At 40.6% G+C, this 144179-nt stretch overlaps 1 protein-coding gene across 2 annotated transcripts; it reads left to right on the top strand.

Annotated features, from left to right (window-relative positions):
- The first annotated feature begins 23590 nt into the window (after window positions 1–23590).
- On the top strand, window positions 23591–140745 carry LOC133513719 (leucine-rich repeat and fibronectin type-III domain-containing protein 2). Of its 2 annotated transcripts, XM_061844748.1 has the most exons (5): window positions 23591–23725; window positions 43801–43888; window positions 79828–79942; window positions 129526–130922; window positions 137863–140745. In XM_061844748.1, the coding sequence occupies exons 4-5, from the start codon at window positions 129547–129549 to the stop codon at window positions 138845–138847; spliced, it is 2361 nt and encodes a 786-aa protein (XP_061700732.1). In that variant the 5' UTR covers window positions 23591–23725; window positions 43801–43888; window positions 79828–79942; window positions 129526–129546; the 3' UTR covers window positions 138848–140745. The 2 variants fall into 2 exon arrangements, with proteins under 2 accessions (XP_061700732.1, XP_061700733.1); XM_061844749.1 differs by lacking the exons at window positions 23591–23725; window positions 43801–43888 and adding an exon at window positions 78601–79728.
- Window positions 140746–144179: the final 3434 nt, after the last annotated feature.

Below are 144179 nucleotides of genomic sequence, written 5' to 3'. Positions count from 1 at the left end.
CTTACAAAGCTGTTTTCCATATTTACATTGAGAAGGTGAGTAATACAATCAGAGCAATCCTTATTTAGATGTAACATAGAAACAAGAAATCTATCCAGCTCCTCCGCTAGGCTAAAAAGACCAATTAGAATAGCTTGAAAAAGGACATTCTAGCCATTTTCAACTCAAGTTAGCCTGCAAACCTGATAAAGGAAATCAAGGATTATCCATCCACTCATCCATTTTCTGAGCCACTTGTCCTCACGAGGGTCACGGAAGTGCTGGAGCCTATCCCAACTGTCATCGGGGAGGAGGCAGGGTACACCCTGAACTGGTTGCCTGCTAATTGCAGGGAACATGGAGACAGACAACAGTCGGACTCACAATCACACGTAGTGGCAAACCAATCAATGCATGTCTTTGGGATGTGGGAGGAAACCGGAGTGCCCGGAGAAAACCCACACAGGCACGGGAAGAACATGCAAACTCCACATAGACAGGGCCAGGATTTGAAACCCGGTCCTCTTAACTGTGAGGCCAATGTCATGACATACAAAACATACTAATCAACAACACCTGCTAATAAGTAAGGCATCATCTGTCAACCAGTCTAGACAAATGCTATAATTTAAATGTAGGCAGGGAAACAGAAAACGCAAGCTTGAAGAATGATTCACTGAAGTCTAAGTGGGCATTGATCTGACTATACAAATGCTAAGTTAGGATGATGAAATAAAGGTCACAATGCAAATGGGGAGTCCAGGAGTCACATGGATGATAGTTGTAATATGTCCACTCTGTCTCCGTGGATGTTTTTTCACTATTTCAGTAAATATAGCAAATGTTCTCTCGCAGGTCAGTGTTTCAGAATGCTCGACCCTTTTAGCCTGTGTACAATAAATATGACCAAGACATTTCTTGTGGTTAAATGAATGTGTTTTTTAGAGGCTGCAGCAAACCCAGACATCATGGATGACAACGGGTTGCAATATTGGTCACACCAAGCTGTTGATGTCCTTTAATGGCTGTCCTTGTGACATCTGACAGAAGTTCTTGCAACAACCCCATCTTTCTGTGAAGGCTTACAGTGAAGAAAAAAAGTATTTGAACACCCTGCTTTATTGCAGGTTCTCCTACTTAGAAATCATAGAGGGGTCTGAAATTTTCATCGTAGGTGCATGTCCACTGTGAGGGAGATAATCCAAAAAGAAAAATCCATAAATCACAATGTATGATTTTTTTAACGATTTATTTGTGTGATACAACAGCAAATGAGTATTTGAACACCTGAGAAAACCAATGTTAATATTTGGTACAGTAGCCTTTATTTGCAATTACAGAGGTCAAAATCAGTCCTGTAGTTGTTCATCGGGTTGGCACACACTGTGGGAGGGATTTCGGCCCACTCCTACACACAGATTATCTCTAGATCAGACAGACTTCTGGGCTGTTGCTGAGAAACACTGAGTTTCAGCTCCCTCCAAAGATTTTCTATTGGGTTTAGGTCTGGAGACTGGGTAAGCCACAACCCATTTTCATTGCTCTGAGTGAGGGAAAGAGGTTGTTCCCTTTGGGATGGAACTCATCATTTGTCTTCCTCCAAACATGGTTTGAGGAATTATGACCAAAATGTTCCATTTTGGTCTCATCTGACCACAAAACCTTCTCCCATGACTCCTTTGTTTGATACAAATGGTCATTGGCAAATTTAAGATGGGCCTTGACATGTGTTGGTTTAAGCAGAGGAACCTTCCATGCCATGCATGATTTCAAACCGGTGGTCCCGGCTCATTTCAGGTCATTGAGCAAGTCCTGTCTTGTAGTTCTGGGCTGATTCCTTTCCTTTCTAAGGATCATTGAGACCCCACGAGGTCATATCTTGCATGGGGCTCCACTCCGATTGAGATTGACCGTCATGTTTAGCTTCTTCCATTGTCTAATGATTGTTCCAACAGTGGACCTTTTTTCACCAAGGTGCTTGGCAAATTCTCCATAGCCCTTTCCAGTCACGTAGAGTATGATTTTGTCTCTGGTGTTTTTGGACAGCTCTTTGGTCTTGGCCATGTTTCTTATTGATTGTATGGGGTGGACAGGTGCCTTTATGCAACTAACAACCTCACAGAGGTGCATCTGATTCAGGATAATGCATGGAGTGGAGGTGGACTTTTAAAGGTGGACTAACAGGTCTTTGAGGGTGAGAATTCTAGCTGATAGACAGGTGCTCAAATACTTATTTGCAGCTGTATCACACAAATAAACCGTTAAAAATTCATATATTGTGATTTCTGGATTTTTCTTTTGAGATTATTTCTGTCACAGTGGACTTGCACCTACGATGAAAATTTCAGACCCCTAGATGATTTGTAGGTGGGAGAACTTGCAATATAGCAGTGTGTTTTTTTTCTTAAATCTATATTGATCCATTCATTTTCTACCGCTTTTCCAGGTCAGATTGTGGGGGCAGAATCTTTATCAGGGACACCCAGACTTCCCTTTCCCCAGCACTTAATGCAGTTCTTCTGGAGGGATACTGGGGTGTTCCTAGGGCAGCCGAGGCATAGTCTCTGCCGTGTGTCCGAGGTCGTCCCTGTGGTCTCTTTTCGGTGGGATGTGTCTCGCAAAACCTCACCAGGGAGGCATCAGGGAGGCATCTGGATCAGATGCCTCAGCTACCTCATCTGGCTTCTCTCAACGCGGGGGAGCAGCGGCTCGACACTGAGCCCAACCCGGATGACCGAGCTTCTCACCCTATCACTAAGGGAGAGCCCGGATACTGTGCTTAGGAAACTCATTTTGGCTGCTTGTATCGGGGATCTTGTTCTTTTGGTCAGAACCCACAGCTCGTGACCATAGGTGAGGGAAGTAATGTCAATCGAAGGGTAAATTGAGAGCTTCACCTTTGAACTTAGTTCCCCCTTTACCACAACAGACCGACACAAAGTCCACATCACTCCAGACACTGCACTGATCCATTCTTCCCCCACTCGTGAACAAGACCCCAAGACCCTCCACTTGGGGCAGGATCTCTTCCCTGACTTGGAGAAGGCACGCCACCCTTTTCTGACTGAGGACCATTGTCTTAGATTTGGAGGTGCCGATTCTCATCCTGGCCGCTTAACACTCGGCTGTGACCCACTCCAGTGAGCATTGGAGATCACGGCTTGATGAAGCAAACAGAACCAAATCATCTGCAAAGAGCTGAAATCCAACTTTTATCAATATTGCTGCTTTCAGACAATCATACATACACGGACGCCACACTGCCTTTTTGACAGCATTTGCCTATTTGGAACATTCGTCAATGGTGACTATATGACGTTTGCCGTTTGGTTAGCTCGAGTTACACGCTACGAAACTGTCTTTGTACTTCTATTTTGTTATTGTTTTGTGTTGTATTGTATTGTGTGTGATTAAATTGTCTTTAATGCAATACAAGTGCTTTGTTATCTTGTGCTGGTTTGACCAAGGGGATTTATTCTAAATTCGTAACATATGCTATAAACTGAGACAAATTATTCCCCCCCACCTATGATTTTTTTTTAATAGCGCTTTACACACCTAACTGTCATTTGGAGCCCACAAAGCTATTGTTCTTTGCACCTGTGCAATCCGTTTTTCACGATGAATCGGGTCTTTTGGAAACGTGTGAAGAATGAATCCATCCTCCCCAAGTGTTCGAGCAAAATCCAGCAACACAAAGAGCCACCATTTTGGCTAACACCCAGAAAAAACGGGTAATTTCTTGCCGGTACAAGAGGTAAAGACACTAGGTGTCAGTGGCTTTTTTCTTCCAATCAAACACCCCCGAGTGTGTAGCTCTGATGCCTTTCAACACAAATGTGTTGTAATTTATTTTTTATTCATTTTTATTCAGGCTTGCTTTGAAAGTAATATGATTTCAGTCATCAAAAATTGTCCACCACCCCACATGAGCTTGGATTTTTTTCAGTCATAAAGTTTATGAGTAACACTCTTTAAAATATGTTGTAAAAGCTCTCGAAGGAGCATGATGCACATTGTATTCCTTTATGAGGATATAAATACAAGGGCTCAATCTGAGAGACAGTTTATTGTGAAGTAAAACAAATAAGATTGGGAGAGAAGTGCGTATTATATATTTTATACATTTATTGTGTATATATTTTATATGCGGCAGCAGAGGGTTGGCCTCACAGTCCCGTGGAACGAGGTTCAAATCCCTGCCTCCCCCTGTGCGGAATTTGCATGTTCTCCCCGTGGTTGCGTGGGTTTTCTCCGGGCACTCCGGTTTCCTCCCACATCCCAAAAACATAATTGCATGGGTAAAACTCCTTGAGGGTGTACATTACAAGTTCCAATTGGGTCATCAACTGTCGACCACTTCAAGGGTGTCAATTGCCTTTCACCCGAAGTTAGCTGGGATAGGCTCCAGCACTCCCTCGAACCTTGTAAGGATAAGTGGCTTGGAAAATGGATCAATGGGCATTCCCGCATTTCCCAATGCACAATGAGATATAAACAATGAGATCCATCCATCCATTTTCTTCACCACTTATCCTCACGAGGGTTGCAGGGAGTGGTGGAGCCTATCCAAGCTGTCAACAGCCACGAAGCGGGATACACCCTGAACTGGTTGCCAGCCAATCGCAGGGCACATAGAGACAAACAGCTGCACTCACAATCATACCTAGGGGCAATTTAGAGTGTCCAATTAATGTTGCATGTTTTTGGAATTAGGGAGTGCCCGGAGGAAACCCACACAGGCAGAGGAAGAACATGCAAACTCCACAAAGGTGGGTCTGGGATTGAACTCGGGACCTCAAACTGTGAGGCCAACGCTTTACAATCTGATACACCGTGATCCACAATGAGATATTGTTATTAATTTTGCAGTACAATCTTTGATGTGAGGTTTGAAAGATTTGTCACGCCAAGTGGTGAAAGTGCGGCGATCTTGTAATTGCCAGTTGGCTGGTTACCATGTGTCAAAAGATGAATATGCTTGAAACTATCTGGTGTGTTCTCCTCTTCAAAAAAATAATAAATAAATAAATAAAAAATAAAATAAGAAACAACATGTTGGACCTAAAAATCCTTTTCAACACTATTTGGACAAAACAAAATCCTAAATTTACAGTCATTATTCCAGCCAACAAGAGTTTACAAGACAACACTAAAGATACCCATCCATCCATCCATTCATCCATTCTCAACATCACTTATCTTGTTTAGTGTCAGAGGGTGCTGGAGCCTATCCTAGGTTGTCAGGCACATATAGACATAGACACACTTTCACATTCACGTTCACATCATCACTGAGTGGGAACTGAACCTATGCTGTCCATGCAAAAGTCAGGCGAGTGTATCACTTCAGCATCAGTGCTGAAGATGTCAGAAGGCCAAAATGTTACTGACAGATCATTTGAGGCAACTTAGCTGGTGAGAGTGCTGCTTTTTACTGTGCATGTGATGCCTGATAATAAGGAAAATGCCACATGGACACTTGATTTTAATGAGCAGGTTCCATCGATGTCTACCCCTGCAGGACTACTTCTGTATCCCCTTTTGAGAATCTGTCTGTTCTCTCACCTTTCCACTCCACATGAAGATGTTACGAATTCAATGCTAGTTAGTCAAAATATTTTTAAAGTACAATGTAAGAAAGAGAGAAAATGATAACTATACGGAACTAATCCCTGCAATGCGGTAGTAGTTATATAAACATAAACTCATGCATTGAGAACCATCACAACTACAATTAATTAATTGTGTCATCATTGGTTACTGGTAAGAGCTTCAGCCTTCCAGTTCTGAGGACTGGTGTTCAACTCCCAGCCCCGCCAGTATGGCATTTGCATGTCTCCCCGCGCCTGTGTGAGTTTTCTCCTGGCACTCGAGTTTCCTCTCACATCCCCTAAAACAAGCACTAATTGGAGACTCTAAATTGCCCCAAGGCGTGATAGTGATTGTGAATGGTTGTTTGTCTCCATGTGCCCTGCGATTGGCTGGCAACCACTTCTGGACATACCCGGCCTCCAACACAAAGATAGCTGGGATAGGCATTCCCCTACCTTTGTGAGGATAAGAGGCTCAAATAATGTTTCGATAGATACTTACACTGAAGAAAATCATAGAGCTGGTGTTCACAGGTTGTGGTAATTGTTTTTTTTTTTTTTTTTTTGTCCTTGAATCCCATCAGCATTCTGATTATGGATTCAGGTCAACATGATTGAAGAGGACGTCTTCTGGAAAATTGACTTTAATTGTTTGTATACAAATAGTTATATTTTGGGAGTGTCTGGCCTCCCATCAAGTGAAAGTTAAACAACTAAGTAAATTCAATTTTTAGCTGATTGGTTCTGAAAATGTGTAAATAATGCAAAATTTACAACTGTATTTTGTGGCTTGATGATGTAGTGCTGCCACTATGAGAAAAATAATATAGATGTATATACTATAACTTTAATGTCCCTCATGTTATGCAGCATTTACCAACAGGAAGTAAACATTTTAAGTGTTGTCAAAACCTAGATTTGCCAGATTTTTAGTTTAGTATGGATTTAAAAGGAGCAGCACAGTGGTGCAGCTGGAAAGCATTGGCCTCACAGTTCTGAGGTCCCAGGTTCGATCTTGGCCCTCCCTGTGTGGAGTTTGCATGTTCTCCCCATGCCTGCGTGGGTTTTCTCCGGGCACTCCTGTTTCCTCCCACATCCCAAAAACATGCAACATTAATTGGACAGTCTAAATTGCCCCTAGGTGTGATTGTGAATGTGTCTGTTTGTGTCTATGTGCCCTGCAATTGGGGGGAAACCAATTCAGGGTGTACCTTGCCTCCTGCCCGTTGAAAGCTAGGATAGGCTCCAGCACTCCCGCGACCCTCGTGAGGTTAAGCAGCTAAGACGATGGATGGATGGATTTAAAAGTTTTAGTCAAGTCAAATGTGATGTCTTTTAATGAAAATCTACTTGTAGTTAGTGCAAAAACATTCAATCTTTTCTAAGATTGGAGGACACAGAAAAAGTTTGGAATTGTCTATTTTGATGGAATTGGGTGAAAATAGTGGGAAAAACAAAAGGGCAAGAATGATAGCTGCCGTATTATAAACACATGCTCTAATGTGAGGATGCACAGCAATCTGTGTATTGCAGCATAGATACAGTAAATGAAACAATATTGGTATGTTCCAATGTACGTTGATGCAGTTTGGTGATGAAATGATGAAAGCTATTCTGGGACAAAGGCGCATCTGTTTGATGTTGTGCTTTGGTTTTCACTGTTTATTTTGCATACGCTTGACATGCATTGTGTTGTGTTTCTCACTTTCAAAAAGCTTGGCATGCAGCAGAACTATGGATATTAGATTCATGCAAAAGCATTTATTTTGATCACGATGCAGTACAATGTGGGATCAAGGTTGCCCATGTTATAGAAAATACAACACAAGCTGTGTGATTCCAATTTTGTAGTTTTTGATTATTTTAAATGTGGCCTCCCTCACATAAACATGCAGAATTGCACATATGCCCTTCATAAAGAAACACATTTTCCAGGTCACAGGTTGCTCATGGGAATATGTGCTTCCTTTGAGTCAAGATGGTTCCTTCATTTTCATCACAAAGCTGCACAGATGCCTTCCATATTTGCCAACATTTAGACTGTTCCTTGTAGCATTGCGCTCTGTTGGGGGTCCACTTAACCTTTGAGTATATTGGGGGCACCTGGAATGAACGGCCCATGTGGATCAACATCATGACAGACTCCAAAGTGGAGTAGGATTGTTATAAATGTGTCATTAAACAATGCGGCTAATCCATGGTCCTCACCACCAAATTCTCCAAGAATCTTCATCATAACCAAAAGTTAAAATGATCATCAAAAATGAAAGAGAGGTTTTATTTCTAGATAGTCCATCCATTTTCTTAGGCGCTTATCCTCACAAGGGTCATGGGCAGTGCTGGAGCCTATCCCAGCTGTCAACAGGCATGAGGCAGCGTACACCCCGAACTGGTTTCCAGCCAACCGGAGGGCACAGAGACAAACAGTCGCACTGACAATCACACTTTGGGGCAATTTAGAGTCTCCAATAAATGTTGCATGTTTTTGGGATGTAGGAGTAAACTGGAGTGCCTGGAGAAAACCCACGCAGGCACAGGGATAACATGCAAACTCCACACAGGGTGGGCTGGGATTGAACCCGGGTCCTTAGAACTGTGAAGCCAACACTTTCCAGCTCCACACCTTGCTGCCTATATCACAATATTTCAAGGAAATTTGCAAAGACCAATACATTGAAGATTTTTGCTTGAGATTGTGGCTACGGATAGCTACCCTGAGCGCCCCCCCACCCCCACACCCACCCCACACACACATACACAAAGGACATTTATGAATGGGGGGCGGGGTGATAAGCTGTAGGGTGAGGTAGAGCTGTTCCCCTTTTCTCTGTGGCCAGACCCGGAGGATACTAGTCTCTTACATCATACATATTATTACTTACACTGTACATATTTCGCACATTGGGCATATTAACATCTCATTCAGGGTCCCCTGACGGACTGGAATGAGGCATGATGAGGCCCACGGCGGGCCAGGTACTGGGACATCTGTCCTAGTCTCGGCAATCCTTCTCTACCCTGCTAATCCTCCAGTTTTATTGCATCATACATCCATCAGTGGAAGGAGGGCAGTGTCCAGCTGGGGTGGAAACTTGGCCAAGTGTTCCGGCACTCTGGCCTGCCATGCCTTCCCCACGTGATTACAATACAAGGATTATGGTTGATCTGGTAATCACAGTAATAGGCCAGGGTATCCTCATTTCTCCCTTTTTGACTCCTGTAGCCTGCGTCTCTCCCTTCGGTTGTCAGGCCACAGAGAGAAGGGGGTCTGCCCACCTACCTCCCCTCTTGGGTCCCTGCCTTCCGTTCCCTTCTCCTTGCCCCCTCGCCCTCGCCCATCATTGCTTGTGATGGGAGCTTAACATCGACTCCCTTGGTGAGTTTTGACCATATTCAGGTGGCAGCTGGCTCCTCCGTTGGGCTCTGTTGTTGCTCTAGCTCACCGGGGGTGGTGGAGACGGTAGTGATATGCTCCGCTGGGTAAGTGTGGTTGGGGGATTGTGTAAGTGTGTTTGTGTGTGTCTGTGTGCGTGAGTGCACGTGTTTGTGTGTCTGTGTGGGTGTTTCTAGGAAGGGGGTAGTCCGGTACCCGTGCCCTTCCCTCTGGGACTGGTCAGGGGGCTTCGGTTGGGCTAGGAGATAGCCCTGGGTCTTGGGGAGTGGGTGGCATCCTCCTGGCTGGGGCCCCAGTGGGATGCTGTCACCGACTTGGCCAACCTGGGTGCCGGGACGAAGACGCACCTTTCCTCAATGTAGTTGCTCAAGAACCCCATACACCAGTTGAGTAACATTCATGTTCGTTCATGTTAGTAAAAACATTCTAGGCATTTATTATTAGTGCTGGCCCCACTAATAATAACAGAGGTTATAATAAGAGATCAACTTATCAGTTTTTATTGGTGTTTAGACAATAAAAAACATTGGACTGCATAAGTAGCACTGCCTTGGTCATTTGCAGATCCTGTTCTGTCCTGCCCTTTTTGGTACTCCCTCATCTTGTTCTATTTGTCGCTTGCCCCCCAACAAAAATAAGATTGACTTATGATTGACGATTTGATTGTTGTAAAGTTACTGATTTCGAATATCCAGACTAACTACTGTTCTGCTGTTGTTTGCTCCCCTATTCCCCTTGTCCACTCTGTCCATCTCAAAGTCCCACAAAACACTTTTCTGCATTTTCAATAAACATCATAATGATAATAAAAATAAAAAAAGAAGGAAAAATAACCACGGTGAGTGGTATAAAATCCCCTGTTGCAAAGCAAATCTATTCCATCCCAAAAGGCAGATCCACCATTATGCATGGCCTTGCATCTGAATGGTACAGGTTAAAGAAAATATATAAATAAATAAAAAACCCATAAATAACTAGTACTAGTAAATGTATTACAAATGCACAGTGGAACCTCGGGATACAAACTTAATTTGTTCTGTGGTCTGAAATGTAATGTTTCCCACTGAAATGAATTGAATGCAATATATTCCTTCATTGCCAAAAGTTGTAATTTCTTTTTTTTTTATCTTTGTGTGCCTACAAAATGATATACTGTGATGTAAAAATAACTGAAACCACACTATTATAAAGAAAGAAACACTAATTAAACGTGATTAAAATTTATTACTCATTAACTTTAAGAGGCGAAAGGGGAGTAGGACTACAGATGCTCGTTGAAAAAGAGCTATCTTCCATGATAACAAGGGAAAATGGTCATTCAGGTGTTTTATGTTTTGTCTGTTTCTTTTCTAATTCAATGAGCTTTTGGCTTAAGAAACCAATCCAGAGAATCTTCTTTCTTTCTGTTCAGAAAAAAACAAAAAGAAAACCTGAAAGTGGGATGTCACATTGTCTTTTTTAAAATGAATTTTCTATTGGCCAATCTGGTGCACGTTTTTTAGTCATTTTCAAAATGTTTTTATTGATAGCATACTCTTTGGCATTGACGAAACGGTTACCCTTGTGAAAATTGCTTCATAAATGACCAAGTTACGACCTAATTTCATTTTCCAGCCTTTGCCTTCTATGGGATTGATACTGCTGCCATTTTGGCTGCCATGTAAGCACGTCAGTTATTTGCACGGCTACACCATGCTGGCAAATTTTGTATTCATATCTATGTGGACAGCTGTTTTCACCTGATTACGCCAACATTTACAATATTAATTAATTAAATAGATGTCAGAATTGACTAAATAATGTCAATACAGTAAATAGTATTTCTTGATGAACATAAAATGGTTTCACTTGTTTCTTTTATTATGACATGATTGGATGACGAAGGATGTGGAGGTGAAACCTGAGTATAGAACATTTTTTCTCCTCATAGTGGCAACCAATTCAGGGCATAGTCCGCCTATCACCTGACGTTAGCTGGGATAGGCTTTAGCACTCCTGTGACCCATGTGAGGATAAGCGCAATGTAATGGAACTGTGGAGCAGACAACTGGTTTTTAGTTTTTGCGTTCACGCAGTGGTTGTAGAAGCATAACATAGAGCCTTCCATTCAGCCAAACAAAGATCGTTTGCAATCTGAAAATAATACATAACTAGAGGTCATTTTTCCCCCCAAAAAATATATATAATAAAAATATATATATTATAACATAATGTCAATTATTCATAAACCGGTTCATCTGTAACCTGAGGTTCGACTAAATCCTTTACGGTATGGAGATGATGTTCAAAACATGGCAGTGCGGTCCATTTATTGAGGGAGATGGCTTGAACAAGATTGGCCCCACCGTCCTTTTCCACAGTCTGAAATGGCATCATATCTTTGTCCAAACAATACACATCAGTAATATCTTGCCACTGTATGCTACGTAGGTAGTGCAGCTCGTGAGTGTTCCACCAATGCTTGGTTCAAAATTCACTTTTAAGGTTCACATATAGTCTTAACAATAGAAGTTGTTTTCAGGTCTTCTTCACGTGTCTTCATTGCTATTGTTTATATGTGTCTTTTAGCTTTAGATGATGAAACTCATGTGTTTGTACCTATAGCGGAAACAGTTTTGTCTGTGCGCACCCCTCGTTACCTCTTAGCCTGCTTACTGTACAACTTGTGTCATGTACCACACTTTCAGAATCACTGCTCTAAAAAAAATTACCCGCAAACGGGAAAAAATTGCCAATGATGGCAAATTTCTGGCACTCTGGGACACATGCACATATTAAACCATGCTTTTGCTTGCCAGTCATCATCAGACTGAACTTGAACAAAAACTTTGTGAATCCAAGAGAAGAAAATGCTGCAAGGTGACTTGTCAAAAAGTTGCTGCGGCTCCTTTAATTTTCTGCTGAATGCAATGATGTTAGCAAAATACGCAATCCCAGCCTCTTGTTAGAAGGGGCACTTGTCAGGTGCTATTATGAGCAGCAGTTATCGGGTCAAACACAAAGCCTGCTGCGGGCTAAATCAGTGTGCATGCTGGGAGGATCGGCACACACCTCTCATGGTGAATGTTTTTTTTCCATTTTTTTGGTCTCTTTTGTCATGCAACAATTGAGAGCAGACAGGCGCACATACTGCTCATCATCAAGTTCTGGCAACCTTTTGCAGAACTGCAGCATAAAAAGTAGTCTTTGAAGAAGTCTCCCTCTGCACTTTCATTGAGGATAAATTTGTCACGGTGGGACACGAGCATGGGGATGGGAAAAGACAGGATGAGATTTTGGATGAAACTTTTCCCATGGGGGAAAATATTCATGTAGTAACTCTACAGTAAGTGCAATGATGACTAATTTATGATCTAATGGACTCATGACCAGGACCTCTCATGCCTTATTGCCCATGATTTAGTCCAGAAAGAATTATATTTTCTCATGTTTGTTTTTTTTTCTATAAAATTATTGAGCTCCAAATGATGACACTAGCCTAAAATCCAATATATCATTATAATAATGTGCATCTAAAATTGAATAATATAGTTAATTTCTTCATTAGACAGGAATGTAAAAACATGATACTGAAAAATGTATTTAAAATCTTCTAATTATTTATTCCCACTTGGAATAATTAAAACCAAATTAACATATTTCAGGATTTTTTTTCGCGGGGTAAAACTTTCTCCATGCTAAACATTTATTTACTGTTCAGGTAATATTAGTCCTTATACTGTTTGTAATGTTAGTACTACTACTACAAAGCATAGTTAATTATCATATGGAGGCCAGTGTTCCCCAGTTATTCAGAGGGTTACATATCTTACCCCCACACGCAGAACAAAAATCTGCAAATAATGGATGCAGTATTAATACACCCTGGCTACTCTGTCAGCTTGCTTTGCGGCACTCAGGATCTCCATAGCACCGCAAAGCATGTTGGGAGCATGTAAATAGTGCTTAAAGTGGATTTTTTTGTGAGATGCTAAAAAGTAACTAAACACCATACTACAAAAAAATATTGGCTTTAATATTCACTGAGTTTTTTTTATGACAAATTTCATTTTTTCTCCAAAATGAGACATATCCAAACATTCTATTCTTGGCAAAGTGAGACATATCCAAATTTCGACTTAATCCTTCAGGAGCAGCTGTATTTTTTTTTAAAAAAATCAGTTGCTTTTGATAGGCAATCATGAAAACTATTTGCCTTTCAACATTTCAAGCATTTTAAAATAATATTTAAGACCATGACCACCACATTTAGAGAGTTAGGTATCAGAAATAAGGGTCAGTCACCAGTCACAATTTTCACAATTAGCTCACTAATGTCAGATGTTGAAAAAGGAGATGAAAAAATGGGAATTTCTTTTAAAAAGGTGTTTTTCAGTTATTTAGAAACTGTTTGTTCAGTATGACGTCTTGGAAAGGCTGAGTTTACATCATTGTAATTTTGTGTATCTGTATGCGATTCTGCAATCCGACATCTGCAGGCATTGTGTCACTCAGTTGATTAATTTTGTTTATAAGTTGATGTGAGATCATTAAGAAAGTAAACATTCAAACCAGTCTACCAAGTTTAATATGGGTTGCGAGGGATACCAGCAGAAAAAAAATAGGTAGTCGATCTCATACACACATCTCCAAAATGAAATCAGTTTCAAACTCACAAATTCACTGTTTGAAATCTGACTCATTGTGTCTGCTTTCTTTTGATTTTATTTATAGCTTTAAAATCAAACTCGGCATTAGCATCTCTCTCAAACGTGGGCGCAGCCATTTTGGATGATGATGTGGAAGATACCGGAACTTCCCTCTAGACGAATTCTGATTGGATGCTGCTTGCTTCAGCAGCACACACTGATTGAACGAAATTATGTCGCATTTTGCTCTAAATAAGATCTCGATATGTCACATTTTGAAATAAAACGCAATCTTCCTTGGCTGATATAGAACGATATGTCGCACTTTTAACAAAAATCAGAGTATCCCGATAACTACCATTCGGAGCTGGATAATTTTGGTGCGAGTTTCGTAAATCTGAAAAAAATGCCTATGTCGCGTTTTGAAAACAAACTCTTCATTTCATTAAACACCACCGTAAATATGCCAGTTTAAGAGCATCTCCCATCACAGCAATTACTTTAACTGGATTTTTGATGGCTTATTGCCGGACAAAGTATAGACTTTTCTGTTAGTGCTGCTCAATAAATGGCAAAAGTAGACGGGAGGCACAAAGGTTCAGATTGCATTCCATGAAATAAAATGCTGCTGGAAAAAAACTTTTATTGTCTTTATATATTACAAAAATAGTCTGAATGAAGTGATAACTCTACAGACTTTGTAGAGTTGTAGTCAAATGAAACAGAAAATTCATACAGTCTTAGTTTGAACATGGATGATGAATGTTTGTAGAGGAAGGCACAGAAGTGAGAACCCATTGCGAGCTCATGGATGCAAAGATACATGTAATGCTTACTTAACAGCGCTATTTCTATGCAGGAGACACTCATTGGTACACAATACTAATTACTTTGGTTACAAATTCAAATGTACTTCTATGTTTTTCTTACGTCATAACTAGTTTGCAGAAATGAGGATCCAAACTTGCATCCAAAGTATTGGAACAATGAGGACAATTTCTGTTGTTGTTGGACATAAAAAGAAGAGGGAACAAAGAACAATTTTTATACCAAGTCCTTTTTTATTTCCATTGTGAATATCATCTCAAAGGCATCTTTTGATATGAGACAGTAATGCTTACACCAAAAATTAATATCTTTGGCGGGCCATTCATATAAAGGTTTCAAATGGAGAGTAGAAAGCTAAGAAATTTATTGCACCTATAAAAGTAGGGAATCCAGCAACTCTTAAAAGCCATGTTGTTGTTTTTTTTTTTTTTTTAATATATATATTAATCTCAACCTGTGTGCCCATCCGAGGTAACACAGTGTTTAAAAGTTGGGACAACATATGAGAAAAAAAACTGGTAAAGGACAGAACTCCAACTCTTTTCACAACGAGCTAATCCAGATGCGAGGACATGCAGAGTTTTGTCAGAGGCTTTATGGCTTGAGTGGCTGGCTCCGTGTCAGTACTTAGATCATTCGGAAGCTCCTAAAATTCACTGCTGAGTAGGCAATACTTTTCAATACCTTTTGGTTCGACCCTTCTAAAATTCTTTACAAAGGTGGAAAAGATCAGCTCTCCCATCTTCATAGTTACACACAACACTACTGTCAGCACTGGCGTTTCAGACATGCTAATTAATGAAACAAAGTCATAACGATTGATGGGTATCCACATTTATGACAAATTCTTGTGATCCATTCATCTATCTCTTTTCTCCACTGCTTGTTTTTTTCAGGGTTGTGGTGCTTGCCATTGAGTCGCAGGGTGCATATAGAGAAAACCATTCCCCCCCACGGTGTCACCATCACTGAGTGGCCTGTATTGATGTCAAACCAATGTACTAGTAGAGTCTACTAGTGGTGGTCAACCAGTGAGCGATCAGGAGCCACATTTTTTACTATGTGATGGCAAAGAGTCACCTCATACATATGAACATAATACCCTCTTCACACCTTAAATTTGCTCAGTCAGATTTATTGTAAATTTTACACACCAACATCATGACAAGAAAAATAGACTCCCACAGAGTACCAAGACAACAGGCCAGTAATTTTTAAACGTTAAAATTGTGTGCTCTTTCTCACACAGACTATCAACCAGTTCAACTAAGCCTTGCATGTCACAATTCGCATGTAATGCAACACTGAAATGCTCACATGATTGGATGTCTGAGTGCAACTGTGAATCAGTAGCCATGCTAATGTACGATATTCTCTCTTCAGTGTGGCGGGACAGTTGAAGGTCTGACACCTTTGTTTAAGATTTTTGTTTTTAGGACACAAGATTTCCGCGCCACCACCAATAGATAAATTCCCTGTCACGACCCATCGATACGGAGGTAGGACCCAAATGCAGGAGTCGGGAGACGCAGAGGTAATTCGGGAAAAACGTTTATTGGTTCGAGGTCAGGGAATGGTCTGGTGCAGCAGAGAGCAGGTCCACGGACAGCCAGGAGTCGGTACACGGGAGATCTATCAAAGCAGGCAGGAGTATCAAAGGAGTCAGGCTTACGGGGTTGGTCAGAGAACAGGCGGAGGTCGCTACACACGGGAATATGATCAGAAATACTGGAGTGCTGGAACGGGGCATGAACCGCAACATTCTGGCCCGGGCCAGTCGCCCCCATGGTCCTATATACACCATAGGGAACCTGCACAGCCAGGGCTGGACTGGCAGGACCATGACATTTCCTTTCATTGTTTGGCTTGTTGGTGCCTGCAATGTTCCAAGCCAGTTGACACGATGCAAGCAAGCGTTCGTCTCCAGATGCTCCATTATTAAAAAAAAAAAAAAAACTGCACCTGCTTTACTGTCTTATTTTTCAAAGTAACTAACTTGTGACTGCCAAGTCCAGTCTATTTTGGAAATTCCAGGTCAATGTTAGCGTGGAGTGAGCTGAAGTGAAGATTTGCGCTGTGAAATGCGATAGATATCTGACACAAAAGGCAGAGATTTTGGCCGTTGCACTCAACCCCCCAAAAAAGAGCTCTCCCGCTTTGGTAAAAACATCCTCTTCATCCACATATTTTTATTTTAACTGTATTTTTTTCTAACATTTTGAGAGCAAAATTGACAAATTGTTTTCTCCAAAAATCATGATCTGAATGGGAAACTTCAAGTTATTTACAGTCAATGCATATGCCAGTTAGGCTTTCCTGCTATGGTCCCATGACCATGTTTGGCAGACACAGGGGAAACATCTTCTGCAGGGTCGAAGGTTGTTCTCCTTGGGGTTAACTCGCTTCTCTCATTGCACAGCTGAACTGGATGGCGGGAACAATAAAGTTACTTTTCCCTGGTTACCGCCATTTTTTCCTTCTCACCCGCGTGCTGCACACGCCTTTGCAGTCCTGCCATACTCACTCATCCATGCACGTGGCCACACACACTGAGCTTGTTGTCACAATACCCATAACAACCGTAATAAACTTACCAAAGCCCACATACAATACTGTAATAAACACAAGCAGAGCATGCTCACAACTACCACAATGAACTCAAGCAAAGTGCGCGAGCATAAAAAAAATAAGATCTTTGATCTGCTTTCGTGCCGACACAAGAGCCACAACAAAAGAAGGCAAAGAGTCGCAGGTTGGTCACCCCTGTACTAGATCATCATCATTCAGCTTGTCCCATTAAGGGTCGCCACTGTGTGACATCTCAGATGAATGCTCATATTTGTTTGGCGCAGTTTTACATCGGATGCCCTTCCTGAAGCAACCCCTCTTAGGGAGTGGAGCCCCCAGTGGGAGACGAACAACCCCTGGTTTACCAAACCAATGCTCTAACCACTGAGCTATGGGACCTCCTAGATCGCCATTGATAGTTCTAATTGTTGATATTATACATCAATATATTTCAGTGACAAATCAAATCTGTTAATAGATTTAATTTTTTTTACCCTAGTGGGAAAAAAATAAAGCAGTGTAATAGACCGGCGTGGGCAGCTTGTCACGTCCCATCGGAATGAGAGTAAAACCCAAATGCAGGACTCGGACGATGCCAGGTAGTTCAAGGAGAAACATTTATTATATGCCAAGGTCGGGGATCGAGCAGGCAGTCCGGTGCAGCAGCGGTAGTTGGGACGTCGGGCGAAGAGAGCAGGTGAGCGGGCAGGCAGGAGTCGGTACACAGGTGAACAATCAAAGCAGGCAGAAGTATCAAAGGAGTCAGGCTTACAAGGGTAGTCGGAGAACGGGCGAAGGTCGGTACACACAGGTTCGATCAGGGATACCAGAGCACACGAACGGGGCATGAAGATCAACGAAGTGGCACCGGCCAGTTGTCATCGGGGTCATATAAATCCACAGCATAATCAGGCTGCATGAGGCGCGGGTGTGCACCTCCCAATCAGCGCACCTGCGCGGGCACCCACGCGGGCACCCGCACAGCTCGTGCTGGAGCGGCAGGATCATGACACAGCTCGGTTTAGAGGATCAGTGTACTGCAATCGTTGTGTCCCCGAGCAAGACACTTAACACACGCTGCGTGTGAATGAATGTGTTTGAATGTTTAGTACTTGTCTGAGGGGCCGGAGGCAAAGACTAAGTTTCTGTCAGACTATCCCAGGGGAGCAATGGCTACAGAAGTACTGTAGCTTACCACCACTATCATGTGACTGCGAAATGAATGAATAATGTTTGCAATATTAAAGTATACTTGAGTGTCTTGAAAAGCGATATATAAGTTTGATGCATGATTATTATTATTAGAGTTATTATTAGGACATCTTCCTCATTATCCAGATGTCCTGAGTTTGAATTGTGGCTCACGTCCTCCTGGAAAAATGTTCTTGTTCTTCCCATTCTTGTGTTCTTTTTTGTCAGGTACTCTGGCTTCCTCCCATGTTCCAAAACACCCATGAAAGGCTACTCAATACTAATTTCCCTGGATATGTGAATGTGAGTGTGAGTGATTGATTGATGCTGACGACAAGTCTCGTGTTGAGCCCACTTTTATTCGACAATCACCAAGAATAGCCTTGCCTCTAACAAAGAACAACAATTGAAAATGAATAAATGGGTTGAAAAAAAAATTCTTCGCTCTTTGTCTCTTTCCCTGATCTATACTGACATCAGTTCAATTTGTCATGTTGGTTTTACACATTCCAGTTTTAGAAGTCCACTGTACTCTGTAAAATAATGCAGCCCTATGGGGCACAAGCCAATGCAATTTCTAGGCCGGTCCCAAGGTCGAATAAATGCAGAAAGTTGCTTCAGGAAGGTCATCTGGCGTAACTGTGCCAAAAAATATGAGTGTTCCTCAAAAGAATCCCGAACCGGATTAGTCGTTGCCCGGGTTAACAACCCCCGCCCCCGGCACCGCTAACCTGCAGGGCATCGGTGGAAATTCAACTTGTGTGGGTCGATGACAAAGAAGCGGAGGCAACTTAATTCGTCGACAGAAGAAGAAGAGGAATGCACAGAGCCTTCAAATCAGTGTAGGGGCTATGAATGTTGGGACTATGACAGGTAAAGCTCAGGAGTTGGTTGATGGGTAATGATGAGGACAAAAGTTGATCTATTGTGCATCCAGGAGAGAAGGTTGAAAGGCTCTAAACATAGAAGTTTAGAGGCAGGGTTTGAATAATTTTATCATGGTGTAAATGGAAAGAGAAAAAGAGTAGGGGTTAATTTAAAGGAAGTTTTAGCTAAGAATGTCTTGGAGGTGAAAAGCGTATCATATCGAATGATGAGGCTCAAACTTAGAATTGTGGGTGTTATGTATAATGTGATTAGCGCCTGTACCCCACAGGTATGATGTGACCTAGAGAAATTCTGGAAAGAACCAGACAAAGTACTCTTGAGCATCCCAGAGAGAGAGAGAGAGAGAGAGAGAGAGAGAGAGAGAGAGAGAGAGAGAGAAAGAGAGGGTTGCGATTGGTGCAGATTTCAATGGACATATTGGCGAAGGAAACAGGGGCAATGAAGAAGTGATGGGTAAGGGAAAGGAACTTTGAAGGACAGATGGTGGTGGACTTTGCAAAAAAGATGTAAATGGCTGTAGGGAACACTTTTTTCAGAAGAGGCAGGAACATAGCGTGACCTATAAGAGCGGAAATAAAAGCACAGGGGTGGATTATATTTTGTGCAGACGATGAAAGATGAAGGAGGTAACTGACTGTATAGTAGTAGTAGGGGAGAGTGTAGCTCGACAGCATAGGATGGTGGTGTGTAGGATGACTCTTGTGGTGGGTAGGAAGTTTCAGAAGACAAAGGTACAGCAGAGAACCATGTGGTGGAAACTGAGAAAGGAAGAATGTTGAGTGGCCTTTTGGAAAGAGGTGAGACAGGCTCTCTATGGGCAGGAGGACCTCCAGAAAGACAGGACAACTACAGCCAAGGTGATCAGAGAGACAGGCAGGAGAATACTTGGTGTGCGTTCTGGTAGGAAAGGGGAAAAGGAGACCTGGTGGTGGAACCCCAAAATACAGGAAATCATACAAGGAAAGAGATTAGCAAAGAAGTGGGACAGTGAGAGGACTTAGGAGAGGCAAAAGAAATACAGATGATGCGACATAGGACAAAGGAAGAGGTGGCGAAGGCTAAACAAGAGGCATATGACATGTACACCAGGTTGGACATGAAAGAAGGAGAAAAGGATCTCTACAAGTTGGCCAGACAGAGGGATAGAGATAGGAAGGATGTGCAGCAATTAAAGCTAGAGGCGGAAATGTGTTGACTGGTGCGAGTAGTGTGCTAAATGGGTGGAAAGAATACTTTGAAAAGTTGAATGAAGAAATGAGACAGAAGGAAGAGTAGTAGAGGCAAGTGTGAAGGACCAGGATGTGGCAATGATTAGTAAGGGGGAAGTTAGAAAGGCACTACAAAGGATGAAAAATGGAAAAACATTTGGTCCTAAACGACATACCTGTGGAGGTATGGAAGCAATTTGGAGGGGTGGCTGTGGAGTTTTTGACCAACTTATTCAACAGAATAGTAGCGGGCGAGAAGATGTCTGAAGAAAGGAGCAAAAGTGTGGTAGTTCCCAAAGGCGATGTTCAGAGCTGTGGGAACGATAGAGGAATAAAGTTAATGTGTCAGACAATGAAGTTATGGGAAAAAGTAGTTGACGCTAGACTCAGGACAGGAGTAACTATGTGCAAGCAACATCATGGTTTCATGCCTAGAAAGAGTATCACAGAGGCATTATTTGCCTTGAGGATGCTAGTCGAAAAGTACAGAGAAGGTCAGAAGGAGCTACAGTATATTGTGTCTTTGTGGATCGAGATAAAGCTTATGACAGAGTGCCAAGAGAGTAACTGTGGCAGTGCATGCACAAATTTGGTGTGGTGGGGAAATATGTTGGAATTGTACAGGACATGTATGATGGCTGCAGAAAAATGGTGAGGTGTGGTGTAGGTGTGACGGAAGAAGTAAAGGTGGAGCTGGGACTGCATCATGGATCAGCTCTGAGCCCTTTCCTTATTGCTGTGGTAATGGATAGGCTGACATTGAGGTTAGACTGCAATCCCCTTGGACCATGATGTTCATAGATGCTATTGTGATATGCAGTGAAAGCAGGGAGCAGAGGTAGGAACAATTAAAAAAATGGAGGTACGCAATGGAAAGGAGAGGAACGAAGATTCACCGAAGTAAAACACAACATATGTGCGTGAATGAGAGGCGTGGAGGAGCAAGACTGAAGCTCGAGGGAGAAGAGATAGCGAAGGCGAACGACTTCAAATACTTGGGGTTAACAATACAGAGCAATGGTGAGTGTAGTAAGAAAGTGAAGAAACGGGTCCAAGCAGGTTGGAACAGCTGGCGGAAGGTGTCTGGTGTGTTATGTGAGAGAAGAGTGTCTCTTGGGGTGAAAAGCAAAGTTTATAAAACAGTGGTGAGGCCAGCCATGGTGTATGGATTAGAGACAGTGGCACTGAAGAGACAACAGGAAGCAGAACTGGATGTGGCAGAAATGAAGATGTGGATGTTCTCTCTAGGAGTGAGCAGGATAGATAGGATAAGAAATGAGCTGATTAGAGAGACAGCCAAAGTTGGATGTTTTGGAGACAAGGTTCAAGAAAGCAGACTTCGATGGTTTGGACATGTTCAGAGGTGAGAGAGTGAGTATATTGGTAGAAGGGTATTGCGGATGGAGCTGCCAGGCAAAAGAGCGAGAGGAAGGTCAAAGAGAAGATTGATGGATGTTGTGAGGGAAGACATGAGGGCAGTTGGGGTTAGAGAGGAACATGCAGGAGATAGGCAAGGATGGAACAATATGACACGCAGTGGCGACCCCTAATGGGACAAGCCGAAAGGAAAAGAGGAAGAATAAAAGACTGTACCCGGTAAAATGTATGCTGTGACAAAATTGGTCACGGTAACATGTCTGCCACATCTGATGAAGATTGCATTTGTGATTATAACATGGAAGATATCATTTCTTCATGAGCTTGAATCTTCTTCATCACTAAACCTATTTAGGGTTGTGGGGCACTGGAGTCACTTCCAGCTTACTTTGAGCAAATGGCAGACTACACATTGAACTGTTTGCCAGTCAGCCATAGGGGACATAAAAAGACCGACAACGATTCATTCAACTGATTCATTCTCACAGTCAGACTGAACCCATGCTGCCTGCACCAAACTTAGGTGACTGTACCACTACAGACTCCTGAGCTAATATTGCAGTGAAATCTGACGTTGTTCTTTGGTGTGTTTCCAGTACATCCAGGACTGTGATGAACATACATCCACTTTTAGCTATTAAGGTGCTCGATCTCAGACATCTACTTATTGATTTTGCAGGTGCCATAAGTCTCTGCGCTTCCAGAAGTCTGCGTTCTACAAGTGCACTTGTTTCCTATTGAATTTCTATGCGCTTTCATTTGTCAAGTTTTCAGACCTCTCCTTGAAATGCATAAATGTCGGCACACACATTGGCCCACTGCAGTATAGTTGTTTTGGTTTAATTAGTCTGCTAGTGTACAAACCACATTTTCCGCAAAACCTTCCAAAAGTTCAAACCAGAAATTCAAACTTGGAAATTACCCACAGTAAACCTTCAATGAAGTTCTCCTGGATGCACTCGTTTGCTTAAATTCAGGTTGTCTCTATTTACAAATGCACAATACTGTATTAGCAGTGCTTGAGGTGTCTACATTTGGTATAATAAGTTGCATTGTACTGATATCTATGCTATAAAAATGTTATTCAACTTCTCCTTCTGCTTCTCAGCATTGTATATGGCATGAATAAAACCCCACCTCCTTCCTCAATAACCCACACATCACCACCTCTCACTTGACAACTGTCATCTGTCCGCTTTCCTGGCAAGCCCAGACCTGAAATATGCCATCAGTTCTTGGAATTTGGACACAAGCCCTCATAAATAATTAAAGTACCAAAAACAATGGAGAAGCAATGCTAATTTGACTACTGTATATATAAAATTAGCATCATATCATTACTCATTAATAAAAGCATTGGTTCATAACCTGCTCTCATTATTTGAAAGCTATTTTAGTTTTTCACGAGTATTGGCTCAAGTTTTGACACTGTTAACGACATTTTCCTGAAGCTTTGAATTGACTGGAAGCTTTTCATTGTCAAGTGATTGAAAGCACAGTAAAATGATTAGTTGCCAGAGTATTGAACTCGTATAGCTCAAGCTTGTTTGAAAGTAAAGTTTGCCATCTATGTCAATCAGAAGTCGGTATTTAAATTGGATACAGATTTTCCTGCTGGAAAGAAAAAAAAAAAACAGAGCTGATTCGACACTTCAAAATTTTACATGACAGCTAATATTTCACAAGAACTCAGGAAATAGCTGACTGCCTTAGCTTAACATTTCAGTCTTAAAAGCTCATCAAAGAACCTTTACTGTGGTTGCAACTTAACTGGAAGGATAAAAGCTTCCTTTACGACAGAGGGTTTTCCTGTATTTACAAGCTGTACCTGAGTGTGTGTGTGTGTGTGTGTGTGTGTGTGTGTGTGTGTGTGTGTGTGTGTGTATATATATATATATATATATATATATATACATATATATGTGTATATATAGTCATCCCTCCATTTTCTTAGCCGCAAGTTGTCTCATCCCATTTTCTTTTTATCCTTTGATGGACATTACCTGGGATTTTTGGAAGTAATTATTATTATAATGAATACAACCACAACTGAAATTTCTAAAATTTAAGGTAATATTGTGTAATGGATGATACTATTTTTCCTGTAATCTTTTCATGTAAATTGTGATCAGAATTATCTATACTTGAATTAATAGCATGTACTGGATGTAATTGTTGCTCGCTTGTTTTATTGACCAATTATTGCTTTTTCATCAACTATTTTGTGCTTGGGACTATAATTCTGACATCCGCATTGGGCGCTGTTTTCTCCAATCCAATTTAAACTAGTTAATTTAAATTGTTACGTTGAAAGTGCAATTCACCAATCAAAGGTGTGAATGTGAGTGTGAGTGGTTGTTTGTTTATATGTACCCTGCGATTGACTGGCAACCAGATCAGCGGTACCGGAAATGAGTGAAGGAATTGAATGTTCACAAACAGAGGTTTTGATTTAGTTTGTGAGCCAAAGTTTTAAATAATCAAATCAGATAATCAGTTCATTTCTGAATTTCATATGTTTTTATTATATACACCATGTACAAAATAATAAAGGGCATCCGAAGATTATAACATTTTAAGGACTAAATTTTAGTGCTGCTAAAGGGGAGTAGAGAGAACATATAGACACATCGGAGGGTTAAGGGAAGCAACCCCATTTCCTATTCATATATTAGTGAGTAGCAAATCCCAGGAGAAAAAACACTGTGTGATTTTTACTCTGGCTATAGTAGACAGCCACCTTTATGGCCACTATTTTACCATCAGCAGATGTCAGTATCAAGTTAAAAGAATTATGGCTCAAAAAAAAAAAAAAGAAAAAACTGAGCCTTCAGGGAAATACACATCGCTGGCCAGGGATTTGCACTGATCTAATTTGCTTGTTGTATCCGAGTGAAAAGAAAAATACAGTACTTGCTTTTGGTTTACACCGAGGTCAAGTCAAGGATTCTTAGTCCCGCACTGGGTGATACAGGATTATAGAAATGTTTGCTTGTGCAACAATGGGATGAGCTTGTAAGCTAACAGTGTCACTTGGTGATTGTGTAACATGTGAGTCAGAACTGCTAACAAATTAAATGTACTTTGTGTGCTGCTTACTGCTTGCATTCAGTATTTCTCTGAAAGATGTCTTTATCCTGTGAGCATAATGTCAAGCTTGTTTAAACTCAGAAGATATTTGCAAAGGTGTGTTTTTTTTTTTTTTTTTTTTTTTGGATGTCATCAGCTCAAACCAACCAAACAGCATCTTCTTCAAAAAGTTCTACTTTTGGCTGTGTAGTTTATATAGTGGCTGAAATATCGTAATTTTCCTCAGGTTGCTTTAAGGTAGTTCTGTATTTTAAAGTCTCTTACGTATTATTTCTTCATTAAAAGTGGATTACTCGATAAGAGAAAATACCTCACACCAATCCTGTAAATTTGATCGCTGTTTTCTTATACGAAACGGAACCAGCCTGTGTGGAGTTTGCATGTTCTCACCGAGCCTGTGTGGGTTTTCTCTCCATGCTCTGGTTTCTCCCAACATCCTCAAAACATGCGTAGCATGTTGATTGAAGGCTCAAAATTGCCCCTCGGTGTGAATTTGAGTATGAATGGTTGTTTGTATGTGCTCTGCAATCAGCTGGTGGCCATTTCAGGGTGGACCCTGCGTCTTACACAAAGCTTGCTGGGATAGGCTGCAGCACACCTCGTGAGGACAGAAAACGGATGAATAGTGGCCCACTGGCAGCACTGGCCAACATGGTTGTACAACTCATGTGATGATCTACAGTGTAAAATGAATGATGCATTTCCCAAACCCAGCAATTTCTTGTAGATGAACATTTTGTTGTACATTTTACCTACGTATGGCTGTCCTGACATAGTTCTCAAGCAGACTTGTGAATTGATCTGGTCTTTTCTACTTGGAGCATTTGCTTCCTTCCAGATTGAGTGGGGCACGAATACTGCTGGTCATTTTCAAAGTTGAAAATTTTTATCAATTGATTGATTGATTTTTTTTATAGTTAACTTCAAATTACACAGGGATAGAGATGGGACTTTAAATGTTATCACTGTGTTGTTTACCACAAGAAAACAATTTGTCTACTTTTGTTGAGGAATACGGTAGGTAAATCAGAAAGTACAAATATTTGAGATGCTATAGTAAGCGGAATTGGACTACTACTATGGAAAGGGACAGTTGGAAAAAAAAGACTTCTGAAGAATTTCTCTTCCTTTTGAAATGACAGCTATGTCCCGGAACGCTTATACTTTAGTCTGTCTTTTGCACCCATGCACCTAAGTGCTCGTGCATGAGCAAGAACAGCTATCACATGTCCAAGCCCTGCAGCTGTGTTGGCCCAGGGAAAAGGAACAGGCACATTGTCAAACAATCTAGAAACTTGAATGTTGATATGCCACTGTATGTTTTATAAAAAGAAAACATATCTTGGTGGGAGAATGTCCTTTCTTTTTGTACATACATTTTGGGACTAAAGATCGGTAACCCAAATAGGGACGTGGAGACATTCATGAGGTGTTTTACATTGACCACATTAGTGATCATATATGCTATTTGCTATGGCTAACTCTTCTCAACTATTTCTATTAGTTTTCAGAGCGAGCTGAATTCTTTATAGATGCAAGAGCCAAGTTTTTGGTTGAATCTGTCCGACTGTTGTTGGCTGGGTCATTTGTTCCAGGCAGTCAGCTTTGGTCAGTGTGTGGAATTCTCAAGAGGCAGTCTTTTCTATTTTCTTGTTTAGCTCTCATTTCTTCTTCTTCCCTGATCTACCTGTATGTCATCCTCTTAGCAAATTTCCCTCGTGTTTGACACAACAGTCGTGGGAAGCAAACGCGTTTGAGAAAACAAGCCGAACAACTTGTGCTCCAAAAATGTAACCTATGAAACTCGTCTTCTGAGAAATATACTGGAAAATTCAAGGCCCGCTTTAATGTTTGTTGAATCACATTCATTGTAGATCTTTGCACTTTATTCCTTTACTTGGGAACTATTGTACCAGATATTTTGCAAAAGATTTGACTACTGGACATTCATGTGTTAATTTATTTAATTTAACCTTATATTCATTATATTGAGTTTTTTTAAATAATATGTGTTTTCCAAATTAATGGAAAAGGGTTAGATTTTTTTTTCATTTCATGTAATTTTAACAAAAAATACTATATTGAGATTTACTGTTCATTATCAAGATATAATACTTTGCCAATATTGCACAGCACTATCTTCTCAGGCAATTTGCTCGCAGAACATTATGCAGGCTGGATTTTATGAAAACAGCTTCCCAGCATGCTTTCCGGTTGTTTAGCTGTAATTGTGTTGAATGTGTTCTTCCATCCATCCATTTTCTGTACCACTTATCCTCATTAGGGTCACGGGCGAGCTGGAACCTATTTCAGATGACTTTGAACGAGACTGGTCACCAGCCACTAGTTTATATAAATTGTCTTCTTTTGTGTCCATCGAGAGTGGCAATCAGTAATGTTTTAGCTCATTATTGGTAGTTTTGTTATAGCGGGTGGTGTGCAATGCGTGACAGTGTTGCTGAAGTTAATGACCCACAGGTCTTCCTGTGTCTGTGTACGGTATTAACCCAAGCTGTATCTGAGCAAACCAAAGTCCAAATCCTTTTTCATGAGTGCCTTTGCTCCTTATTGGCCTCCCCAACTCAAGCTTGCCATGGTGCCTCTAGTGCTACTCAATACGCATAGTGAGACTGACTTGAAAAATATGACCCAAGGTGTATTTTGAAATGATAAATGATTAAATATGTTGAAAATGTCATTTTAGTTATTTTTTCATATTTCCATTTAGTTTACGACTAAAATAGATTCACAATAAACCCTTGTTATTTGTGGTTAAGGCGGAACTCTGGCTCAGCTGGAAAGCATTGGCCTCACAGTTCTGAGGTCCCGAGTTCAATCCTGGACCCGCCTGTGTGGAGTTTGGTTGTTCTCCCCATGAATACGTGGGTTTTTTCTGGGCACTCTGGTTTCCTCCTACATCCCAAAAACATGCAACATTAAGTGGACACACTAAATTGCCCCTATGTGTGATTGTGACTGCGGCTGTTTGTCTAGATGTGCCCTACGATTGGCTGGCAACCAGTTCAGGGTCCCGTTGACAGCTGGGATAGGCTCCAGCACTCCTCACAACCCGTGTGAGGATGCAGCTAAGAAAATGGATGGAGGGATGAATATTTGTGGTTAAGGACCAAGACTCAATCCACTCAGCAAAAAAAGTATGAATCGTAGATGGTTCACCACATCCCATCATTAATTTACTCTTTATTTGACTATATCCAGGCAGTTTACTTTCCCCATAAACTTCTTCTGGAACTTCGGCTGGTTGCCATAGAGGTCTTAGAGAGAGCAAGGTATATGAGTGGCATCTTAGGGCATCACAGAATCAACACAAATCTATGTATGGCTATGTGGGAATATATGTGTTTTTTGAGCAAATAGTTCGTTATATTCTCAAGAAAAACTTGCAAATCAATGAGAATTACCTTTATATAGCATACGCCATATAATGAAGAGATCTATTTTGAAACGAAGGACTATTGTACACACCTTGGAAAAAACTAAACCAAAAACAACAACAACAAAGAAAACAACAATTTATGGTTCAGATTATTGAAAACAGAGACCAAACCAGCAGAACTCTCATACACAAATATAACATTGTAATAGTTGGTGTCATGATCCTGCCGCTTCAGCATGAGCTGTGCAGGTGCCCGCGCGGCTGCGCTGATTGGGAGGCGCACACCTGTTCCTCATGCAGGCTGATCATCCCCCGTGTATATATAGGACCCGGTGACGACTGGTCCTCCGCCAGTTCGTTGACCTTTATGTCCCGTTCCAGCACTCTCGTACTCCTGATTGATCCTGTGTGTACCGACCTTCGTCCGTTCTCCGACCAACCTTGCAAGCCTGACTCTTTGATCCTTTTGCCTGCGTTGATTGTTTCCCCGTGTACCGACTCCTGCCTGTCCGCTCATCTGTTGTCTTCGTCCGACGTCACAACTACCGGACTGCCTGCTCGATCCCCGACCTCGGCATACAATAAACGTGTCTCTTCTTGAACTACCTTGCGTCTTCCGAGTTCCTGCATTTGGGTCCTACCTCTCGTTCAGATGGGATGTGACAGTTGGTGCTAAGCAAATGTACAATGTATTTTCAAGCTATGCTATATTGTAGAGCATGTTTATTTTTGCCCTTCACAAATGTAACGATCAGCTCATTTGTGAGGAGCCTGTGGAGGTGATTAATGGAGTTCATGATCCAGTTCAGAGATCCTGCTAAGATTTAGAGTGAAACGGCCACATATTTCTGGGGCTGTTTGTCAAGGTACATGATACAATTATACAATATTCATAGTTCTAGAATGTCTGCAAAGCTAAACATTCTGGTTACAGGGAAATGTAGACAAGGATGTTTATTTAACATTCACACAAAAATGCAATTTAGAGTCTTCAGTCTCATCAATTTGAAAACAAGGTGGCAGCCTGATGGGGGCTCAAGTTTCCGCTGGTTGCTGAGACGTTTCCATGATGTCTCCCGGAGTCTCTTGGAGACAAGTCGCGTGCCCAAAGGAGTCATCATAAAATAAAACATGTTCGATATCATTTGAAAGCTATTTGTGACTCCAATCTATGCTCACTTTAGAGAGAAAAAAACTATGACGCGTCGTAACCAAAACGTACTGTACTTGGATGCTGCCAAAACTTTGTGGCACCAGCATTTGAGAGTTCAGCAGAAGAAGAGTATTTTACTTAAGTCATTAATGTATTATTAGTGACGTAAGCATTCTTTTATTTTGCTATCAAACTCTCAAAAGGGTGAAGGGCGGGACCTGAAGCTGCAACAACACACAACAAAAGACCTAAATATGTTTTTATAATTGTGAAAAACCAAAATTGGAAGGGAACAAAATAAAGTTGCACCAATTGTCCAAACCATACTTTTCAAGTTTAAATGGTTTTGTCTGAATTGCAAGGTGTTATAAAGGCTTTGTGTCTGCATTGATAAATCACTGGAAACCTGTGTCTTGCTCTCTGTAGGTGATCAATGAATATTACTTTCCATCTCCATATTTTATAGATTCATGCACACGCACGCACAGACACACACACACACACACACACACACACACACTTACACAAGCACAAGCAAGTTTATTTATTTATCTAAAGAAGCTACTTTTGGGGAAATTGGTTGTCAAGATGTCTGGAGACATCTACCAGACATCTTCCTCTTGAGAGCGCAAGAAACATGTTGCCCCCCTGTGTCCTGGAGTTGCTACAACTGATCAGTCTCGGCTGTCTCGTCAATTTCTCCGTCATTGAAATAGGCACTGTATCCTTTCCATGTGCAATCACATGTCGTCAATGTGTCCCTTTGAAAGACACTTAACACACGATGCCTATGAATGAACGTTTGGATGAATGGTGGTGGTCAGAGGGGGAGCAGAATGGCAGCCCTGTTTCCATGAGCCTGCCCCAGTACAGTTGTCATGGCACAAATAGCTTTCCACCACTGCAATATGACTGTGGAGTTGAACGTGTGCAGTTGTAAAGAATCTTTGAGTGCCTTGGAAATCATTTCATTATATAAATGATATGCTTTATTGTTGGCCATGATGTACGGATTAGAGACGGTGGCACTGAAGGAACAACAGGAAGCTGAACTGGAGGTGGCAGAAATGAAGATGCTGAGGTTCTCGCTCGGAGTGACCAGGTTGGATAGGATTAGAAATGAGCTCATTCGAGGGACAGCCAAAGTTGGATGTTTTGGAGACAAGATTCGAGAGAGCAGACTTCGATGGTTTGGACATGTTCAGAGGCGAGAGAGTGAGTATATTGGTAGAAGGATGCTGAGGATGGAGCTGCCAGGCAAAAGAGCGAGAGGAAGACCAAAGAGAAGGTTTATGGATGTGGTGAGGGAAGACATGAAGGCAGTTGGGGTTAGAGAGGAAGATGCAGGAGATAGGCTAAGATGGCAAGAGATGACACGCTGTGGCAACCCCTAACGGGACAAGCCGAAAGGAAAAGAAGAAGAAGATGCTTTATTGTTATCATTGTTATTTTTTCAAGTGTTACTATATCTCACAAATCTCAATGATTTTTATGGGGAAATTTGGTGTAATTTATTGTTATAAAGTGTAACTCTTGTTGCTTTAAATTGATTTCGAGGAGGTTTGGTCTTTTTTTCTAAACTACCTACTGTCATGCCCCTGGCATCCTCCCCAGGCTGGGCGTAGCCAGCCAATTAGTCGGCACACACCTGCACCCCTTTTCGGCTGATTACACCCGGTACTTATAGGACACGGGGGACAACTAGTCCTCTGCCAGATCGTTGATTCTCATGCCTCATTCCCGGACTCCCGTATACCTGACCTACCGTGTACCGACCCTCGCCTGTTCCCTGACCATCCTAGTAAGCCTGCTTCTTCTGATACTGGTGTTTTTCCTGACTGACTCGCTGGTCATTGACCACGGACCGAATAAAGGCTTTCTGTACACTACCTGCTTACCTCTGGAGTCGTGCATTTGGGTCCGCCCTCGAGCCTCGTTCGTGACACATACATTGTAGAAATAGTGCAGTTACTTCTAAAGTGTAATCAGCTTGATTTAGATTCATAGGACCTCAGCCAATTCATCATCCAAATTTAAAAAAATATTTTGTTGTAATAATGAGACAGTTTCACTTTTTATTAAATTTTTCTTGGTTTCAAGAAGTGTAAAACTGCTTGCTTTTATCTGTTTTTCTGCTTTAAATAGAACAAAACTATTACTACATTGATAAATACATGTTTCTGTGACAGTGTCAAGCAAAGCCAAATATCATCAGAATCAGAATCAGCTTTTTGATCGAATATATAAACAACACACAAGGAATTTGTCTCCGGTAGTTGGAGTTGTGTCACGAACCTCCGGTACGGGGGCGGACACAGTTGCAGGACTTAGAGGCAGAGACAAAATGTTCAATGTAATTTATTCCGGAAACTGGGTCATGCACGGTATAGCACTCCGACAAGGCATAGGTACAGAAATGCTAGGCTAGGCGGGATCCAAAAGGCATGCACCAAGGTCCGATGACTCTGGGGCAAACCAACAAACTCAAGAAGACAGGATCAAACTAAAGGGCACAGAATCGCTCTGACTAGGGTTACTCTAACTTGCGTGTTGAAGTGGAGAGTCCTACAGGCAGTGAATGCAACTCACTAACCCAAGGCAATGAACTGGCAAATGCCCATGACAAAAACTCCAACTTAAATGCCAGTCTAATTACAGTCCCAATGTGAAACAGCTGTGAACGCTGACAGGTGTCACCACCCAGAGCAGTGGCGTGACCACGCCCCTCTTGGCAGTGGCCAAGTCTTGGTCATGACAAGTTGCCCAAATGCGACATACTTGTTGAATACGACAGCATAAACCCACTTTGGGATGTTAATTTCTTTAGTCAGCTAGTTTCTAGACTGGTTGTATAGGTCTCTATCCCCCACTACGATATGCACCCTCTTTAGCCGGGAGAAGCTGCCAAAGTTTGGAGTGAACCCCAGCTTGTTGTTATTGAATCTGGACATTTTTGTTGGGAACCATTTGCTCCCATAAACTGATTTACGCTGTCACAGCATCTCTACATTTGTCTTGGCTGATTACTGAATTTTTAGACACTCCCTTCTGTGGAGTCGAAACAGCTTTAAAGTTTTAACTTTGCCTCGTTTATCCACTTTTTCACTGATTTTACCAAAGGCTTCTCATACTTAAGTTCTTGCCTGTATGTAGGTATTAAGTAGATTACATAGTGATCAGAAGAGCAGCAGAGGGATTGGCACGATGTTATTTACTGTGGTATAGCAGTAAACTAAAGTATTGTTTTCCCTGGTCGAACAGTCTATGTGCTCCCTGTATTTAGGAAGTGCGTGGTTGAGTTTAACTTTGTCAAACCTTAATATAATGGAGGCTGAGTTTAGCGGGGTTTTTTTTCCTCAATTTTGTTTACTTGTTCATTAGCAGTGCCGCATGCATGCTAGCTTGGGGCAGAATGTTGACACCAACAAGGATGAAAGAGGTGAACGTGACGATTAAAATGGCTTACAGTTCAAGAACAGCGATTCTATAGCGTCTGTTGAGTTGTGTGATGTCCGTGCACCATTTTTCATTGACGTAGAAGCATATCCCACTTCCTTTTGATTTCCCCACCAGCTCTGCGATACAATCCACTCGGTGCATATGGAAGCCGGGTAGACTTATAGCTCTATCAGTAATATGTTCACAAACCCAGGTCTCAGCACAGGGTGGTGGAACGTCTGAAGTCTTTGCAGGTCCTTATCAGGAGCTGAAGCTCATTTATTTTGTTGGGAAGGCAGTGTATATTCACAAGGTGAATTGACGGGAGCGCCAATCTGTGTCCTGTCCTGCAAAGTCTGATTTGGATCTTAGCTCGCATCGCCGCCTCCACGTTCTGCAGACCACAGACACTGTTGCAGTCGCTGTTCCGGTGAGCAATTCAGGTAGAAAAAAAACTTTATGAATTTGTTGAAAAAGAGGCTGGGGAAGACTCTCTGAGTGTTACCAAGTCATCTCTTGTGTACTTGAATCTGTCAGTACCAAATTAGTTGATTCCTAACTTCCCTTGTAGCTATTCAAAAACACATTTGCAAGCTCTCAGGTTGTGAAATTTAAACATCAGTTGCTTTAGTATTCTGAATGTCTGAAAATAATGAACACTGCTTAATCCTTTTGAGCGGCATGGTGGTGCTACCTGTTACGGCCTCACAGTTCTGAGGACCGAGGTTTAAACCCTGGCCCCAACTATGTGGACTTTGCTTGTTCTCCCCGGCCCTGTGTGGGGTTTTTTCTCAGAAAATGGATGGAAATCCTTTTGAAGCAATTCAACCAATTTAACATCACATACTGTATAATTTTTAAATCTCTTTATGATAAAATGACAAGATCACTGGGGTGTACTGAACAAAACAGGGAGAATCTAAAAAACTAAACACTTGAAATGAAGATAAAGATAACTCCATCTGTAAAACCTGATGGACCACACACTTTTTATTTGTCCCTTTTGCAAATTCACCATCACCTCAAGCAGGAACCAAGTGCTCATCTGTGTCGATTTTGGTTGTCGAAACGAGGCCACTATTGTTGGAAACAGGACACCACTCTCTAGCTTCTTAATATAAATGGGCTAGGATGGCAGTGAAACCGTTGAGCAGCTTGGGATGTATGGACAAAGCTCCCTGCTTGCTATTTGGGTATAGACATGCATGCATGTACTGGATACAGGAGAAGACGAAGTTTGTAAACTGCAACCCGTGCCCCCCAAACACATTTTGTTACAAACAAGGTTTTATTACTAGCTACCAGTATTATATATATATATATTTTTTTTTATTTTTTATTTTTATTTATTTTGTGTGCGTGTGTGTGTGTGTAGGTGTGTGTGTGTGTGTAGGTGTGTTTGTGCACCCTGAAGCCTAATGGTACCGTTTTCTGGCCTTCAAAAGGAAAGTAGAGTATAATATCAGCAGCCTGAGGACACACTGCTGTTATACTAAGAATGGCAGATTTACAGTCTTTGCAAAGCACATAAAAAAATGTGTGGTTTGGGTTACTTCTCAAGATAAACATTCAACTGTAGATTTATGAACATTTTTCAGAACAGAGCAGTTGTGATAAGAAGCTTGGTTGACTTCAGAGATCTATGTATCTATGTATTGTATTGAGCCTTCTATTTATCGACATACCTTCCTCCCTATATAAGTTACAGTATACCTGTGATGTGAGGGCTGAGGGAACCCTTTGTAAGGCATCAGAAAAAAGATTCACCTGTCTACCATGTAGTGCTCTTAAGATTTGGATTTCCAGCCTGTCACTCAGTAAAGCCTTGAATTAGCTTAATACGGAGCGCTAGACACGTGACTTAAACCTCACGTGGAGAGTGACAATAAGCCAACATGGTGATGCTAAGCTGTGCACTTTTCGTATGACTGGAATCTGGTCTGTTAACTTGCCAGAAAAGATGGCATGGTTTTTAAATCCATTTGTGGAAGAGCCAATAGAAACAGTTCTCGAAGGAAAAGTTTTTAATCTAGTTTTTGCTCTTTTTATGATGACGCATTGTAGTTGTGATTTAAATTGAGTTGGACTACATAAGCATCCTCTTCTTGGACAGGTCACTTTGCCATGATGAAGGGATTTATGTATCCCCATGAAGTTATCAGGACTTTTTGGCTCTGTTTGGGTCACCCAAGGAAATCAGGTTCGAGGTGAGAGACCAGACAAACAAAAACACGGACAGCTTTTCATCCATCCATCCATCCATCCATCCATCCACCCATCCATTTTCTACCGCTTTTCCGAATCACAGCCTTCCAGGTCTTATTGTCATTGCCCACGTGGGCATTGAAGTCCCCCAGTAGAATGACAGAGTCCCCAGAGGGGGCACCCTCCTGTGCTCCCTCTAAGGACTCCAAAAAGGGTGGGTACTCTGAACTGCTGTTTGGTGCATAAGCACAAACAACAGTCAGGACCCATCACCCTACCTGCAGGCAGAGGGAGGCTACCCTCTCATTCACAGGGGTAATCCCCAACGTACAGGCCCTGAGCCGGGGGGCAATAAGTATACCCACACCTGTTCGGGGTCTCTCCCCGTGTGCAAATCCAGAATGGAACATAGTCCAATCCCTCCCAAGAGGAGTGGTGCAAGGGCCCAAGCATTGTGCAGAGGCAAGTCCAACTATATCTAGTCGGAACTTCTTGACCTCACACACCAACTTGGCCTCGTTTCCTGCCGAAAAGGTGACATTCCTTGTCCCGAGACCTAGTTTTTGTAGCCGGGGATCGGATCGCCAATTAGCATTATCAAACTAGAAATTACCATTTTAGGTAAAAAAAACGCTAATGACTATTCAGCTCACTCGGAAATCATGTTATAAGTAAATTACACATATAACGGTAACAATCACTTGTTTCAATTTTGGTTGTCCAAGTTATTTTGGTTGTTCAAGTTAATTCAAACCGGTCAGCTTCTGACACCAATAAAGAGTTAAGACTCATTGGTGCTGTGTTAAAAAGGAACCACAACAGTTTTCTGAAAGCAGTCTGGGACCTCTTCAACAATGTGTCTCAACTGCTATTTTTTGGTCAGCAGAGGAATTTGATCAGTCAGACCTCTGATCCCAATGGCCAGTCAGTAAAACTGAACTATTGCCACAGGGTCATTCGTATGCTATTTTTTAACAGAAACATCATCTACCTTAATGGATAATTAAGTCATGGGCAAATTTGATCTAATGTAATTCTGCTCCTGAGATTCCCCTGGGTCTCATATAAAACATTAAGAAGGAGTGTTAAATTACATCATGAATGGCTCAATGCTTTGCATCATTGACGTGACCTTTCTGCTTAGGCTTGTGGAAGAACCATGCATTAAACCATTAGCACGTTTGCACCCATTGGAGCTATCTGTACACTTAAACACACCCCAGTTCTGTAGTATGTATGATCCTTATAGCGGCATTTCTTTTTTGGAAGCTAAGGCTGGCAAGAAGAAAATGGGAATCACATTAAGCATGCCATACATCTTTATCAAACTGCATTTTGTGCAGACTTGGTGGAGTGTATTAAAATCTGTCTCTGCGTCAATGTGGAGAATAGGGAGAAGGATTCAAATGCAAAAATTGTCCCACAAAAAGGACTTCACCTAACCCTTAATGATTTTGAATGTCTACGTGTTAAACATGCAGATGCTGTCCATTTTGCAAGGAACTACAGTAATGACAAAATACAAAGACCATTGTTGGTAAAGTCTTTGCTGACAAAGTGTCTTTGGCACATTCTAGGGTGTAACATTTGGTCATCTGAAACAGCACTTTTATTTTTTGTCAAACTAAGAGAGAACGGTGTGTGCCAAAAATCACTGGTGTATAGAACTATGGTGAAATGCAGGTGACGTTGTGATAAAAATGAAAATCTATACAAATGTTAACTCATTGTTGATGTTGTAAAGCTGCAGTAGAACGATTCAGAGGCAAATGGGAATGGAAGTGTAAAAATAGACCTGGCTTTCTTTCCTTGTGCTCAGCACCAACTTCCATCATGTTGCTTGTGTTGTTTTGAATGCATGCTGTGACTTTTTCATTTAGCTGTTAATACCAGCAGTGGTTTAAAGCCCATTTCAACTCAACATAGTGATATAGTGGTATAGTGATCCGCATATATTGATGATCTAAATCTTAGATATGGGGCACAATGTTTGTGTTTAAGTGGCTCAGCTGTATGTAATTATTGTATATATGTATGTGTGTGCGTGAATGTATATATTTGTTTTGACTTTTACACATTCATCACATTTTTTGACAGGTATTTGCTTTTTTTGCATTACATGTCCTTCAATGTAGAGTACCATAAAAAAAGTGTTGGGCGGCTTTTCAAATTCTCATAATTTCCCCACTTTATTGTTTAAGATCATCAAGCTAATATAATTATCAGACAAATATAACTCAGGTGAATTTAAAATTCAGTTTTTAAATTACGATTTCATTTATTAAAGAAAACATATATATATATATATATATATATATATATATATATTCAAAGTTATATAAGAACATATTAATATATATATATATATATATATATATTCAAAGTTCCCAGGCTATGTGTGAAAAAAATAACCTGAACTGATCACACCTGAGCCCAACTACGTCCATAACTGATAAATCAATAAATCACTTAAAAAGACGCTGTCCTGACTAAACCAAGTCAGATAAAAAAGCTAAAAAAAACTGCAACAAAATGACACAATCTAGAACAGTCAAGAAATAAAGTGATTGACATCTCACGGTCTGGAAAGGGTTCTAAAAACCCATTTCTATAGCTTTTGGATTCCAGAAAATCGCAGGGAGAGCCATAATCCTTCCATAAAGGATAGGGAATCGTGGTGAACATTCCTAAGAATGGCTGGCCTACAAATATTACTCTGAAAAAATGAATGAATCATCCAGGAGGCAACTTCTAAATAAGTGCTGTCCTCCCTTGCGTCATGTAAAGTCAGTATTTATGACACAACAATAACATACATGGCAAGGCCAAGGTGAATCAAAAATAACATTAAGGCTCATAGTATTTTTGCAAGAAAACACAAACAAACATCTGATTGATTCCCAATACTTTTGGGAGCATATTATATGGACTGACAAAATGGAAGTTGACCTTTTTGGATGTTGTCTCATTACATCTGGCATAAATGTAGCACAGCATTTCAAAAGAAGGATGTCATACAAACAGTTAAATATGGTTGTGGTAGTGTGATAGTTTTGGGTTGTTTTTCTCCTTCAGGATCTGGATAACTTGCTGTGATTAATAGGACCATGAATTCTGCTCTTTGAAAGAATTCTCTGAAGGTCAATGGGAAGCCATCAAGTTTCTGACCTCAAACTGAAGAACCCTTGGGTTCTGCAGCAGAATAATGATCCAGAAAATGCCAGAAAGTCAATTTCTTAAAAAAACAAATTGAAAGTTTTGGGGTGAGCTGGTCAAAGTCCAGACTTTAATCTGTTTAAAATGTGCGAACAAGGGATTCAAACAATTCAAATTCGATTTAGACAATTATGCAAAATATCTCTACATGCATTTGAGGCATTGCCAGTTGTAGAAAATGTTTGATTTCAGTTGTCGCTGCTAAAGTTGGCCTAACAAATTAGTTGGTATAGAGACCATTACAGTTTTACACCTTTGGAAACTGACTAGTTATTTTTTCCCATTAATAAATAAAATCACCATTTAAAGCATTTTAAGTCCACTTTTGTTATATTTGTCTTATATTTACATTTGTTTTATGATCTTAAATATTAAAGTGAGGAAACTACTGTATGCCAAAATATAATGTCGTACCAGGGCAGCACTGAATACCGGAGAAAAATTCCTTGTGTTTTTACACACTTGGCCAATAAAGCTGATTCTGAATCTGATAAGATTTTCAGGAGAAATCAATACTTTTTCATGGCACTGTACATAATATAGACAATACATACTCTGACAGAGCATTAGTAGTCAGTAATCTGTCACAACAATCACACTGAACAACCAGATATGGAATCTTATGGTAAGAGTTTGTACACATTTTTGGCGGGTATTTCCGGGATTGTTTGACCAGGATCCTGTTGCTTAAAATAGTAAGTACTCCTGACCAATCAAAGGGGTTATTGCTAATTGCTATTTCTCAAAGCCCTCAATTTCTCATGCAGAACTGGGAATGGTTTTAGATACTGAAGTGATCACTCGTGTAATAATGGAAACAAGACAAGAGATAAGCACGGTTTTGTGATGCCAAGGTGCTGTCCGACATCAAAACACACAGTAGGATATCAAGGTGTAAAAGCAGTTCTACTCAGCCAACAAGGATTTTAGGGATGGATACACATGATTTGCTGCATTGCTGTGTCCAGCAAATATGACCCCCTCAGGTGGTGCAACACTGATAGCAAATTGGTGAAAAATGATTATTTTGTGATCAAATTGCAGGTACTTGGCAGAAATTGCGGTCAGCTGTGTTTACTTTACTCTTGCATGAAAATAATTTCTACCAAAACAAGCCGCGACCATCACAGCGCATTCTATCCTGTTTGGGGTTACAGGAAATTCAAACCTATCCCAGCTGACTCAGACAATTAAATATTTAATTTGTCGTTGACCAAGGTGTCAAAATAAGCAGTTTTCTTAGGCTCGCAATATCATCTGGGGGGAAAAAAAAACGGTTAAAACGTTTATGATGGTAATGTCACTTTGTACCGAAACGAATAAACATATACAGCGGGTACGGAAAGTATAGTAAAGTTCAGAAAGTACAGACCCCTTAAAAGTTTCACTCTTTGCTATATTGGACCCATTTGGCAAAATCATTTAAGGTCACTGTTTTTCCTCATTAATATGCACACAGCGCCCCATGAAGACAAAAAAATTGAATTGTTGAATTTTGGGCAGGTTTATAAAAAAAAAAAAAAAAAACTGAAATATCAGACAACCATAACCATTGACACCCTTTGCTCAATGTTAGTAGAAGCATCCTTTTGAGTTAATAATGCCATGAGTCTTTTTGGGAATGATGCAACGTTTTTCACACCTGGATTTGGGGATCCTCAGCCATTCCTCCTTGCACATTCTCTGCAGTTCAGTCAGGTCGGATCGTGAACTTTGGTTCACAGCCATTCTCAGGTCACTCCAGAGCTGCTCAATTAGGTTTAACTCTGGGCTCTGGCTAGGCCTTTCAAGAACAGTCAGAGAGTTGTTCTGAAGCCACTCCATTATTTGAGCTTTGTGCCTCAGGTCATTGTCTTGTTGGAAGGGGAACCTTTGGCCCAGTCTGAGGTACTGAGCACTCTAGAGAAGGTTTTTATCCAGGATATCCCTGTACTTGGTCGCATTCATTTACATTACAGTTGAATAGCAATTCTCCTTGTCAAATGCAATTAATGATAATTATATTTATTATTAGGTTCAGTGGGCCGCATGGTGGAACAACTGGTTGCAGTGTTGGCCTCAAAGTTCTGAGGATCCAGGATTCAAATCCTTTGTGGAGTTTATATGTTCTCCTGTGCCTGTTTTATCCGTGCACTAAGGTTCCTCCCACATCCCAAAAACATCCATCTATTTTCTTAGCCGCTTATCCTCACAAGGGTCGCAGGAGTGCTGGAGCCTATCCCAGCTGTCAACAAGCAGGAGGCAGGGTACACCCTCAACTGGTTGCCAGCCAATCACAGGGCACAGAGACAAACAGCCACACACCTAGGGGCAATTTAGAGTGTCCAATTAATGTTGCATGTTTTTGGGATGTGGGAGGAAACCAGAATGCCCGGAGAAAACCCACGCAGGCACGGAGATAACACACAAATTCTGCACAGGGAGGGCCGGGATTGAACCGGGGTCCTCAGAACTGTGAAGCCAACATTTTCCAGCTTTTCCAGGGTGCCGCCATGCATCAATTGGACATTCTAAATTGCCCTGATGTGGGATAGTGATTATTGTTGTTTGTCTCTATCTGCCCTGCGATTGGCTGGCAACCACTTCAGGGTACACCTCACCTCCTGCCTGTTGATAGTTGGGATAAGTTCCAGCACTCCCACAACACGTTAAACAGTTAAACGGTTTTGAAAATGGATGGACAAATTAGGTTCAGTGGTGGAAGGGTGGACGACTAGTAAGCACATCTGTCTCCCAGTTCTAAAAACTGGGATTCAAATCTTGGCCCTGCTTGTGTGGCATTTGCCTGTTCTCTCCGCGCCTGCTTGGGTTTTCTCCGGGCATTTTCACATCTCAAAAACGTGCAGGCTAGGTTAAATTGCCCCTCTAAATTGCCTGTAGGTGTGAATGTGAGTGCAAATTTTGGTTTCTCTGTGCCATGCGAGTGGCTGGCGATCAGTTCAGGATGTACCCCGGCTCTTCCCGGAAAATAGAAGGGAGAGGCTCCAGGACACCTGTGACCCTGTTGAGGATAAGTAGAACAAAAGATGATTTGGTTCAGTTTTTTGGTGTCTGAAAATAACCACAAAATATCTGAGGAAGGTGATAATATTTGTTCTAGACAGTAAACTTGATAAAACAGGAAAATGTGTTGAATTGGTTATTGCAGGAAAATCAAGCTGATAGAAATAAGATGGTTAAAGAAATAATATGCAGTATAGTATAAACATCCGTTTTATCAACTGCTGGTCTTCATGATTGAGCCACGCAGCAACAATCTCTTGGAGACAGTAAACAGTGGAAAGATAAGGGTTTGTTGCTGTACCAATAACTATATGTGCAATCATCAGAAAATGAGTCTTAAACTGTAATGAACAATTTAATAGGTCAGTTGCAATTAATGTTTGATAAACATGGTCTCAGTTTAAAAAAATAACTTAGCACTTCTTTTCATTCCAAATCATCCTGTTAGGGGTCCCCACAGCATGTCATCCTTTTCCATGTAAGCCTCCCCTCCTGCATTCTCCTCTCTAACAGCAACTGTTCTCATGTCTTTCCTCACTATAGCCATCATCAACCCTCTCTTAGGTCTTCCTTTAGCTCTCTTGCCTGGCAGCTCCATCCTCCTCAGCTTTCTAGTAATATACTCATTATCTCTCCTGTCTTCATACATGTCCTGTATTTTTCTAACATCTATGCCACTCCAGAATTCCACATGCAATAATATCAAATTTCCTTTTGGCTAGTGTGTCATACACTTTCTATAGATCTCCAAAGACACAATGTAACTGCTTCTGACCTTTCTGTACTTTTCTCTCAACATCCTCAAGCACATTGTTTATTTGGCAGTTTTCTGTCGAAGCCTCACAGTTGCAACGTGAAAAGATAACTGGTGATGTCCCAACTCAGCAATTGTCAGCTCATGCAGTTTGATGCATTAATGCAACTGCAGAAGAGCACTTGAAGAAAGTGGGCTTCAAAGAAACCACTGAGATTGCAGCTGCCGATTCAGATTTCTTTTGAGTAGGATAATAGCATTCAGGTCCCTAGAGGCAAAAACAAGGATGTGTCATAAATTATGAATATCCAGGAGAACAGCAATGGATGGTGGTGTCATGCAATAATTGCTACAGCTTTACAAGTGAAGCTCAGCAGTGACTATGGGGTGCACACTGCAGGCACCTGTCTAAAAAAACATGTAACTAAAATTGTTGCCCTCATTTATTATATTGAGCTTTATGCTTCCAAATTGGCTTGAAGAGAGTTGTTGACTTTCTCACAGAGTGAGATTATTTTCTTTTGCTGTATATATCGTTACAGGCCTGCCGTGTAAATAGGCTCGTGTTCTACTGTGTATGTTCTGTGTATATTTGGTGTATGAAGTCTAATTTCAGTAATCCTAATTTTCCTTATTACTGTGATTTTCAAAAATTATATTGTAGCGACAAAATAATGCTAATGTCATCAGGATAGAACCTTGGCTTGGATCTGAAGTAGTGCAACTCAATTTTAAGGTAGGGATGACTTGTTAAGATGCTCAAGTTAATACTCTAAAAAAATTGCTAAACTTATTACACTCACAGTATTTGACACAATATAATGAGATAAAATGCATGGGTGGGATCAAAACGCGTGCCAAAACAAGTGTGCCTAAAGAGGAAATTTAATTAGTGGATTCGGTATGTACACAGGCACAGCAGGAGGAATGTAAATGGCCTCCATCAGTCGATGGTTGCGTGCCTTGCTCAAGGTTATTCTATTCATTAGTCAGACGCATACTGGCATCACTCCAACAACCATGCCCAATTTCCATAATTGGGTCATAAATGGTCTGCTTTTTTTTTTGGTTCTCTGCCTGTTTTCTCTGCAACAGGTTTCTAATCTCTCTCTCTCTATATATATATATATATGTTTGTGTATACATGTGTGTGTGTATAGATATTTCCATCCATTTTCTTAGAGGCTTATCCTCACAAGGGTTGCATGGAGTGCTGGAGCCTATCCAAGCTGGATACCAGGGGAGGCGGGCAGGAGGTGGGTGTACACCCTGAACTGGTTCCCCACCTGTGTGGAGTTTGTATGTTCTCCCACTTTCTCTGGGCACTCCAGTTTCCTCCCACATCCCAAAAACATGCAACATTAATTGGACACTCAAAATTGTCCCTACGTGTGATTGTGAGTGCGAGTGTTTGTCTCGATGTGCCCTGTGTTTGGCTGGCAACCAATTCAGGGTCTACCCCGCCTCCTATCTGTTGAGAGCTGGGATAGGCTCCAGCACTCCCTTTGACCCTTGTGAAAAACCCAATATATTTATTTATTTATTTATTTAAATATATGTGTATGTGTGTATGTGTGTGTGTGTGTGTGTGTGTGTGTGTGTGTGTGTGTGTGTGTGTGTGTGCGTTGCTGTGTGTGTGCACCCTGATTTTATTGGTCCTTCAAAATTTCATTGCTTGTAGACATACTACAAATACTGACTTTATCCACATGAACAAGCCCATCTCTTTCAACATAATGCTACCTGAGAGAAGGAGATCTAACTGCAGTCTTCAGCCATGGGTCGAACATCCATACCCTGCATTCTCTCCAAAATGAAGAGGATTAGATGTGACACTCTGACCATTTCTCACTCTCTCCTGTTCTCCTCTCTTCGATGTGTTCTTGCAGGTTAGCGTGTGAACTGATGAGGTGGTTGACTTCTTCCTAAGTGCACAGAGAGGAGAGACTTGTTTTCTGTCCACAGTGGGAATTCAAGGTCAGTGTGCGCACACATACAAAAATACAGTAAAAGAGAGAGAGAGAGAGAGAAAGAGAGAGGGAGAGAGAGAGTACTGTTTATGGGGATTAAATAAAAATGTAATTAATTTAGAAAAAGATATGGACAGTATACGCTGACATTCGTTTCCAGGTTAGTCTAATTCACATGTGAAAATCAAACCAATTTGTCTCATAAAGGGGTACCAGGTCACTATTTAGAAGTATAAAACTTCAAGACAAAGTGAGGAGACACCTTTAATCATCAGTCATGAATTTGTAGGTTGCTATGTGACTTACAAAAGAGTTCTAGATAACCAGAGATCTTTTGTCAAACATACACAAATGACACAGCTATCTTTTTTTTTTTTTTTTTTACACAATTTAATGAGCTCTAACATTGCAATCTACGGGGAATCAATGCAGGGCAAAAAAAAAAGAAAAAAAAAACGAAAGGCACATGAACATTGGCAAAGGACACTTACTTGTGATTTGAGATTGGAAAGAGCATGGGATGACAAGTCATATAGCTGAGGGTTCCTGTTCTCATTTGTCCAAACCCAAATATGCACTAATCTGTACTTTTAGTATTAGTAAAAAGTAGATTTACGTTCCATGAAGCAGAACTTAGACAGGCTGGTCGATCTCCGGATTGTTTGGCTGGTTTGGTCCAAAAGGGGAACAGGGAGATTAGGAGGAAAAAGAGCAAGAAGAAAAAAAGAAGAGAAGGGAGAAAGGAAAAGGTCCCAGGCAGTACGGCCTGAGCTTAATTTTGTTGCATTTTATGCGTTGACTGTATTTGCTTCCTTTGAGTTGCAATTTTTTTTTATTGGACTTTGTAATAGCATATTTATTCAGTTGGCCCTTGGTAAAGTAAAAAAAAAAAAGGCTTACATTTATTTTTTTTTATTATTATTATCCAACATTTATTCTTGTTTGAAGAATCATTTTACACTGAAATCTGCTAAATATTGTGTGTTGGATAGCAGTTCAATCAAAAATAGATATTTCCCTCACATGAAGAATAATTATGACTAATTACAGTTTTTATAATATTGATCAAAATTATCACAATTATTATTTTGCCCATAATCATGAAGTCCTATATACTGTATACTCTTTTGATGTGTGTAGTAGACACAAAAATGATCAGAGATGTAAAAAGAGTCTTCATCCATGATGCAAAACATTGCTAACATACGTATGCGTACATTGGCTGAATCAATTTTGCATTGCATTTTGGGGTCAAAATGAAGATCATAAAACACATTCAAAAGCAAAATTACAAATCAGCTTTGCCACAGAGATGGTTGCGAAGATGGAAGCATGTAGTGGCGTATGTGACACAACGCGCTTATGTTGCCAATGTGTAGATGTGGAATTAAAGTGGTTGATTGAGGAGATGGAAGAAAGCAGTTCTAAAATGTGACTTGAGATGACCGTGGAAAAAAAAGAAATGGCAAAAGTGCGGTACCACTTCTTGTGCAATGTAAGGCCAGTACCCGTTTGTTCTCTTCGATCTTTATCACCACCAAGTATGATGTCACGTCGTGGAACTTGAGAGGCAGAGGTGAATTTAACAGTGCAACTCAGGGCCCTTACGTTAGACTATACTAACACAATGATAGCGCTGCAAGCAGTGGACTATCTCTTTTAATTGTGATTACAGTAGAACGTATGGCTTGTTTTATTTTTATTTTTTTTAGCCGTGAGAAGGACAGTAACCACAGTAACGCAACCATGATGATACATGCAGTACAGGGTGCTTTTTGCTCTTTGTAGTGTCATATGTAGTGTCAGTGTGACACATGGGCAATCGGTTCATCTGTAAGGGGCAAAACTGTGAAAAAAAATGAAAAATGTGGCAAATTTGGCCAGAAAGTAATAAGTAAAATGGATCATCACGCATCCAAACAGGGAATGGTGTTGGTGAAGAAAGAGGAAGGAAATAGATTTTTCTCTTGAGATTTGTTCATTTTAGGTTGAACAAATTGAATATTTACAAAACTTGTCATCATGCACTGAATATTTGTCTTATTCCTAGTAAGCTGGTATGAACTCGTAAATGCACAGCCATTAATATTGTGTCAAAATGCTAGATGTTTAAGTGAAAATGCACAAAATAATGCCTTATGTTATCAGAATAATGTGAACTCAAGAAATCATAACTGAGGTTCATATCAAAATCAGAATGAGCTTTATTGGCCAAGTGTGTAAAAATACACAAGAAACACAGTTGGTATGGCATTCAGAACAAAGAACCAGGAACATAGCAACAAGAATAAAGAATGAGACATTTTGTCGATAGGAACTATTCCTTGTAAGACGTGTAAGATGGAAAATCTTCATTTAGAAAGTAAGTGCGTAAAGTGGCATCAAAACAGCAATTATACTACGGTTTATTTTGAAAGTTTTGTGGAAAATATATTGTTCTTAAAAAATTGCTAATATGGCAAGCCCAAACACATTACATATTGAGAGTGTGCAAGAGCAATGGACAACACAAAAATATTGGTCAAACAGTTGAAAAGATTAAAGAGTAACAATTCTATAAATATCTGCAGTATAGCGGAACCGTGAAGCAAGAACTGTGATGTAGTGGAGGATGACTGGATCTGCATGCTGTGATGATAAGGTAGAGGTATTCAATGTTTCAGGACTGTGACTCATTGTTACCATGACATTTGGATCGTTGAGGTGCTACATTAATGGCACCCATAATTAAATCTCCCCAAGTCCTTTACATTTATTGTAGTATTAAATACCTTGTTGATAAACACATAGTGAAATGGTAAATAACACAACTTCTGAAGAAACATTTGACAGATCACTCTGCTCACTTTTGTGCGTTTTCCATGTCATCTTCTCATGTACATTTTTTTTTACCACCACTTGTTTTTTGTTTTGTTTTTTCATTTTGGTGGATGCAGAGAAAGTATCAGAAAACTGCCCATTTTTTTTAAACTCCTGTGAACGCTCTACAGTGGGAGGAGCACATATTTTAATTGCGTCCCCACAGATTGCATTTTAGCAAAGAAACTGGGTTAATTGCAAAAGAAGTGCAAGCCGATTGTGACCTTCACAGAATACTGGCAATTATGCTCACTGCACCATGAAGCCCAGCATGGAAAAATAGAAATAGCCGACTGGCAATAGAAATTATATAATTGTGTAATGTTAGGGTTATGAAGCAAAATGCCATTATTAAAATGGTGTCCTGATGCAACTATTTACAGGGAAGCGCTGCAGTTGGCATATTTAATTATAAGGACATTAGCTACATAGATGATGAATGTGTTATGATTTCTTTGCTTGGGTTTGTGTGCGCCATGGCATATCAGTGATATGTGGAATCAAATGAGAATCATTGCAAGTAACACAGTACAGGGAAGTTGTGATGAGATGGTCATGTGAAACAGACATGACTTGAGAAAACTGGGGTCATATTTTGACAGCTTTACTTTTACACTATGATAATCACAGAGTAATTGGCTAATAAGAAATTTCAAAACTGTTAATTGGTCTGACGGGAATGTGCTATCACACTGGTCATGTGTTGTCCGTGCTGGAGCAAGTCTTGCAGCTTTAACCACATTTGTAATGAATCGTTGGTATCCCAACTGTGTTATGCATTTGTTGTCTGTTTATCTTGACATTTTTTATTATGGTTGGTAACCAAAGCTCTTGCCCCCAAAAGCAGAGTAAGACAGAAGTTGAGGCTGAGAGTCGGCCAGTGTACCATGGAGGTGTGGGAATACTCGGGCAATGGACTACTGGGATGGCCAGGCTTAACTCAAAACTGTGATAAATGCTAATAGAAACAATATGTGCAAGTGAGGAGGTTATCAGTGATAAAGAGGGAGGGAAAGAGGAACAAAGCACCGCCCATTCTCTGCAGAGGAAGCTCAAAGTGTTGATCATCACAGTAACCACCTTCAACGGACTCCCGCTGGCGTAATGACCAAGTCATCCAGAGTGATTACTCGAAATCCATGAACGTTCCTCCGGCCCGAACCTTTGCAGTTCATGTAGAACTGAAAACCCTGTCCCTGGGGCCATACATCCAGGATGCATGATACTGAGAAGGCAGGATGATCGTCGACGTGTCGGGGGACTGAGAACGCTGGTGTCTTGAGCAAATACACATGAAATGTGGGATGGATCTTGAGAGACTGGGATAAGTTTAACTGTACGGATGTGGGTTTGTTGATCTTGGTGATGGGAAAAGACCCTATAAAGTGTTGTGTGGATTTACGATGCCGATCAGCAAACTGCTTGTTCTTTTTGGCTGAATGAAAGAGCTCCCCCAATTCTCCTACATATTGCCAGATGGATCAAAGGTGCTCCCTCACCAAAGGAGTCACCACAGGATCAGTGCCATTGAGAGAGTTATGGGCTTATTCGAACCATGGGAGCTTCAGGAGGCTAGATTGGGTGCAGTAACACAGCGAAATGCAGACTCCGGATTTTGATATGCCCACTCCATCTGACCATTGCAGCAGCAGATGGAAGGAGATAGGCCAATATATATATTATTATGTTATAATATATTTATCAACCAAAATTGGTCAGATGGAATGGGCAAAAGTGGGCTGTAGATGGTACCCTGAGGAAAAGCTGGCTTCTGAACCCACCTACTTACAAAAACTCCTTCCACATGCGGAAACTGGGAAGGATCGGTCAGAGACAATGTCCATGGGTATTCCTTGGAGCACAAGGTCTCGAGAGAAGAAGGTAACTTGGGAAGGTGCAGATAGTGAACACACTTCTGTAATGGTGAGAAATCCAGGGCAATGTGAGACCTGGGGTGACTCGAGATGTATAAGGGGCGCACCAGACCTCAGGCACAGACAGAGAAGGTGAGGACAAACTCCACGTGACTTTACCCAGGATGGCCCACCAAAGTGTTTTTTCAGGAACTCTAGGGTTCTTCTGATTTTGGGATAGCAGGTGAGTTTAGAGCTGTTTAGAGCCTCACTGAAGCACCGGAGAGCAGGCAGAATTCAATCAATCAATCAATAAAAAACATTTACTGTCATTATATGCTGTGCATACAATGAAATGACGAGTGCTTCTCCATAAGGTGCAATAAAATATAATAAAAATCGAAGAACATCTCAGGTAAAAAAAACAATAGATAAAACATCAAGGCCCAGTCATTGCTAGACTAAATAAATAAATAAATGCACAAAAGTGCGGTTGAAAAATATTACATTACATTGCTGTTAAGAAGTTGATGGCTCTGGAGAAAAAGCTGTCCTTGAATCTGGTTGTCCATGTTTTGTGGGACCTATACCGCCTGCCAGAGGGCAACAGGTTATACAGGTTATGACGAGGATGTGAAGAGTTCTTTACAATATTAGTTGCTCTGCAGTGATAGCGGGAGTTGGCAATGTCCTCTAGGGAGGGCAGACAGCAGGCAGTGATCTTCTGGGCGCTGGTAACCACTCTTTGCAGATCTTTCCTGTCCGCTGCTGTGCATCCATCTTACCACACTGTGATGCAGTAAGTGAGGATGCTCTCCACAGTGGTTCTGTAGAAGGCCTGCAGCAGCTTAGCTTCCAATTTGTTCTTCTTGAGCACTCTCAGGAACTGCTGGGCCTTTTTCAACACTGCAGTGGTATTTACAGTCGAGGTGAGTTTGTCCGTGATGTAGACTCCCAGAAATTTTAAGGAGTGGACCCTCTCCACACACTCCCCATTGATGAACAGTGGGACCAGGTCGACGCCGCACTTCCGGAAGTCCAGGATGATTTCCTTCGTCTTTGTGGTGTAAGGTTGTTTGCAGAACACCACTTTGACAATTTACCGATCTCGTCTCTGTAGGCAGACTCATCTCCTTCTGAGATGAGCCCGATCACGGTGGTGTCATCAGCAAACTTGATAATGAGGTTGCTAGGACGGGCTGGTATGCAGTCATATTTGTACAGAGAGTATAGCAGAGGGCTCAGTACACACAGCCTTGGGGGGACCTGGTACTGAGGGTGATTGAGGAAGAGATGTGTGGGCCAAGTCTGACAAACTGTGGACGGTTTGTGAGGAAGTCTTTAATCCAGCAGCAGATGGAAGGAGATAGGCCAAGGAGGACGCGTTTGGAATGGTTGATTGTTGCAGGGATCTGTTGAAGATTTTGGTGAAAACACCCGTCAGCTGATCAGCCTAGGCTTTCAGTACCTTTCCCGGCACGCCGTCTGGGCCAGCAGCCTTCCTGGTATTTACAGTCCTGAGCACACCTCTCACTTCATGCTCTTGAAGCGTCAGTGTGCTGCTTGTGGCAGGTGGTTGTGATGAGCCTGGGTTTGAGCTGTCCATCTCAAAACGGGCAAAGAAATGGTTTAGTTTCTCTGCCAGTGAGGCGTCTGTGTGTCCGGCATACATCTTGTTCTTACTGTTATAGTTTGTGATCTGTTGTAATCCCTCCCGCATTTTTTTGGAGTTGTTTTCTGTGAAGGACTCCTCGATATTTCTTTTGTAGGCCCCCTTGGCCACTCTGATTCCCCTCTTTAAGTCGGCTCTAGCGGCACTCGACTGTGGCTTGTCCCCTGACTTGAAGGCGGCGTTTCGATGTCTCAGGAGTGATTTAGTCTCTTGTGTCATCCAGGGTTTCTGATTGGGGAAAACCTGGATCCATCCATTTACAATCACAGTGTCTATACAGTTTTTGATGAGGGATTGGACACAAAGAGACTTGATGTCCAATCTTGTGGTCTGGATGGCTCTTCTGAAGTTTCTTAACAAGCCGTTCACTCTCCCAAGTGACAGCTCCAACAAAGCGGGAGGGGAAGGATGGGATCAGGTTCCAAAAAGCTTGAGCGAGGTGAATGGAGGTGAGAGAGGGCATCCGGCTTGTTGTTAAGAGACACGTGGTGAAAGGAGAAGGTGAATTTGAGTTGGCGAGGAACAACAAACTTGACGGGAGTTCAGACACTTAGCAGAGCGGAGGTAGGCCAGATTCCTGCGGTCCATGCAGATGATGAAGGGAGTCCAGGATCTCTCCAACCAGTCCCTCCACAAGTTGGAATTTGCATAATATTAACATTGAAGTGCTCAAATTGTTGTAACATCCTATTTCATTAATTTATAACGCTTTCCATCCAAACCAGTTTCATGTGAGATTTATAAATGTGGTACTTTGTACAGTGCTTACGACTTTCCTAGGCACGTATAAAACGTATGGAAAAGTCTGTTTTTATTGAATACATTTCAAAATCTGGAAAAACATGAAAACTGTTGACTATTTATGGAAAAAATATTGTAAATATTATATAATATATAATATAAAAACAATTTTAAATAATCTATGCATCTTTTTTAAGAGTTGCTTGAAAGTGCATCTACAATGGTTGTTTGAGAGCAAACAGTATTTTACCATGGTCTTGGGAAATAGATATAATGAGATGATAATAATGAAGTTTTGATTGGCTCAGAAAATTCCCTCAATGTACATTATCAGGTGATAATGCACAGCAGTTGTCCCTGCAGTTACAATGTTCCAAATTAATGCTCAGCACTCTGAGCTGTTACATTACATGAGCAAACATGACTTTTGATTTTTTGATAATTCAACTTGAAGTAATTTGAAGACAGAAAATAGTGAACTCAAATTAATTTAATAATTTACTTTATATGGTGATTAGGAAACCTTTGATGGCTGGGATGGTGTTGAGGAATTGAGGTAAAAAATGAAGCGATAGAATTGGCAAAAAGATAACTCCTTAAGATTTGCTTAAGATTTTATTTTTACCACAGTGACAAGAAGATTGAACTCAATGTGAAGAAAACAACAAAAATTGGCAATTAAACCGCTGAGTCACTTCCTGGCACAAAAAATAATCCATGATTGACTTTAATGGATGACTTGGACGTGTGAACTGACCTGACACTTGTATTATCATTGATGTAACTTCATAATGGATAGATATACTGTAAGTTCTCTGATGACAAGCCCATAAATTCCTTATACAAAGAGGTTCCAAAATGAATAACAATAATAACAAAAAAAATGCACACTTTGTGCAAAATTGCTTGACATCCCCAGTGTGGAAGAGGCGAAAATTGTCAGTCATATGCAGGTGCAGAACCATTGGCATCATCTTGTCATCTGGGTTCTGTCTGTATTTGCATAGGGTACATTATTCATCCATCCATCCATTTTTGTCCCTGCTTATCCTCAGAAGGGTTGCGGGAGTGCTGGAGCCAACCCCAGCTGTCAATGGGCAGGAGGCAGGGTACAACCTGAACTGCCATTTCGAGGGCACGTGGAGACAAACAACAGTTGCTCTCACAATCACACTTAGGGGCAATTTAGAGTCTCCAATTAATGCATGTGTTGGGGATGTTAGAGGAAACTGGAGTGCCCGGAGAAAACCCATGCAGGCACGCGGAGAACATGCAAACTCCGCACAGGTGGGGATTTGATCCTCGGTCCTCGGAACTGTGAGGCCAACACTCTACAGCTGTATACCATATACTGTATATACAAGAAAATAGGTCTTTGGAGACCAGGTCACTAGAAGTGTGTGTGGGTGCTGTATTTAGCTGACATTTTTTATTACCCCTTTTGTTTGCAGTCAGTCTTGCATGAAAGGGAGGAAACATTAACTTATTTGATATGCTAATCTCTTGGAATAACTATTGCTGGACATGACATGTTTCAACATGCTGGCACGGTCTCTGTAAAATACAAAACTTTGGTTGTATTGTTGAGTGCCAAATATAACTTTAATTCCAAGAGAGAAACAACCTACAATCTGCAGCCGGAGAAAATAAGCACGAGACTCACTGTTGTGAAAATAGATATGCCACCAGTTTCTCTGAGCAAAGTAGGGATATTTTATTTGTTCTGGAGACAGAGAGGGCTTTCGAAGATGTGATCTGTTGAAAATGTGGAAAACATAAAAATGATTAGCCAATCACATCAACCCAGTCAAATTTAACCAAAGGAGGCAGCCACAAAAAATCCATAATATACAAACATTTTGCATAATATACGAAAAGTGTCTGATATGACTGGGAATATTATGTGCTGCCTTTTTGTGCCTCGTTTAACTGAGCTTTTATCAGAAAATATCTGGATGCTAAAATCCATGACTCCGTACTGCAATCTCCTTTCATGAACACGTCCCAAAACTGTCATCACGACAGATGGAAAATTCCTGGGCATGAAAGTTCAGATCCAGTTAAATTTCAATCCCCGAGTCATCAAGAATGTTTTGCAGGTCCATGTGGTGTGTTGAGAAATGTGCGCACCACCAGTGAGCTTTTTCAATTTGTCCTGCTTATTTCCTGCTTCACGTGACACTGAATGTCAGCACTTTAATCAAAGGTGTTATTTCTCCTTTTTGTGTTGGCCCTGTTGTGCTTCTCATGTGATAGCCAGAACTATTTTTGTCCCAGGTTACAAATGTAGTGGCATATGTATTAATATTTTTTCGTCTGATAAGTAATGAGTGACGCACAAGATTTGTTGAACAGTATATTCAATGTTGCTTTTGAGTGCGTATTCATCGCTGAACAAACATTTTCAGATTGAATCAACCATTAATCCATAATAATTATGTAAATTTGGTCCTTCTCTAACTGATCTACTCAGGCAATCATAAGAATTTTTGCTAAATGAGTTAAAATTAATACACCAAAGTTTTCATTCATTTTGTTCCATCACCCTAACCCTAACCACGATAATCAGATTTGATATTGCTACCACAACCATTTTTTTTAGTCATAACTAATGACATTCGCTGTTGAGTTAGTGTTCTTGTATATACAATAATGTACAGATGCTGTGTGCAATTTATTTTTTAGTAAATATAATGAAGCATTTACCCTCACTCATCAGACAAACACAAATAGAGACAATTGTAAAATGTAATACAGTACAAGAGAAGCAGTAAAACATGCTTTTTCTGGGCATCAACCTTATTTTGACGTGAAAATATTGTTTAAACAAAGTAGTGTTTTTTGCCTTTCTGTTGCATAAAAAGGACATACCGCATAAATGTTTTTTCTCTCACTTAATTTTAGAGATACCTTAATACCCCCAAAATGGGCTCGACCCGCTTGCGCGAGAGCTCTATTTAAATTTTTCTACAAATAGAATCTTCAGTTTTTAATTCTAACATGTCTGGGCATTGGAAGTTTTAGGTTGCCATTTGAGTACGACATGAAAAAAAATGAAAAAAAATCCTGAAAATATCGTTGTTGATGAGGTGGTAGTAAATGACCAAGGCACCTAATCTCCCTAACCTCCTTTTAGGGTGCAGTCTCTGTTTGCACTGTGACTCGTAGCAATTGTCAAGTGGTTCCTGTTTCAAGCACATGAGGAGAAAAAAAATGCAATAAAATCAGCAATAGTAACAAACCAATCAGAAGAATTACAGAGAAATAATTACAAATATGAGAAAGAATTATGGCCCAACACTAATTTCTGTCAACTAATTAGTCGAAGAGGAAAATTGGATGCAAAAATTTGTCAGTGTTCATGCATGTCAAGTTCACTGAAACTTAAATTTTCCTTTGGTTTAAATGTGAGTGTGAATTGTGCTTTTTCTACAGTACACCCACAACCGTAGTGAGGGGAAGCGGTGGAGAAGATTAATGGGTGGATGGCTAAAATATTTAACTTGTGGAATCCATGGAAGATACATTTTCAAAGTTTAGGCAAAGTTAGCTAACTGCAAGGAGTAGTGGTAGATATTTTATAGTGGGGGGGGGGGTGTTGGACTTCATACTTTTCTTTCTGGTAACAGCACACCTTTCATTGCACAGCGAGCCAATGGTGGAATGGCTTTGCTCCGTAGATGCACACACTTGGGACACCAAGGAATGTTGACTTTATTAAGTTCGATAGCCTGTGAGCTAACTAGCTAGTGAGCTAAGAGGTAAAATATGTCTTTTTTTGTTTGTTTGTTTGTTTGATTATAAAACAACTATACAGTACTATAATTCAACGTGAAAGTTTTGGGGAAAGTAAAAAGTTTCTCCTGGCAGGCCTAAACACAACATATTGAAAGGAAGAAGGACTGATGAATCACCAAATATTAACGAACAGTATATAGAAGACAAAGTACCAACTGTAATAAAAATCTATAATATGGCAAGACCCATGATGTGGTAGAGGATTACTGTATCTGTATTCTTTGATGATAAATTATAGGCCTTGACATAGCTTTTCCTTGGTAATTGCCTTCACATAACGTTGTAAATGACATGCCTGATTTCACTAATTTATATAAATAGGAAGTGATGGCAGTACAAATATTACTGACACTGAAATCAGAGTACAAAAGGCATTACTCTTTTCAAGTCAAGTGGATGCTTGATTATGCTTCAGTCAGTTTGTAACAATGTCATGTGGTCCATTATTAATTAACGCCCCTCTGGCCTTGAGATGGTGGAGTACTTCCACTTTATTTTTTTTTTCTTTATCACCTTGTCAGGGCAAAGGATTATTGTGATGCAGAATTCTCCTTGCCAGTTGACTTAGAATGCCAGAAGCATTTACTGCCACTGCTCTGCTTGCTCAGAGGATTCAGTAATTGAATATCCTTTGATGACGGCCCACTTAGCAGTGAGGAAATGGCTTCAGGAGGTCAGAACAGAGAGGGAGGGCATGCATCATCCCTCAAAACAAATTAGAGTTCCTGTGGCTGAGCCTTTGCAAAAGAAACAATGTTGAAGAGACCTCTGAGAAACTTCTAAATAAAAATATGTATTATGATTATTATTATGTTTTGTGCGGCACGGTGGATCAGCTGGTAAAGCGTTGGCCTCACGGTTCTGAGGTCCTGGGTTCGATCCCGGCCCTGCCTGTGTGGACTTTCCATGTTTTCCCTGTGCGGGTTTTCTTCGGGCACTCCGGTTTCCTCCCACATCCCAAAAACATGCAACATTAATTGGATACTCTAAATTGCCCCTAGGTGTAATTGTGAGTGCGTCTGTTTGTCTCTATGTGCCCTGCAATTGGCTGGCAACCAGTTCAGGGTGTATCCCCCCTCCTGCCCATTGACAGCTGGGACAGGCTTCAGAACTCCCCGTGACCCTCATGAGGATAAGCGGCAAAGAAAACGGCTGGATGGGTTATTATGTTTATACGAAGGTGGGATGGTCGACGACTGGTTAAAGCATCTGCCTCACAGTTCTCAGAACTGGGTTTGAAATCCTGTCCCTGCCTTTGTGGCGCTTTCATGTTTCCCCAATGCCTGTGTAGGGTTTCCCGAAGGTGGCATGGTCGACGACTGCTTAAGGCATCTGCCTCGCAGAGTTTGCTTGTTCTCCCCATGCCTGAGTGGGTTTTTTCTGGGCACTCTTGATTTCCTCCCACATCACAAAAAAATGGAACATTAATTGGACAATCTAAATTGCCCCTAGGTGTGATTGTGAGTTTGACTGTTGTCTGACTTCATGTGCCCTGTGATTGGCTTGCAACCAGTTCAGAGTGTACCCTGCCTCCTGCCCGTTGCCAGCTGGGATAGGCTCAAGCACTCCCTGTGACCCTTCTGAGGATAAGCTGATCAGAAAATAGATTGATGGAAAAAACAAAAACGGGACAGATGACAACACGTAAGCTATTCTGTAAAAGTTAAAAAGCTGAGCGCCACTGATTTTGCAAGCCTCAGCTGTTTTGGCAGGTTGTTCCAAAGTCAAGGTGCTCTGATGGAACACTCTTAATCACCTTTAGTTTTGAGCCTTGAAATATGACCTGGCAAACATTTTTGCATCTGAGATCCTGCCCTACCCATCCACACTGTCAACATGAATAATCATTTAACCAACTGCAATCGTCATCTGGGCTTGGAAGTGGTTTTTTTTGAGGTGTAGTCTGTAGTCATACTGCAAAAAAAGATACTTTAATAAATTAGGATGACAGAAAAGTGTTTACACTGTACAGATGTATTCTTTTTCCACCTTTATTTAACCAGATAAAACCCACTGACATCAGGAATGGGATCTCTTTCACAAGGGTGACCTGGCCAGGAGGTCAGCAGTCTTGTGTCTTGTGAACAGTTAAAGGAAAGGAAAATTTCAAACGAGACAATGCTGGCGCAACGGTATTTTTCAACAAATATTTAATATATAATACTTATATTTTAAAACACACTGTATATCGTGTAAATTGAATTTAAAAAAATGAACCGGTGTCCTGCTGACAGTCTGCCCCACATCCCACCCCTCAAACAAACAAACAAACAAAAAATAATGTTTCAAGATAATATTGTACACAACTTTGGAGTAAAGAAGAATTGCAATACTCAAGCCTGTGTTCAAGCATATCTCTGTCAGGGTTCTGGTGCAGATAGCGGTTACTTATAATCATTGATTGTAGGCTCTCCAATCATGTATACGAAACTGAGAGAGATCTTTTTTTTACCCCTGGGGAATAATAAGGTGCATGATGGAGAGTGAATCTATGAATTAGAAATGAACAACATATTTCTTATTTGAAACTAGGCAATGCTCCTCAAAAATTCACGTGACAAATCTTTCCTCTTTTTTCAGCATTTGGTCTTTGCATTATTGATTCTGTTTAACATGGGGGTTTGGTTCACAGCTGACAAAAAAACTACACATGCTGGAGGTTTAGGACAGTGTCAAGCAAAGCGATTCAGCTTGTTATTTTTATTTATTTCTTAAATTTGTTCATAAAATTATTCTTTTTATGAAACCTCAGCATCCAATACGTGTATATTGCTATCCATTACTGATTAGCAATGCAATAAGAACTGCGCTGGTAAAAGCACAAAATGCAGCTAAGGTATTTCTGACATACTGGATATGCCTCACTCTATAAAATACAAACATTGTGAAAGACATTAAATACATTATAATTGTTTTATGTTGTCGAAAAGGTGACTTGGCACATCTGTGATCGTTAGAACTATGAGGCCATCGCTATACAGCTGCACCACCGTGTCACTCATTCTGAACTTTTAAACTATAAATATTGGTCATTTGTCAGCTTAATAAATAATTTTTTTCTAAAGACATGATTTTAAACATGTTTCTTGAGTGCCAAATTTGGACCAATGTTGCTTTTATTTTAGCTTATCAAACAGGATGTGCCAGGCAAAAGAGCGAGAGCAAGACCTATGAAAAGGTTGATGGATGTTGTGAGGGAGGACATGAGGACAGTGGGTGTTGGAGAGGAGGATGCACAAGATTGGCTTAAAGGGAAAAAGATGACTCGCTGTGGCGACTCTTATCGGGACAAGCCAAAAGAAAAAGAAGAAGAAGAAACAGGATGAAAGGCAGATAACATTAGCATTTACTTTTCCTTTTTCTTTACTTACACCGCACTCACAAAATGACCCATCTGTGGATGATTTTGGGTCAAGTTTTCAAAGGAAAAAAATCCAGAGGCTTACTCGCATACTGTAACTAGGGTGTAAGATCTTCAGACTAATTTGTTTGGTTTCACGCTGTTGGCTGGTTAGGTTTTTAGGCATAAAACACACACGGGTCTTTCCTCATTTCAGGATAACCCCAAGGGCTATGGAGGGCTTCATCATATTTCCTGTAGCTATTTCATAATGTATCAGCCTGTCAACAACTGTCAACTTCTTCTAGCTCCATTTTCCTTTTCTGTGTCAGAAACTGCTCCATCTCCCTTCATCTGACAGCATTGTACATCGGAGTACCTTTGTTCTTCTTCTACTGGGTTGAACAGGCAGCCTTTTGATTAGTTTGAGCACTACTGCCACCCACTGACTGGAGACTTGTTGCTCGTTTAAGCATGAATAAAGACAATGTTGACCCCACTGCCTCCATACCTCCACTCACATCCGTGTGGGGTTCCCCCCACTATTTGAGAAGTATTGGCTTAAATAAAATTGGTTTTCCTATTTCTAGACTCACAGAAAAGTCTCAGCCTTTTGCCAAAATGTGACTGCACACTAAACGTGATGTTTTATAGATCAAAGAAGCATTGATAAATTGATGGTGTTTTTTTTCTTCCTGCACCTAATTAAATAATGACACACTTCATTGTCACAGTACCAAACATCATCTCATGCAAATGTGAAAGTGCTTTTCATTGGCCTCATCAATGCAACCCACTGTGAGCTGATGCTAAAAATATAGTTGGCCCTGTTTCCTCATTCCCCTCCTCTGGGAGGTTTTGGGAATATAACAGACAGAATCCAGAGTGTATAGAATACATACAGACATCTCCATCAGTAATTGTTTCTCTATTTTATATCTTTTCACTAAAATAGTTGGTTATTAAGCAGTATTTTTTTGACAATTGCTAAAGTCCCTACTTAGTCTCTCACCAATTACATATTTGTTGCCTGCAGCCTAATGATGCTGAGGTCTGCCAATAAAAGTAGAGGTCCAACACAACTGATGTTAAGGAATAACCAAAGAAGAAGGTGATTGTATTCATCTACATGTTCTGAAATGGTGGCCTCACGATATTATTCAGCCATCTGGTCCCAGCTCTCACATTGACAGACAGAAAGCACGAGCTAATCTGCTCAGGTTGACCCATAAAAATAGAAGCATATCAACCACCTGAGCTAACTAGGAAACCCAGCTTCACTGCATGAACAGCAAGTCCTTCTGCTAATTATTATCCATCCATCCATTTTCTGTGCTGCTCATCCTCACTAGGGTCGTGGGTGTGCTGGTCCCTATCTCAGCTAGGGCAAGAGGCGGGGCACATCCTGAACTGGTCATAATTCTTGTTCTTCATTTATTTATTTTTTACATACAGATCATATCTAGCAGCCACTTAAATTAACAGTACCAATAATATGAGTTTTTCAGTCATTTTGATATCATCACTGATGACATTGAGCAGGCTGTTTCTGTAGCCCTGGCATCATCTCCAACTACACTCTACATATACAGTAATCAGAGCAGGTAGATCTGGACAAATAAATATCATCTCTCTGTTGTGATATATGTGATAATTTGCTTTTCCAAACATATTGCTTGATTTTAATGGGCATGGATTAAATATGGGGTGTGGTGACCCACAAGAGGGAAACATTGACCAGGGGCATGTCTCTTCAAGGAAGGGGCAGGAGATGAAAAAAGTCAAATGGAATTGTTGGCTTCATAGGGAGTGGTTGGCTGTTTTATGTTAAAACAGAGTTTGTATTTGGAGAGTAAAGTGATATGATCTTGCTACGTACCACATCTTCACATGTGTACATTCACATGTTTTGTAGTTTGAATGAATGAATCTCAATGTATTTTTTTTTTTAAATTACAAGCAACTCAAAATTTTTGGTTAAAGTAATAAATATTAAATTAATGTATCGCTTATATTTTTTATTATACATTTCTTGTATTAGATATGATTTAATTGTACAGTTGTACCCACTATGGTGGTTCACTATATTTTGACCAGCACTTGAGGAGGAATGCCTCAGGGAAGCTGTAAATTGTAAATAGCTTTTTCTTTTACACCATCATAACAGGACAAGGGTTTCCAGGAATTGTTTCAATAAGCCTTTGTTCATTTTAGAATCCGAATATGTTCTTTGTGAAATAGAATAATACAGTGTGTCATCAACAATCCACGATGGCAGGCATAAAGGGGTGATGCATGGTATTTGTTTACAAAAGAAAAACAAATCTTGTGCCACATCCAGAGACAGCATAATTACCAAGCACTGTAATTAGAGGCACAATCATTATGACTGCTGGGCTGAAACCTTGAACTGTTTCTCCTCAAACGTGTCCCAAGGGTATTATCTGCTGCTTTAAGTTTCACTGTGAGGAGAAAATTTCACAAAGGCGTTCCACAATGTCCTTATATTTTCCGTTTTACACATTTCCTGCAATACTTGGAATTCCCAGTATCACAATTATTGAGGAATATTGCAAGACAGTCATTAATTGTGTGTGTGTGCGTGTGTGTGTGCGTGTGCGTGCGTGTGTGTGTGTGTGATGTGTGGCATGGTATATCAGTGAACACAGTTCAGAATATTTTAAGTTTCAAAGTTGAGGAAGGAGAAATCGTTTTGACCCATACAGTTCTAAAAAAAATATATATTTAGAGATGTCAAGCGTACAAATATGTCAAATTCCCTCATCTATTCTGATTAATTCTGACAAGAAGCACAATCGGGTGGCTGCCTGTCACACTGAAGCACTTAGCAGCAGAGATAAGGCCACTGGCATTGAGACCTCATGTTCATGTTAACAGCACATGTACAAACCCACAAAACACTTCACAAAAAGTAATGTATGAAACGATAATACAATTTTCCAAGGAACCTTATGATTGTACAGATTTGAAAGTGAAAGTAGAACAACATTACTATCTTGGTACAGTTGTTCTATGTTCTCCAAAAGTGCACAACAAGGTCTTGGCCAAGTCTACTTTTGAACAAATACTGTTGTTTTCTGTAAAGTTTTGTTGAGCACATCTCCCACTCCATTGTAACATGTTTTGTTTTGTTGAAGTACTTACTTTGTGTTACTTAGTGCGAATAATGTTGTTTTATGCACAAGTTGTTTCTTTTCCGATGTTAAATCTGGACATTCACTTGGAATAAGCGCCAAACAATAACTAAAGACAAGACAAAAGAAATCATGCACTTATGCAGAAATAGGGAAAGTTTGACCTTTGGTGAGTGACCAGTGTGACTTTAGAGGAACGTTTTTCCCAATTATTTAGTCCATTTACAAAAAGCATTACTTTTTGTTCTTGGTAAAACCTTGCTGCACAGATATAAAAGATGTACTTCATTTATTGTCAAAGAATAGTTGAAATATTGTAGCATGTACAATTTTCTATTTGAGATTCTTTCATTAAGCCTGTAGTAGGGGTCTATTTTAGATGTAATGTTTCCTAAACTTATAATCAAGTAAACCAAGTAAACTTTCAGATCCTGAGGCTTAAGTTCCAGTTTCTGTAACACATTCGATTACAAAAATATTGCAATTTCATAAGTGGTATCATCTTTATAATGTTGTACATTTTCCTCCCTAGTACTTATACTTGTCTTGAAAATATTCAGACTTGTGCTCAAGAGCGGGGGTTTCATCTTACATAGTCAATTAGAGTATTCTGCTTCATCACTTATCTTCCATGCAAATGAGGCTAAAAATACACAAAAACATTTCTCAGATGTACATCATGCAATGCCAGACTGTGTTTAAGCGCTTCTCTGGGACTTAACATTTCGCTTTGAAAAGTGAACCTGTGACGTTTAGCGGGATTTTTCTCTCAACCATCGAAGTTACTAAGCCTCCATAAATAGTGGACATAAGAAGCCTGCAAACGTTATGTGATATTAAAAAATTAGACCAAAATAAGTCATTTCATAACTTTTTCTGTCATTCATGTGACCAATAATGCGTCTAAGTAAGAAAAAAAAAAAACTGGGCACGTAAGGGATGTAAAAATTGATCTGTAAGATAATGCAGTTGCACAAAAGTGTAAATAAACCATCTTATAACTGAGGATGTGGCTACTTTCATGTCCTTTCATGTATTTTAATTGGCTATGAGCCAATCACATTCAAACACCATAACATATTCTACACATGAATATTTTCTTTCTTTATTTTTTTAAGGGAAGGCTTCTGTCTCGCCAGCCTACACCATAGCCCAGAGTTACTCTCTCAGAAAGACAGGATGTTACTGTCACATGTACTAAACAGCCAGGACTCCTCAGAAATTCCTAAAGCTCCTTCAATGTCACTGTCGGCCTCTCGGCAACGTCCCTCACCATTTTTTTCTCATCTTTTCATTCATTTTAAAGAAATGTTCAGTTGTTTATGCCACAGTGATTGTGGTATGTTTCTCCACTTGATGATGATTGTCTCAACGGAATTCCATGGTATTTGCCTTGGAAACTATTTTGTACCCTTCTCCTCACCTTGAGTATTGCGATCCTTCTGATTCTGTGTGGGGAAGATATATGTGGATCAAGGATTGAGGTGTAAGGTGTGATGACAACATTTTCACAAAAAGAGGACTAGAAAAGCTAAACTTTATTTGGGCTTAATCAGCACATTTTAAATCATGGCAGCTGACCCCATTTGACACGAGATTAAGCAAAGCAAAATTATTTATATAGCGTATTTCATACACAAGGTAACTCAATGTGCTTTACATGATTAAAATGATTTGAATACAATTCCATTTGTGTGCAGGATAATAGTTAAATGCTGATTCACCACTCAACTATTTGACCTAAGTCTTTCGATCACAGAGCTCTACTGGGTTTGTATTCCGTAACTATTTATTTCATGTATTCAGGACCTAAACCATGCAGTGATTTATAGACCACTAGCAGTACTTTAAAATCTATTCTAAAGCTGACTGGAAGCCAGTGTAAAGATTTTAGAATTAGAATTACATGCTTATGATGTGACCTCTTTGTTCTGGTCAGAACCTGAGCTGCAGCATTCAGACTAAGCTGCAGGTGTTAAATGCTATTTTAGGGAGTCCACTCAGAAAACCATTACAGTAGTAAAGTTTACTTGAGATAAAAGCATGGATGAGCTTTTCCTTCACTTGCCTTCACTTTATTTGTGTTCTTCAGATGGTATAAGGCAGTTTTTGTGATTGATTTGATATGATTGGTTGGAATATATCAGAACAACAAGGTTTCAAACTCGGTCTTTGGTTTTTAAAGATAGTCCATGTATTTACTAAGTGTGAGTCCAGGTATTTACGAACAGCAATTCTCTTTTCTTTGTGACAAAAATAATTGTCTCAGTTTTGTTTCAGTTTAGTTGAAGAAAATTTTATGTTATCCAGTTATTTATCTGCTTCAGAGAGTGGCACAACACCTACATTGAACTGCAGTCATCAGGAGACACTGCTACATATGTGTACACATGTGTGATATCTGCACAACTATGATAGTCAAAATTAAAGTTTTGAAAAATTTGACCTGAGGCTAAGAGTAGCACAAAAGGCTCGATAATAGGGGTCCAAGAACTGACCCTTGAGGAACCCCACAGACCATTGTGGTTTGTTGAGTTTGAGCACTTCCAGTTGCTACAAAGTAACTCCTTTCCTCCAGGTAGTACCTGAACCGATTAAGAGCTGGTCTATTTAGTCTTACCTGTGTTTCCAACCTGTTCAACACTACTGTATTTTCACAGCTATAAGGTGCACCATATTAAAAGGTGTAGTCTCAGATGCAGCTGCAATTCCAGTATTTAGCACACATACAAGGCACACCGTATTATTAGGTGCAGACATGGTGGCGCTCACTAGACAGTGAGGCACAATTACACCTTTAATTTTGGAAACAGAAGAAGAAGCTTACAACTTTTCCCCACCGCGAGTGGTGGAAGCGAGTCATGAGTCAACACACAATATTCACCCACGGTGTCACACACAACCAAAATCTTTACACCACAGCAAACAGAACAGCACAACCAGCAGACAAGAAAATGATGAGCAAAGAAATAATTGACACAAAACATGCACTTCAAATGTTATTTACATACACGTTTAGTCCTCAAAGGATATAGTTATATAGCAACATTAGCATAAAGCATACGGGAGCATCCATGCACGTGATTTAAAAAGGTACCGGATAGGCAACCGATTTCAGTGGTATGTACTTTACTGACATATTTAACAGTGTAAATCGTGAATTCAGTAGTACTTTATTTAAAGGGTCACTGTCATGAAATGAATGATTTTTAGTAAGTTATTAATCAAAAAACGACAGCCAACATGGACCCATGCATTTTTTCACCACGAAACATGATTTTGACGTATGCAGCTTTTTCTAACTGTAATTAAAATCCTCTCGAGGGATTTGTTTACGAGAAGAACCAGGAAGTGACGTACATGGCAGGACAGCCCTCCACTGGACTCATTTGTTTCTTTTAGTTTTACTCCCGGGAAGTTACCTCATTGTTACTTTGTGTTAGCCAAAATGGCGGCTCGTTGCATTGCTGGACATTGCTTGAACACTCAGGACGATGGATTTACCCTTTATAAGTTTGCAAGAGACCCGGTTCGTCGTGAAAAATGGATTGCACATGCAATATCTATTTTACAATGTTTATAGGGATGACACTTGACCTTTAAGTATTTAACTATGTAGCTATACAGTATAGCTATATAGAGATACTAGCCAAAACCATACTGTGTGTATGCATGCTTCTTAAATATTTCAATAAAGTACAACCAAATTCACTGTTTACAATGTTAAATACTTCATGAAAGTACAATCGAACTCAAGTTTTCCTCCGGGTGGCTTTTTAAATAGCGCGCATGTATGCTACTATATGCTTTATCCTAGTATCGCTATAGCTACATGATTAAATACGTTAATAAAGTACAACAGAACTTACTGTGTACAGTGAAGAAAATAATTATTTGAACACCCTGCTATATTGCAAGTTCTCCCACTTAGAAATCATAGAGGGGCCTGAAATTTTCATCATAGATGCATGTCCACTGTGAGAGAGATAATCTAAAAAGAAAAATCCAGAAATCACAACGTATGTTTTTTTTTTAATGATTCATTTGTGTGATACAGCTGCAAATACATATGTGAACACGTGAGAAAAACAATGTTATAATTTGGTACAGTAGCCTTAGTTTGCAATTACAGAGGTCAAACGTTTCCTGTAGTTGTTCACTGGGTTTGCACACACTGCAGGAGGGATTTTGGCCCACTCCTCCACTCCCACTCCTCTGTATCATCCAAATTGTCATTGGCAAACTTAAAACGGGTCTTGACATGTGCTGGTTAGAGTAGGGGAACCTTCCGTGCCATGCATAGTTTCAAACCATGACGTCTGAGTGTATTACCAACAGTCACCTTGGAAACGGTAGTCCCAGCTCTGTTCAGGTCATTGACCAAGTCCTGTTGTGTAGTCCTGGGCTGATTCCTCACCTTTTAAGGATTATTGAGACCCCACGAGGTGATATCTTGCATGGGGCTCCACTCCGATTGAGATCGTCATGTTTAGCTTCTTCCATTTTCTATTGATTGCTCCAATGGTGGACCTTTTTTCACCAAGCTGCTTGGCAATTTCTCTGTAGCCCTTTCCAGGCGTGTGGAGTTGTACAATTTTGTCTCTGGTGTCTTTGGACAGGTCTTTGGTCTCTGCCATGTTACAAGTTTGGGTCTTACTGAATGTATCGGGTGGACAGGTGTCTTGATGAAGCTAACGACCTTGCACAGGTGCATCTGATTCAGGATAATACATGGAGTGGGGGTGGACTTTTAAAGGCGGACTAACAGGTCTTTGAGGGTCAGAATTCTAGCTGATAGACAGGTGTTCAAATACTTATTTGCAGCTGTATCAGACAAATAAATCATTAAAAAAATCATTCATTGTGATTTCTGGATTTTTCTTTTTAGATTTTCTCTATCACAGTGGACATGCACCTATGAGGAAAATTTAAGACCCCTACATGTTTTCTAAGAGAACTTGCAAAATAGTAGGTTGTTCAAATACTTATTTTCTTCACTGTGTATGGTATATTCCACCCCGCTCCCAACTTCACTTTGCTTACTCTGTTCACGTCGATGTCCAGCGAATGAAGTTGTTTTGTTGTTTTTCTTTCACGGCAATTGTTCGTTCTTTGTTAATTAAGCCATTGCTCGTGTTGTTCTTCCAACTTGGGCCACCTCATGTTGTTTCTACGCATATTCAGCTTGGACTTCTCGACATGGCAAAGCTCTTTTTCCTACTTCCCCAAATGGAAGCAGGAAGAATCCACAACAATCCTTTCAGAAATTGTGGCGCAAATTGCCCGGGGCTGCCTCTTAATAACGTTGTGTTTTCCAGTTGTTATCCATCACTCCCAACTTCACTTTTATTTTGTTCATGGCAATGTCCAGCACATGAAGTTGCTTCATTGTTTTTTCTTTCATGGCGATCGTTTGTTCTTAGTCAATTAATCCATTGCTCATGTTGTTCTTCCAATTTGGGCCACCTCACCTTGTAGGTTCCCAGTATAACAGCAAGCTCCGAGTTCATTAGCTGTGCTTGTTTATTCACGGCGGTTGTTTGTGCTTTGTAAGCATATGTCTTTGTCCGTGCCATTTTTGGGGGACCTTAACCAAAGCTATGTTGTTTAGCATAAAACACATTGCGGCAATATGTACCTTCTGAGGGGCATGCCTTTAGCGTCGTCTCCACGCCCGCATTTTCCCCTTCCTTTCACAGGTCCCCTTTTCATTGGTATAACTAGCATGTCAGCAGAAAATGCCTCCAGTCGGTTACACATTTTGGACAACGGTTCACGTATAAGGCACTCCGCATTATAAGGTCCGTTTTGGAGAAAATTCAAGACATCTATACGGTATATTATGATCTACCATATAAAAAGCCACATTGAGATCCGACAAGGCCAAAATTGACACGTTTCCTGAGTCAGTATTCAACCTTATACCATTTAGCACTTTGATAAGAACAGATTCTGTACAGAAGCCTGACTGAAATTTGTCAAAAGCTTCATTTAAATTCAAGAAATTGCTTGGTTGATCAAAAATAACTTTCTCAACAATCTTGGCTATGAAAAGGAAATGGGTATATAACTTGAGAACATGACATTTTTTTTTAGAAGACACTTAGCAGGATCCACTTTAAGAGCATTAGGAAACATGCCAGACTGAAGTGTGCAATTGATTATTTGCTGCAAATCAGCTAGCACTGACTTCACGACACTGTTGGTTAATTCTGAACACAGACACCTCTTATTTATAACAGACCGTGTCCACTTTTGGATCTGTCAGAATAATGGCAGTAAAAGATTTGGAGTGATATGTTGGTCTTTTGAAAAGTGGTGTTTCAACTTTTTTTCAAATTGACTTTAAGTCTTCTTACCCATGACTAAAAATAATGCAGCCCTATGGGGGCACAAACCAGTACAATCTTAAGGCCGGTCCCAAGCCCAGATAAATGCAGAGGGCTGCCTCAGGAAGGGCATCCGGCATAAAAACTGTGCCAAATAAATATGAGCGTTCATCTAAAGAATCCCATACCGGATCGGTCGTGGCCCGCCCCCGGCACTGCTAACCTGCAGGGCGTTGGTGGAAATTCAGCTACTGTGGGTCGAAGACAAAGAAGAGGAGGAAACCGGATCCATCGTCAGAAGAAAAAGAGGAATGCACAGAGCCTAAAACTGAGTGTAGGGACTTTGAATGTTTGGACTATGACGGGAAAAGCTTAAGAGTTGGTTGACATGATGATTAGGAGAAAGGTTGACAGTCTGTGCATCCAAGAGAGCAGGTGGAAAGGTAGTAAAGCTAGAAGTTTAGGAGCAGGGTTTAAATTATCCTACCACGGAGTAGATGGGAAGAGAAATGGAGTAGGGGTTATTTTAAAGGAAGAGCTGGCTAAGAATGTCTTGGAGGTGAAAAGAGTATCAGATCGAGTGATGAGACTAAAATTTCAAATTGAGGGTGTTATATATAAGTAGTTCTGAAATAGTTGATGTATGAAGAAAATGAGAGAGAAGGAAGAGTTGAAGAGGCAAGTGTGAAGGACCAGGAAGTGGCAATGATGAGTAAGGGGGAAGTCAGAAAGGCACTACAAAGGATGAAAAATGGAAAGGCAGTTGGTCCTGATGACATACCTGTAGAGGTATGGAAGCAATTTGGAGAGATGGCTGTGGAGTTTTTGGCCAACTTATTCAACAGAATACTAGCGGGCGAAAAGATGCCTGAAGAATGGAGGAAAAGTGTTCTAGTTCCCATTTTTAAGAACAAAGGGGATGTAAATAGCTGTGGGAATTATAGAGGAATAAAGTTGATGAGCCACACAATGAAGTTATGGGAAAGAGTAGTGGAGGCTAGACTCAGGACAGAAGTAAGTATCTGCAAGCAACAGTATGGTTTCATGCCTAGAAAGAGTACCACAGATGCATTGTTTGCCTTGAGGATGCTAATTGAAAAAGTACAGAGAAGGTCAGAAAGAGCTACATTGTGTCTTTGTGGATCTAGAGAAAGCCTATGACAGAGTACCAAGAGAGGAACTGTGGTACTGCATGCATAAATCTGGTGTGGCAAAGAAGTATGTTAAAATAGTACAGGAGATGTATGGTGGCAGCAGAACAATGGTGAGATGTGCCTTAGGTGTGACAGCAGAATTTAAGGTGGAGGTGGGACTGCATCAGGGATCAGCTCTGAGCCCCTTCCTGTTTGCAGTGGTAATGGATAGGCTGACAGATGAGGTTAGACTGGAATCCCCTTAGACCATAATGTTCGCAGATGATATTGTGATATGCAGTGAAAGCAGGGAGCATGCAGAGGAACAATTAGAAAGATGGAGACATGCACTGGAAAGGCGCGGAATAAATCAATAAATAAAACTGAATATATGTGCGTGAATGAGAAATTTGGAGGGGGAAGAGTGAGGCTACTGGGAGAAGAGATAGCGAGGGTGGAGGACTTCAAATACTTGAGGTCAACAATCCAGAGCGATGGTGAGTGTGGTAAGGAAGTGAAGAAACAGGTCCAAGCAGGTTGGAACAGCTGCCGGAAGGTGTCTGGTGTGTTATGTGACAGGAGAGTCTCTGCTAGGATGAAGGGCAAAGTTTACAAAACAGTGGTGAGGCCGGCCATGATGTACGGATTAGAGACGGTGGCACTGAAGAAACAACAGGAAGCAGAACTGGAGGTAGCAGAAATGAAGATGTTGAGGTTCTCGCTCGGAGTGAGCAGGTTGGATAGGATTAGAAATGAGCTCATTAGAGGGACAGCCAAAGTTGGATTTTTTGGAGACAAGATTCGAGAGAGCAGACTTCGATGGTTTGGACATGTTCAGAGGCGAGAGAGTGAGTATATTGGTAGAAGGACGCTGAGGATGGAGCTCCCAGGCAAAAGAGCAAGAGGAAGACCAAAGAGAAGGTTTATGGATGTGGTGAGGGAAGACATGAGGGCAGTTGGGGTTAGAGAGGAAGATGCAGAAGATAGGCTAAGATGGCAAAAGATGACACGCTGTAGCGACCCCTAACGGGACAAGCCGAAAGGAAAAGAAGAAGAAGAAGACCCATGACTAGATAAAACCCAACCTAAAAATACTGTAGTGCATCAATACTATACATATCAATCCATCCATTTTCTGAGCCGCTTATTCTCACCAGGGTCGGTGGAGTGCTGGAGCCAATCCAGATGTCATTGGGGAGGAGGCAGCAGGGTACACCCTGGACTGGGTGCCAGCCAATCGCAAGGCACATAGAGATAGACAACACTCTCAATCACAATCACACCTAGGGGCAGTTTAGAGTGTCCAATTAATGCATGTTTTTGGGATGTGGGAAGAAACCGGAGTGCCCGTAGAAAACTCACACAGGCACGGGGAGAACATGTAAACTACACACGGGCAGTGCTTCCTGAGATAATTACTAAGCAATTAACATTTATTTACATTGGATTTTGTATGGGGACTGAGAATAGAGCATTGAGTAAAAAGCTGTTAATTTGTCCTGTACTTAGGCATCATCATTTGAATTGGTTGTGGAAGCAGATAGTGCATAATGCATCATCATGTAAGCAGAAACTAAAAATGTGATTTCCTCATTCAAAAGTAATCATTACATAGGACACAACAACATGAGGAATCTGACAACTGGTGAGCCAAATCCTCTCAGGGTAATCACTCACATAAAACACATCCATGTGAAACTCAAAAGCAGATTGAGTGATCATTAGAAGAAACAACTAAAGCAGGCCGTGACATAAAAGTCTTGAGAGAATACTCAACTAGAAATAAAGATGACGTAAAATGTGATGTGACGGCAAGGTAATGGTAAGATAATGCTCAAGTCGAGTCAAGATCTTTATACACTAATGAAACCTCACAAAATCTAATTATTTGCTGTATGCTATTCTCTTGGAGTTTGGGATGACACAGGTTTAGCCTGAAATTATTATGGTTGTTTAATTAAGGGTATTGTTAATTTCTGTCAAGTACAGGGATAAATTACATCCCGACTGCCCACCAATGGTTGTCACTAGCTGCTGCAGAGCTCAAGATAGTAACAGCAACAACACAGGCTCATTACCCCTCATACTGTCTGCTGGCGTAAAATAAGGAAAGTTCACAAGCTAAAAGAATGTGGTTTAATGGCTTGCGGAGCTGTGAAGCCTCGTGGACGACATAGATTGTGCACATAGCAATGCTATCCTGATAACATCCATGTATATCCAAAAGTTGTCATGCTTCTTTTTTTTAATGTATGGTACTTTTATACCACCGGTGCAAGGGAATAACAGAGGTTTAATTGGCAGACATAATATGTAGATATATGACCTGGGGAAAGGTTTAATTTTAGACTCTGCACTGACTGATAAGCTGTGACTACCATCTCTACATTTCATATGAAATGTTCTCCTTTGTCACAATTTGTTAGTCTAGAATTCACCTGTTTTCAGTTTTTTTAAAGAACCTATCTGCCGCTATTTTAGGAAAACTCACATATTTCCTGTTTTTGTGCTCATGCCAAAGCATTCTCATGTAAAAGTATTGCTCCAGGGTTATTTTATGGCTGCTTGGTGTCAGGTAACTATGTTGAAGTCAAGGGAGGAGATTCTAACAATAAAGAACTATGAGAGTCAATCTTGTGACATCCATACATACATAGTATGGATAACTTGTCCTCACAAGGGTCACGTTAGTGCTCGCGCCGGAGCCAGGGACCACATAGACAACCATTCGCACTCACATTCACCCCTCCAGAAAAGTTAGTTTTCAGTTAACCTTATATACATGTTTATGCGATGTGAGTGAAAATCAGATAACCTGGAGAAAACCCACACAGGGACGGTGAGAACATGCAAACTCCACATAGGCAGGATTTGAACCCCACTCCTCAGAACTGTGAGGCAGATGGGTAAACCGGTATCTCACGTGCTATCATCTTGCGGCATATACAGTAATAATAAACCTTTTTAAAAGTGCATCAATTAAGTAGTTAATTAGAAGACATTTTTCATGTTATTATTTATTGGATTTTCAAATATACAGAAAGTAAGTAAATAATGTTGTTACAATTGACAAGCAGTGTCATAGATTAATCACTAATCACATGATTTTTTTGGAGGGGTGAGGAGTCGGAGGAGGCAGAATGCTTCTGGCAGTAGATGATTCTGCTGAATATAATTAGTTCATCACCTTAACTGATTTGAATAGTCTATTATTTCAGATTGTGTGGCTTTAGCATCAATCATTGAGAGTCAAAAAGAGATCCTCAACCCATACGCAGCACTTACCACAGATCTAAACAAAGCAAACATCATGGCTGAGGGATGCGAATAACATCCTCTGACCACCAGCCTTTGAGACACCTCATTTGCAGCCTGCGCCATGCGCAAATCCCGTCTGATAGAGGATGTCAAGGTGTACACAGCAACCTGTCATGCTATCATGATGAGTCTGTTTGCAGAGGGAGATTGGATCTGATGCAGAGGAACATTACACCAGCCCTTTGATGATCTGATGATTCAAGTTGCTCCACGAGTAGGCATAATAATGATAAAATTAGAATATGCATGTCCTGTACCCCTGCACGTAGAGTTGTGAAAGGCAAGACAAAGTCAGTCCTTGCTGCATATTAAATGCTATCTTTTCAAAGTGCACCTCAGACTAATGAGGGGCACTCCACTCTTAAACTGTATGGGGAAAGGATTTGAGACACTGGACCAGAGACACAGAAAAAAAACAAATATACAATATTCTCTCCCATTTGTAACAATATCAGCTTTAAATGGGGAAGACTTGTGTGAGTGTTTGTATTTTCCATTTACAAGAAGAATTGTCATATGAGTAAGCATACAAGATAAACATTTCATTTTTTTATTAAATGAAATTGTCTGGATGAAAGTTCATTTTCCATCTCTTTTTGTAGAACGAGGTCACTGTAAAAGGTGTTCAAATAAAAAGATAATTTGAAACGCTTAAAAGGACGTGCAGCAGACTGCAGTGTTGGGTGGAAAAAGTTATATCTTTGTCTTTAGAAAGTCAGAACTTCCAATGAAGTGTCCTCCTCGAAAACTATCAGCACTGACCTTTGGAATATAATGCCCCTTTTACATAAGCCCACAATATCAAACATTTAAAGAATGAGGTTATTTTTCCCTCCAATGGCATTCTAGTGGCTTGAAATGAAAAGACGCAAGAAATTTCCATGCCACCTAATCCTTCCACTGCAAATGCTTAATATGTTGAGGTGCAATGATGCATTAATTGAGCAATTAAGAGTTGTCTAACTACTTCATTGTCAAGCTAATATAGTGAGCCCTGAATACCCTATTTATCGAATATATTCTCTGCAAACTGATTTCTTCTCTTATCAGATGCCTGAAAGATCTCATGAATGTGAACTTCTTTTGAAAATAAGTGACATGGAAAGAACATTAGTTACATTTGAAGAGATTTTGATGGCTTCTGAAAGCAATCACATTTTACTTATTCACAGATGCATTCATCTTGCTTATTTCAAATGCATATTGTGCGCAAAACCTAATAGTTGATGAGATTAAATGGAACCGTGTTCATGTGGATTGTGCGAACACTGTTTTCATATTGCAAAAGTCCACTGGTGGCTTTGAGTCTGAATCACTTCTCAGCAGTGGACCTAAGATGACTTTTAAGACATAAGAAATTGAAAGCTAGAAAATGAGTGACATTTAGTAAAGAGAATTTTGGTCAGCTACATGCAGCTTCTTATTACCTTAGAATATACAGTATCTCCTGATCATCAAGGGAGGAAGCATTCACCAATAAATTCATAAAACGTATTTAATGCGTGCGGCAAAAAATGTTGACTGTCTAAATGGCTACTTTCTTTCAACTTGGTTCATAACTGTGAGGACATAAATGGTTAGTTCATGCTTTATTTACTTTCTCATTTTAAGTCATTTTTTTAAATCATCATAAGACCACATACATAAGTATCTATTTTTTCTGCATTCATGTCTGCAAGTTCGCATTATTTTATGGTTGTACATACAGTATCTGATAGTTGTTGTGCCAAAAAGGTGACCTCACAACAACATCCGTTCAATCATTCATTTTCGGAGCCGCTTATCCTCACTTGGGTCACGGGCGTGCTGGAGCTTATCCCAGCTGACTCTTGGCGAGAGGCAGGGTACACCCTCAACTGGCCTCCATACAATCCCAGGCCACATATAAAGAAACAACCGCTCGCACTCATATTCGTACCTTTACAATTTAGAGACTTCAGTTAAACTACCATGTGTGTATTAAGAATGTGCGTTGGAAACCAGAGTGCCCATAGAAAGCCCACGCGGGCACCAGAGAACATGCAAACTCCACACCGGTGAGCCTGGATTTGAACCAAAATCCTCAGCACTGTGAGGCAGATTTGCTAACCAGTCGTTCCACCGTGATGCCCTCACAGCAACATTTGTAGTATATTGGTTGCATAACATAAAGCGTGTTTCACACTGCCTGCAGAGGTACTTATGTTCATGTGGAAAAAAATAAATAAATGTGGGAACATTGTGTTCTTGCACAGTTGTGAAAATCCTTTTCCAATATGTGCCATGTTTCACTCCATCACACTGACCATAATCTAGAGTGACAGCTATTGATGACCTACAGTAGGTGGCTTGTGCGCCAACAGCTATGTCTCAATTACGCAGTGTGAAATTGTAACTGTCTGAATTGTGGTTTAACTTTTACAGCTTCATGCCTCCTTGCACTCAAACAATATCAGCCAGTTTAGGCACTTGCTTAGGTGCCAGGAGAAATGCAGCTTGCAGCCTGTGGAATCCCATTAAGCATACTGTTTCTAGCATAGACGCAGAGGTGTACTTGGCAAAGGCTAAGCGCTACAACCAAAGGAATCAGGATATCTCTGTGCCTGAGAAACACCCCATACCCCAGACTGCGACTGTCACCTGATTCTCGTTGGGATTTGGGGAGAATATTTGGAGTGTGACAGGTCATAGGGGATACAATTGGTGACAGGTCAAATCAAAACAAATGTACATACGTATTTAACAGCTTTGTTGCTTTGGGGCGCCACGGTGGATCAGATCTAGTATTGACCTCACAGTTCTGAATTCCAGTGTTCGATCCTGCCCCCGCCTGTGTGGAGGTTGCATGTTCTTCCCGTGCTTGCATGGATTTTCTCCGGGCACTCCGGTTTCCCCCCACATCCCAAAAACATGAATGCAACATGAATTGGACACTCTAAATTGCCCCAGGTGTGATTGTGAGTGTGGCTTTTTGTCTCTATGTGCCCTGCGATTGGCTGCCAATCAGCACTTCCGCCACCCTTGTGAGGATAAGCGGCTAAGAAAATGGATTGATGGATGAATATTGCTTTGGAGCTGTGTTATCACTGTAATTTTTGAACATTTGAGACCAGTCAAAAGTGCACATGGAACAACCATGCTCTTTATTTTCGCCTTTTGGTCGTGGTTGAATCACTTTTGCCGAGGCAAAGAAAGTCTATATTGTGCATACTGTATGTCAGTCAGTCAGTCAGTCAGTCATTCATTCATTCATTGTCCGTACCGCTTATCCTGTATGTACTACATTCCAAACAAAAATCTGATCCAATGTGTTTTAGGGCTGCATGATTATCGCCAAAAATAAAACAATAATCCCTCATTTTTCACGGTTAATTGGGACCAGAACTACCTGCGAAAAGTGAAATACCACAAGGTAGGATTTGCTACCCCCGAAGAATTTTCACGTATATTTATGTGAGTACCAGAATGTTTAAAATATGTAGAGTATATGTATTTTTCACATTTGAGACAAAAAGAGGTATTCAGTTAAATCTTTAATTATAAAACATTATGAATATAATACTTCAATCTAAATTATTTTGATCAATTATAAATCAGAATTAAAATCAATCTTTTATTGCACTATTTTACAACAAAGAATTTGTAACTGTTTTGTTTTTTTTAAATAAGAATAATTGATGGACGATAATAAAAATAAATAGATATACCAAAAAAAAATCTACTTTACCAAAAGGGCTAGCTGACTAAATGTGCTATTACAGAACGCAATCACAAAGTGTGGTTTAATGGAAGCAAATACCATTCATGCAAGGAATGTAAAAACATTAGGCTGTAAGGGCTGACTTTTCAGTTGAAAATTTGTGCAGATTTCTGTCAAGAATGTGTCAGCACATTTTCTCATTCGTACTTCCTTCAATAATTTGAATTTTACCAGTTCCATTTTCTGAAAAGCAGCACCACGTCAAGTCCCCACCTCTGAACTTCAGTACTGGTATGGTGGTTTTGGGGTGATGCCATTTCTCCTCCCAATGTGGTGTACATGTTGACATCCAAACAGTTACATTTTGCTCTCATCATACCACACTATATTGTCCCAGTATTTATCTTGGTTGTCCAAATGTTGTTCAGCAAACTTGAGACAAATTTTGACATGCATTTTTTTCCAGCCATTGGATCCTGCGTGATTAGCATTCATACAGGCCATGGCGGGGGAGTACATTCCTCACTGTTTTTCTTGTGACAACAATACCTGCTAATTACAGTACATTTTGTAGCTCTCCACTGATGGTCCTCGGCTCTTGGACAGCACTTCTGATTATTCTTGGCCTCCTCTGTCAGAAATCGTCTGAGGAGCATCTGATTGGGGGAAATATATGGTGGCATGATTGATTGACTTTCCACTTACTTACAGTATAATGGCATGAACTAAGCTCACTCCAAACTTCAGAAGCTTAGCTTTGCACCTGTAACCAATGCCATTGTTAGGTTTTGCAACAATTAGTTTGTGATGGTCTTGAGACAGCTCTCTGCTCTACCTTGGCAATGACACCTTTTTGGTGGGCATCAATTCAGACCACTTGAGGTTGCGTTTCTTACGTTCCAGACTGTAGGCTCTGCGACTTTGGATATGAGTGGTTTTAAATGTTTGGTACTGGCCTGTTAAGCGACATGGGAGTCAGCAAATGATAATTAAGAGCTGGCTGTTGTTGGCTCATGATAGTGGCTGACTGTTAACTGTCTAACCATTAGCCAGTCTGTTTCTTTTCCATTGGTGTCAGTTTTGGTTATGCAGCTTGTATATGCATGAACTTGTTATGTATTCCTTTGGTTACTCTTAATGCTCTTAGTACTCAAAGTACACCAACAGCTAGTTCTATCTTTGACCACATGTGGAGGGATAACAATTTGTTCTAACGATAGTCTATTGTAAATAAGTTATCGATGTTTACTTTATTCTAGATATGCACTCATGTAAGCGCCTTCTTTTCACTTTTCCGAGTTCTTTCATTTCACTTTTTTAAAGTGTGAAATGATTCAAAAGTTTGGACGGTTTCTCTTTTAAGCATTCTTTTCTCCCGGCTTGTGCTTAGTGCTCCATGTCTTTGCAGTGAAATTGGTCCATTCTGAAAACTGATTGATGCAATAATATATTTCCATAGCAAGAAATCAACAATATGAAATTAGATATGGATAGACATTTAGAAATCCATGATCCAGTGAGAGAGAGAAATGTGAAGGGGTGACTATATAGTACCTGTCAATTTGGCAGACCAGTCTGTAACAATCATCGCTTTCCATCACAGGGATGGAAGATCCTTGGTGATGGGCATAACGCAGGGACAATTTAATGGCAGAAAGTTTGTCGGGAGTTTTGTCTATTGAAACCTTGTCTAACTACTGCTGCTGGCAAGACCACTGGTCGAACACAATTCTTATGGATTTGGTCAGTACACAAGCAAACAGATAATGATAACATATTTAAGTTGGTTTTGGTTATCACCAGCTCATTCTGTATACTAGCTCACATTGTCTGTTGCTACACCATCCAAAGAAGGACAATGCTCCATTCACGTATGCTGTTATAACGCATCGTCCTCTTCTACACAGAGCTGTCTCCGTTGAGACTGTTCGATGCGCTACATTTGAAGAGAATGAGATGAGCTGCTTTGATTGGCGCCGAGGAAAGTAGGCTGTAAACACTCCCTCAGTGATGCAGGCTTCCCAGCGTCAGATCCACTGCCCTCCTCTATGAAATGACCATCACCAGTCTAACCCTCCTCCGGAGCATAATTGCACCACCTGCCACATCAAATTTATGCCATTAACTAAAATAGGGCCCATGATATAATTCCACAGTACACAAAAGATAAGTTATGAACTAATTTCCCTTTTAAATGAAATATTTGGCGGCATGGTGGCTCAGCTGGAAAGCATTGGCCTCACAGTTCTGAGGTCCTGGGTTCAAACCCAGCCTGTGTGGAGTTTGCATGTTCTCTCCGTGCCTGCGTCGGTTTTCTCCGGCACTCCGGTTCCCTCCCACATCCCAAAAACATGCAATATTAATTGGACACACTAAATTGCCCCTGGCTGTAATTGTGAGTGCAGCTGTTTATCTCTATGAACCCTGCAATGGATACTTTTCATTGACATCACGCCGACCACGTGTTTTTGTTACAACGCCATTTTGGACGGCAAGATCGTGTCTACATATCACGGCTCGGAAGCGATAAGTGTATACTGTAATGTTTTTAATCTTGAAAGTCCTTTGACAAACGAACACTGTAACCCGAGGGAATTGAAGTTCATGTGTCGTCTCATTATTATTAGATTGAGCTTTAGTTCTTCTTGTATATAAGAAGTGTGGTGTGATTGTGACTGTGTCAACGTCAGCGGGGCGCGACAAGAGGAAGTGAGCTACAGAGGTTGTGGGGGGGGCTAAATAAATATCACCCAAATTAAAAAGTACAGTTGAACTCACGTCTACTTTATTCAATAACACCGCAGCAAGATCATAAGATGGTGTCAGAGTGACGAAAATTGAGAAAGCAAAGTTTCACTGCGGGTTCTCGTAGGGATATTGATAGCCCAAAGACCTCCGTAAAGATATGCAAAAAGTGTGGAGGATACCACAGTTAATTAGTTGAATGCCCAGCAAAAGGTAAACAATACCTGACGTGTCAGACCCCTTTTTCTGCCCATTCTTACAACCATAAGCCACACAATGAAATACCGTGATGAAAAGGCTGTAAGACACTTATAACCAAGCCAATATTCACAAAAAGATCACTAAAAAATGTGAGTTGTTTTGTAGGTTTGCTGTCCAGTAGGCATGGTGAACAAAAGTCATGTGACTCATGACATCACATGAAAGGTATCTATTGGCTGACAACCAGTTCAGGGTGTACCCTGCCTCCTGCCCGTTGACAGCTGGGATAGGCTCCAGCACTCCCGTGACCCTTCTGAGGATAAGCGGCTATGAAAATGGATGGATTGATGAAAGATTATTTTTTTTTCCCTCTGAAATAACATGGGATTAAAATACCTCACGAAATACAAAGATGGTCATTTTCCTGGAACAAGAAAATTCATTTTTTTCTTATGCCAAACAAGCACCTATCTTAAACCAAGTTTAATTTGGAGTCTGTTGTCCACTAGTATAAGAATGTAGCTTCTTTCCTTTTAGCGGGATTTTCTGTGTTTCACTGTTTTACCCCAACTCTCAGCTTTGGAAGAGAGAGACGGCTGGCAGAGGCAGACATTAACTAGATCACTATTTTGAGCAGAAAGAACTGTTATTCATAAAGTGAATGCTTCTTTTTGTAAGACTTGAAAAAAAATGCCTTAACCTTGGTTGGCTCAGTTACATTTTTTTGTTAAACAAAATCAACATAAATCCTTGCAATTCCTTTGTGTCTGTATTTTTGTCTTGGCTCATTAATAGTGTGGACCATCAATATGTTCTGTGAGGCCATTTGTTCTGACATGGGGCCGCAATTTAATGAGGGAGCAGCTTTGGCCTTCCTAAAAAAATAAAACATTCTCCCATTCCATCCTTTAATTTTGTGACACAAATAAAAACAAGCAAAATGCTAAAAACAAAGCACAACTAGGAAAAGTATTTTGTAATACTGCAAAAGACCGCTATTCAAATAGACTGTAATGTTTTTCAGGTTTTTAGTTTCCTCAGAATTGCTTTTTTTCTTGATTAGGTTCTGCGAGAAAACTCATTGAAATAATTATTTTCTCCACTGACCTTTTTTCTCTTTCAGGTAAGCCAGTGAGATAAGTGTGACAGACCAAAACAAGAAACAGAATTTGCCGCCTACTTTGAAATGACCAATATGTGTCTGGATACTTGAGTGGACCAACCAAGTCACGATCCCTGTGAGTACCGTATGTAGGCATTTTTTTTTCCATGTTAAACTGCTTAAAATTGACGCGAAATGCACTTCTAGTATGATTTGGTTACATTATCTAGTAGCTCTGAGAAGGGCAACATATTAGAAAAAACTCTCAGTATGATGCAGTGTAGTTTGAATCAACAGTTCTATATTGTATTACAAGTGGTTTGTAGTGATCATTTTGAGCATGGCCAAATGGGTACATTGTTGCCTCTACTTGATGTTTTGTCACTGTTATTATATCCATTAATAATACAGTGTAAAGCTGTGTCTAAAGCTGGCATGGTGTTGCATTTGTATAATTTTTAGTCTTTGTTGTCTAATTAGGCTTCTGTCAGCTCATGGTAGTATAATTAACAGTGGTATCAAATTGCAGCATGAATTGGAAAGGGGAACCAAACACACTAATATGACATTTTCCATAATTTCGTATTCCACAAAGTGTCTAATGTTGCTAAAACATCTCCAATCTTTTATCCATCCATTCATTCATTTTCTTAGCTGCTTATCCTCACGAGGGTCGTGGGAGGGCTGGAGCCAATTCCAGCTGTCAACGGGCAGGAGGCGGGGTACACCCTGAACTGGTTGCCAGCAAATCGCAGGGCACATGGAGACAAACAGCCGCATTCACAATCACACCTAAGGCCAATCTAGAGTTTCCAATTAATGTTGCATGTTTTTGGGATGTGGAAGGAAACCGGAGTTCCTGGAGAAAACCCACGCAGGCACGGGGATAACATGCAAACTCCATACAGGCAGGTCTGGGATTCAACCCGGGACTCAGAACTCTGAGGACAACCCTTTCCAGCTGAACCACTGTGCCGCCCCTCCAATCTTTTATTTATTTATAATTATAATTAGACTGGTGTTTGCATTGATTGTTTCTGAATGTAGTTGGGTCAAACAGTTTTTCATGTGGTATTTAATATTTTTTTCAGTGAAAATATCACTTAAATCACAAGTTTAATTCACCGTGTATCAGCTAATAATGTGTAATAGTAGTGTTATTAGAAAATGCTTTACAATAGTATACTCTATGTATGGGTACAGTTGTTTTTTTTTTTTTTTTTTGTTTTGCAGGGAATACATACCTGTTTTATCCCTGTCAAAGAAAATAAATTCAGCTTCATTGAAATTTGACATTATTAAGCTAATCCTTTTACATCCCATTGTACTTTTGTGTAGCCTGATGAAAAGATACAAATCACTCAGGGTTGGAAAATCTTTGCAAATCCCCACACATTCTAAAATACATAGTTGGATTATGGTCTTGAACCATCTGCACAGACTATTCCCCTTCCCATTTTGATCGGTCACCCTTTCTGTGAGGGAAAACTGGCACCATTTATTGCTGTCACTGCAGGGCTTATTGTCTCCTTTCATCCCAGGGACAAAGCTGCCGTGACATTGAAATGATCCTTGCTTGTTTCAAATTTACTTTCAGGAAGAAGAAAAACAGATAACGCGTTTGAGTAGGTGGTAGCAAGTAGGTCCCATACCTTAGGGGGGAAAATGGATTACAATGAGTGGGACAGTTCATAAAAAGATAAAATGCAATCTGCCAGGGAAATTGAGTTGATTGTGTTCAAAAGTGTCAGAAAGTTGTTGAGCGCTGCAGGGTTTTTTTCCCCCTCGGGGACTGATAGAATATATACTTCTATTGCTTACTAGAAAGTCACACCATACGAGTGTCAACCAAAATTCTCTTTTAGATTAGAGATTTAAATGATGAGTAAACTTCTGTCTGGTACACCTCAACCAAGGGTTTGACTATTACAAATGGATAGCAATTTGAGACTCACCTAAACTAAATTAAAATATGCAGTTTTATGAACATAAGTAATCCCACATCTGGCTATTTGACCCACTGGATAAGGCATTAGTACAACATATGAAGTTACTGAAAGATATTTTAATTTGGGTGGTTGTCTGTGGGAATGTGTTTCTGTTCGGCAGGTAAATAAAATATGTGTGAGTCAGTGGCCACTGATGTCGGATAAAAGAGCCTGACTCACAATCTCACATCCGAGTGGTACCCAACCAAAAAATCTTTGCTCCTTTTTTGTCACGTCCCATCAGAAACGAGAGTAGGACCCAAATGCAGGAACTCGGAAGATGCAAGGTAGTTCGAGAAGAGACACGTTTATTATATGCCGAGGTCGGGGATCGAGCAGGCAGTCCGGTGCAGCAGCAGTAGTTGGAACGTCGAGCGACGAGAACAGATGAGCGGACAGGCAGGAGTCGGTACACGGGGAAACAATCAACGCAGGCAGAAGTGTCAAGGAGTCAGGCTTACAGGGTTGGTCTGAGAACGGACAAAGGTCGGTACACACAGGATCAATCAGGAATACGAGCGTGCTGGAACGGGACATAAAGCTCAACGAACTGGCCGCGGACCAGTCGTCACCGGGTCCTATATATACGGGGGATGATCAGGCCGCATGAGGCACAGCCGCACAGCTCATGCTGAAGCGGCAGGATCATGACATTTTTCATGGTTCTGATTTGTTCAGGTCTTGGTACACTTTGCTTATACTGATCCTCATGTCTCCCTGCACACTCTGATGATTTGTAGGCCTTCATTGATGTAGAAAAGTTTAAGAATTGACCAAAATTTCCAGTCTTCAGGTCAAAAGTATCAGACACAGTCTGGATTTTTATGAAGACCTTGGTGAGGAGAAACAGAACAGAAAAAGATGAAGCATCTATGAACATTATATTATGCATTTTGGTAGCTTATGCCAGGTTATATTTATATTATAGGTTATATTCATTTTACAGAAACCTTGTCCTCACTAGGGTAGGGGGTGTGTTCAGGTGTGTTGTAGCCTATTGCAGTTATCTTCAGGCAAGAGGCAGGGTACACCCTGAACTGGTTGTCAGTCAATCACAGGGCAGATTCTAACAAACAATCATTCGCACTCAGATTCACACATACGGGCAATTTAGACTCTACATTAAAATTACCATACATATTTTTGCGATGTGGGGGGGAAAAAAAAAAAAAAAAAAAAACAGTTATGCAATGTGGGTGAGGCCCCGTAGCTCAGTGGTTAGAACACTGGTTTGGTAAATCAGGGATTGTGGGTTCATATCCCACTGGGTCCTCCACTCCCTGAGAAGGGTTGCGTCAGGAAGGGCATCTGGCGTAAAAATTGTGCCAAACATATATGTGTGTTCATCTGATATGACACGCTGTGGCGACCCTGAAAGGGACAAGGTGAGAGAAACTTACTTACTTTTTTCCATTTTTGCGATGTGGGAGAAAACCGGAGTACCCAGAGAAAACGCAACAGACACAAGGAGATCATGCAAACTCCACACAGGTGAGGCTAAACTGGAACCCCGGTTAAGAAAGCGAAACTGTCACAAAACATACTTTTTGGACGTACTACTACGGACTGAGGAATGAATGGTTACCAGTCATGTGATTACACTGATGTAATGACAATTGTGAAAATCATGAAGGGTGTTCAAGAAATTTAAGCAATTGACTAATAGCGGGTGGAATTATGGTTAGAGCAACTGCATCACAGTTCTGAGAACCAGGGTTCAAATCCAAGCCCCGACGTGGAGTTTGCATGTTCACCCTGTGCCTGCATTGGTTTTCGCTGTGTACTCCAGTTTCCTCCCACGTCCCAAAATATGCAATGATTGGAGAGTCTAAATATTTTGAAGGTGCAATTGTGAGTGCGAATGATTTTTTGTTTCTATCTGTCCTGTGATTGGCTGGCAACCAGTTCAGGGTGCACGCCGCCTCCTACCCAAAGATAGCTGGGATAGGCTCCAGCAGTCCCATGACCCTTGTGAGGATAAGTTACTCATATAATGGATGGATGGATGGATGGATGAATGGATGGATGGATGGATGGATGATGGATGGATGGAGAAGAGATGCTCCTTTATCTTTCAAAGTCACACTTTCTTCCAACCTCAGCATTCTCCTCAAGCATCACGCAAGAGGCCGATCATGGTTCCCACATCCTCCTCCTAAAATAGAGACCTTTCAGACCTAAAATATTCGTTGGTAGGATTATGATTGGAAATGGCTGTTTGTATTGATGTGCCCTGTAATTGGCTTGTGACCAGTACAGTCAGTACCCTGCCTCTTGTTCAAAGTCAGCTTGGAAAGGCTCCAGCACGCCCGGTTCACTACTTGGGATAAACAATACAACAATCACGGTTTAGTACGCACTAAACGTCCATATGTCCATATCCATCCCTCCAACAATGGATTTTTTCTGACCCGCTTATCCTCACAAGGGTTGCAAGAGTGCTAAAGTCACTCCCAGCTGTCATCTGGGAGGAGGCAGGGTACATCCTGAACTGGTTGCAGCCAATCACAGAACTCTCTCTTTACTGGTGAAAAAAAAAAAAAAATCACAAATAAAATTCCAGTAATAATTTGCAAGATTTCTATCCATTGCTAAATTCCAAATATCATAAGATGACTTTTAGTTTCATGTTGTAATTAAAATAAAGTTATAAGTCAGTTAAAATTTACATAAATAATTATAGCCAAAATAGAGATGAATGAACAGCCGGCCAGACAGACGTTCATGCATACTACAGTTAAGCATTGAGTAATACGTTCGTCATACCATTGTACTTTTGTCTACGACAGACTTTCCATCTAGGACATAAGAAACAATAAACCACAGTAGTTCTAAATTCCAGATTTAAAGGTTGGTGGAGAAATTTAGATTTCATGACGGTCTATGGCAGGAGCTATGTTGCTTGGGGCGCATTGTGAAATATCCTCCTCTAGTGTTACATATTTTTGGAGTCGAGTTAGGGCGCCTGGGGGAATTTCCAAACACACCCATCCTTGGTCAAAATGAAAGCAGGAGGAGCCACATAGGGAATCTGCATTCAACAAAAAAGTATAAATTGGAGTAGCTTAGTACAGCTACTCACACAATTTTATACATTACAGGTAATATGACATATGGACGTTTAGTGCGTACCAAACCGTGAACACGGTATCAAACAATTCGTACAGATAACATATAATTGCACTATTTATAAATATACACATGTAAATATTAGATGCTTTTGAGTGAGCATCTGCAATATGTAAAATTAATTCTGATTAAAAATTGAGTTCATGCTTTTATTATATGAAAACAATGTTAAGCCGCCATTGCCTGTGAATGTACAGAACTGTAATGCAATCTAGGCTGGTTGAACACACCAGCACTCTGCCAGAAGCTTGATAAAAAAAAAATCTTTTGGCTGCCCTGGTCATTGAACTCTGTAACCAGGGTGATTCGCTGTAATTATTCAGTCATATTTTTTTATATATATTTGAAATGTTTATTTGGAAGCATTAATGAAAATAACCCTACATTTTCTTCTGCATACAGTTTTTGTAGTAATGTTGCGTGTAAATATTTCAGTTCCACCTTAATGTTTCAACCTAAATTCTCATTGCAAAATATTAACACAGTAGATTATATTTGCAATTACAGAGGTAAACAGATTTGAAGTGGGAACAAAGAGAGCTAAAGTAAAAGAAGTAATAGATCATATTCAAGAAAAATGCCTCCAATTAAATGTGGTGAAAAGTAGCAGGGCATCATCACTGTAACTTAACTGAGCTATAGAATCATTTCACTCTTCTTACCCACACTTCTTTTTCCAGTCTTTTTTCTTCTCTCTCACTGATAATGTGTGGCAGTTTCAGTGACCTTGAGAATCTACCAAGAAGCAATAAAGTCATTGTAAATAGTTTATTTTTCACTTATTTTATTACGCATATAACACACCTTGAGGGAACAACAGTCCACTATCAAAGTTAAAAGTACCCAGAGCTATAGTAGATCATTAAATGTTACATGTACATCATCTTTGTCTGGATAGTACTTTCTTAGCTTCAGATACAAACGTTTCTTGACGTGTATACTATAAACTTTGTCATCTGTTAAAGTGTACCTATACTCAGGATAGTACATTTGTAGTCTGGGTTGAAATGAAAGCATTTTTTTTCATAAAGACCATGTTACATGGGTAAAAAAGGAGTGACGGTAGTATATACTGTGTTCCCCCTCTGCAGATTTTGTTTTGCATCCATCCATTGTCAACACCATTTATCCTGGTTAGGGTCGCGGAGTGCTGCAGCCCATCCGATCTGACCCATCTGACTTTGCGCGAGAGGCAAACTACTCTCTGAACTGGTCGCCAATTGCAGCGTGCATATAGACAACCTTTCACACTCACATTCACACTGCTGCTGAGTTTGAGCCAATCTAATCCAAAATCAAAGGAGTGTACCACTACACCACCTGTGACTTCATAATTATTATTATTATTATTATTATTAGCATCTTGCACATGGAGTGAACATGCTATCTGTAAGCATAACCTTTATAGCTTTAAGTTGAGTTCATCTGGCTGATGTGCCACACGGAGTACCTGGAGAAACCCACACACGCACGTGGTAGAAAATACAAACTCCACACAGGTAGGGCCGGGATTGAACACTGGTCCTCAGAACTGTGATGCAAATGCTTTACAGCTGTGGCACCGTGCCGCCTTTTTTCAAATATTTTTAATTACTAATATAAAATTCTCAGGTTTAGCTCAACTCGCTTTGACCAAATTTACCTCTTCTCTGTGGTCAAATTATCAGAAATTGTTTGATGTATGAGCAGAAGAGCGGTGATATGTGCCATAGGTGTGTCAGAAGAATTTAAGGTGGAGGTGGGGCTGCATCTGGGATCTGCTCTGAGCCCATTCCTGTTTGCGGTAGTAATGGATAGCCTGACAGATGAGATCAGACTGGAATACCCTTGGACCATAATATTCGCAGATGATGATATTGTGATCTGCAGTGAAAGCAGGGAGCAGGTGGAGGAACAATTAGAAAGATGGAGGCACGTGCTGGAAAGCAGAGGAATGAAGATTAGCTGAAGTAAATCAGAGTATATGTGCATGAATGAAATGGGTGTTGGGGGAAGAGTGAAGCTCCAGGGAGAAGAGATAGCAGGGGTAGACGACTTCAAATACTTGCGATCAACAATCCAGAGCAATGGTGAATGTGGTAAGGAAGTGAAGAAACGGGTCAAAGAAGGGTGGAAGAGTTGGCGGAAGGTGTCTGGTGTTCTATGTGACAGAAGTGTATAAAACAGTTGTGAGGCCGGCCATGATATACAGATTAGAGACGATGGCACTGAAGAAACAACAGGAAGCAAAACTTGAGGTAGCAGAAATGAAGATGTTGAGGTTCTCGCTCGGAGTGAGCAGGTTGGATAGGATTAGAAATGTGCTCATTAGAGGGACAGCCAAAGTTGGATGTTTTGGAGACAAGTTTAGAGAGAGCAGACTTTGATGGTTTGGACATGTCCAGAGGCGAGAGAGTGAGTATATTGGTGGAAGGGTGCTGAGGATGGAGCTGCCATGCAAAAGCAAAGCAAATTTATTTGTATAGCAGATTTCATACACGAGGTAACTCAATGTGCTTTACATAAATAAAGGCATTTGAAAACAAAGAGATAAAACATTTAAAATGGGATAAAAACAATAAAAATGACAAACAAAATGTAAAAAAAAAAGTTAAAACCGCATATAGTGCAATATGATCAAAAAGTGGATATATTCTAAAAAAAGCATCAGAAAAAAGAAGTTTTCAACCTGGATTTAAAAACATTCACACTTGGGGCTGACCTTACCTCATTTGGCAACTTATTACATTTGTGTGCAACATAATAGCTAAATGCTGCTTCACCGTGCTTGCTTTGGACTCTGCGCGCCACTATTTGACCTGAGTCAGTCGATCTCAGAGCTCTACTGGGCTGTGTTCCGTGAGCATTTCTTTCAAGTATCCAGGACCTAAATCATTGAGTGATTTATAGACCAGTAGCATAACTTTAAAATCTATTCTAAAGCTGACTGAAAGCCAGTGCAAGGACTTTAGGATTGGAGTTCTATGCTCTGACTGCTTTGTTTTGGCGAGCTGCAGCATTCTGAATGAGTAGCAGCTTTTTAATACTCTTTTTTTTGTGGGAGTCCATTCAGAAGACCATTACAATAGTAAAGTCTACTTGAGATAAAAGGATGGATGAGCTTTTCCTGGTCTGCTTGACACATACAACACTTCGCTCTTGATATGTTCTGCATATGGTAGAAGGAAGTTTTTGTGTGATTGTTGAAAGTCAGGTCGGAATCAATCAAAACACCAAGGTTTTGGACTTGATCTTTGGTTTTTAAAGATAGAGAGACAGGTGTTTACTAACAGCCACTCTTTTTTCTTTATTGCCAAAAACAATTGTTTCCGTTTTGTTGTGATTTAGTTGAAGAAAACTTTGGCTCATCCAGTTATTTATCTGATTTAGACAGAGGAACAATACCTCAATTGAACTGTAGTCATCTGGAGACACTGCTAAATATAACTCTGTGTCATCTGCATAGCTATAGTAGTCAATATTAATGTTTGAACGAATTTGACCCAAGAGTAGCAAATAGAGGCTGAACAGGAGAGGTCCAAGAACTGACTCTTGAGGGACCCAATAGGTCATTGCCATTCACTGAGACTGAGCACCTCATATGGTCACAAAGTAGCTCCTTTCCTCCAGGTAGGACCTAAACCATTTAAGGACCGCTCCATTTAGTCCTACCCACGTTTCCAACCTATTTAGCAGTATATTGTGATCTAACGTATCAAAAGCTGCACTGAGATGCAACAAGACCAAAATTGACACCTTTCCTGAGTTAGTATTCAACCTTATATTATTTAGCACTTTGGTAAGAGCAGATTCTGTACTGTGATGAGTTCAGAAACCTGATTGAAATTTGTCAAAAAGTCAATTTAAATGAAAGAAATTGCTGAGTTGATTAAAAATAACTTTTTCAAGAATCTTGGCTATGAAGGGAGATTTGAGATGGCTCTATAGCATGCTAACATGGAATCGTCCAGTGCTCTGTTTTTTTTAGAAGAGGCTTAGCAGCAGCTACTACAGCTATGAAAGAGCAACAGGAAGACCAAAGAAAAGCTTGATGGATGTTGTGAGGGAGGACATGAAGACTCTGGGTGTTCGAGAGGAAGATGCACGACATTGGCTTAGATGGAAAAAGATGACACGCTGTGGCAACCCCTAATTGGGACAAGCCGAAAGGAAAAGAAGTTTGATTAAAATGGCAGAAATAGTGCTTTTATGAAAGGACTTAAACCATGCTGTTTACAATCATACTGCAGAAACAACTTTGCACAATGTTTTGTTCTATTTAAAGTAAAATAAGTATTTTGCTGCAAATCAAAGTGGCTCCAGTCTGAAAGGAGACAGCTCTGTGCGAAGAAGGGCGATGCATATAATCGCAGAGCTTCATGTGTGAGCATTGTCACTGCTCTTGGCTAATGAAGCAACAATATAAATGAAGAATGATGGGGCGAAAACTGGTCCCAACTTAAATACATCTTCAGACCTCAGTATCTGTTTAGATTTTACTAGTCTACTCTGTGGCAAGATTTAGACATGGTCTGAGCAGGCGTCTATTTTGATTGACTTTCTGACACCAAATTGTCACTCCACTAGGCGCATCTCCAAGGACACACTAGCCCAGCTTGTACCAGAATGTATTTCAAATTGGCAAACACATGCAGCGAGCCTTGGGCTTGCATGACAATCAGAATCGGCCGGCATTTGCGCCTCGCTGCAGATGTGGCGTATACGTAAATAGAGTCCATAATATTGCTTGAAATACACAGTAGCCATTGTACAAAAAGTCAATAACCAGAAATCAGTCATCCCCCAGCTTCCTTGTCAGCAAGCCATGTGTTATCTGCACGGTTCCCTGGATGCTGACAAATGTGTCGGTCTGTTAATGCTCTCTGAGCCAGCCACTGGCTGCACAAGTGACCACAGATTCAGTGGTGAAGCTTGATGCGCAACATAATCACTGTGTGGATTCGATAAAGACTTTTCTCATGGGCACTAGCAACAGCCTTATGGAAAATGAGATTACACCTCTGCACAGGCGGTACAGTTTGTGACGTGGTTGCAAAAAGATGCTCATCACTAAAAACCTCATTTGTGTTTTCACTGAGTGGGAGCAGAATTGAACCATTTTTGTGGGTTGAGGATTGAATGGGGGCATTTTTTAACAAACATATTTATGTCACTTTGTGGAGTAATCTTTTTCCAAACAAAATGTTATGTTCAAGGAATTCAAGTGTGGGCAAGACTAAGAAATAAACCTATCCATACAAAAAGCAGCCACAACATTGTGACCATTTGCATAACAGAATGATACAAGAGCTGTGCAAATATTCTGGTTTTACAAAGATGATAATGTTCATTTTTAACTTACACTGCCTGAGATGTATTTTAACAGCGTACATCACTGTGGTTGCAGTTAGAGGCTGTGTAGAGTTACACTGTTAACGGATCCCAAGATTTTTCTCATGTAGCTAATTAAGGTAACCGACACAACATGTCACTATTATGCAGTAAAATTCTGCGCATGTGTATAAACAACAGCCTCATTAAAAAAATAGTATCAAAGCAACACCCGCCTGACATAGTGCAATTCACACTGAGCATCGTTACCTCTTTCAAGGCGGATTATAAGCTTCTCTGCCAAATCATGTATTGGATAACAAAGTGTATTGTGAATTTTAAATAATATTGTGGTTGGTTAACATAGACAGTCAACAAGATTTGGTTTTGTGGGTCAATGCAGTTGCAGCTAATCATAGAAACTTCCTGTAAAAATTACATATAAAACAAAAGATAAAAACAAATGTTTTATACACAGTGTTATATTTTGTGTAAAACATGTTTCCAAATGGTTAGAAATAATTTCCAAACCGAGTCTCTTTTGATGACAACAGTCACACCTCCTGTCTCTTCGCAAACACTCAAGCAACATTCGAGCACACCTGGAATTTTATGCTCGTCTTGGTTTTGGTAACAGAAGGTGGGATCATAACAGATTTGGAAATCGGCAGTAGAGCATGATCTTTGCGTGTGGTCACACACTGTCACAGATAATTCATCCATCCATTTTCTGAACCTCTTATCCTCACAAGGGTCACGGGAGTGCTGGAGCATATCCCAGCAATTTTCGGGCAGGAAGCAGGGTACACCCTTAACTGGTTGCCAGCCAATCCCAGGGTACATAAAGACGAACAACAGTCACACTCACAAATGCACATAATGCAATGCAATTTAGAGTCTCCAATTAATGTTTTTGGGATGTGGGAGGAAACCGGAGTGGCTGAAGAAAACCCACACAGGTGAAAGGAGAACATGGAAACCTCACACAGGCCTGGTCGTCAGAACTATGAGACAGTTCCACTGTGCCACCCAGATATATACAGTGAAGAAAATAAGTATTTTAACACCCTGCTATATTGCAAGTTCTCCCACTTAGAACTCATAGAGGGGTATGGAATTTTCATCGAAGGTGTATGTCCACTGTGAGAGACATAATCTAAAAGGAAAAATCCAGAAATCACAATGTATGATTTTTTAATGATTTATTTGTGAGATACTGCTGCAAATAAGTATTTGAACATGTGTCTATAAGCTAGAATTCTTCCCTCAAAGACCTGTTAGTCCACCTTTAAAAGTCCACCTCCACTCCATGTATTATCCTGAATCAGATGCACCTGTGTGAGGTTATTAGCTGCATAAAGGCCCGTGTCCACTCCATACAATCAGTAAGACTCAAACTTGTAACATGGCCAAGACCAAAGAGCTGTCCAAAGACACCAGAGACAAAATTGTACAACGCCACAAGGCTGGAAAGGGCTACGGAAAAATTTCCAAGCAGCTTGGTGAAAAAAGGACCACTGTTGGAGCAATCATTGGAAAATAGCAGAAGCTAAACACAACCATCAATCTCAATCAGAGTGGAGCCCCATGCAAGATATCAACTCATGGGGTCTCAATGATCCTGAGACAGATGAGGAATCACCCCAGGACTATGCGACAGGACTTGGTCATTGACCTGAAAAGAGCTTGGACAACCGTTTCCAAGGTAACTGTTGGTAATACACTAAGACGTCATGGTTTGAAATCATGCATGGCACAGAAGGTTCCCCTGATTAAACCAGCACATGTCAAGTCCCGTCTTGAGTTTGCCAATGACCATTTGGACGATACAGAAGAGTCATGGGTGAAGGTTTTGTGGTCAGATGAGACCAGAATGTAACTTTTTGGTCATAATTCATCTAACCGTGTTTGGAGGAAGATAAATGATGAGTTCCATCCTAAGAGCACCATCCCTACTGTGAAGCATGGGGGTGGGAGCATCATGCTTTGGGGGTGTTTTTCTGCACATGGGACATGGTAATTGCACTGTATTAAGGAGAGGATGACCACGGCCATGTATTGTGAGATTTTGGGGACCAGCCTCTTTCCTTCAGTCAGAGCATTGAAGATGTGTCGTGGCTGGGTCTTTCAACATGACAATGACCCAAAGCACACAGCCAGGAAAACCAAGGAGTGGCTCCGTAAGAAGCATATCAAGGATCTGGCGTGGTCTATCCAGTCTCCAGACCTAACCACAATAGAAATCTTTGGAGGAGCTGAAACTCTGTGTTTCTCAGCAACAGCCCAGAAACCTGTCTGATCTCGAGAAGAGGTCTGTGGAGCAGTGGGCTAAAGTCCCTCCTGCAGTATGTGCAAACCTGGTGAACAACTACAGGAAATGTTTGACCTCTGTAATTGCAAACAAAGGCGACTGTACCAAATATTAACATTGGTTTTCTCAGATGTTCGAATACTTATTTGCAGGTGTATCACAAAAATAAATAATTAAAAATCACACATTGTGATTTCTTGACTTTTCTTTTTAGATTATCTTTCTCACAGTGGACATGCACCTACGATGAAAATTTCAGACCCACTTCCAATGAAGTGGGGGAATTTGCAATATAGCTGGTTGTACAAATACTTATTTTCTTCACTGAAGATAGTTAGATGTCTTTTTTAATATTTGAAATATCCTTATATCTGTACCACGTCTGGAACACACCCAGCTCAGTGACGCCACAAAGAACCCACTGTACATTGTGTTGTTCCCACCACAGCTTTCAACAAAGCTTTCCTTTCTGCAAAAAAACTGTAATGTCCCTCAGGTGTCATTGAAGATTGAAAGCCAGCGTGATGTTTACTGTGGTGTGACAGAGATCAAAAAATATCCCCATGTTTGATCAGACATTTAATATATTTCCTGCAGGTTTCTTTTATTTAAAGAGCAACCAATAAAAATGACTCAATGATCAGCTCTTGGATGCGATAATGTCATGTCCTTGGGATGTAATAATAGAAATTTCTCAGTTGACCACCATCAGGTTTCTTCATTAGTTTATTCTTGCTCTAATATTCCAGTCAGTCTCTGAGGTAATCATGCAGTGCATCCTGGGAATGCCGGGATTGACAGCCGAAGAACAGGCAGGGACCCGTTAAAATTGAGGCTTAGATTGTTCTTTTGAAGGGCGCTACTGTCGACTGAAAACCACCCGATTAGCCAGTTATGGCCCACAAATCAAAGCACTACACATTGGCTCATCACACTCACATTCTCTGCAAGATCACTGGGGATGAAGGAGGGCGGGTAGGCATCAAGACTGCGGCAAGTCTGAACGGAGAATTAGGTGTGTTATGAGCCCCCCAAGTGAGCTATGAGAATGTGAGAATGTGTTTAAAAGAGAGTCAGTTGAGAGCAACAAAATAAAAGGATATATGATCTTATTTCATGGGAAGGGGAAAAAAAATCATCGAATGTTATTAATGGTGGGTTTGTCGATCATACTCATTCACTTCAAGGTCACATTTCCATGGTTGTGGATCACAATAGGATGTTTTATTCGCTAGAAAATAACCTACGGACACATAACTATACAGCACGTGTAACTACTATTTAGGCATTGTTTTCAGCTTCTCATACGTAATCTGATGCTTTGTGATTGGCTGGCAACCAGTTCAGGGGGTACCCCGCTTCCTGCCCATTGACAGCGGGATAGGCTCCAGGACTCCCTCGACCCTTGTGAAGATAAGGGGGTAAGAAAATGGATGGATGGATGGATGGATATGTAATCTGAATAAAAACATTCTTGTGTCAAGTCATGAACACAAGTGCAAGCACAGCGACTCAAGACATCCACACGGATTTGCAAAGCAAACACAACACTGTTCAGGGAGTGTGTGCTTAGAGAGGCAAACAACTTGCACGGATGACTGGCCATAAAAAAATAAAAACAGAAAAAATGGAAAAACAGGCACATAATGCTTGTTCAGTCATTCTGGAGATTGGGACGCTTGGGAGTCAAGGGCCACCTGTGCTTTCTTAATTTTCTGAACAATCTAACCTCCACTGCCTCCTGCAATGTGCTTTAAAGAGATTTTCACAAGGTTTTGTTTGTGAAGCAGATAATTAATTCTAAATGTCGAAGGTTCATTGGTTAAGTAACATAATTAACTTCCAAATATGTACTATTTTAAATGGCACCATAAAATTCAAAATGGGCAGTAAAATGCTGTTTTGCAAAGAATGTTCCAATGATATAGAGTAGTTATGACAATGAGCTAAAATATACCAAATTTGTAGTGTGAGCTTTTTTGCAATGTTTCTGTGCAAACATGCTCTACTGTGGCAATGAGAACAAGGACAATGCCATCCAAATTTCATACACTTGTATTACATTTATAAGTGTAATGCCTCGGCAGGAATAAATATCACAGCAAATTATTGTTAATGATCTCTCTCTGCTTATTTTAAACTGTATGCATGAATATTATTTAATTCCTGCAGTGATAACCCGAAGCACAATAGGTGTCTACCTATACATTTGGATTGTCCTCATAGTTTATGTCAGTGCTTTAATTTACAGTTAACACATTATGCGACTGGATCAGACTCGTGACTTAACATGTGATCATGAATATGTTGATAAAATAACAGTTTTAATTAGTACTGTATTTTAAATAAAGTATTTCTCAGATGGTTTAAAATGTGATTTGAGAGTGAATCCCTAATTGACACAATTTGTGTGCAACATAATTTGTGAATATGCAGATGTGTGTATTACATATTTTGAAAATTATTTACATAAATGAGTTGATTAGCAATCAATTTTGAACCACAACACACACACATTACAATTTATGAAGCTGGACTTTCCAGAAACAAAACAAAGCAAAACAACCACAGATGTTATAGTCTGAGTAGTAGCAAAGGGTTTCCAACAATATGTTATTAAACATTATTACAGTAAACATTATATTTTTAAAGCTCTATTTTTTCTTTGTGGTGGATTTAGACTAAATTGTGCAAGTGACACAATTTAGGTTTTTTTATTTTTTGCTCCCAAATGACATGATACGGCTGTGTCACAGTAACATGAAGCGAAATACAAAACAAAACAATGTAAGCAAATATCTTGAGGTTTGAATATGCCCTCTTCCCAATGTGGATAAAAATAAGTATTTCTCAATATACAGTATTAATGCACATTGGACACACTTCATGCATGTGAGCCTACGTCGTCTGAATTATGCTGATCGGAGAGATCTGCCAAATCAACAACACAAATTCTGTAAATCCTGGCCCTATAATAAATTGGACATCTAAATAGACTAAAAAAGAAAATTGTTTTACATGACAGTCTACTCTATAAGAGCACCTCGTGTAGACTTGTCGTGTAAAACCAGATAAGGTGGTCCTTTTTGCCTAAAACAGTTTCACAGACTTTGAATGGGAAAACTGTGACATTGGATTGAATTTCAAAGTTTGATCTTCAACCTTAATAGCCAATACCGTAGCCAATATAATAATCCCCGATTTATCATAGGGATTATATTCCATGATAGAGAAAATCTGCAACGTAGCAATTAAATACAAGTACACATTTTGTTAATAAATATTTTGCAGCTTTATCATGTATATAATCAGCACAAAAAATGTTTGGTTTGTTGTTGTGTGGGCTCAGGTGCATTTCAGGGCGTGTTGGCTCTGATTTTCTTCCACTTTATGTATTTGAATGCTTGACACACTGTTTCTTATAATTTTAGTTTCTTTAAATCACAAAGTAATAAGAACAACGCTAATTATTTCCTGATATACAGCACGCACGCATCCCGTGGATGTACCAAGAAGACCATAAGTAGGCCACAGCCCATAAAATACAGTACACAGTACTCAATGAAAAGAATATTAGTATCTAGTTCGACAACCTCCTTTTCTGGCAAAACAGACAGATACAAGAAAAAAAAAACAATACCTATACATAATTGATCTGGATAATGCTTTTTACTCAGGTTGCAATGAGTACTTATGAATCTTTAGTACTTTGATAAAAAAAAAAAAGAAAGGGGTTGAGGACTTTTCTCTGCCTCTGGGAAGCATTTCTTTTGTTTTGAACCAGCAGGTGTGTGCCGCGTTCGCCAAATCAACAATGGCACATTGAAACCGTATGCGTTGTGGTTAATATTTCCCTCATTCGCTACATTGGCGAAGGGCCGATTTACAGTGTACTGAGTGTTGTTACGTATAATTATCATACTTCCCATGCAGACTTGCACCTGATTGGTTGTATGAGTTTGTGTAGCAGCCTTATGTTTAATGAAAACAGTGGAGCAGTTGAAGCTTCTATGCTGAATTACATTGGGTACCGTATGCACTGTGACGTAAGTGTTGTAACAGAAACCTTAGTTTCAGCTGAAGATATCCTGTATAAAGCTGCAGATGACCCAAAACAAAGAAATTTAAACTGTTTCCAAATCAGTATGTTCAATATTAACATACCATACTAACACAATGTTAGCCCTATGGTGGCCAAGTTTGTGTTTATTATGACTCCAAATGTTTTTCAAATTTGTTGCTGATTTATTACGATGGCAACAACAATATCCCTCCACCATAACATTACTTCATACAGGGTGTCTGTACATTTTGCCCAAGCACTGTGTGACGTATTGACAGTGTACTCCCATTTGATCTTTAAGTGGCTACATTCTCAGTCATGCAGGTGAAAATTCTGACAAAATTGGTCCGAGAGTAAAATGGGTCATTTACTCCAACCAGAGGTGGGTAGAGTACCCTACTCAAGTGTTTGAGTCGAATCTTTGAGTAGAAAATCGTTTGTATTATTTTTCTGCTTCCTATCGTGTCTTCAGTGCCACTGTCTCTAATCCGTACATCATGGCCGGCCTCACCACTGTTTTATAAACTTTGCCCTTCATGCTAGCAGAGACTCTTCTGTCACATAACACACCAGACACCTTCCGCCAGCTGTTCCAACCTGCTTGTACCCGTTTCTTTACTCCTTCCCACACTCACCATTGCTCTGGATCATTGACCCCAATTATTTGAAGGCATCTACCCTCACTATCTCTTCTCCTTGGAGCTTCACTCTTCCCCCAATGAAAAAAAAATCTATATATATATATGTACATATTTTTATATATTTAGAATGTATTGAAGTATTTCCAACAAGAAACCATAACCTTTCCTGAAAATCTATAAGGCTTCAGCATTAGTCAGTTTTTACTGTCATTGTGAAAGTGCCTATATTGTTGAAAGTTGTCAACAAACTTTTCAAACATGCCAACCTTGGACATATTGAGGAACAAAATAACAAGAAGACACACACCTGCATCACTGTACATTTACTTTTTTCATGCTGTGGTATGCTCCTCTCATCACACAGCTATGTTGATGTCCATTGTCCAGGCCAACAAGGGTCGGAGCGCCGGAGCCTATCCCAACTAGCAATGGTCGTAAGGCGGATTACACCCTGAACTTGTCCTAATTGACTGGTTGGAATGGAATTCATGAATAACTTCAATGCTGTGAATATTTTTCATTTTTTCAAGTTGAATTAATTTATCTAAGACGGACAATTTAACTGAAAGCAGTCTTTGAGTTATAACATGATGACACGGTGCACTTTTCACTTTTAGTGAGAGTGATTGTGGTGGGGGCAGGATCTACAAACCCTCTCAATAATCAATGCTTGTCCTCATTAGGGTCACAGGTGATCTGGAGTCTATCCCAGCCTACTTTTTTCAAGAGGTATCCTCGCTTATTAATTAACACCTTGTTATTGGTGGGTTGGTGTTGAAGTGGAGCCAATGTTATTCACAAGGGAAAATAGTGTCTCATCAGGGTTTATTTTTATTTAAATGGTAATTTACTTGTAGCCACAGGGTTGGTGACTGGTTCGCACAGCTGCCTCACAGTTCAAAGGCCCGGCGTTCAAATCCCAACATGACTTGTGTGGAGTTTGCATATTCTCTTGTGCCTCTGTGGGTTTTTGCTCTGGTTTCCTCCCACATCCCAAAAATAAGCATTAACTGAGGAGTCTGGATTTCCCGTTGGTGTCAATCTGAGTGTGGGTGGTTATTTGTTTCTCTGTGCCCTGCAATTGGCTGGCAATCAGTTCGTGTGTACTCCTCCTTTCGCCCAAAGATAACTGGGATAGGCTCTCGTGAGTACAAAATGCACAGAAGATGAATGAATGTACCTGTACTTTTGGAAACACTTTGGACTACCATACACAAACCAATGCATTTTCTCCATGGGAACTCTTGCACATCATAGGTGACTGTCATGGGTTGTAAGCAAATGGGCCAGAATATACTGGAATTTAAATTCCAAGGAAAGGAGAAGTAGGGATTGATTTTGGCTGAACCCTGTTCCCAATCTATCATCAAATGCACCAAAGCCCGTCATACTCTACCCCTCCACTCTCCTCCTCCAAAGCATTGCTCCTCGTTGGAGAAACCAAACCAAAAGTCCAAAAGGAGAATGTAAAAATAATAATAATCAAGAACAATGTCTAAAGTGTATTTATTGTATTTATTTGAGAGCCACTTTGCATCTTAGAGTTGAAAAGTCTTATTATTTTATGTTACTGTCACCCTAAACAAGATGAATTTCACTTTTGATTATTATTATTTTTTTTTTTTACTCTATCAAGCATTCAGTTTTGGATTGAATGCATTTCATTTAGTTCTGCGCATTCCACACAATCATATTACATTAGCATTATTTTAATCTCACAGTGTTTTAGAAATTCATCTGCATAACTTTTTTTTTAAATCATCGAAAACAGTTTTTATCAGTATGCAGGCAGTTGGAAGGGTGGACGAGGGGTTAACACATCTGCCTTACATTAGTGAGGACCCAGGTTTAACTCCGGCCCACCTGTGTGGCGTTTGCATGTTCACTCCATGCCTGTGTGGGTTTTCTCCAGATACTCCGGTTTCCTCCATACCCCCAAAACATGTGTGGCAGGTTGATTGAAGACTCTAAATTCTCTGTAGGTCTGAATGTGAGTCCAAATGTTTTTTTGTTTATATGTGCCCTGCAATTGGCTGGCAACCAGTTCAAGGTGTACCCTGCCTCTCGCTCCAAAATATCTGAGTTAGGCTCCAGCATGCCTGCGACCCTAGTGTGGCTAAGCAGATCGAAAGATGAATAAATGAATAAATTAATGGTCTCCAGGCAGTGTTGTGAGAACAGATTGTTCATTTTGTTATTCAAAAATAATCTGAAGCAGTTGAGAACTACAGGTATGTAATGTGACAATGAACTTATTCAGGAAATGAATGACATTTTGAGTTTTTGAATTTTTTTTTAACAAGCTAGCATATTTTCAACCAGTGGTGAGCGTTGACCTTTTACAGTGGTCTTCCCAAAGTGACACACATACGAGAGCCCACTAGGGCGTGAGCTGAACAATTTTGGGGTATTTAATAGTTAAAAAACACATCCAAGGTTTTTTTTAACTATTATATCAACTTGATTTTGATAAACGCTCTCAAACTCACACTTGCCCCATACTAACAATAATGTGTTGGAATTTACAGTGTAGGTATAAAGTTAAAGCGGAAATATTCAGGACTGATGCAGGTTGATGCACACACACTGTTATGTAACCAGCTCCGTGGTCAGTGAAATGACATGAGATTTTGATCCATTGTGGTCGAGAGAATGTTCTTTCCACCGAGGCAGCAGTGGATGGCAGAGTGAGGAACAGCTCATCCAGTTTGTAGAGTTGTGGCATGGCATCGCACAAACCATTTGACCGCATGAAACGGGTAAATTCCGAAATGTTTTACCACATAGTATGTGAGGAGATCCACGTTTGTGCTTACTCATAACTTTGTGAAGTTTGTAAAAATGTTCATAACCTGTCGTACTCCTAACTGTGTGTTCCATGGAAAAAAGGAGACAGGGCCAACAGAACAGTTTGCTAACCTGTAGACAGCCAGCTAGCCATTTATGTTTCTGATATGTGCTGGCTTGAAAGTGATGGATGAAATTCTTGCCCATTTTCACAATGACTGCTTCAGGAGTACGGCAACCACTTGAAATTATATTGATCTTTTCCTCAAAAGTTCTCTGGAAAAAAAGGAACTGAACGTAAAGACTGAATTGAATTAATTTCACTCATTGTGACTTGGTGATGAACTGAACCACTGACTGTTTCTTGTTGAACAATTCTAATACGCCAATTATGTGCATATGTGTTGGTAGATAAGCTGCTTCATTGATAGCTTTTTTGTGATTCCAAATCCGCACATACAGTAAATAGCCTCTCAGAACTCACGATACTACTTGGTATCTCATTGCGCATGGGCGAAAGAAGCTGTCGGCTTTCCAGCTTTTCGGAAGGTAAATGGACAAATTAGACAGGAATTTAAGACCAAATCAGTAGAATTAAGGTATTGTATAATAGAGGACACTGACAGATAAATATTTTCAATTGTTATATCGAAATGTTTGGGAATGCACTGCATTTATAGCTCACAACTGCTTTCAACACAATTTCAACATGTTAAAAAAGGTCACAGTACTGCCTTGCTGTAATCAGAATATGTGCAACAGTTGCAAGGTGATTCAATCTTGAGCACTCCATTTTTCAGTGTATTAATAGACCATATGGTCTATATTTAGATTTCTGAAACTACATGTGCAGAGCAGAGCTAGGATGCTAAAATGATCTAATATGAATGACCTGATTACATGACGATTAATAATGAATAATGTATGCAGTGTTTGAAAAGACGGCATGCATAATCAAACTATAAAAAGGCTTCGTGTAAAATTCTGTATATTACACCAATACCAATTCCTGATGTTTCCTACATGCTACTTTGTGTGCATGTGTCTGTGTGCGTGTGGGTGTGTGTGTGCGCGCGTGTGTGGAATATTTCACTTTCATCTTTCCTGGACTGAGATTTGAGATATTGGATTTTTGAAGTACAGTGGTTTAGCAGTGTTCTTTTGAAAATGTGCCTTTTGTCAAAGAAAGTACCAAACGGGCAATGAAGATCAATACATGAATTTCAGGAGCCTGCAGTCCCACAACTTTGACAAGACACACATACACACTCCGACTAACGCACTTCCCCTGATTGTTAGGGTTCACTCGACTGACTTTGCTTGTTTTGGTCAGGCGAGGAGGTCTGTGACTGGTTATCTCATCTGCCTCACAGTGCTGAGGAGCCGGATTAAAATCTGACCTCGCCTCTTTAGCGGTTGCATGTTCTCCCCATGCCTGCGTGGGTTTTCTCCAGGTCCTCCGGTTTCCTTCCACAACCTAAAAACATCCATGGTTGGTTCAGTGGAAACAAACTTGCCCTTACATCTGAAAGTAGAGTGAGCAGGATTGGTGGCCCTGCGATTGGCTGCTGACCATTTCAGGAGCTTACGCATCGTCTTGCCCAGTCAGCTGGGATAGGTTCCAGCACGCCCGTGGATAAGCGGTACAGAAAATGGATGAATGGATATTTTGGGTCAGTCCAGCCATTCTCCTACCCACACTGAATTAATTTTGTATGCAATGGATACATATGTTATGCATTTTGTTGTTCTTTTTTTTTTTTACAATGTAATATAATTCTGAGATCTGTTATTGCCTGGTCACTAGCCAATTGCAGGGGAGATATAGATCAACTAGCAGTCACACAGTCATACCAATGGACAATTTAGAATTTTCGAACTATTCCGCAGTGTCAGACAAAGCCCAGAGGGTATTTTGAGAAACCCCACAAAAGAACTGCCAAAGTCAAAGTTTAACCACAGAATTTCTTATCTGAGAGGGCAACTTGCTAACCATTCAACAAACTGAAAGGTGATGAATTTTTTTTTTTTTTGGACAGCTCTGTTTTACGTCATTCAATTAACAGAAAAAGTGAAAGCTCAAGCATCATTAACTATCAAGCAGTACTAAAGTATATATGCAATATAGTACTCAATTTTTAATCTTCCGTTCACTGATTTAATTTTGTATATCAATGCTCTAAAATAAGAATTCATATTTTTTTTTTTTTATGGCAGCGCCGCTGGTTAGCACTTTGGCCCCACAGTTCTGAGGACTAGCGATCAAATCCAAGCCCCCCGTGTGTGGAATTTGTTGTTTCTTCCCATGCCTGTGTGGGTTTTCTCCAGGCTCTCCGGTTTCCTCCCACATCCCAAAAACATGTAACATTAATTGGACACTCTAAATTGCTCCTAGATGTGATTGTGAGTGTGGGTTTTCTGTCTTTATGTGCCCTGCAAATAGCTGACAACCAGTGTACACTGCTCTTGCCTGTTGAAAGCTGAGATGGGCTCAAACACTCCTGCGACCCTCGTGAGGATAAGTGGCTCGAAAATTAATTATTTTTTTCTTGGAGGCACTTTGTGGAATGTAGACATTTGAATGGCGGTAGAATCCTAAACTGAGTGGGACTTTAAGATTTTTAACATTTTCCTCTCTAAAATTGGAAATGTTCGTCACTGCAATGTATGTGTTCTGACCAAGACTATATATTTACATTTTATATATACTTTTCTAACATCATGTTTTCACAAACATAGCAGGCATGCTATTTTCCATCAATTTGTGTTAGATTTTGAGCAATAACAGGTAGAGCACAAGATTTTTGTGATTCAGGAATGTCTTTAATCTCATGATTTCTGATTGGCAGTTTTACCACAAATTACAGATCATTCTTGTAAGTAATCTGAACAATTTGCTTGTTCATGATAGCAGGTAGTAAATGCAGCATTCTAAAAATATAGTAAAAGCATAAGTAATTCAAGTTGAAGTCATCTTGGGATTCCGATTGTACGTGCTTTGTGTTTCATAACTTCCTGCTGGAATCAAAGAGGTTGTACTGTATTTAGTTGGCATTTATGCTGTTTTACTTTCATGGTAACATACTGCAAAACAAGATGGGAATTCAATAAAATTTAAGTAACAAGTTAATAAAAGTGCATTCCAAGAAATATTAAGAGAAATATTTAGTCGAATGGTTAATCACTTCGTGAAAACAATATTCTTCCAAAGACACCATTCAAATTGTGTGGTCTATATAACCCCACAAACCTCTGGCTAAGAACCTTAATTGGTAACCTCAACATGCACAGCACATTTAAATTATTCATCAACCATTCCTTTACTCTCTAACTTAAATGCTGTGCATACAACATTCGGAGGGGCGTTCCATGTCTTCCTGCTTTAAATCAATTAGAGTTCCTGACCACTTTTTATTTTATTTTTTTAAAGACTTAAATCAGCCTTTGAAAACATATCACTCTACCTACAGCATGGGAGAAAAAAAATATACACATATATATTTGACTATATATGATATATACTTATATACATATCCATCCATCAATTTTCTTTTGCCACTCATCCTCACGAGGGTCACGGGGAGTGCTGGAGCCTATCCCAGGTGTCAACATGCAGGAGGCGGGGTACACACTGAACTGGTTGCCAGCTAGGGCACATCGAGACAAACAGCCGCAGTCATAATCACACCTAGGGGCAATTTAGAGTGTCCAATTAATGTTGCATGTTTTTGGAATGTGGGAGGAAACCGGAGTACCTGGAGAAAACCTACACAGGCATGGACAGAACATGCAAACTCCACACAAGTGGTGCGGGGATCGAACCCGGGTCCTCAGCACTGTGAGGCCAATCCTTTACCAGCTGATCCACCATGCCGCCTTCTTCCCGGAGTCTGTGGAGCATGTTCTCCCCGTGACTGTGTGGGTTTTCTCCGGGCACTGCAGTTTCCTTCCACATCCCAAAAACAAGATTCTGTCCATAAAAGTTATGAACAAAATCGGTGACAAAGGACAACTCTGGCGGAGTCCAACCCCAGAAACGAGTCCAATTTATTGCCTGCAATGTGGAATAAACTGGTACCAGTTGTGCAGGGGTTAGAACTTGTAGATTTGGGACAAATAACTTCAACCCCCTTTTTTTTTTATAAATTATTTATTATTATTCTTTCTACCATTTTTTAAAGATGTGCAAATAACTGTGTATAAGTCTCAGTTAAGAGATGACACAGTCCAGTTACGTTCACAATCTGGTTCTGACAGCAGCAAAAGCAGATGTTATGCATGTAGTGGTGGTCAAGGTCATGACTGGTTATATTGGTTAATAAGGTAACCTAGCTTTATGAACACTTACTACAAAAATTCCATCTTATGTTTCATAACACAATCAATTGAATACCCAAATTTATTTCCCTGGCCCTTTTTTCTATGTTGTATTTTTATGTGAGGTCAGAATTTAATTCTGACAAAGAATATGTTTTGATTGACAATTTAAAATGGAGAGCATGAGTGATATGGTACATGGATTCTTCACATCTGACATTTTTTGTTTCATTGGAAGGAAGCCAACCACCTTATACTTTATGTTATGTACAGAAACTCCGTTCTGATTGGACCCATATGACCGATTGACTGACATGTTCGCCATTTTTTCAACATGCAGAGGAATGCATAAATTAGCAATATTTAAGATATGCTACATGGCAGTTCTTGTCTAACTTTGAAAGTATGATGAATTATGTAGTAGTATTCATCAGGACAACCCTGTGAATAGATAATATTTGAGACTACTTTTGTAAGATGTCTTTCATCATGGATAAGCTAGAGGTGATATTTTATTCAATAATAATTCATTTTGTGTAATGTGGTCCATAGGAAGTGAAAAAGTAAATTACGTGTCAAGAACAGATTGTGTGTGCTGTAAGCTTTATGCAATCAGGATTTTTGGGACATATACATATATTTTGGGGCATATATTCCTCAATATGATCAGTGAGTTTAAATAAATGATAATTGATAACTGATCCCATCACAAGATCGACCATTGTGTCTATTATAATGACTTTTTCATTTACTGACCAATCAAGCCGATCAGATCGGTGTAAAGTCCAGTGTGCTGTTGGTGAGTGTGTTGCATGTAGTCTCAGATTTTGAAAAAAATATTGGATGCTAAATTCTAACAGATTGCATGCTCTTTTGGTGGTGGAGACCACCAAAAAGTGGTAAAAGTCGGTATTTAAAAAGTCGGTATTGTGACTTCAATAGCTGTGGGGGTTTTCACAATGCAAAATTTAGGTGAGCACTGCAAGTGCAAATTGTAATTTGAATTGACGGAATTGGAAGTGTTTGTGGAAGACAAGCAGACAGTTATAATAAAGAAATCTATCGCTCCAATAATTTAGAAGACATAAGCAGGCAAATGAAAGCCTTGTTTGTTTGAACTCTCACAGATTGCATGTTAACCGGATGTCTCTGCCCATCTTGTGTAATGTTGCCTTTAAAACTTGGGACAGCAGACCTGAAAAAACATCTGTGGGAAAGGCTCGCACCAGTTGTCACAGTATGTAGAAACCCTGAAATAAAATCAAACATTTATTTGTATCTCACCTTTCATACTTCAAAAGCAATCCAAAGTGCTTCACAAAGCAAATGATAAAAGACAAACACAATCCTCCCACCCACCTGCAGTCTCTGACTCACTTTGACACGCAACACCCATGAGTAAAAGCAGTTACAGTAAAAAAAAAAAAAAAAAAATGATTAAACATATTAAGCTTTTGAGACATTGTTGAGCTCAGAAGAAGAAAAGAAGGAAATGCCAAGATAAAAGGAAATTTAATGGGTTATATAGCATGACTCCTTATGACAAAGTCCCTTGCCTCCCTCACGAGACAGTACGGTACAAAAATGTTGTTTCTAACATTTCAAAAATGTTTACAGGAGTGGAAAACTTCTCTTCGCCACCTCTTATTGTCTGAGTTAAGTGAAAGAAACACAAAATTAACCATGACAACTTGTCTCAGGTTTGATCAATCACATTGCATGTACCTGTCAAATATTTGCACGTACTGTACATGGGAATTCTCGAAAATAGTTCATTTTTATTTCAGTTAAGTTGTACAGGTTATATAGTTGCATTCATGTTGGAAAAAGTTTAGAAGTAAATTTCCATGGTGTCATTTTTTTTATATCACAATAGCCTGTTGATTTAAAAAGCGTTTGCTTCCAGTCCCCAAACTGGTAGCAACTTAAACAGGAAGCTCTGGCCAGCCCGATCGTAATTCAATTGAATTTGGACCGAATGTTGCGACTACTCGACATGGGACGCTCCGGGTGATAACTTGAGTGGACTAAAATCATCATCTGTGCAATCTTGGTACCCAATTTTGGAGCCGTATCATTCATGTTGAAGCTGCTTGGGCTAAATTAGCCAAGCCTAGATTGCCAACAACAAAACGCATTTGTATTCTAATATTTAACTGAACTGAACTAATATTTAACATCAAACATTAGTATTTACACGACCAGCAAAACCTATGTTTCGTTTACAACGAGGACCGTGAGTACTTAGTAGGAAGTTGGACAAGTAGAACCGTCAACTTAAACTTGCTTATAGGCCCAGACCACCTTAGCTTTGCTAGCTAGCAATGAGACGTGTTTGTGATCAAACCATGCTGTTGACGAAACATCGAACATGAGTAACTTGATAATTTGTACAACGAGGGCTGTGAGGACTTATAGGAAATTTAACAAGTTTAATCTTAGTACCTCTTAGTACCCCAATTCGTGCCGTATCGTTTGGGTTGAAGCCGCTCGGCCTAAATTAGCCTAGCGCCCTAACAACATAACCTGTGTAGAGTATACAACGAGGACCAAGCATCAAACATGGAGTCAACCTTAAACTACGACAGTGAGGGCCATTGTGGTTTGAATTCCTTCCATCCACATATTCTTTAAATCTTGCTTTTATCTGACTTTAACTTTAATATAGATTAGCTAGTATTATGTGAATTGTGTATCTTGTGTGCTGACTTTGATTGCTTGTTATGATTATCTGCAGTCTGAAGAGGGTCACAATTCTTGTGCATCCTGTAGGCCAGTCCCAAGTCCGGATAAATGCACAGGGTTGTGGCATGAAGAGCATCCAGCGTAAAACTGTCTCAAACATATATGAGCGTTCATCAAACAAATTCCATAACGGTTAGGTCGTAGCCCGCGGGCTAACTATGCTCGCCCCACTGTTAATCTGCAAAGCGTAGGTAGAAATTCAGATGATGTAGGTCGAAGACAAATCTGACACATCTGAAGGAGGTTACTGATTGTAATGTAGTGGTGGGGAGAGTGTAGCTCGACAGCATACGATGGTGGTGTGTAGAATGACTCTGGTAGCGGGTAGGAAGATTAAAAAGACAAACGTAAAGCAGAGAATCAGGTGTTGAAAGTTGACAAAAGAAGAATGTTGTTTGGCCTTTCAGAAAGAGGTGAGACAGACTTTAGATGGACAGGAAGAGCTCCTGGAAGACTGCAATACAACTGACAAAATACTCAGAGAGGCAGGCAAGAGTGTACTTGGGGTGCCTTCTGGTAGGAAAGGAGAGAAGGAGACTTGGTGGTGGAATCCCACAGTACAGGAACTCATCCAAGTGAAGAGATTAGCGAAGAAGAAGTGGGACATGGAGAAGACTGAGGAGAGCCGGAAGGAATACATTGAGATGTGACGTAGGACAAAGGTAGGGGTGGCAAAGGCTAATCAAGAGGCATATGACGACATGTCCACCAGGTTGGATACGAAAGACGGAGAAAAAGATCTCTACAGGTTGGCCAGACAGAGGGATACAGATGGGAAGGATGTGCAGCTAGTAAAGGTAATTAAGGATAGCGATGGAAATATGTTGACTGGTGCCAATAGTGTTTTAAGTAGAATGAAAGAATACTTTGAGAAGTTGATGAATGAAGAAAATCGGAGAGAAGGAAGAGTAGAAGAGGCAAGCGTGAATGACCAGGAAGTGGAAAAATTAGTGTGAGGGGGGGGTTAGAAAGGCACTGAACAGAATGAAAAATGGAAAGACAGTTGGTCCTGATGACATACCAGTGGAGGTATCTAAACAATTTGGAGAGGTGGCTGTGGAGTTTTTGACCAACTTATTCAATAGAATACTAGTGGGAGAAAAGATGCCAGAAGAATGGAGGAAAAGTGTGCTAGTCCCCATTTTTTAGAACAAAGCCGATGTTCAGAGCTGTGGGAACTATAGAGGAATAAAGATGATGAGCCACACAATGAAGTTATGGGAAAGAGTAGTGGAGACGAGACCCAGGACAGAAGTAAGTATCTGCGAGCAACGGTATGGTTTAATGCCTAGAATGATTACCACAAATGCATTTGCCTTGAGGATGCTCGTGTAGTAATTGATAGGCTGGGAGTTGAGTTTAGACTGGAATCCCCTTGGACTATGATGTTTGCAGATGATATTGTTATCTGCAGTGAAAGATGGGAGGAGACAGAGGAACAATTAAAAAGATGGAGGCACACACTGGAAAGGAGAGGAATGAAGTTTAGCCAAAGTAAAACAGAATATATGTGTGTGAATGAGAAAGGTGGAGGGGGAAGAGAGAGGCTCCAGGGAGAAGAGATAGCAAGGGTTGATGACTTCAAATACTTAGGGTCAACAATCCAGAGCAATCTTGAGTGTGGTAAGGAAGTGAAGAAATGGGTCCAAGCGGGATGGAACAGTTGGCGGAATGTGTCTGGTGTTCTATGTGACAGAAGAATCTCCACTAGGATGAAGGGCAAAGTTTATCAAACAGTGGTGAGGCCGGCCATGATCTATGGATTAGAGACAGAGAACAGACACTGAAGAAACAACAGGAAGCAGAAGTGGAGGTAGCAGAAATGAAGATGCTGAGGTTCTCACTTGGAGTTAACTGGTTGGATAGGATTAGAAATGAGCTCGGGTGTCAGATTTCGCTTATCCACAGGACTAATTGGGAGAAATGTCCTGACCGACTCTCCAGTTAAAGTGTTAAGCTACCCCTTTACCCCAGCCGACTCTATCGCCGTGCATGCAGGTGGGCGGGAGCTTCTTAAGTCGGTGTCGAGATGATTTGGCCTAGGTGAACTAACTGCCTTTAGTTTTGCAGAGCCAATCCTGTCTGGCCTCACTTATAAGCCCTTATTGAGTCACTTTACAGAGTAGAAGGGTGACAAAGTGATCGCTCCGTTTTTACAACAGCTTCATCTCTTATGAATCGATTGCACTTGTCATTGACCTAGTAAATTTTACAATCCTTGTTAGGATCGTATGGATTTCTTTTTATATTAAGATGGAGTTTATCAATGAGTGACTGCTTAAAATAGAATTTACGACTAGATGATATTAATGTCGTTGACGATCGATCTTTAATGAGGTTGAATGGTAAAATATGAGACAATTCATTATAAGAATGACAACGATAGATGAAAATGGAAATTTAAGTATTTAATAAGTAAGTAAGTAAGTTTCTTTCGGCTTGTCCCTTTCGGGGTCACCACAGCGTGTCATCTCAGATGAACGCACATATGTTTGGCACAATTTTTACGCCGGATGCCCTTCCTGACGCAACCCTTCTGTTCAGATAACATACTTTACTTGACAATTACTCCCACCAGACGCGGGGTAGAATTGCAATGTTAAAGCAAAATTTGATGTTAATTGAACAGAAACCAATAAAAGAAAAAGGATTACTATGATGATACTGATGGTAAGTAGGATGAAGTAAATGATAAAAGTAGCAAAAAGTAATAAAAACGAAGTAAGATTAAAAGCATTCAAAAGCATTAGAAAATCGGAAAAGTACACTTTTTTGACTGAGCTTTTTCAGGGTGATCAAGTCCTACGAAGCCTGAGAGAGACAGTCATAGGTTATATTCTTTACACAAAGCAGTTTCAAAGCGTCATATTCTTCACTAATGGCTAAATGGAAAAATAGTAATAAAAAATAAGATCAGTTGCTTGCAAACATCCTCAACCCTAACTCAAGGGTGTCACAGGCTTCCTGTTCAGCAACCCAGAGATGCTGCAAACATCCTGTTTGTCACTTGTAGGCAGCTGTGCTCCGCCGTTGAAAAACCCTTGACAACCGCAGGGTGTGAACAGCTGCTGAAACGTATCCTGTTGATGTCTTTATGTCAAAAACAAGTTGTGAATACAAAGATGTGAACATAATTTGTTTTTTAAGGTTACTGACTTTGGTATATGTATGTAATGCAGTGAGATTCTAAGTGGGAAGACTACGTTTATTAGACAGACCTTTGCCGTGCTGGTGATCCAATCAAATATAATTTGGTTCGGCGACATCTGGTGTTCAATTTAAGAGTTGGTTCTAGGGGTCAGCTCAACACATGAACCCGAGCCACACAAGCCAATTACTATCAATTTGCTCCATTGCTATACATGGTATGGCAACCTACTTGACAAGGGACAGCCAAAATTGGATGTTTTGGAGACAAGGTTAGAGAGAGCAGACTTAGATGGTTTGGACATGTTCGGAGGCGAGAGAGTGAGTATATTGGTAGAAGGGTACTGAGGATGGAGCTGCCAGGCAAAAGAGTGAGAGGAAGACCAAAGAAAAGGTTGATGGATGTTTTGAGGGAGGACATGAGGACAGTGGGTGTTAGAGAGGAAGATGCACGAGATAGGCTTAGATGGAAAAAAAAAAACGCTGTGGTGACCCCTAACAGGACAAGCCGAAAGGAAAAGAAGAAGAACAAGCCTGTTGATTTAAAAGTCAAGGGACAAATATGATGATTTTTTTTTTTAGTCAATAACTCTAGAACTCCATTTCAAGCTACATCTGCCATTTCATCGGGATCATTTAGCACCAATAAAGCCGTTAAGCTGATAAATACAACCCCAGTTCTACAAGTACATGTTTTTCCTCTGGATTTAGATCTTATCTCAGTCTAGGAAGATGATCAAGATTTCGAATCCTCCAACCCTGTCTTGCATCATACAGAGAGCCCATGGACAAAATAGCTGTCTCCAAAATGCAGAACCAACACTTAAAAGAAACAATCTGCCATTGCAGAATTCAAATTAATTCATTTACTTCTCCATTATCAGTAACTGTATATTATTATGTTTTTCAATTCTCTTAATTCAGATGTAACTTGAAATTCTGATATACATAAGTAATGATAAACTATTTAGTCATCATTGTATTTTTTTTTTATTAGAGTCACTAATGGTGAAATGGTACACACGCCTGACTTTTGTACAGGCAGTGTGTGATCGATACCTGCTCAGTGATGGTATTGATACTTGCCCTGTAACTGACTGGCAACCAGTTCAGGGTGTAGTCTGCCTTTCGCCCAAGCTTAGCTAGGGTAGGCTCCAATGCTGGCATTCTTGTGACCCTGGTGAGGATAAGCGGTTTGTCAAATTAATAGATTAAGAATTCATTATTTTAGAGCCTGAAACCAGATGCGGGGGCAATTATTGTTATTATAATTATGGCATCAGTATTGTCAGGCAATCCCAAAACACAAATTGACACATTGACACATGATATGCATGTTTTTTACATGTAGGAGGAACCCAAATAACAGAGCAAACTCATACAAGCATGGTGACAACATACAAATTTAACACGGTAAGGGTGGAGCTTGGATTTAAACCTCAGAACTGTGAGACTAATGTGTCAAATGATTGTCCACCAGGCCACTTACAGGATTATTTCCCTGGATGATTGGACTAAAGGCTCAATTTTCATTGAGGCACATCTGTAGCAGTGCGAAAATGCCAGTTAATTCTGATTTTAATTCTTCTTTTTAATTCCATGTGTGCTTGCAGATTTGAGCTAGACATTCCAAGCAGCGAGGGTGTGCAACTGGACATGCGCTTGGTGGAAAAATGTTGCTCAGACATTGTCTACCTGCTAGCACAGCTGGTCTAATGTGATTTTGGTAAATTTGATCAAAACAGATGATACTGAGGTCTGCGTGCTCAAGTGTTAAGAGTCCTAATGTGTGTGAGTGAAATAAATTCAGTCATCATATGGGAGCTTTTTAGTACTGTGTATAACAGTGTTTCAGTGTTTGTATTTTTGAGTTTAACATTTTCAGTATTGTCTACAAGAGCATTTCAGTCATGTTGTTGACAGTGTTTGCATTTTAAGTTATACAGGTCATCCTGAATTATGTCACTCACTGCCGTTTATAGATATGAGTGGGTTATTTCTGTTCTTTTCAGCCTGTAATATCTTCACACAATCCAGAGTAAGCAAGTGTGCAGTAAAACTCTGCTAAAATGTATTGCTTATAAAAATGTGACATAGTGGGGGAAGTCACATCTGGTTCTCCACATCCATGGCAGAGTTACTTTTTTTTATCCACTGTTCAGAGAATTTCATGATGGCAGCTTCGATGATCATGCCTCTCTTTCTCTCCCTCAAATTCAATTCATGCTATACATTCACTAATATTTGTTTGGGAAATCACTGATGCTGTTTAAGGCGTGGGGGGTGCGGGGGAGTTAGCTGTTGTCAACAATCTGGAGTGTGTGGTGGTGCAGCTGTGAAAAATATGCATGTCTGATTGTCCACAAACTCTAGTTGTCCAAACCCGAGCATATGACAGAAAAACTAAATCCAATTTGGTCTTTTTCTTCCATTCCCCATTCAATACACTGTCAAATCAAATCACAGGTTGTGTGGTCACACAATCTGTTTCCCTTGAGAAAAAAAAGTTTCTGCCTTCTACAGATAAAATTAGGAAATCGTCCACGCCCAGTGAACGACAGCCGGTTTGCTCTTGCATAAAACGTGACGATGAGTGGCTTTGCCGCAAGGCCTGTGCTATATGTTGGCACTGCAACTAAGGTGATAGATGAAGCTTGTTACTCACTAGTTATTTGCATCATTCCCATAGTTGCCACAAATATGACGTGGGAAACCATCACAAACCATTTTTTTCATCTTTTTCACAGTCACAAATCACATTCTGTTAGAAGCTGCTGCAACTGAAGTCGCCTTTCCTTTCATTTATTCTTTACTTCTGAGGCATAGTCTTGTCGCTGCGATCCACTTTCACTGGGCCTCCCTCTGCTCCAATCACCTTCCTCTGATGTGTGATCCATTTTTCCTCCTGGATGTTCCTAGTCTGTACCTCTCCTTTTGCCCTTCTTTTCCTCCTTCCTTTCTCTCTATTATATCCCAGTCTCTCTGCTCTGCCTCCCCCAAATCCATGACTGCATGTTGCGTTGCCCCTTCAGGCTATGTGTGGGATGGTGTTGTGGGCTGGCAGTCTCTGATAAGAGGTTGAGTGAGCTGGTGCTATATTCCTTCTGAAAGTATTTGTTTATTTAATTGTTTGATTTTTTTTTTTTGGGGGGGGGGGTTGGCATCATTCAGTCACACTTTTTTTTTTTACATTTAGTGGAAAAAAATAGAGATCAAAAGTTAATGCAAAGCTGTGAGAGCCTTCTAGTTAAAACATTTCTCATTAGTTAAGCACTAACTTGATAGGTTGGAATTTTACACTATTTAAAAAAATATGGCTAATTTTCTGTAAACGGAGGAACAGTGCAGCATTCAGGAATCCAGGGGTAGCCAAAGTGTTGCCTTTGAATGCCGGGTCGCCTGCAGAGAGCCGCTGTGTCTCCTGCTGAGGATTTTTCATGCACCAGCACAAACGTGAGCGCTCAACTTAGATGTGTTGTGGTTCCTGTCCCTTATTAATGATGAGCACCATGTTGTGCAATAAGAATAAACGTAACAACTCAAAAGTCAACGCCCTGAGTGCACTGGTTCCCGCCTAAGCACAGGTGTATAATTAATGAGATTGCTTGCTCTCACCAGTTATTAATGATAGTGCCCTTATGGGGGGAACAAAGTTGCACTCATGCAGTGTTGTAAAATAGAACCTTGAATTACAAGGTATCACTAGTATAGGAGCAAACAGCACTGAATTTAGTGACCAAGCGCTAGTTCCAATGGTGGTGTCGCTTGCAATCCACTGTGAGTAAAGTACTTAAGTGGGGTGGCTCACCTGAAATCCTCCAGCCTTTGAAAAATGAAGGCTTTGGACAAATATGTAGCAATGGTCTACGGGGATTCCGTTTGTTTTGTGTCCCTCGACTCTGGATGAATAAGGAGCTCGGAGCACCTCAGTAAAAATGAAGTGAAGCATTCACAGAAGGAATGTATTCTGATGCGCATTAATGTTAATCAACTTGAAACCATGATTCAGAGGGAAGTCACCAATGAATTACCAGAAACACCAAAAGCACAAATAGCACAACCCACACAAAGCTGTTGTGACTTTTGGCACTAGCAATCACACCTAGGGGCAATTTAGAATTTCCAATTAATGTTGGATGTTGTAGGGGTGTGGGGGGGAAACAGGAGGTCCCAGAGAAAACCCACACATGCATGCGGAGAGCATGCAAACTCCACACAGGCAGGGCCTCAGAACTGTGAGGCCAACGTTTTCCAGGTGATCCACTGTGCCACCACCCATAATATTAAATACATAATAAATAAAGCTTTAAAATTACAAGTAAAGGACAAAGTTAGCACAACTGTCTTAACAGGCTAACAGATTCAGGTATGAGCTTAGTCCCAGAAAAATTCAATTCAAACTTTAGTTATGACAAAGTGATGACGCATAAACTGATACTAAAGTATGGATGAGGAAAGCACAGCAGACAAGTGTAGAGTCATCATCCAAGTCAGAGTGAAGCTCTGAAAATGTTATCACACATGAACAGATTTGCATTGTCTTTTATAAAAAAATAATGTAAAAACAAACACAACATATTTTCTTCATTCATTTGACACTTGTTTGTTTTAAAAATGTGGCTCTGTGATGTATAAAATTGCTACCCCTTGCTGGTAACATTTAAAAGTCTATACAATTAATTTTGACATTGACGTACTCGAGCCGTCATCAAATCGTGGTGGAGGGGTTTGTGTGTCCCGATGATCCTAGGAGCTAAGTTGTCTGGGGCTTCATGCCCCTGGTAGGGTCACCCATGGCAAACTGGTAAAGTATGACTCCAAATCTCCTATGATGACTACAAAAATTGGATCTTGGTTTCCTTTGGTCACCGGGAACCCCCACCCCCCTCTGGAGCAAGGCCTGGAGGTGGGGCTCGAAGGCGAGCGCCTGGTGGCTGGGCCTGCACCCATGGGGCTTGGCTGGGCTCAGTCCGAAAGGGTAACATGGGTCCCCCTTCCCATGGGCTCATCACCTGTGAGAGGGGCCATAGGGGTTGGGTGCAATGTGAGCTGGGCGGTCGCCAAAGGCGATCCTTGGTGATTCGATGCCCGGCTACAGAAACAAGCTCCAGGCACATGGTATGTCACCTCTTTGGCAGGAAAGGAGCCCGAGTTGGTGCATGAGGTTGAGAAGTTCCAACTAGATATAGTCGGACTCACCTCTATCCACTGCTTGGGCTCAAGCACCACTCCTCTTGAGAGGGGTTGGACTTTGTTCCACTCTGTTGTCGCCCACAGGGAGAGACGTCTAGCAGGTGTGGGTATACTTATTGCCCCTTGGCTCAGGGCCTGTACATTGGGGTTTACCCTGGTGAATGAGAGGGTAGCCAGGTAGGGGGATGGGTCCTGACTGTTGTTTGTGCTTATGCACCAAACAGCAATGCACAGTACCCACCTGTTTTGGAGTCCTTAGAGAGAGTGCTGGAGAGTGCTGTGGCCATAAGGTGGTTGGTGCCTGTCATGGCGGCAACCAACGAACACATTGGTGGACACCAACAGTGAGGGATCCTGTCAAGCTGAAGAAGGAGTCCCATCGGGCAGTTCTGGTCTGTGGGACTCACAAGGCAGCTGAGAGGGTACTAGCTTGCCAAGCGGAATGCAGCTTTGGTGGTCGCTGAGGCAAACTCCTGGGCCTGGAAGGAGTTCGGTGAGGCCATGGAGAACAACTTCAGGATGGCTTAGAGTAAATTCTGGGCCACCGTTCTGTGTCTCAGGAGGAGAAGAAGTGCACCGTCAAGACTGTGTATAGGGTGGGTGGAGCACTGCTGACCTCAACTTGGGATGTTGTGAGACGGTGGGGAGAATACCACCAACACACCTTCCCATGAGTAAGCTGAGTCTAGGTACTCAGAGGTGGGTGCTTCTATCTCTGGGGTTGAGGTCACCAAGGTGGTTAAAAAGCTCCTTGCTGGCACGTCCCCGGGGGTGGATGAGATTCACCCAGAGTTTCTAAAGGTTGTGGATGTTGTGGGGCTGTCCTGGTTGACACACCTCTGCAACATCACATGAACATTGAGGACAGTGCCTGTGAATTGGCAGACTGGGGTGGTGGTCCCCCTTTTCAAGAAAGGTGACTGGAGGGTGTGTTCCAACTATAGAGGGTTCACATTCCTCACCCTCCCTGGCAAGGTCTACTCAGCGATACTGGAGAGGAGGGTCCATCGGGAAGTTGAGTCTCAGATTCCGGAGGACCAATGTGGTTTTTGTCCTGGCCGTGGAACAGTGGACCAGCTCTACACCCTCGGCAGGATCCTCGAGGGTGCGTGGGAGTTCGTCCAACCAGTCTACATGTTTTTTGTGGACTTGGAGAAGGCATTCAACCATGTCCCTTGTGGAGTCCTGTGGGGGGTTCTTTCAAAGTATGGGGTACCGAACCCCCTGATACAAGCTGTTCGGTCCTTGTACCACTGCTGTCAGAGTTTGGTCCGCATTGCCGACAATAAGTCAGACTTGTTTCCAATGAGAGTTGGACTCCGCTAAGGCTGCCCTTTGTCACAGATTTTGTTCATAACTTTTATGGACAGAATTCCTCGGTGCAGCCGAGGCGTAGACGGTGTCTGGTTTGGTGACCTCAGTATTGTGCCTCTGCTGTGATGATGTGGTTCTGTTGGCTTCATCAAGGCATGATCTCCAGCACTCACTGGAGCGATTCACAGCCAAATGTGAAGCGGCTTGGATGAGAATCACCACCTCGAAATCTGAGACTATGGTCCTCAGTTGGAAAAGGGGGGTGTGCCCACTCCAAGTCGGGGATGAGATCCTTCCCCAAATGGAGGAGTTGAAGTATATTGGGCTCTTGTTCAGGAGTGAGGGAAGAATGGAGCGGGAGATCAACAGACGGATCTGTGCAGCGTCTCCAGTGATGCGGACTTTGTATCGGTCCATTGTGCTAAAGAGGGAGCTAAGTCGAAAGGTGAAGCTCCCGATTTACTTGTCGATCTACATTCCTACCTTCACCTATGGGCATGAGCTGTGGGTCGTGACCGAAAGAACACGATCCCGGATACAAGCAGCCAAAATGACTTTTCTCCGCAGGGTGTCCGGGCTCTCGCTTAGAGATAGGGTGAGAAGCTCGGTTTTCTAGGAAGGGCTCAGTGTCGAGCCACTGCTCCTCTGCATTGAGAGGAGCCAGATGAGGTGGATGGGGCATCTGATTCAGATGCCTCCTGGACACCTCCCTGGTGAGGTGTTCTGGGCATGTCCCACCAGAAAGCGACCCCAAGGATGACCCAGGACATGCTGGAGAGAATATGTCTCTTGGCTGGCTTGGGAACATCTCGGGATCCCTCCAGAAGAGTTGGAAGAGGTGGCTGGGGAAAGGGAAGTCTGGGTATCCCTCCTGAAGCTTCTTCCCCCGCGACCCTACCCAGAAAAGCGGTAGATAATGGATGGATGGATGGACGTCAATGATAATATTTGTCAGAAAGATGACTTTGTTATCGGGCTAGGTTTTCTATGATTATACTGTAGGCGCATCTCCAGTGAAGCCCGGCTTCATACTGTACTTTTATCACTTACGGTGATAGCAAAGTACAACACGTCTAAGCCAAAGGCATTGCTACAACTTCTCTTTTCGGAACACTGGAATTAAATCCTTTCCACAGTGGACAAACAACGCAAACATATACAGAATGCTTAACCTGACTCCTGGGCCCTCTTGACAACTAGAATGTACTCCCTTCTTGATGGAAATATCACCCAGGTTCCTCTTTTCAGTGTCTTAACTTAATCTTTGACTTGGGGTTGTGAGTTTAGGTGAGAGAGAAGATGAGTATTTTTCATTGCACAATTAATTCCTTATGTGACTCAGGGGAAAGGGTCATCCTCACTAATAACTGTAATCGTCTCTGTGTTTGGCTCCCCATGGGAGGGTGAGGCATCATGAACCACCCATTGATCGAGGCTTTGCTAATAATGGAAGAGGAGGAATGCCAGACTGGCTGGCTGCATCAATCCTATTATATGTATCCGTTGCCCTAGCAGAGTCACTTGAAAATATCACAAAACCCTACACTTACACTAAATTAAGCCACATACAATGTCATACCTGTCCTCATTCCCGCTGGGAATGTTCTACTATTAGAAAATTAATAATTAACCCTTAACATTTTTGCCAAGGAAGGCCAGCGGCCATAGCCATCATTTCAGAATCGGGAGGTGTAGAAATATCAGGAACAAACCTTTAATGAGTAAAGAGTGTTAAAGTAGTAGAGTCACATTTTAGGAGAAAATTATAACTTATTCTCACATTCAACCCATCACTGTAATGAACAAACACAATACTAAATGATGAAGCTGTCAAATTTTGATGGAGTTAAAAAATGTCAGGAAAGCATAAGTAATTAGATTATGCTTTTGACACAAAAGCCCAAAAAAAAATAATACATCGTTCATGCCAGCAAGCTCATTGCAAACAAAATGGGAAAATGTGGGCACTTTTCTATTTTCTCATTACAGTGGGCCCTCGATAGAATGAACTGATAGGGGTCAGCAGTCACACAATACAGCAGATTGTCAGTTACTCTGAAGCACTGTGCTTCCTAGTTCCAAAGAGTTAACACTCCCGCATTGTTACTCTCTCTCTCTATTTCTCTCTGTACTGCAAGTGTATGTACAATTTACAATAAATATGTCCATCAAGACATGGCCGCCACATCAATGGCCTCTATTGAATATGGCCACCACTTAGACATGGGATGCACATCTTTCAGAATTTGATCTTTTGTGTTGTTTGTTTGTTTGTTATTTTCAGTGTCTGTGACCTGGAAATACATCAGCCCCATTCTCTGCCCTCATTGTGCCACAATGCCAATATAAACAGCAGACAGTTCTGCAAATTACACACTTTGTCAGTGTCGGTTTAACTTCCAAATGGAAACTATTTTTTGATAAATTGTTCATTCTTAATAGTCTGTTTTATCGATGGCCGTTATGCCAGCATCCGTTTTATCGAGGTTCCACTGTGTTATAAATATAATCCAAGTTAAGCTTCTCAAATGTCAATAATTTATGATGTACGAAGTCACATGAAAACCACCCTCTCACCCCTGTCAACAACTCTCATGACAGATGGAATGAAGTTTCCACGGTGGCAGAAATGTAACATTTCACCTTTACACTGAACGTGTAAGTATTGAGCCCCTTGACCAATACAGTGCATAATAAAGGAATTTTTCCTCCTACACAGCATTGTATTTTTTATTAAAGCAAGTTCATCATAGCACACATGATTGATGCTGAAACTCAGTGTAAAATGCAAAACAAAAAACAAAAAACAGCCAATTATCTTGGCTGGCTTGTCATTTTATTACCGGTCTTCATATTCAATAAACGTCTGTACAATACAAAGTTCACATGCAGCATTTTGTATATATACGGAAGGGACTAGAAAAGAGAGATCAGCGTGAAGATATACAAAATTTAAAGGTCAAGTGTCATGCATATAAACATTCTAAAATAGATATTGTAATGAAAAATACATTTAACATTATTCACTTCAATGTCTATACGAAAAAATAAATAGGAGCGGAGAGAGCGTCATCCTTGCGCAAAGTTGCGGAAGTCTCATTCGACTTTCAAGTTGTAGCCATATTGGCTGCATCTTCTGTCCGCGATATCACACTGGGACATTCGCTATTGAAAACATGCTGTGCCACCTAGTATGGGAGACGAACCTGCCCCTTCTGACACAGAAGCTCTTTCCAAAGAAGAGAACATCTCGCAACCGAGTGAAGTGACAGTATTACCCTATGTTTCGAGCCATATTAAGATTGTATGTGCATCACGGCCAAACCGCATGCAGCCAAACCACCTCCCCGCCCGATCCACCACCGCGGCGGCGATGAACAACTGCAGCGCCGCCTGCGAGCGACGACGACGCCATTGCCAAACTGCCTCCCCGTCCGATCCACCTCCGTGGCCGTGATAAACATGGCTGCTCATGAGCAATGATGACTCCGCAGCCAAACTGCCTTCCTGTCCCATCCACCTCCGCAGTGGGGATAAACAACGCCGCCCGCGAGGAACGACGACGCCGCAGCCAAACCGCCTCTCCGTCCGATCGGCCTCCGCAGCAGAGGTGGTCCACTGCGCCGCGACGAACCACCCCGGGGGCACCGCATCCGCCGATCCTGGCTTTGTCCGGGGAGGCACATCAACACATTTAGCACCACTGACTTACGGATTACGCCCCCCCACAACTATTTTTTTTTTAGTAGCTGTATACACACCAACCTGTCATTTGGAACCCGCGAAGCTCTCGTCCTTTGCACCTGTGCAATCCATTTTTCACGACTAACCAGGTCTTTTGGAAAAGTATGAAGAACGAATCCATCCTCCCGAGTGTTCGAGCAATATCCATCAATACAAAAAGCCGGCATTTTGGCTAACACAAAGGAACAACGAGCTACCTTACAGCAGGTAAAAGTAGTATAAACCGACCGCTTGAGTACGCTACTGCCCTGTACGTCACTTCCTGCGTCTTTTCAAAAACAAATTAGCGGTGCGGTGTGAATATGCCCCGTTGAGGGTATTTCTCGTCCTTATATAGTCACTCCTTAGAAAATTCCAGAATTACGCATCATAAAAGAACCGCGTCAAAACAACTTAAACTATTGATCGATTTGCTGAGCAGGACAAAGGGACACAACAGCCACTACTGCCTGGAAGCACACAAGTCAGGGATGCCAGTTGTGCTTGTAATAGTAGTAGTTCAAGTACAAAGCGACGCAGGGCAAGCTATGAAGCTAGAAGTGGTTCAACATGTCACACATAAATAAGTTGCTCAATACTGAATTTTTTTATGCCTTCACCATCATCATGTCAACACTCCCGACTTCCACCAAGCCAAAGATTACTTCATTATGACTTGGACCCGGCCACCTTGTTGGCTGAAACAGTCACAGGTTCAAACATGTATGGACGTATCCCACCGTTTTCCCAATAAACCGATACTGCTATTCCTTCATCAGATGAGGATAAATCAGAGAAATCAGCGCTCTGATTATATCGGAATTGATCTGTAACCAAGCCTTTGTTTACGCATATGATACGTCACTTCCTATTTTTGAAGTTATGTGATCTCGTAAAAATAGTCAAAGTGGCGCCGATCATACAAAAATGTGATTACTTGGATAAAAGAGTGCATTAAAGTTATTGTTTGCAATTTTTTTACTTGAATTTTTCTGGATACGCTTATATTTATCATGGATTAACAAGATAATTGGCATTTTGTCGAGGTAAGAAATGAGCGTAGCATCCCTTTAATGGGGAGCTCTAAAAGGTACATCGAACATGCAGCCGCTACAATGGATATATATTTATGTTTAAAGCTATGATTAACGTGTTTATAATGCTATTTTTTAACCATACATTTTCTTTACTGGTCTTAACTTAAAAACGAAAAAACAGCAAAATGCACGTTGGAATGTGACAACAGTTGAGAGCCACTGATTTACACCGTTACTGTGTATGAGTAATACACGTTTAATTTTATTATAGTGGAATCTTGTACATTAAATATAGATTTATACATAATATTAACTCATCCAAAAGTTAATTACAATGTAGAAAAAAGTGAAACTATTAAGTGCGGATTCACTGAGGACAGAAACAGTGAGATACATTGTTTTAATCTGCCGGGTGTTCCAACTACAATCTTTTGAGCAGTCGTGCCCATCTAATTCTGAGGTGAATGGAGAGGCCCAGCCATGATGCATGGTGTAACTCCAAATAACCTCACTCTCCAAAGAGAGGTGAATATGCTCTTGCACCTCACTACAAATCTAATCTTAAAGATTAAGCAATGTCTTCAACAATTCCTAAATAACCATAGGTGGAATCATGTACAGTTGGGGATGCTCCAAAATGAGAGTTCATTGAAAGTGGGCATATACAGAATAAAGATGTACGATCGACTCATAAATTAAAGTGTGTAGTTTGACCAAATCACTTACAGTAAATGAGTTTTAAAGGTCAGCCATCAGTGCAGCTCAGCAGACCTGTGCTGTGTGTTTTAGTGTGTGTGTTTTTTTAATTTCTGACAGAAATATGACAAAAAATAAAAATAAAGAAACGTGATTTTTTTTTCTTAAATACAAATTCTACATTTAAGGTAACTTTGTATTTTTGGTGATGAACAGAATATGGTACTATGCTTAATTCTTCCGCTACCTATCCAGCTGTTTAACTGCAATAATCTTGTAATTTGAGAGGTAAACAAGACAGTGTTTTATGTCTTGCGTAACGCTTTACATGACAGCAGTGGTTGATTTCATTTAGTAATCAATTGACAGTTTTCCCCCAAAATAAAAACAAACGATAAGTAATGAGGAACATGCAAGGATGAAGTCTTTGTAATGTGTCAGATGTAAACATTTAATTGCTATATAATTTTTGGGCAAAACTTGTGTATTTTGTGTCAAATTAGGGTCGTTCATGTCATTTTATTGTTCTCTTTAAAAGTTGATTCAAAGACAATTTGTTTGTGGCGAATGGATTTTTGGCATAATAATGGCTTGTTTACTGAACTGAAGTAAAACACAGGACAGATAAGCATGCATTTCATTTCTTGTCTCCAGTGATGTCAGCAACCCATCATTAAGAAAAGTAATCATCCCAAACTGGATTAATCTCCACCATTCAGCATTTTCTATCCAGAACGATATCATTTTGAAACAGTTTCATATGTTATCATTTGCACATTCATTTACTGAGTAGAGCCAAAGCTGAACCACAGCACTTAATTGTTTCCCTCAGAGCAGAAAGAATATTACTAAAATTGCTAAAAAGAATCTGAACATGTTAGATTTATTAACAATAATATATTACAATTATTTATAAAATATGTGTAATTTACAATTATTTATGTATCATTTTGCATGATCGGGTAAACTGAGGATCAAAATAATAATCGGATCAAAACTTGACTTGGGCCGGGACACTTTTGAAAGCTTCATCATAGTATTTGCACATTCTGGAGTACTTAAACTTTTCCTACTTTTTATTAAGGCCATGTGAGAATAAGAATAATCATTCTGCAAGGATGTTAAAAAAAAGCTTTCATAAATTGAGTTTCCACTGTATTTAAAGAAAAAAATGACTATCATGACTGAATGGATGGTGGCCCACTGACAGATACTGTACCACTCTATTCCTTCCTATGCAGCCCTCAGATGGTTCAGCAGCATCCTGAAAGTATCTGAACAAAATTAAACTCCACTCACAGTCTGTTTGTCCATCTGGAGGATTCATGTCACAATGATTCTGTTAGCTCAATCTTTGGTATCATTCAAAATTACTGCGACCTGGTGTTTAGTAGATGATAGATACTGCACACTTCCACTTGTGTCTTTCTGCAGAATGCAAATTATGCTCATATTACACAAGCTGTTTCGATTTGATGGGTGCATTATTACCTCATGTTGCCATCAACCTAAATTAATATCATACTAACTTTTTATTGTTTTCATATAAAGCCAGAGTATCCCAGGCATTATTTATGAAGCAATAACACAAACACATACAAGTACCAGTAGCAAATAAGAGAAGGATTTGTTTTTTAATTCACTGTAGAATTCTTATCCACCCAAAAAATGGACAGAGGGCAAAAGCAGCCACAACACTGGGCAGGACAACAAATCAAAATGAAGTTATATTTGATTTAAAAAATTAAAAAACTTCAACTTCATCAGTTATGTTTGTCTTGTCAAATATTCATGAATCATACTTTTTGTGTGTGTGTCAGCATGTGATTGTGTGTGTCCGTGCGTGCGTGCGTGTGTGTGTGTGTACCAATCAGCAGCTCACATGTCCAATAATTTGGAGCCTGCAAACAAAGAAAACACCAAATGTCCAATTAGAATGGCTTGTTAACAATATTCAGTCTGAATTGATTGGTGAGTATAGCAGTGGTTTCTTTATACTTTTTTATCATGCTAAACAAACGGGACTGCTGTAGCCTATCCCAGCTGACTTCCGGCGAGAGGTGGGGTATACCTTGGACTACCGCTTGTCACGACCCATCGAGACGGATGGAGGACCCAAATGCAGGACTCGGGATACGCCGAGGTAATTCGGGAAAAACGTTTCTTGTTCCAAGCTCGGGAATCAGGTAGACAATCAGGTGCAGCAGCAGTAGTCAGGACGTCGGTCGTAGAGACCAGGTTCGCGGGCTGGCAGGAGTCGGTACACGGGAGATCGATCAAAGAAGGCAGGAGTGTCAAAGGAGTCAGGCTTACGGGGTCGGTCGGAGAACAGGCGGAGGTCGGTACACACGGGTTCTCGATCAGAGATACGGGAGTGCAAGAACGGGGCATGAGTTGCAACGATCTGGCGAAGGACCAGTTGTCCCCAGGGTCCTATATACACCGAGGCGTATCGCCCAGCATGAGGCGCAGGTGTGCTCCTCCCAATCAGCGCGGCCGCACAGGAACCCGCACAGGCAGGGCTGGACCGGCAGGACCATGACACTGCTGGGCAATCATAGGGCATATTCTACACAGACATAAAAAATATCAACCACAATCACTTTCACACCTAATGACAATTTAGAGTCCTCAGTCAACCTAACATGGAGGTTTATTTTGTTTTGTTTTTTTGCCTATGCACAGTGAAGCAAATGATGTAACTGTGCCGCTGCATATTAGCTACCGAGTAAGTTAAAATTTTGAGTATCAATGCTCACATAAAGCACAACAAGACAGAAGTAGCAGTCTCACTGCACAAGAAGTTTCACCAAGCTGTTGGATTGTGACAGGTTATTAAAGCCTTAGCGGCACAAAAAGAGATGAAAGTCTGGTGCAGTGCAGTCAGTGCTCATACTCGTCTTTAGACTTTTTAGGTGTATTTCACTTTTTACCTTAGTGTGGTGAAAGATTCTTGACTTTGCCAAAATAGCAACATAAGCAAAAACAAATGGCACAAAATACAGCAAAAGGATTTTATTTTCCATTTGAAGCTTTGTAATAATTTATCAAGTTGTTGTTGCCACTGAAGGATGAGGAAGCTCTCAAAGAACATCTTCTTTCCCACATGGTGAACATGATATAAAGAACACTTGGGTTGTTGTTTCACAGAGGTTAATGTAGCTTTTCAGGCCTGATTTTTTATTTTATTTTTTTGCAATATATTGACCACATTGTGCTTTTGAAAAAGAGAAATTCCCCTTTGTGGATTAATGGTATGTAGTTGTTGTTTTTTTCCCTTTTCCTGAGTGAAATAAACTTATGTAAGCTGTGATTTTATTTCTGTCCAATAACAATCGTGAATGTCGGGTCTCCATTTTATTTTTCAGGAGAAATAAAACAGTATTGTATATTTCTTGAATCTTTGAATGAATATTTTTTTTAAAACACCACAAAACGGTTTTGACTGATATATCATCAGAAACAAAAATCTATCTTTCTAAAACTATCACTGTATGAGTGTGTATATTTGTTTTAAAGGGTTTTAGCAGACAGGAAGCTCCTTGTCCAAACAAGGGCACATGTGCACTGCTACTCATAATTTACCTCTTGAAGTGGGTATTAACAAGCTGCAATTTATTTTCATATTCCTCTCATCTTCTCAGAATGTCATCGAATCATTGCATTGATATTTTATTGTGAATAGAAGTTGCATTGATATTTTTCAGTTAGCACGATTTAGCATAAATTGCAGTAATTTGTCCAGTTTTGCCACCTCAACTCATACCCGGTTCACCATACATTTATTGTCAATAATATGATGATAAAGCGTTTTTTTCCAATAAAGTCTGCACTTGGTCTACAGAAAGTTCAGTGAGTAATCGGCAATCTTTGGAACATATACAACATCGGTTGGTTAGCTCCAAAATGTTAACAGAACAGTACATCAATGAGTATATATATATATAATTCAGTCAATCAAAAGAAAGTGAGCTTCTGTCATGAATGATATTTGACTGTATGAAGTTATACTGTCACATCTACCCTATAAAGATGACAAATTTCTTGACGAACTGGCCATGTCGATGAATTAATTTCCATCGGAGGTTGATAGCATTCATTGAATAAGTTCAATGAATACTTTCGATTCTACCCATTTTGGGAAATGGATAATAAAAACGTATCAGAGTCATCTAGTTTCTCAGTTCAGTAGTGGAAAATGAAAAACCTCAGACTGTAGCATTCCCTCGAAAAGCTTTTTACCTTGACCCATTCACACGATGATTGGGGGTCACCACCATGCGATGCACCAACAAGATCACGAGAAGGCAGCGAAAAAAAGTCAAGCACTCAATACAAAAGTGTATAATGAGAGAGTGACTTGTCATGTTTCATGAAGCTCATTGTCAAGAATCTCAGTACAACTTTTGCATTCACAGACATTGCAATCAAATGAGTGGTAAAAACAATAAATAGCTGAAAATGATGGTTTTGCACAATATCCACAGAGATGTGTGATGTTTAGTATTTCAGCACTCTTTGATTCCAGTGTCCCAGTGGTGAAGTTTTGAGATGCACAAAAGCAGCTGCATTTTATGAGCCTTAGTCTGCCTGATGGTTGCAGTTATCCAAGTGACAGTGTAACTTTGCCATGTCATTAGCTCTATTTATTGCTCTGGATGGACACAAAGAGCCATGAAATTGAGGGCCTGATTTACTCAAGACGTCTGCCAAACGGGTAATATTGCCGCACACTTCATTTTTCACATTGTACGAGGAGTACGGGAGATGCAAGCTGATGAATTCAGCACACGCAATGTTCTTTTATCAAGCCTGAGATGAATTGCGATGGCTGACTTTGGAAAGCAGGTGCAATTCTGCCAGGGTAGTGCATGCAAAATGAGAGGTGCCAGAAAGAACTTTTCCACTAACAGACATATTTTGAAATGACAGAAAGAAAAAATTAGAAAACATTCAAATACATTGTTAAGCATGTAGGGCAGACACAGTACATTAAATCCGCACACATTTGACATGAGTTGAATCAATTATGTGGTTTTCATGTGGCTGGTTGATTCCCCAAAATTATTGGTGGCATCATTTGTTTTCTCTGACCTTAAAATATTTTTTTGCTTCTTCCCCTAACATTCCCAGTGCAACCATGTCAAATACAATTTCACGCCCAACTTTTTGCAATCACAGCTACTTAAAGCACAAAACCTTTTAAATATTGCAGGCTCTGCCACATTTACACATTGCCCACAGAGCACACAATCTGTTAGAGTGAGTGACCACGCAATTTAGAGCACACACAACACGCCCACCAAGATCTCGTGCAATCTGTTGACGTGAACACGCAATTTAGTACCTTCTATTTGGGATCTTTGCAAATCAGGCCCCCAATGTATAAACAACCTCTGTGGGTTTGTACAATTTCTATTTGCAAATAATGCATATCCTAGACTGTTGGTTTTCACTTTGCTCCATTTGAAGTAATCATGGCATTAAATATTGTCAATATTTTGAAGTGTTCAGTAGATTGCATGCTATAACAAAAGATTTATACAAATTACACACCGTTCTTTGCTCACATTTGTGTATTTAAACTAGCATTTGTAAACCCATTTGTAAACTAGGATATGTAATGTAGGACCAACCAAAACACTGTCCAGATCTTAAAGGACAGAAGACAAAAGAACAAGATTACGACGTTGGTTAGTACATGACAGCATAGCAAAACAATTGCTCAATCCAACTTAGTAAATACATATGTTCATTGAATAGTATTATAGTACTGTTCGTCCAGTGAGAGAACATATAACCATATTTAAGAGTCAAGGAGGAAATTTACAAGTGAACCAGTGCACAAATCACAGCCTGTCTTTGTTACAGTATGTCTTTTCTTTTACTGCACTGTCTGGCCGGCCCATTTGTATTTAGGCAGAATGCTCGACCTTTGCCTTGACCATTGTAGATGGCCTTTGAGCTCCAGAAAAGGACACTAGTAAATGGATGCAGACCTTAAACACCATCCATGGTGATTGTGGAAAGGTCATATCGTTCTCTCAGTCGGACTATGCTCCATTTGATTCAAATTTTAATGGAAACTCTTTAAAGATTCATACTAATTTTTTGAAATGCTTTTAAAAAGGCTAGTACTAACCATTTGTAATGTGTTTCATTATTTTTATATTTCCTTTACAGTTGCATGCCTATCATGAATGACATATTTTTGCAAAAGTTATTTTGCTCATTTGATTTTTTTATTTGACTGGAGTTTTTGGTATTGAAGGAGTTTTGTAATCTAATCTCTAGTGAAGAACAAAAAATGAAGGGGTCAGATATGTGCGCTTCAAATTTTTTTTTCAATTTTTTCAGTCCTGCTGTTTTTTTTTTTTGACTATTATTAAACATAACATGATCACACACACAATTGCTGAGCACAAAATATGGAAGTTGGAGTAATTTTGCTGCCAACATAACTTTCTACATGGGATTATTGCTGTTAGTGTAATATGTAAATATGGCCTGGTGATTTTTATTTACCTATTTTTTATTATATTTCTGTCTTCATAACCCTTCATAATATTGATTTGCTAATAAATAAAAAAAATTGTCTCATTTTATGAATAATATGGTTTGGATAATGCCCGACATCTCTTTTACATCCTTCTATTACTGGATTCCCCACATGTGATTATTATTATTGATGAAGTGAAGTTATGCATCATTAGTAATCCAGTAGAACTTTATAATATAAACATGCTTCATTGTGACTTATTGAGGAGGTCCCTGATTGAGGAAATAATTGGAATCACTTTCAAGTGGATTAAGTATCAATTATGCAAATATTGGGAAAAACCACGTGGGAAGAAAACTAAGACATGTCAACATGTAGCTTCACATTTTTTTCTCTTCTGTACCTCCATACAGTCGTTTCAATTAGAGTACATTTAGATACCTAGCTAGATGACAATTTATAGCTTATATAGGTATTATAGCAAACATCATGTCAGCGAATAGTAATCATTGGTTACGTGCGCAACCAATTTATTTCCACAGCATAAATCATTAGAGCTTTAAGAACATCTACAGTTTTAAGCATTTCTATGATTGCGCTTGAGATTCATTCAAACTATCCTCAGGTAATTTTCAACGCCTTCATTGCATTGCAAATGCCAGTGGATGCAAATCTTTGAAGAAAGTTGATTAATTAGAAATGTGTAGAAATTTGTTATTGTTGTCACGAACCGAACATAATGGAATCAGAAATAGCTATCCTACAGGTTTACTACCATAAAGGACCAAATTAATACTTTTTTCATTGTCATTTCTGCAGGTGGCCTTTGTGTGAACTAACATGGACAAAGTGGTCATCAGTCTCCTTCTTCTGGGATTTACACTTACAATGGTCCATGCATGTCCGAAATACTGTATGTGCCAGAACCTCTCAGAATCTCTGGGGACGCTTTGCCCCTCCAAAGGGCTCCTCTTTGTCCCACCGGACATTGATCGGCACACTGTGGAGCTCCGATTGGGTGGCAACTTTATCCTCAAGATAACCAATCAGGACTTTGCCAACATGACAGGTCTGGTGGACCTCACCTTGTCCCGCAACACCATCAGCGCTATCCAGCCTTTCTCTTTTATAGACCTTGAGACCCTGAGATCCCTTCACCTTGACACCAACAGATTGACTGAGCTTGGGCCGGATGACCTCCGAGGTCTGATTAACTTGCAGCACCTGATCCTCAACAACAATCAGCTAAGTCGCATCTCCAAAGAGGCCTTTGATGACCTCTTGCTGACACTGGAGGATTTGGATTTGTCATATAACAATCTACGCAGTGTGCCTTGGGAGGCGATCCGCAAGATGGTCAACCTCCATCAGATGAGTCTGGACCATAATCTCATCTCTTTCATTGCCGAGGGGACTTTTACTGATCTGGAAAAACTGGCTCGTTTGGACCTTACTTCCAATCGTCTGCAGAAGCTACCACCGGATCCCATCTTTGCACGTTCCCAAAGCAGCATTGGCATGAGTACTCCATACATACCTCCATTATCTCTAAGCTTTGGTGGAAATCCATTGCACTGCAACTGTGAGGTGCTTTGGCTTCGAAGGCTCGAACGAGAGGATGACATGGAAACTTGTGCTTCTCCTACAAGTGTGAAGGGACGCTACTTTTGGTCGGTCCGAGAAGAGGAATTTGTTTGTGAGCCTCCCCTCATCACACAGCATACACACAAATTGCTTGTGCTAGAAGGCCAAACTGCTAGTCTGCGTTGCAAGGCAGTTGGTGATCCAATGCCAACTGTGCACTGGGTTGCTCCTGATGACCGACTGATCAGCAATTCCTCGAGAGCCACTTTATATGAAAATGGCACCCTTGATATTACAATCACAACCTCCAAGGATTATGGAACCTTTACATGCATAGCTGCAAATGCTGCTGGGGAATCCACAGCTTCCATAGAGTTGTCAATCATTCAGCTCCCTCACCTTACAAATGGTACAAACCGCACCACCCAGTCCAAGTCTGGTCTTTCAGACATAACTAGCTCAACCAAGATCAGTAAAGGAGAGCCAAAAACTCTGCCTGAGAATGTGGTATCTGTGTCGGAAGTGTCTGCAGCTTCAGCCATGATTAAGTGGACTGTTGGCAATTCAACTCCAAAAGTCAAAATGTATCAGCTTCAGTACAATTGCTCTGAGGATGAAGTTCTCATTTACAGGTAAGAATTATTAATACAATTACGGTAGATGATTTCAGAACATTTGTTGTCAAATTACCAAATGGCATAGACTTAAAGTAGATTTTACTTTGGCATAAAATATTTTTCAGTCTCAGTTTAAAATTTGTTGCTGGATTGGTACTTGAGCTCTCAATTTTGTTCAGTGTTTTTCTTCATTATTCTTCTAAATTGTTAATTTTTCCACTTTAGCCTAATTTGCTCGAAAGCCATCAATTAAAAATCAAACAAGGAAGGATTACAAAATTCCACTTTAATGCTCCTTTTAACATTAACATGGAGACTGTTTTTGGAGATCTTTGCACGCTCTTAAATATTTTTTTTCACAAACGAGACAAGAAAAGCTAGAAAATTAAGCAACAATATTTTAGCTGGAAAATAGAAAACCGAGATCACATTTCTTTCTCTGGGTTTTGTCGGATACATTATTTTTTGTCCATTAAAAATGGTCAGAGTATCTAAATATTCTATATCAAGAGTTGGTTATGAACACTTTTCTTTTTATTACAAACACAACAAACCATGAGGGAAAAAAAGACAAATGTATTTCTGCCCAGAGGTAAATTAAATAAATCATCTCAGGAATTCAAAAACTAATATACATGTGAAAATTAAAAAAAGTGCATTCCTTGACTATTTATGCATCTAAATAACATTACTTGCACTTTCTCAAAATCAATGCCATTCTTAGGTGTACACACTGTTGTTTTTCTTTTTTTTGTTTTGTTTTATTTTGGTATGTCATAGAATCCCATTCACATCTTAGTGTAACAATTTTAGTGCATTTCTTGTGTTTTTTTTTTGTTTTGTTTTTACTACCGAATTTTGAAGTTATGTATTTTGACAATTATCTCATCATGTCTTCATCTCATATTGGCATTTCAAAATAAAAATGCTCTTCACCATTATAGTCTCTTGGCAAACTAAGCACAGGTCTTTTGCTGATTAGCTGGTGAATGAATGCACATTTTTTAGTCCATTCTTCTTTGAATTGCTAATTGTCACAATGCATATTTCAATTTTGGGTTCCCGCCTTCCTGTGTGTTGTTTGCATGTTCCACTCATCTTTGTAGGTTGTTTTCTAAGTATGCTTTGGTTTCTTCCTAAGTTCTAATCATTGTCTATCAGGCTAAAAGTAAGTGTTAATGTTTTGTTTTGTTTGTTTGTTTTTTTGCTGTAAATGGGGCCTGTAATTGGCCCCTCCGTACAGGGCACTTAACCACGCCTCCTGAAGTGACGTCACGCCACGTGCGCTCACGTAAGACAAACAGTAAAAATGGCAAATACAATACAATACATTCTGAACTGAGACAGACTCTATGCTTCTGATTTCATTCAAATCAACGATATATTATAGATTCTAAATACAATACATTCTGAACTGAGAGAGACGCCAAGCTTCTGATTTCATTCAATCATTCACACGTAGCAATGTTATGCTAGCAGAGAACCTCTCATTCATTTATACGAGACGTGTATTAAAAATCAAATTTAGGGCATATCTTCGTGCAAACACCGTCTGGTTAAGCTTCTGGCCGCGAGCCAGCAAGAAATCAATACGTTTGTGCAGTCCGATCATCGCTAAATATCGCTCAACAAAGAATAAGTGTGTCAATCGTTCACACGTAGCAGTGTTATGCTAGCGAAGAACGTCTCATTCATTTATACGAGACGTGTATTAAAAATCAAATTTAGGGCATATCTTCGTGCAAACATAGTCTGGTTAAGCTTCTGGCCGCGAGCCAGCAAGAAATCAATACGTTTGTCCAGTCCGATCATCGCTAAATATCGCTCAACAAAGAATACGTGTGTCAATCGTTCACACGCAGCAGTGTTATGCTAGCGAAGAACTTCAAATTCATTTATACGAGACATGTATTGAAAATCAAATATAGGGCATACCTTTGTGCAAACATATGTGTTCCGGTTGATATTAGATGGATTTAGTTGATGATGCGGTCTTCCACAAAGTTTGATCCATCGAAGGCATTTTTCGTACTGGGTCTTCGGTTTTGGAAAGGGTACAAATCGAACTCCACCAACTAGCCTTTCAGGATACCTGTCGTCACTATTACAAAGTCAGTGACTACACCTCTTAACCATATTTTTTGTTAAATAAATAATTTTGTTTTTTGTTATTGTTTTTTATAATATGTCCCCTTAATACGCCAGTGACCCGAGTGAGGATAAGCAGCACAGAAAATGGATGCAAAATCATCATCAGGAAAATGATGGTACTGGTAGCCGGACAAGTGAAACTTTAACATTGCCGAAATGTTATGTCGTTTATTTCTTTGATGGGGCTAGTTTCCTTACATGCCGACTGATATGTACACATTGTGTTTGCATAAAAATCATGGAAAATATATATTTTTAAAAAAACACACTGTTGGACATGACAGAAAAGTTTCATAATTGTTTTACTAATGAATTTTCATGCCACATTTTTGGTAATGCACGAAAGCCTAATGTGCTCCTTAGTTGGTCGTACAGTTTGTCAGGGTAGTGTCTACAGTCTTGCAATCACAGGATTGAATATCAATCATAGCCTTGTGGGGGCAGGAAAAGATTGCAAGAGTTCTTTCATGTAAAAAAGAAATGTGTCTACTTAATTACGGGAAAAGCCAATTAATAACGATTAATGAACTGCAGTTGCAATGTTATGTGTGTTGGAGTGAGTAGGATAAAAGAAGAGAGAGAAGGATAAAAGCTATGAATAGAGATGAAGTAGTACAATATTTCCCATTTATAGAGCCATAGCTGCAAAACCTGAAGTCAGAAGAACTGACTGGAAAGCTAAAGAAACAGGATTTCACCAAAGCACAGATCTGAACAAAACTAAATTTTCATCAGACACCTTTGTAATTTAGGATAACCACGCACAATCTGGCAGAAAATAGTTGCAAAATACTATTTCTTTCTAAATCAACTGTTACAGCAATCAGTCTAGTTGAGCCACAGAGATCCTTGGTGAAGACAAAAAAAAAGTTCTAGATAGCATTAACTGCAAACCTTCAGTGATCTAGGATTTTTTTTAAAACACCTAAGAGACCCTCGGAATGTGGAAAAACAATCTTTTAGGTCAAATGGAACTAAGATTAAGACTAAAATTATTAAATGAATCCAAGATGAGTTTAGTGTAACTGACACTTTACATAATTTTGAACAACCTTGACCTTTACGAATATATTCAAGCTCCAACAACATTGTGGTCATCTAAGCGCACGCCAAGGGGAAACAAGGTTGATCACTGATCATCCTGCATACAGCATATTATTTTTGAAAGCCTCACTCGACTGGCAAAGGTTACGGTTCCCCACGAATAAAAAAAAGCAAGGGTTTCCTTTTTCACAGAGAAAATATTTTTCCATTTTTTTTTATAATTATGATTGTTGTTTAGCTGTAGCGGCATGGTGGAGACTGAGTAGGACATCTGCCTCATAATTCTGAGAACCGGAGTTCAAATCATAGCCCCGCCTGTTTGGAGTTTGCATGTTCTCTCCGTGCCTACATGTTTATCCTCAGGGTACTCCGGTTTGCTCTCACATCTTGAAAACGTATGTGGTACGTTGATTGAAGACTCTAAATTGCACATAGATAGTGAATGTGAGTGTGAATGGTTGTTTCTATGTGCCCCACAACTGGCTGGTGACCAGTTCAGTGTCTACCCCAAAGATAGCTGAGACAGGCTCCAGCATGCTCGTGACCCTGGTGAGGATAAGCAGTACAGAAAATGAATGTTTAGTTGTATTGAAAAGTCAACTGACCCACGACGACTGGGGATAAGTGGTACAGGGGACGACGGGTGGATAATGGATAGATGGAGCGATGGATGGAAAAATTTGTTCATCTTGACTTTGCTGGTGGTAAATGATTCTAAATTTCCTACAAGCTCTCACTTCTTCAAGTTCAAGCTTAACCAAGAAGTGGCTGGTTCTTCATCAGTGAGATGGACGGATGCTGAAACCTTATATTTTCTGGATATGAAATGACAGCCTTAACACATCTTGACATGTGCTCTATGTTTTAAATCGTTGCCTTATAATTGCAATTGCCTGTAACTTGGTTTGGCAAAAAAAAAAAAAAAAATCTGTCAGAAGAAATCTTAACAGGGTGGCGTCGATTGTGGACATTTACAAGGCTATTTGACTGCAATTTTTCACCACTACAACCATCTGACAACAGTCAAACCTGTCTTTTTGACTGAATATTAAATAAAATAAATAAATAATAAATATTAAATTACCTAATTTTGTGCTACTAAAAAGTGATATGCTTCCTATAAACTAACTTCATGAAACAAACTATGGCGCTTTATGCTCATATCATATGAGGTTTTGTTTTAGTACTCAAAAAGAGGAACCAGATCCCTCTGACCGAAAACCCGATATTAGATTATGAGCATTTGAAAGCTACGTAATTCATCTTCGTGGCAAAATGTAATAAACCCCATGTGAAATTAATTTCCTAGACTGGTATTTAATGAAATAGAATTTAATGTCCCATAGAATTTTGTCATGAAAAATACATCATGAATAATTATCATTCTACTTTTAAAACCACCAAACACCAGTTTATTCCACCCACCCATTTTGGAGAATGCTTATCCTGGTTAGAGCTGGAGCCTATCCCTGCTCATTTTGGGTGCAAGGCAGACTTCACCGTGAACTGGTCACCAGTCAGTTGCAGGGCACATATAGACATGGTCAAGCATTCCCACTCACATCTACACTGTCACTGTAAGTAAGTTTCTTTTGGCTTGTCCCGTTAGGGGTCACCACTGTGTGACATCTCAGATGAACGCTCATATTTTGTTTGGCACGGTTTTTACGCCGGATGCCCTTCGTGACGCAACCCCTCTTGGGGAGTAGAGATCCCAGTGAGATACGAACTCACGACTCCTGGTTTACTAAACCAATGCTCTAACCAACCACTGAGTTATGGGGCTACATCTACAAAGTCACTGAGTGGGAACTAAACCCATGCCATCCACACCAAAGTCAGGCCAGTGTACCACTATGCCATCAGTGACCCTGGTTTATTCCATTCTATTTAACTGCTTTTGGTATACTATTTATTGTTGATTGAATATGCAAATCATGTCAAACAAAGTATCCAAACCATGATTCTTGTATCACGCATTCTACTGTACAATAAATCAATTGGTTTTCAAACTTGAGGGGCACAAACACTTTTCATTCTTAAGTTACAGCCAGTTGATGGAGTTAATTTTAGTACTGAGCACACGAGCCACTGAATTGAGATTAAATGAAATGATGGAAGGCATTAAATTTTAGCAGGAAATAAGTTTTGTTTTTTGTTTATTCTTGGTGGCTTGATAAACTCTCCAGTTTAATTTTTAACTTTTAAAAGTTACAAGTGATCATGGATTATTGCAAGTTAAGTCTATGCATATTTACAGAAAAAAACTGCATATGTCTGGGGTGTGTGGGAGTCAAAAATAATTTCATCTTTAAAAGGGGGAGCACTGCAAAGAAAAGTTTGGTAACCACTGAATTAAGGTATCTCATCGATTACTACTTTTATTGCGCAATCTTTGAAGCTCAAGTGTCGTCAAACGGATGATTTTTGATATATTATTAATGAAAAACCCGCCGCCAATATGGTCCCATGTGTTTTTTCACCACAAAACATGATTTTGACGTACACAGCTTTTTGTAACTCCCGCCATGAAAATCCTCTCAGGAATTTGTTGTCGAGAAGAAGCAGGAAGTGATGTAAAGGACAGTGGCGCCCCCTCGTGGACTCGTTTGTTTCTATTAGTTTTACCTCCCCGAAGGTAGCTCGTTGTTCCTTCGTGTTAGCCAAAATGGCGGCTCGTTGCATTGCTGGACATTGCTTGAACACTTGGGAGAATGGAATTACCCTTCATAAATTTGAAAGAGACCCTGTTCGTTGTGAAAAATGGATTGGACGGGTGCAAAGGACGAGAGCTTTGTGGGTTCCAAATAACAGGTAGGTGTGTACACAGCTACTAAATAAAATAGTTTGGGGCGGACCACGTAATCGGTCTCTCTCATAACGTAGCAAAAGAACCGCATATGAAATGTGTTGATGTGCGCAAACAGCTATGAAAAAAAATAATAGTTTGGGGCGGACCACGTAATCGGTCTCTCTCATAACGTAACAAAAGATCCGCGTATCAAATGTGTCGCCCAGCCAACGATGTCTCACTCAGCCTGCAACATAGCACCGCTCCACCCCCTCCTTATATAGCACGGCGGATCGAAACTCAGCTCACTTTGGCGGTCACATCTTCCACTAAGGCTGCGCGTCGGGCTTTGCGACGGGGGCGGCTCTGAAAAACCCAGCCGAGAATGCATTACTCAGTCGCGTGCGAGCAAGAAGCTCGCCGGCTCGACTGTGAACACAAAGCAACACCCCTAAGCTCCGTCATAAGCCACACCGGCCGGCTGTGATGAGCCGCGATGGCTCATCTCCGCCGCAGAAGTGGATCGAACGGGATGCTGTTTGGCCGTGATGGCATGTCATCTTAATACAGCTCGAAACAATAGTGTAATATTGCCCCGGTAACTTCACTCAGTTGTTTGGTGTTGTCCTTTTCGAAAAGAGCCTCCGTGTCAGAAGGGGCGTTGGAAAAATCCGAATATCTCTGTTGTTCAGCTTCCATAGTAGCAGGCACTGCGGATTTTCAACGGCGGAAGTGACGATGACATCAAGGACAGATGATGCAACTAATATGGCGAACACTTGAATATTGAGGGACACTCAAGTGCGCAACTTTGTGCATGGATGATTTGTGCATGCATTTTTTTTTTGTATAGACATTGAAGTGAATACTGTTATATGTATTTTTCATGACAATATCTATTTTAGAATGTTTATAGGGATGTCACCCGCACTTTAACAATGTTTCTATTTTTCATCTTTGTGTTTATAGGATGATTCCCATGACTAACAGAGCCTTCATAGTCACCAATCTTGTCCCAGGGATGCAGTACGATCTGTGCGTATTGGCCATCTGGGATGACAGTGCCACCACCCTCACAGCCACCAACATTGTAGGTTGTGTCCAGTTCGTGACCATTGACGACTACCCGCAATGCCAGTCTCTTCACAGTGGTTTCTTGGGTGGCACCATGATCTTGGTCATTGGTGGGATCATTGTGGTGACGTTACTTGTGTTTATCATTATCCTCATGGTGCGCTATAAGGTGACCAGTGGAATCCAGACTATAAAGTTACCCACTGTAAGTAATACTTACTCACAGACCAATGGGGGTATGAACAGGTTCAACGGTGCCCCGCCACAAGTCAAATCAGCTGTGGTGGTCATGCGTGAGGAAATGGTCGAATTTAAATGTGGATCCCTTCAGAGCAGTATCTCCTCATCTTCATCCTCCTCCAACTCACTGGAGAGTCAAACAGGAAGAAGGATTGGTGACTGCTACAGTATTCAAGGAGCTGAATGCAACACCCTGCCCAGCAGCAAGTTCCACAGGCAGAGGCACAGCCACAAACCACAACCAAACCTGGACCACCTTTTAGGAGCCTTCACCACAATGGAGCTTCGAGGGATAGCCAGGGACCGTCAACCGGGCCCTTCCACAGCTTCTACTACGATGATTACAGGAGCTGCTGCACCCCTATCCGACAGAGAACCTTTACTCGGAAGAGCAGAGTCCACCACCATGCTAGGCCGTCTTCTAGGGCTACCCCAGGAAGGTAAACCTAAAAGGAGCCATTCCTTTGACATGGGTCACGTGGGGGCGACACAGTGCCGGGGCAGCTATCCTCGCAGGATCAGTAACATTTGGACTAAACGCAGTTTGTCAGTTAATGGCATGTTACTACAGTATGATGACAATGAGGAAGATAAGCCTGGTTTTGAGGGCTCTGAGTGGGTGATGGAGAGCACAGTTTGAGTTCTATTGGGGAAAATTATACTGGGCCACTGTATACTTTTCCTAGATCGTAAACTAAAGAAATATAAGCTCAGAATGGATGGATATTCCACACAGGGCCAGTGTTTGAGTGTAACAAGTCCAACCATGTTATTTTTCAACAGATATTTGAGCTCAGACAGTCTTCGACTGTATATACAAAATATTTCACCTTTCCTGAGTCTTGGATCGCACAGCAATGACCTGGAGTACCCTTCCTCTATTTTGCATTGAGAGTATCACAAGCAAAGAGGGAAAAGAGAGAAGAAATTCTGAATGGATTTACTGGGTCTTTATCAAATGAATTGACTGCCAAGTGGATTTGCTGCAGCTATGGTGAATGGGATGTACTTTTGTGTGACCCACTGCGTGAAATAAGACTACTGCCACAGTCGATTGCAGGACCATAGGATCACAAATGGGGGGTGGAGGGGGGGGTGATATAAATTTTACTTTCATCAAAGTTTTCTATCATTTATACTATTTATTGTTTTGAGTGTTAGACTGAGTGACTGATGTGCAACTCGGTTGTTATTGTTATCCAACAAAATTAAGATATCACAAAAGGTACCCTTCATAGACACATTTCATACCACATTTTGTTCACCCAGTGCAATTTTTAGTCACATACAATAATGAACGAAGCACAATATTTACCAAATGGGCCCATTGTCAAGAACAAGTACAAGATTGAAACACATCAAACCTATCTTGCTTTAAATTTTGGTAATGTGTGGTTTGTGGGTTTTTATGGGAACATACATAATTAAACTGAAACTGCACTCTCATTGACAAGGTCATAATTTGGTCAAAGTAGGACAGATATTAACTTGTTTGCCCACAATTCAATGAAATGTAGCACAAAACAGGTCAAAAGATGTTTATCTAATCTGTGTTGACATGTGTTCACTTTGTATTCCATGATTAATGCTGGTGACAATGGTCAGATAAATCAGAGCAACATCGTTTTAAACATGGTTTATTTTTGGTCATGAGGAGATGGGGATATTGCAGTCCAACTAGGCTAAAAATGAGCATTACAATAACTGCAGCAAAAATAAAATTAAAAGAAATGTAGAACTTGATGATCATGGGCAAAGGTTCTCAAAACTCTAAGCCCAGATGACGTGAAACAAAAAAGGCAAAGAAAGAGTTGATGTCATACATTGTTTGACTTAATTTATCATGCTGAGCTACAGTATTTATCATTCATTTTCTTGCATTCAAAGCTGTAAATTACATGTATTTGTAATCTGTGGCTATTCAGAATTACAATCTGAGATGTATCCACTTCCCATTTCAATGCCTTTCTTAATATCCTATGTTTTTTGCAGCATCTGATTCTGTTGGGTGTTTATACATTTGTTTCAATTGTTTTGATCCCTAGGAGTAGCATTCTGTATATTGGCATATTTTGTACAAATAACTGGGTGAAATGTAAAAGTGAGGAAGTCATTTGGTCGTGTTTTTATTTTCACTGCAAGTAAACAGTGAAGGTGCTTTACTGTGGTGTACTATTGATCATTTCTAGCTGGCTCAGTGAAACAAGACAAGTGAGAAACTAGATGATCAATTAAAAACAAAATCACTCAAATGGTAAAAAACAAAATAAATACATAAATAATTATTGGCGACAAGACAAATACATTTGGCTACATTATGTTACAGTGTCTTATGGTACCTGTTGCCTCCACTGAGATGGTTTCACCAAAAGGACAACTACAGTATCCCAAGAAGTGACACCAATGTTGATACATTTGTATTTTGTGAATTGACAATTTAACTTACTAGTTCTATTTGTGTCATCTTGTAACAACCCCTTTCACGCCACTAACTAACAATTCAGTTGTGTGCGTGAGGGCTTAGTCATGATTCTAAGAATCAAACATTTAAAAAAAAAAAACCTTAAAAAAACAAAAAAAATGTGTGAAAACATTTTTGCTAAAAAGGTAAAAAATATAAAATGTTTATAAAATCCCATGGCTATTGTGTTTTTACTGCAACATCATGGTATTCTAAATGCCTTGAATTACATTATTCGTTCCATATATATTTCACATACTTAGTGTTGGATGGTTCCCCTCTCACTCTCTGTGTTTATTATTATGTTGATTATGTATATTATATGTTTTGCAAAGGACTCCCTTTCTGAAGTCTAGCTCCTGTATTCAGGCCAGTTGCTGCTAAGTCATCTCAGCACTCCACTTATTAAACGTACCTCCTTGCCACGACCCATAATAATACCCTAATTCATAATCTCCCACATAAGGTTCTTACAACAGCACAAAGTATAATTTCCTCGTAAATATAACTTCATTAGAGCTTGTTGATTAAGGCTGGCGTACCAGAAAAAGGTTTGACGAACATGGTCATTGGGAGTTTGACAATGTTACTGATCATTTTTGCGCACTGGGAAATATAATACCACATACAGTAGATGCAAGCTATTTAAAAAGACTATAACACTACCTAGGCTGAAAAATATAAATAATATCACAATGTCAGTTCGACAATAATCATCAACATAAAAAAGGATTCAGTTCAACTCCAGTCTGGTTATTGACATCAATATGTATAATAAATTGAGTGTCTACTGCAACGATCTGGGAGGTAATTGCTCCATTGAGCCACAATTCAAAAGTGTTTAGCAATAAACATGAAAAGAGACGACTAAATCTGTGCTTCGATCGAAATATGCACCAAAATTCAAATGGCGCATGGTGTGCTATAATATTACGAGCTAATCAGCAAACACATAATGGAAAGAATCTGCCATATGCTTTCCACAGTTGAAGTAAAAAGAAAAAAAAACTTTAAAGTGGTTTAAAAAAAATCAGAACTCATGGATCTTGTGCGTTCCATGTCTGAGATAGACAAGATACCTAGCAGGGACATCCATCCATCCATTATCTACCGCTTTTCCGGGTCAGGTCGCAGGGGAAGTAGCTTCAGCAGAGATACCCAGACTTCCCTTTCCTCAAGCACTTCTTCCAGCTCTTCCGGAGGAATCCCGAGGCGTTTCCAAGCCAGCTGAGAGACAGTCTCTCCAGCGTGTCCTGGGTACTCCTCCGGGTCTCTTTCCAGTGGGACATGCCCGGAACACCTCACCAGGGAGGCGTCCAGGAGGCATCGGAATCAGATGCGCCAGCCCCCTCATCTGGCTCCTCTCAATGCGGAGGAGTAGCGGCTCGACACTGAGCCCAACCCGGATAACCAAGCTTCTCACCCTATCACTAAGGGAGAGCCTGGACACCCTGTGGAGGAAACTCATTCCAGCCGCTTGTATCCGGGATCTTGTTCTTTCGGTCACGACCCACATCTCATGCCCATAGTTGAGGGTAGGAACGTAGATCGACTGGTAAATTGAGAGCTTCGCCTTAGCTTCCTCTTTACCACAATGGACCAATACAAAGTCCGCATCACTGGAGACGCTGCATCAATCCCTCGCTCCATTCATCCCTCACTCGTGTTCAAGATCCCAAGATATTTGAACTCCTCCGCTTGGGGAAGGATCTCATCCCCAAGCTGGAGAGAGCACACCACCCTTTTCTGACTGAGGACCATAGTCTCAGATTTGGAGGTGCTGATTTTCATCCCAGCCACTTCACACTCGGCAGGGAAATTGCTCAAGAGATGGAGATCACAGCTTGCTGAAGCCAACAGAACCACATCATCTTCAAAGAGCAGAGATGTGATGCTGAGGCCACCAAATCGGACACTCTGTATGCCTCGGCTGCACCTAGAAATTAAAAAAATGGGAAAAGTTACGAACAAAATTGGTGACAAAGGGCAGCCTTGGTGGAGTCCAACTCAAACCGGACACGAGACTGACTTATTGCCAGCAATGCCCCCAAACTCTGACAGCAGTCGTACAGGGACTGAACAGCTTGTATCAGGGGGTTCAGTACCCCATACCCCAAAGAACCCCCACAGAACACGGTCGAATGCCTTCTCCAAGTCCACAAAACACATCTAAACTGGTTGGGCGAACTCCCATGCACCTTGCCGCGGGTTGCCGCCACGACAGGCACCGAGCACCTTACAGCCACAGCTCCGGTCGGCCGCCTCAGCAATGGAGGCGCGGAGCATCTTCTGCTCGAACTCAATATCCCCAGCCTCCTCCTGCGACCTAGGGTGTCCTGGTGCCAAGTGGACATGTGAACACCCTTATGCCTGAACATTCTGTTTGTTATGGACAATCCGTGATCACAGAAGCACAGAGCACAGAAGTCCAGTAAGACAACACCACTCGAGTTCTGATTGGGGGGGGTTCTTCCCAATCATGCCCTTCCAGGTCTCACTGTCATTCCCCACATGGGCATTGACGTCCCCCAGCAGAATGATGGAGTTGCCAGAGGAGGCCCTCTCCAGCACTCCCTCTAAGGACTCCAAAAAGGGTGGGTACTGTGCACTGCTGTTTGGTGCATAAGGACAAATAACAGTCAGGACCTGTCGCAGGGAGGTTACCCTTTCATCCACCGGGGTAAACCCCAACGTACAGGCCCCGAGGCAAGGGGTAATAAGTACACCCACACCTGCTCAGTGCCTCTCCCCATGGGCAACTCCAGAGTGGAACTAGGGTCGAACCCCTCTCAAGAGGAGTGATGCCAGACCCCAAGCGGTGAGTAGAGGCAAGTCTGACTATATTTAGTCAGATCCTCTTGACCTCACACACCAACTCGGGCTTCTTCCCTGCCAAAGAGGTGACATTCCATGTCCCTAGAACTAGGTTCTGGAGTCGGAGATCGGATCACCAAGGTCCCCACCTTTGGCCACCGCCCAGCTCACATTGCACCCGACCCCTATGGCCCCTCTCACAGGTTGTGAGCCCATAGGAAGAGGGACCCATCTTTCCCATTCGGGTGTGGCCCGGTGCTCACCTTCGAGCCCCACCTCCAGGCCTGGCTCCAACAGTGAGGGGGGAGGGGGGGTGTCCCGTGTCCGGGCAAAGGAAACCAAGATCCAATTTTTGTAGTCATCATAGGGGGTTTGGAGTCGTATTTTGTCTGGTCCCTCACCGAGGACTTGTTTGCCATTGGTGACCCTACTACGGGCATGAAGCCCCAGACATCTTAGCTCCTAGGATCATCGGGACACACAAACCCCTCTATCGTGATAAGGTGACGGCTCGAGGTGGGGCTGACAGGGACAGATGAAGCATATTAAGTCTTTATCTGGCATATTAAGTCTGTATCTGTAGACTTACTGTTTACTCCTAAGTATGCTTGTGTGTGACTTTGTGTATGTGTGCGTGCATTTGTTGGTGTGTGATGGTGAAGCGCTTCCACACACAGATAATTAAAATATGAATCCT

The sequence above is a fragment of the Syngnathoides biaculeatus genome, chromosome 15 (assembly GCF_019802595.1).
Source record: "Syngnathoides biaculeatus isolate LvHL_M chromosome 15, ASM1980259v1, whole genome shotgun sequence".
Classification (NCBI taxonomy): Eukaryota; Metazoa; Chordata; class Actinopteri; order Syngnathiformes; family Syngnathidae; genus Syngnathoides; species Syngnathoides biaculeatus.
This window is presented reverse-complemented; position numbering and strand designations above follow the sequence as displayed.

Coding starts and splice junctions, on each gene's coding strand:
- LOC133513719 (XM_061844748.1), top strand. CDS start 129,547: ATGGACAAAGTGGTCATCAGTCTCCTTCTTCTGGGATTTACACTTACA. Junction 130,923..137,862: donor GATGAAGTTCTCATTTACAG/GTAAGAATTATT, acceptor TTGTGTTTATAG/GATGATTCCCATGACTAACA.